Source organism: Chionomys nivalis, chromosome 11 (assembly GCF_950005125.1).
Source record: "Chionomys nivalis chromosome 11, mChiNiv1.1, whole genome shotgun sequence".
NCBI lineage: Eukaryota > Metazoa > Chordata > Mammalia > Rodentia > Cricetidae > Chionomys > Chionomys nivalis.
This window is the reverse complement of record NC_080096.1, coordinates 1217789-1343397: the sequence shown is the minus strand read 5'-3', so window position 1 is coordinate 1343397 and position 125609 is coordinate 1217789. Positions and strand designations below refer to the sequence as shown.

Sequence of the window (125609 nt, the reverse complement as noted above, 5' to 3'; positions counted from 1 at the left end):
CAATGCCCCCTGTGTACACCTGCCCTGGGTTATGCAGGGTTCAGGGTAAGGGGCATGGTCTGTCCAGCCTGGGTTCGCCTCTCTGGGATCTGCCAGATCTATGCATAGTATCTGGGCAAAGCTCCGTCCTCCAGACTGCTCACTCCAGCTCAGGGGAGGTGGTGAAAAGTATGACTTCTGCCCCCCCCCCCCCGCCAGCATCTGGTGGGGCTTTAAACTCGCACCTCAGAGGGACAGTCAGTGGGGATCCAGAAGAACAGATAAACAAGGGTCCACCTATGGGCTCTCTGAACTGCCACCTCCAAGGTGTGACAGCCTCCTGCCATGCAGGGCACCAGGTGTGAAGGGGGAGGAGAGCCTCTGTGGGTACTACCAGCTGGGTTCTGCCAGGAAAGGCCCTTGGCCCTGCTGCCTGGCACCCTTAAAGGAACAGCCTCTCTTCTTCGCTGTTTCTGTGCTCTGGCATTTATTTATTTATTTATTTATTTATTTATTTATTTATTTATTTATTTATTTTATCAGAGTCGCTCTGTCCTGGGCTATAGGATCTGCCCCTCTGGGTAGATACTCTGTCTCTCATTGGCACACAGCCTAGGTACGACTCCAGGATCTATGTGCATCCCACTGAAAGATCCGAGCAAGAAAGGTACCCTCCCTCTGGGGATGCATTGGCTGATGAGGTCATTCTGGAGCACAGGTGGGTTCCGGGACAGGAAGAAGGAGCACAGTCTCATGGGGGCACCAGAGGCCAGGAGACCACAGCGGGGGAGAAATCCCAGGAAGGCGCCCACAGCTGAGGTTTATGTGTTTCCTCCAGGAACTAGCAGCCCCCTCAGAAAAAAAGGAAAAAGAAAAGAAACTGAGGCAGGGAGAGAGAAGAAAAAACAAGAGGCGGGGGGCGGGGGGGGGGAGAGATGCTCCCATGAGTCAGGCAGGTGACAAGGTCCCTGGAGAGCGAGCCAGAGTGGGGCTGCCTTCTCCCTGATGGACAAAAGGCCCCTGAGCCTCCCTGAAGAAGTTGGGTGAAACCTAAGTTCACTTTGCAATGAATAATCCATCGCACAGTCGGCTCCACCCCCTCCCCTGGTGAAGCCAGGAGATGAATCCAGCACCAGGGCCGCGATTAAAAACGGCTATTAAAGCCCACCAGGCACATGTTAATTCGCTCGGATGATGATCTCTTTTTCTCTGGGTGTTTTGGCAGAATTCTGCTCTGAAAGCGTTTGGCCTTGCTGGTCACGTGCAGGGAGACTCCCTGGGAAAGAAAGAGCCTGTGACCTTAAAGGGGTTAGGAGGCTGAAGAAGTTTAGTCTTCTCCTTTGAAGAAAGACCGACAGACAGACAGGGGCACGGTACACAACCGGGGGCTCCTGCTGTGGCAATGTTCCTCCAGCGTGAGCTCCACCCGTTCAGATAAGGGGGGGACTTCCATGTGCCCGCAGGCCAGAAGGTTCTGCCAGACCTGAGCTCCTCTGTAAGGGGACTCTGCTCCCTGGGGACCGGTTCTCACCTTCCGGATCTAAGTGCCTTCCCCTTGCTTTTATCTTTAGTGGCACTGTCAGAGACAGGCAAGAGGATGATACACCCTGAGAGAGACCTTTAGAAGAACAGAACCTCTTCCTTCTCCTCAGAGTTTCATGAAAACACCACACGTGTGTTCACACATACCCCCGGTCTGCCCCTTGTTCATGGCTAACACCACACGTGTGTGTGTGTATGTTCACACATACCCCCCGGTCTGCCCCTTGTTCATGGCTAACACCACACGTGTGTGTGTGTGTGTGTTCACACATACCCCCTGGTCTGCCCCTTGTTCATGGCTATGTGCTGAGAGCTCATCAGGCCTAGCTGTGTTACACACACCTTACAGGGTCACCCTAGGCATCAAAGGGCCTGCTTCTCAGCTGAAAGCACTTTTGCCCTTCAGCTTTGACAGAGGTCAGAGAGGCCAGGGGGCTCTAGTGTCCCACAGCGGATGGCAGCACTCTGGGGAGAGCCAGACCCTGACTCCCCTGACATTGCTTTTCGCCTAGGCTCCTAGTTTATCTGAAGGGTATGAAGTAGCGCGCGCGCGCGCGCGCGCGCGCGCACACACACACACACACACACACACACACGGTCCTGCACGGGAGTGTCTCCACCTTTCAGTGCTGTAGGAAACCTGTGGGTGGCGCAAGGCACAAGTTAGGCTGGCCAACTCAGCTGAGACTGAGTCCTTGGGCTGAGGACCCGGGTAGGGTAGAGAGGAGGCTGGGATATCCTAGGAAACAGCACCAGACCTGCAAATGCCACCACAGAGTCGAGCTCAGCCAGGAAGGGACGTGGCAAGCAGTGCCAAGGCCAGGAAGCATTACAGATCACATCCTAGAGCTCTGCTACCTACAAGCAATCTGCTGGAACATGATGCTTCTCCGGCCTACTTCCCTACCCAGCATCTAGGGAAAACCAGCAGCCTGGGAGAGCAGGGACCAGCCTGGGAGAGCAGGGACCAGCCTGGGAGAACAGGGGGCCAGCCTGAGAGAGCAGGGGCCAGCCTGGGAGAGCAGGAGCCAGCCTGGGAGAGCAGGGGCCAGCCTGGAGCCTTGAGCTGAGCCTTTTCCTTCCACGGAAGCAGAGGAGTCCTGTAGGTGGGAGGCAGGACCCTCTCTGTGGCCCACCAAGCCACAGGCAGAAGGGCCAAGTCTCTTCTAATGACCATCACTACAAGAAGGGGACCTGGGAGCATTGGCTCCATGGTTCTGGGGTCATTAGCTCTGCCTGTAGATGGGCAACAGCTGCCACTTTCCAATAATCTCCAGAAACAGAAGGCCAGGAGAAAAAACGCATCCCCAAACTCAGCAGAGCGATTCACACCTCTGAAGTCTTTGTGGGGCACCTCAGATCTAAACTTCCAACTTCTGTCCTACATAAATCTCCAAGGAAACGCTTCCAGAGGCCAGCTGTGTGCCCAGCTCCACATATCTGCAATGGTCACTGCACAGAAGCCTGGGCACGTCACTAGGAAACAGGCACAGAGTAGGGGCCCTAATGGGGCCCCAGTTCTGCTCCCATGAGTCCCTCTCAGAATGCCCAAATCAGGAAGGCTCGAGAAACCACTGATTTCAATCCCTTTCCTTTCCAGAGAGAGAAACCTTCTGGGGTGGACTGGTCCCACCGTCACTCTGACCCTGCTGAGCCCTGGAGTGTGAGCACCAGGGTCTACTGACGTGGACTGTAATTACCTCAGAAGTTCTGGATAATGTTGTGCAGGCCCCTCGGGTATCGAGTCAGTGCCGACAATCCTGCGGCAGGGAGGGACACGGGCCCCGCAGCCTGTGCCTAAGACGTTTTATTAATTATTCAACACCAAATCCAATTTCATGTTGTCTCTTGCCTTGTCTGAGAGTTCTAACGATGTTACCACCTCTAGTGAGGAACCAAAGCTGCTTCAGGGGATGAGGTAGGATCCCCCAACCATCCCACAGCACGCACGCACACACACACACACACACACACCCCGCACACTCCGCATACCAGAACAGGCTGAGCAACCTCCTGACCTGGGTAGCAGGTGACAGAATGTGGAAGGCAGTGTCTCCAGTACAGAAGACCCCCGCTGCCATGGATACTGATGAGCACAGGTCCTCATTCTCAGGATGAATGCTTCAAAGGGGTGTGTGGCCTCAAGAGAACTGGCCTGACCACAGTTATCTAATTACCATAGCTGCCCCAAAGTGACCACAGTTGCTTTAGAGTGACCACAGCTGTCCCAGTGACCTTGGCCATCCAGGCTGACCATATCTACCCCACTGATCACAACTGATTGCCCCAGGGACTACAGCTGCCTTGGACTACCCAAGAAGGAGACCACCACTCTAGGTCTGGCGTGCCCACCTGCCCTACCCCCAAGCCGGGTGGAGTCAGGTTCAAAAGAAACATCACTAGATTCCAAGGCAGACAAAGAAACAAGACAAAGCAGAAATAGCCAGAGGTGGGATCCACGGAGGAGGGAGACAGCACAAGGAGAAGGGATGCTCTGACCAGGTTAAGAGTTGTTGAGACCCTCAGCTTGGTACCCAGGGCCCATGGACTGCAGTGAACACAGACACCAGCACAGTCTGGGTGATGATGGGGAGAGTGGCAGGGAGCATCTTGCTTGCATCAAAGGCATCTGCAGCCACAGCACGCATCCTTTGCAGGAGGGCCTCTTAGCCTTGCTCAGGCACCAAAGGGAGGGGTCCGGCCTAGGTCAATGGGTCAGAGCTCTGCCTGGAGTGGCAGTAGCCTGGATAGAGCCAAAGTGGGCAGACACTGCCCTGGCAGCTCCCCCTGCCTCCCTGCACCAGCCTGACCTAGATTCTGTGCCCGTGTGCAGCAGCGATGCGGAGCTGCGGCCAGCCTGGCACTGAGACAAGTGGGTAGGATTCAGAGCCAGTACAGCCACATGGCCACTAGCATGGCCCCAAGATACACTTGGTGTGGGGTTCCATGTGTGCTGCCCACCCTTCCGAATCCCTCCCTCTCTGGGGCCCTAAGGCCCCTGCCTGAGAAGCTCCTAGGAGCCCTTGGCTTCCACTCTGTGGTCTGGCCCCTACCCAAGCACCTGCTAGAGGAAGAGAAGACAGAGGAGGGTAAACCCTCTCTGCCGTCTTCTTCCCGCTCCGGCAGCTCTGTGGTTAGAGCTCTGTGGTTAGACTGTGAAGCCACAAGGCCTGCCGTGGCCATTCCTCAGCTCAGCTCCAGCAGCCCCAGATGCTGGCCAAAGACCTACACAGCCTCTGCTCAAAAGCAGGTCGGCTGACCCCACAGGACTGGCATCTTGCACCACAGGGCCGTATGACCAGCATCTGGTCTTACATGCCTGTGTGCCACCCTATGCCCCCTGGATACATAAATCAATCAAAAATCCCTCAAAACCAAGAAGTATGCACCCTGCATGCAAATGTATGTAAATGTATGGAAATGTGCCCTTGCTCCCTAGTTCTCAGGCCTGAGGGGTCCTTCAGGCCACACGATCCCCCATTTCAGGGCCAGAGACGGCCAATCCAGAGTCTTTTCTTGTTCTTCTCCTTTCTGCCTATTCCTCGGCTGTCACCATTTATTAAGCTCCTGCTGTGTACAGGCATTGCTCAGGGCTAGGAAGGCAGTAACACGTTCCTCAGAAGCAGCCAGCATCCTAGGGGGCTCCTGTCTGGGCAGGCAGGGCTGTTGCAGTGGTTCCACTCTGGACAGAAAGAAGAAGGTAGCAGCTGTCCTCAGAGAAGCCAGGGAGAAAGGGACCTCTTCCCTGGAGATCAGGGGGCACTGGAGGACTAGTACAGGGGGGTACAGACTGGGGTATGGTCTGGGTACCTCAGACCAGACCTAGAGCCTGAGGTGAGGAAGCTGACGGCATGCCATTGCCAGCAGGACACCATCAGTACAAAAGAACACTTGTCATGGGACTTAGCTCAGAGCGCACACTCGGAGGAAAGTGCACAGCCATAGGACCCTGCCCTTGGCCATCAGCACCTGCCCCTCACTGTACCATGGGATGAATATCCCTATTGTTTTTTTTTGTTTGTTTTGTTTTTTTTTTTTTTTTGGTTTTTCGAGACAGGGTTTCTCTGTGGTTTTGGAGCCTGTCCTGGAACTAGCTCTTGTAGACCAGGCTGGTCTCGAACTCACAGAGATCCGCCTGCCTCTGCCTCCCAAGTGCTGGGATTAAAGGCGTGCGCCACCACCGCCCGGCAAATATCCCTATTGTTGATGATCACCTGAAAGTATCCTCCAATGCTGGGCTTCCCATGCCAATCTCAGCGCAAGCTCCAACACTTCCTCTGGAAACTGCTCACCAGTGCCAGTGGTAGAATTTAAAATACTGAGTGGTAATTCATACATTCAAAACAAAAAACAGGATACACAGGCCACAGCATGCCTGTGGTCAGTGGGAAACTGGTTGCCACGTTCCACGAAGCCACAGAGAGTAGAACTCCAAGTCTGTGTACCAGGCCATTCTTGATGGGCTGTAAGGGCTTTGCAAACTGACTGGGCTCCCTGCTCATCCCTGCTGCCCACCAGAGTCCCAACCCCAGAGTGGCTGCAGGGAGAGGGGACAGGGTCCCCAGGAGGCAGCAGTCCAATGGTACTGAAGACACGGGGCGCCATCAAACCGTGTTCCTGGGCTGCCTCTCCAAGGCTATAAACACGTATAAACACGTATCCTGCCCTATGTGTGCCATCCCCACCACCTCATCTATAGACAGTGGCTTGGTGATGTAAAAACAGAGACTAAAGGTGAAGCGGCCCTGGGAAAACAAGAAGGGAGTGAAACTTAGCCGTGGAACCATTTCTGAGGAGATGTGTCTTTGAAGAGGCTGTGCCCACGTGGCACCGTGGCACGAAGGTCCGTTTGGGTCTTCCCTGGAAGCACAGCCAGTGGCCACACTACATGGGACCTTGCACACGGCTCTTTCATATTATTTGTGTGCAATGCTCCTCCCCGAATATCGACCCAAGCGGTAAGTCTTTGCCGCTCTGCCAGGAAACATACCTACACATCTTCCAAGAGCGGCTAGCAGGAAACAGTCGGGCTAGGTGAGCAGAGTTCACCAATGGTCAGTGTGAACGGACCTGGGGGGTATGAGCAAGACACAGCTCAGGGAAGGGGTGCGAGCACACGGCTCGTGGAGGACGTTTAAGCAAACAGGTTAGGGGAAACGTGGACACACAACTGAGGAGTGGAGAGTGAGCATGGAAACACAGCTGAGATGGACCGGCAGACACAGAGCTCAGGAGGGAGTGCTCGCAGGGAGCACTCTCAGGCTTATCCGATCCTTGAGACCCATGCACCATTGTCGAGGTGCTCGGCCTCCCCAGCCAGCAGGATCTGATTTTTTTCCCCTCACTCCCAGCAGCCAAAGGCCTGGGTAAAGCCACTGTTTCCCATCAAAGCATCTATTCTCAGTCCCACCAGGGCCAGGTATTCAGCAAGCTGACCACAGGGAGCTCTGTCCTAACTGCCAGGAAGCCAGTCAGATGCCCTAAACCCTAACCATCCTTTCCCCTTTGCCGTGTGGGTCCTGGGTCTAGGTGAGACATGCTATTCTCTTTGCCCCACGGCTGTCACCACACCACGCCTTCACACACACTCACCCACAGTGCATGGGGACTCTCCATTTGATCTGCCTACCCCCGGTGCCAGCCCCTCTCCTTGCCCTCTGACTGGCCCCCAACCATGTGCCACCTGCAGATGGCGTGGGCCCAGCAACCACCCAATGTAACACAGGCAAATGTTTATTTTTTTTCCTTTAGTGCAGAGAGAGAGAGAGAGAGAGAGAGAGAGAGAGAGAGAGAAGAAATCCTGTGAGTCACTGGGAGTATTCAAGCAGAAGGCTGAGGCCAGCAAGCCAGCAGCCACTGGGTAGAAATGGAAACATCCTCGCCCCCACCCCACCCCAAGGCTGCAGGTGCCTGGCTCTGGCAACCACTCAAGGTAAACTTGTCATTCCCTCATGGCTAGACATTCTAAGAAAGCTGCCACCTTCGGAGACACTTACCTGACTGCCACCGGTTCCTGGAGTGTGAGGGGAAGGAAGGAATGCCTATAACCATGCAACAGGAGCCCCAAGAGAAGACACACGGTTAGGAAGACTGAGGCAGAGGCGCCTCACTCTGTTATCACAGCCTGTGGAGCTGCTTTCGGGACACTCTCTCTCTGGTCCCACTTCAAGCAGAACAGGAGGTACCCCATGAGGACGGTATCCACAAGAGCCAGACTTCATTCCTATCCCTGCTGGTGATTGGTCAGTTCAGTTTGACCCCCCTGATATCCCTGGGTACTTCTGATCACAGAATACCCTAGACCACAGCAGGATACCTAAGGGGCTTGCAGCTACACCTGAATGTCTGAGGACTGGACATAATAAGGTGGGTTTTAGGAGCAGCTCTGTCCCCTAAGAAAGGAAGCAATAGGCTGGGATAGAAAGCCTGACCAAGAGCTGTCGGAGAGGTACAGCCATCCCTCATAGCTCTGGAGCCAAGGCATGAGTCAAGGGGCGGAGGTCTCTTCCAAGTGAGGGTCCCTCACAGCCCCTTTTCTTCCCCGGGAAGGACGCAAAGATTGTCCTGTTCACAGTGGGAACTAGTCCTACACCAAGATTCCTGTACAAGCCCCATTCAGAGGAAAGCCCAGCTCTCTGGTTTCAGACGGGGAAAATGAAGGCCCAGAGGTGGAGGTTTGCTTGCAGTCACTAGCCGTGGTAAGAATGTATAGTGTCTAGGCACCTATCCTAGTGCACCATCTTGTCCATGTGACCTTTGACCTGCAAGGGTCAAGTGTCATCTAAGGTCCACAGGGTCCAGCCTGGCTTGTGCTGCCGGAAGGCGCCACCTCTGTGACCTCGTGTGTTCCTGGGGCAGAGGCAGCAGTGACGTCTGAGTCATGCCTGCAGCTTTTTAAGGCTCAGCTGACTGCAGGGGTAATTTAGGTTTTTTGAGGAGACGCAGGAACACACGGCAGAGAACAGGGTATGGAGACGCCAGCCGTAGTGGGATGCTTTTGCACCCTGTCCTGGTCCGCAGTTCCTTCCTGAGGAAGAAGCCTGCCCTTAAGTCCTATAGGGGTCGTACAGAAGCTGGCCACCAGGAATGGTGTGTTTGCAGGATGGCAGGGATGAGGTTCCTTGGGCTTTGCTGAGAAGCTGGGAGTGAGTGCCCTTGAGAGGGGGCCGATCTCCAGACACTTCCAAAGAAGGAAGTCCGGCAGCTCCGCTCTGCTCCAATATCACCTGGAGTCAGGGAGAGGAGGCTCAAATTGGAGAGGTCCCCGGAAGAAGACATCTGAGCTGGGGCCAAGTGCTGATATGAGACCTGGTTCTGATGACCCAAAGGGACATAGGTGGATTCACTCTGAATCCCACTTCCCAAATCACATCAAGTCCCCACTTCCCAGCCTCATGATCCCCAAGTTGCATTGTCTCTTTTCAAACAGAATATAATAATTCCCAATAATGCCAAGCCCAAAATAACACCCCAGTGTGAGGCTTGCAGAGCTCTGGGGGGAGAATGGGACTGAGTCAAACACAGCTGCAAGTCGCTTTAAAAATACACGGAGGCACACACAAACACGGGCATGCGTGAGTGCTGCCTGGAAGGATGTTTGCCTCCACCCACGGGCCCTGCTCAACAGGTACGCAGGGTGAGGCTGGGGACATGAGGGAGGGGGACCCTATTCCTCACTCCCTGGGGCTCGAAGGAGGTTGTGTAGCGGTGAGGAAGGCAGATGAGAGTCTCCTGTTGTCCCAGAGTCTCCTGGCCAGTATCCCCTCACCCAAGGATACCCAGCCCCTGCGTACTTGGCACGGAACAGTTCATCAAAGGAGAGACGACCAGCTCTCGGTTGCTCTCAGGCCAAAGGGGACATCGCTGGCACCTTTACTCTTGGGGTTGGGGACAGAGACAGAGTGGCAGGACAGAGGGATTCACAGGCATCAAGTAGCCAGCCAGCAGGTGGTTCCAGGGCCTGCTGGCCTTGACTCCTATACCATGAGAACCTGGGCAGGCTGGCCCCGGGGTATTTCACACAGTGCTGGCACAGATATGAACAATAGGAAGGAACGCAGTCTGTTCCCACAGCTAAACATCCTGGGATCTGGACCAACAGAGGCTGTGGAAAGGAGCCATGGTATGACCGCCCTGTCTTGCCCTCAGTTTCCCCACTTGAAACCCAAGCCGCCATGCACTCTAGTCTGAACAGCAGGCTCGTAGGGAATACTCCCTACTCATGAAAAGGACAGACAGCTCGAGGAACCTAAAGTCACTCAGTCACTCCAAATGAGGCACGTGGACAGGCCAGCAATCTTCAAAGATAGGCCCCTGTCTGGAACTGCTGAGCAGGAGTCAGGATGCTGAGTGGGCCGGGCCAGGGCAACAGCCTGGAAGTGACAAGCCCTGGGAGCTGCTGGAGAAACTCATCAGAGCCTTTCTCCAGACTCGGGGATTCATTTGCACGGGAGCTCCAAGGTTCGGTAGGACTCTGCTAGGAAAGCTCAAGGTTAGCCGTCAGACCACCCCTGTCTGCTAACATAGCCGGGGGGGGGGGGGGGGTGTCCACTCAGGGTTAGCCGTCAGACCACCCCTGTCTGCTAACATAGCCGGGGGGGGGGTGTCCACTCAGGGTTAGCCGTCAGACCACCCCTGTCTGCTAACATAGCCGGGGGGGGGGGGGTGTCCACTCAGGGTTAGCCGTCAGACCATCCCTGTCTGGTAATACAGGGTAGGGGGTAGAAAGCTCAGGGTTAGCCATCAGACCACCCCTGTCTGCTAACATAGCCAGGGGGGGTGTCCACTCAGGGTTAGCCATCAGACCATCCCTATCTGGTAATGCAGGGTGTCCACTCAGGCAGGGTTAGCCATCAGACCATCCCTGTCTGGTAATGGGGGGTATCCATTCAGAGTGTGCCGTCTCAACCCTTGGAAAAGGAATGGTCTGTGACCTTGGTCCTCCACAACCCACTCCAGAGAGCAGCCACCACACCACATGAGGCCACCCAGCCACTTTCTGAGTAAGGTAGAGAGCATAATAGTTGTCCCCAGTGGCCTTATATGAGACCCCCTTACTGGGGCCACTGGGGCATTCTGAATGCCAACCTAACAATTTATGGGAGAGTGGTCCAGGCATCTGAGCTTGCGTCTCTTTGTGTCCACGACAGCCCTGAAAGAGGAGAAGAAAGAGCAGGGCAGAGCTGGCCATGGAGAGCAGTTGGGGAGGAAAGAAATGTTTGGCTGGGCCCTATAGCCAAGACAGCTCCCTCTGCTTGTCATCTGTGAGCAATGGCAGTCTAATAACAAGGTTGTTATCCTGGTTATCAGGTCTATCCATGCTCACCAAGTCTCAAAATCTACTGAGGGCCTGGCGGGCAGCAGGCACTGGCCAGAGGGGTTGTTGGCCCATGAAGACTGTAAAGAAAATGGCGGCGGAGAATGGGCATGGGTGCCTCACTCAGGCCTGGATGGCATGGGCTGTCTCCACCTTGGGGAAGGCTGCCTTTTCAGCATTGTTCCTGCCCCAAGTGAGTGCCAAGGGCCCCTAAGCCAAGGCTAGCGTTTGCCCCTCACCTACCCAGGCCACAACTACCACAGTTTACCACAAAATTGCCCTGAAATTTTGCTGTAAACAACAGCCCCACTGCTTAAGAAGTGAGCCACAGGCCTGACCTGAAAGCTGTTGCTCAGAAACTGGCGGAGCGTGAGATTTGCTTCATCGCAGGGTGTCTTGTCAGGCCTGCAGCAGCAGGATCGCGGGCCCTAGCCTGTGGGCACTGGTCAGAGCACACATCACCTCAGGTAACCTAGACTCTCAGCAGCTGCTGCCCCACTACAATCTTGGGGCACAGGAAGTCAGGACCCCTTGACCTTAGCTGAGCTGAACCAGCTGAATTCACTGATGGAGGCTACCACTGACAGACACAGTGATGAAGGGCTACCAAGTTCTTCACTGACCCCAGGAAAAGAACAGTTGGGCCAGAAGCCGAATGTGGCTCTTTTCTCCCTCTTGAGAGAACAGAGCTCTGGGACAGAGGAGCTGACAGGAGAGGTGGGAGAGGAAGGAGGTCCATGTCCCCCCACAGGGCCTGGATTTAGACCCCGTGGGGGGCACCCTTGATAGAGCCACTTACTTTCCAGCATGCCCAGTCCTCACAGCTCTTCTTTCAGGCACAAAGGGAAGCACACATAGCAAGTGCCTACACTATCCATAGACCCTTGTCCAACCCTCCACAGGGTCTTGAGACCCCAGCAAGTCCTTCCCCCTCCAGACTCAAGTTCCTCATCATCAAGATGGGGCCAAGACAGGACCAGCTGTAAACACACACGTGAGGTGACCTCTGTCTTGTGTGCACCATCGGGGAGCATGGTAACCCAGGTCATGCTCTGAGCAGAAGAAGCAGCAGTGCCGAGAGGGTTGGGGTGGGCCTGTTATTCTTTGTTTTGATAAATAGTTCCAACTTTTGTCAGCTTTCAGGAACCGGACCAGCGAGAGGTTGTTGTCAGACAGTGTGAGGTGGGGTGGGTATGGCCCAAAGCAGGATGGGGTGACCAGCTGTGGAACACTCAGCTGGGGTTCGGGGGAGGAGAGGGATGGAAACCAGCAAGGTCTCTTCCTAGCTATTTCCCTGGTCCGGCCCTTGGACAGTACAGCCCAGACAGGACCCCCTGAGGGAAGCCTCTCTCTTGGGGTTCCATGGAACTCCTGGCCAGTCAAGTAAGGGCTTTTACTGTGCATTGCTGTGAATGAGACTGGAGACCAAGAAAGACCATCTGAAGACCTAGGAGGCTGGATAAGGGAGCTGCCCAGCACCTTCCCTCCCAGAACCAAGATGGACTAGCAGGCATTGTTTTCTGTCCCTATGACAACTTCTCTAGGCCTGCCTGTGGCTCTCTTACAGGTACTCTTAAGAGAAGCAAGCTCACCTAGCCTCCTGACACAGCCTAGCCTTCTGTAGTAGCCCCAGGCCCAGCCTCTCTGGCTATAGTTCTAGCCCCAGCCTCAGACTCCAGCCCCAGCCTCCCCCTGCTTACAGTTCCACTCCTCAAGATCTGCTAGGAGCAGGGGCAGATAGGTAAGGTAGGCCAGGCAGGAAGGGGCAGGATCAAGGACTCTGAGTCCCCACGACAGCCCTTTTCCGCAGGCTCACTCCAGGACAACAGCTGCTGCTTTTGAACTGAGATGAAATACTTCCGCAGTGCTGCTCACCCACTGGGCAAGGCCCAGGTGGAGGGACCCGGGCCTCCGCAGCTCCTAGGGAGTCTCCAGCTTGCTCCCCGAGGGTCCACAGCCTTCAGTCCAACACGTATCCTAGCTCCTCTCTAGTCTTGGCTTTCTGTAAACTTGGATGGATATGAGGCTCCCCGTGACTTTGGAGGACAATGGAGCAATACTCCAAACAGCTTGAGGGTACAGCAAGGGCTGCCCACCACCCCCACTTCCATGCCCAGGGGCACCCCATCCAACGAGAAAACCAGGAAGCCTAGGGTAGGCTGGGAGCAGGTGAACCACCAGGCTGAGTACCCAGACAGAAGGCTCTGTTCATCTCCCACCCCACCAGCCCGTGGCAGAACACAGCCCTCACTTAACAGGCATGGCATTTCTAAGATGACAAAGATCCCGGGCTCAGAATGTGTTTTCTCTGTGTGTGTGAACAGACACTTCCGTACCAGCACGCAGACAACAGTACCTCCCCTGCAGTTTGGGCCTGAATCATCAGCCAGGATGAGGCCAAGAGCACACCATGGTCCAGCCCAGTGGAACTCAGGGGAATAAGGCCCATCCCCCTAGCCCCTCAGAATGGCTGGCACTGGCATGGTCAACCACAGGTATCCGGTTCCAGGGTGGCTGTCTACCCCTTCTCTGCACCTAGAGGGCCCACAGCAGATCCGGGTCATGTCCCTGGCAGGGCTGTGATCTACAGAGATGGAATGGGATGGACTGTGGTTCCTGGTGACACTTCTTAGGGCTGGAAGAGATAAGGAACAGGCAGGAGGGCCTTACTCTGAAAGCAGGGCTCTATGGAAGTCACCTTCTCCAGCTGCTGGGAGCTAACCAGGCTTCCCCAAGGCCAGCATTGATCGGCACAGCCCTGAAATCTATCTTCATTAGCCGTGTTCTTGGCTACAATCTTTCACTTGTCTCTGGAAGTCTTATCCATTGAAGAGGATACTGCATCTCGTTATCGGGGCTGGAGGAGACACATGCGGCTAGGACTCCCTGAGTTAGGACCTAAAACAAAGCCCCAGCAGCCTGCCATCATCTGAAGAGGGTGGGGGGTGGGCAGTATCCTGGCATCTTGGCAACATGAAACTGACCGGGACACCCACGTGTGTCCACTGTCTGCTATACAGACCAATCTAAGCTTCATCCCAGACCATGTTCCAGGGACCGGGGGAAGGGAGGGTTGGTAGTATATCCAAGCAATGGGCCCAAGAGACAAGACTCAAGGGCATGGTGTCTCCTTGGAGCTAAATGCTCTTCCCCTGGAACCAGGATGCCCAGGATGGGCAGCACTGAAGCCTTCTAGCAGGTTCCTCGCCTTTTCTAACCACCCATCCCCTTCTTACAGATGAGGAAACTGAGCCTTTGGTAACTGACTCCCTCCAGGAACAGGAGAGGTCACGTGTAGGCCTGGCCCCGAGCCCACCCCTCCTCCACTCCCTCCAGAGCGTCAGTCCAGAGGCTCACTGGAAGGCACACTTCTCCAGAGACGGCCAACAGGAGCAGGGACAGGCTGGCCTGCACTTTCCTCACTTCCTCTGGTAAGTGAGAAGTAGCTGCAGCCTGGGGCAGTGCTGGAGCCAGGCTTCCCAGAGGACGCAAGCTCCAGCCTGTACATCCTTAGAAGCCCTGTGGAGCCCCAGGGGCCTGTCAGAGCCACTTGGAACAACCTAGGTGGGCAATAGATCCCTGCACCTGCTCTGGACCTTGAACTTGGTCGTGGGTGACTTGACCGGAGCATCTGAGTGAGGAACAGTGTGGCAGGTCTGGGGATTGTGGAGCAAGGAGAGACGCCAGGGAGGACCAGCTTGCTAGTCTGCTTTGCCTCCCAGAAGACCGGCACATCTCCACTGTGTGCAAGAGGCTCGGGGAATTGATCGGAGTTCTTGGAAAAGTGGGGTCTTTCGTGATTTATTAACAAGGTACCCAGAAGACAGCAACCCTATGGGGGAGGGCCACCAGCAAGGAAGGGAGCCACCTGAAAAAATCTCAGAAAGAACCAGAGTTTCAGGCCACCACTGCAGACCAAATCTGCCTGCTCCTCTAGTGTCGGTCACAACAATGGAGTAATCACCAGAAGAACTGTCTCTGCCCCAAGCAGTCTACCTGGATAAGCCCTTGGGGACACAGCTGAGCTGGACAGGTGCCACAGCCTTTCCATGGTATTTCAGAAAAGCCCAGTGGAGATGCTGAGACACTGTGTACAAGGCAGCAGTCCCACTCTTCCCAATAAGTGGCAGGTTATTAGGGTCGAGCTCAAGGGAACTGAGGCTCAGAGTACTAGCATCCATCCTGGCTCAACACCACTCTCCTGTTCACACGTCACAGGTACCTACAGCTACTGACCAGCCATCTAGGGCCACTGTTCTACAGGAAAGATTTGAGTCTTGGGGGAGAGGGAAGGCATCAAGGATCAGTGGTGGGTTGGGACAGGGTAAGAGGTTCAAGTTCTTCAGCCATTGCCCTCTACCATGTTCAAGGACCATAGTGTGGGCAGCTCTGTCCATCAGAGGCTGCTACACATAGAAGACACCACGGCTGAGCTTACCAAGGTCCAACCTGCCTGTCCAGTCCCAGGCTTGTGGTCTCTACCCTGCTGAGCCCGATCCCGTCTTCCTGGAAAAGCTACTGCCCAGCCTTCATGGCCTTGCCAGGAAAGAACAGATGCTGTGTGTATACCTGGCAGCCCAGGGGCCCAACCTGCTATTTCGAAGTAGACATTGATTGGAGACCTGAAGAAAAGGACATTTGGGAGAACCCAGCTTTTCTCCACTTATCCTAGTAGCCTCTGAAGACAGTAGCAGCCCAGTTAGAGATGAGGGTGGGGAGAACCTGGACTTCCCCAGCTGAATAGCCATGTTCAGACAATCAGCATGCCACAAACCTGTGGGACTCAGTAGCAGGAGATCTGTGCCCCTGATTCTGGCTCATCAGTGTTGAGTCGGGGAGATGCCAGGGTAGATGACATGACCACTAAGGTGGGCAGAGTGATGACAAAGATGTATGTGTGTCCCTGGAACCCACAAGTGTGGTTACATTGGGAAAGCATCTCTGCAAATAAGGCTAAGCTGGTGACCTTGAGGTGATGACCCTGAGCACCTGTGGCTACCCAAGGGACCTAATGTATCAGCAGCCATCCTGGTCCAATGGTAGGTTCCTGCTCACATGTCACATCGGGGACCCGGGGTAAGGTAGGCCAGGCAAGAGGCTCAGGAGCCTTGGCCACGGCCATCTCCAGCATACAGGAGCCAGGGTGTGGACAGCACCTTCCACCAGGAGCAATGAGCCTTACGGAAGAAAGGGGAAGGTTCAAGAGACAGAGTGTGGAAGGCAGAACGCAGAGGACACCAAAGAGAGAGACAAAGAGAGAAACTGTGCAGACATAAGGATGCCAAAGAGGACCATGGCCACAAGATGATGACAGAAGGGCTTTCCCACAGAGCTTTCGGAAGGAGCACGACCCGACCCGCACCTGACACGTCAGGCCTGCGGCCACCAGGACTAGTATCAGTGTGTGGCAGTTGGTTCCAGCAACCTCTTTGATAACCTTCATGCTGGGGTGGACAACTGGGAGTCCCGGGAAGAAGAGTCCAGGCTAGCTGTCACGAAGGCTTTCCTGTAGGAAAGGAAGGTCCCAGCAGCCACAGGCTCCTGAGACTTCCCCAGTCCATCACACAGCCGTGTACATCCTTAAATGGCCCAGACAGTGCTTGCAGCATCACTGGAGTGGGTGACTGCCGATGTGACTTTGAAAAGGAGAAAGGGACTCACAGATGGTTAGGTGACCTCCCCGCTCCCATAGCCGGTTAGAAGGATCAGAGCAAACCCACCCCCCAATCCCCGCTGCCCACGGGACTCCAAGGTCCTATGCACTGCACAAACATCCTTAGTGTCACCTCTGGGCACCTCTGTGTCAGCTCAGGGGAACACTCACACAGACAGAACAACTACCAGATGTCATGGCGCCCCACGAAAGCGTCATATCGGCAAGTGACCCCAGTCCAGATCTAGGCTGGCCGGAGGTTCTGGTACGGCGCTTTTAGGTCAGTGGCCTCCCTGGGTCCTCACGAACCAAGAACCTCAGAAGCTTGTCCTTCACCATCCCCCAGCGACCCCTGCATTTTAGGTTCTCAGCAGATCAGTCATAATCGTAGGTCGTAAGTAGATTAGCAACCCAGAGCTTCAAGCCCCTGCACAGTTCGTTTCTCTGATGCCCTTTACGCACATCAGGGTCCCGGGAGAGAGCATGAGCCTCGAGAATGTCAGCGAGCTACAGCCAGCACGTGTGGTGGCGCGTGCCTGGAATCCCAGCACCTGGGAGGTTAAGGCAGGAAGATTGTCTGGAGTTCAGGGCTAGCCTGAGCTACAAAGTGATACCCTGTTTTGATTTAAAAAAAAAAAAAAAAAAAAAAGATGCCAGCCAGTTTGCTCCATCCGCAGGCTGACTTGGTGCCTCTGCCTTGGAAGTAGGTCTATGTAAGCGTGCAGATTATGCATATATGTGTAAGCTATATACACATATTCATGTATGTATGTGTCTAGGTATTTGCACGGGTGTTCCAGGATATATAGATATCTCAGAAGATGGGGGAAGGATGAGGTGACGAAGGCCATGAGTCCACAGGATACAGGCGAACTGGGATCTATGGGGCCTTCTTCAGCAGCCTCTGATGGCAGGAAAAGTCCACTCCATAGTCTCGTTGGCCTCTCAGTCTCTCCAAAGTCCCTCTTGCTTGTCATCAGAAATGACTCCTCCTGACATGCCCTGCCCACTGGGGTCTGATACCCACTATGAGCTCAGAAAATAAGGAATGAGGAGCCTGCTCCAATCTGTGGGGGTGGAGACCCTGGAATTCAGCTTGAAAGTTGCTGGGAGAGGAAAGTGGGGTGGGGAAGGAAGAAGATCAAGGGGCAGAAAACTCTGGACCCAGAGTGGGCACTTCTACTCTCTCCTCAAACCCCTGTTCAGAATTCATCTGGGAGGGGAGTATAGGCATGCACACACACACAGGCACACACGCACACGTGCACACACACACGCATGCACGCACGTGTGTAAGCACTAAGGCTACAGAGGCAGGAGTCTGAGAAAGCTCCCAGTCAGGTTCACCCTCAACTCAGGGAGCCCTGGGAGGCCAAGGGGCACTGAGACCCCATGACTCTGAGCCCCTTTCCAGAATGGCCAGTTCTTGGCGGGACGGGGTGGCAGAAGCAGTCTCCTTTGTCCCTTTGTGCTGGGCAGGCAGAAAGGACAAAAGCTCACTCCCGGCTGGCTAGCTGCTGCCACTGGAGACATCTCCAGGAGCCCTTCCTCCATCTGCCTGCGATGCTGCCTGTTACACAACAGACCTAAGAATAATCTAAAGGGCGGTCGCAGACAAGCGCCTCGCCCTGGGACCCCTCCAGCTGGGGAGGTGGGAGGAACCCCTGGGAAAGGACCGCGCTCCTCTTCGAGACTCAGTTAATGTGGAGGCCGGGTGCCGCCCCCCCCGTACCCCCCCAGCACAGCACCTAGGAGACCTGCTGCAGTCCTGATTCCCATCCCCACCCAGAGCTCTCGGGGTGACTTGGGAGTCCGGAGGACCCAAAGACACCTGTGCCTGCCGGCACTGGGGTCAAGAGCCCCGGCCAAGAGCAGGCAGCTGCAGCTTGGGTTGGGCATCCTGATGCCTGGGTCCTGGATGGCAACCCCTTTCCTGGCAGCCAAGGGCAGACAGAGCCCCATGCAAGCTGGGAGCTGCAGGGATACAGGAAAAGTGGTAGGCAGCAGGAGGGGTCCTTCTGCCCCATCCACGGTCCACGCTGAGACCCAGGAGGTACCCATTCCCTCGGGAGTCCCTCCACTGCAGCAGGTGGCAGGCTGCCCTCGGGCCACCGGCGGCGCTTGCTCTGGGCCAGGCTCATCACCCCTCCCAGGAGCCCAGGAGGCAGGGTGGGTGTGATAGTTGGCAGCTAATGAAGTAGTCCTGTTAGGCGCAGAGTAACTGAGTCTATACAAATTGGCCCATAGCTCTTCATCTATTGCAGGCATTAAAAATTAAAATCCAATTACAACTCACATTGTCAAACCTGGCTGCTGCCGATTACAGCAAGCCATGTGTGGGGTGGGGGATTATGTAACCTGAACTATTGGTGGTAGGACTGAGAGCCTCAGGCACCAGGGCTTCCTATCCCCAGGAGGGTCTGCAGGGGCGGGCTCTCTCCCTCATAAGCAGCAAGACCTGCAGGGGACCCAGGGCCACTGGTCTAGCCTAAGCATTATCTGAAGGGTTACCCAGTGGAGGACCCACCATCACTCTAAATACCTTTTTGGACCCCACAGCCGGCTGTTACCCAATAGCAGTGTATTGGTCTTACTGAATGACAGAGAGAGAGAGAAGAGAGAGTGTTTGCCTCAGTCCCAGGCTTACTCAGCTTCCTCCAAGGCATCAAGGCTACCAAGCCAAACAACCCTGGAGCTCCAAACAGCACACACTGTGGAGCGACTCTCAGGCCAATCCACTATCCAATCTCCCCTTTTCCAAGAGTGTGAGGGGTCAGCTGTCATCTTACATTGGACCCCCAAGAAGCTAAGCCTCTGGGAATGAGACTGTAGGGCTCCCCACGTAAGCCAAAGGCACACGCCAGCTGCCACCTGAACCCCATTCTATCTAAAGTCCAGCCCTTCTCACGGGGACTTGGAGAAAAAAGTGGCTGTGGAGTAAGTGCAAAGGTACTGGATAGGGGTAACTAGGGCCAGGGCCCTTGGGAGCTCAGAAGGTAGGCTTGACCTCTGACCTGCTCCCCTCCACAGCTGCAGCTTCTAAATTGAGCCTTTCTTTGTTTAGGGGTCCTGCTGGGACACCAGTGGGCATCCCTGGATGGATGCTTTCAGTACTGTGACCCAGGCGTGAGAAGGTAGAATAGTGGGCACTACCTCCGGAACCCAGGGCATTAGGAAGCAAGGTGTGTACACTGGTACCTCTTCGTGGTGACGCAACAAGATCGGGGACAAAGGCCTGATTTGGGACGGAGTCTATGATCACTTCATATGCCTCAATTGTTACCAGCCAGCGTAGAGAGGGGCTGGAAATGAAGGAAGGAGAGAAGAAAGGAGGGGAGATGGAGGGAGGGGAGGAGAGGAGAGGAGAGGAGAGGGGAGAGGAGAGGAGGCCTATTTCTTTGCCGTCTCCCTTTAGAGAGTTCTAGAGGTACTCCATCCCCTACAGGACGCCCTATAAGGACTTGAAGGCCCAGAGCCCCAGGACTCACCATGCACAGTGGACGTTTGAACTCTCCCACACACACCGCCATCCAGGATCATGTGGTTCCCACCTGGCCCCACAGAGTCCAAGGCTGGGGGCTGGGCAGGTGCAGCCCACACGGGCCCAGGCAGATGTGTGAGGTGTTCGACTGTGCTGCAGCTGTCCACCCAACACTTGGGGTGGACTCACGCAGCAGTGGCCCTGCTGCACCGCTAAGTAGGAAGTAGGGGCGTCCCCACCCCCACCCGGGCAGGGGTCAGTTTCCACACAGAATCACAGTCCCAGTAAGACACCATCCTGAAACCTGGAGAGGAAAGTTTGCAGGGGGTAGCGCTCTGATCCCTCATGGGGTACCTGAGGCCACCTAGAGAGCCTTGGACCGCTCTCTGCCTGTCCTGCTGCGATCCCACCTGCGCACCGGTACCCAAATGGAGAAAAGAAGCAGCTGAACCCCGCATGCGGCTCGGGAACCGCAAGTCCCCCCTCCCCGAGCGCAGCCCCTACCCGGGCCAGGAGCAGCGGCGCCCCCGCGCGTCTACCCGCCCCAGCCCGGTGTCTGCAGCAACAGGAGCGGCACCTACTGTGCTTCTGCGGGGCGGCTCCCGCGTCCATTGTCTCCGCGTTGACAGCAGCGAGATGGCAAGGAGGGCGCGGACTCGGGTGGTCAGTGGCCGGGCTCTGACTCGGGCTAAGGATCCGAGGGCATCGCTTCGCCAGGGCTGGCGGCCCGCGGCGGGCTGTGCGCGCAGCACATTCGGGCGCTGTGACACTGAGCCCCGTGGAGGCGCCGCGCGAGGAGCACGCTGTCACTCGTGCCGCCCGCACCACACCCCCTGCCCGCCCCACGCTGGGAGGGGGCCTGGGGGGCCCCCGGCTGCGCTGCGCATAGAGCGGGGCGCAACGTGGAACCTCGGGTAAGCGCAAGGCACAGAGACCGAGCGCCGGGCGAGCGCGGGGCGGACAGCGGGGCTAGCACCTGCCCCGCACCCGCCGCAGCCAAAGTACTCTTTCTGCAAAGATGCACCCGCAGCCTCCCCCCTTGCCTCTGCGTGGCCAGAGCTTTGAACCAGAGGGGGCGGGGCCGAGAGCGCTTCCCCCATCTGGAGGCTGCCAAAGCAAAGCCCTGAGCAGGAGGTCATTGCTCTCTGCCCCCCATTCTACCCCAGGTGCTTGAAGAGGAGGGTCTGGGTCACCTCTCCCTAAACAAAATGTCAGGGGTCACTTGCAGAGCGCTGACGGTCCCGAGACCAGCGGAAAAGGGTAATAGTTCGGCCCTCAGAGCTGGATAGGAACATCCCTTGGCTCCCTTCTGGTGAACTGATTCTGGGTCAGAGTGGGAGGGGGCTTGGTGCTGCTGTCTTGGAAACCGCTGCTCAGGCCTGGAGAAAGGACCAGGGTGGGGACTGCAAACAGAATACTGGCCTCTCCCTGCTGTTCCGGGTCCTGGAGGCTATCCATAGTTGTTGGCATAGGCAAGCCCTGGATCCTTCTCGGTAGCCCCTAGCTCTTTTCTTCCTAGGGTGCCCCCACCTTCACCCACGCCTGTGGCGAGCAGGGATGGAGAGGCAGAGGGGAAGGGCCAAGAGAAAATGTCCCAATCACACCTGTGCTGCCCTCCTAGGGATGCTCTGGCTAGGGGCTGAGAAGCAGCTTCCTGGTCAACCCACTTTGCCAACTATAGCCCAGGCAGGGACCCATCCTGCCAGCAAGTCACTCCCAGACCCCAGACTGCAGAGGACTCATGGCCCTTACGCCCATTCTGTGCTGTTTCCATACCAAATAGGGTCCTGGACTCTATGTTTTACGGTCTGGCCGGGGATGGTTCAGAACGGGATGGGAAATCTTAGCCAAAGAAGGGCATATGCCCCAATGAGGAGACTCAAACCCTGAATGTCACCAGCAGGAGAAAATCAATCTGGGATGAGACCCATCGCTGCATACCGGGAGCAGGTTTCTAAGCCGGGATGAGGCAAGGTGCAGGAGACGCATGTGGAATGGAGCTATATGGAGCTATAAGGGCATCCTTCGGGACAAATATTGTCTGTTCATTTTGTCCCAGGACAGATCTTCTCCACTCATGGGCTGTGGTCTAATGACTTAAAGAGTTCGTGCCCCAGCCTCTACTGATCTATGAGAAGCCCAGGACCTCCCCTCTAGCCTTAGTTTCCCCTGATGCAAACTCCCTGTTCTCTACAGACCGTGACTCTCCTAGGCCAACCACTGATTCCTTAGCTCTGCCATAGATCCTGGGACCAAAGGTGACTCACGAGAGATGACACATCATACCTGTGGGGCACCTGAACCCCAAGACACTCTGCTTTCGAGGCTCTGTTAGACACCTTCTGGAATGCCTCATCTGACTGAAGCTGGGTGTGCTCGGTTTCTGCCCGGGGTAAGTAGCACCAGGTATTCCTACCATAGCCACAACTCCCTGTCATACCATACATCGTCACCAGGAAAGATGACCAGAGCCTTGCTCCAGGAGCTGTAGCCACTTTAGCTCTGCTGTGGAGGCCGTTATCAGACCTCCTTCCCAGGGGCCTGTAGTACCAACTCTGTACTTCTCCTGCCGTGATCACACAGGCACACATATGTCCCCAGACTCCACCTGGCTTCCTTTCCTGGAAAGCAATCTCCAGCAACGTCTCTCTCCTCCCACTTCCACACGGCATAATAATGCACAGGCCTGAACCACGCAGCCCCATCTTCCACTCCCTCCCTGACAGCATAGACTTTCTCAGGACCCACGTGTCCAGAAGAGGATAAAGGAGGAATAAATGAAGTGTACATGCGGAGCTAGGGAGAGGGCTCAGCAGTTAAGTACAGTATTGCTCTTGAAAAGGACCTGAGTTTGATTCCCAACACCCGCATCAGATGGCTCATAACTGCCTGTACATCTATCGCAAAGGGAGCCAACATCTTATTCTGGCCCCCGTAGGTACTTGCACTCACATGAACACACACAATTGAAACTAAAATCTTTAAAATAAATCAAGTGTGACAGGGTAAGTGAGTAGAAACCAGGGGCTCTTAGAACTGTCTTGAGAGTGCCTGAAACCCAGCCTCCTGCCCAAGCAGATACTTCTAGTACACCCCAAGTGCTGTCGGCAGCCAAACATAGGCCAGGATGAGATTCCTGCAGGGAAACCATGGAGCGTTCGGCGAGCGCACCTGTGGTGCCAATGTTTCTTGGCTTCTGCAACTTTGTAACGGGTATTGTCTGGGTAACCACTCGCGCTGGAAGGCTGGGCTTCCTCTTGGGCTTTGCTCATCCCCAGCCACTCCAAAGGCTCCTTCTCAGTGTGACAGTCCCAAGCACCCCTGTCCAAGCTTAGAGACCCCCAGATCTGGGTACAGACCAGCTCCCTCTGTTTTCTGGACATGGAATAGGCAGTATGTTCCCAGATCATGCTCACTTACACCTTCCCCAGACAGTGATGGCTTTATCTGGAGCGGGGAAGGTCCCTCCTGAGCTGATATGGGTTGCCAGAAGCAGGATCCCCGTCATGCACGCATGCATTCATGTGCAAGTGCACATGTTTGTACCTGAACACACACACAGTGTGGCAGGTGCATGTACCTACTGCGATAGCAAGGTTCTCTTGACTCAATTCTAGCATCCAGAGTAGACAGCCTGCCCCCTAGACCACCACTATCTGAAACACAAGAGCCTCCCAGGATCCCGTGACCCAGTAAGCCTTTTTGCCTGAGGTCTCAATACAGCCCTCACTCTCATCCCAACCAGGCCTGCTGGCCTCTCTGAAATACCCACTGGGCTGTTGGGGCGCTGGCAACATCATGCATCCTTTTCCCTCCAAAACGTGGCACAGAGACTTCCTCCTACTTCTTACGCCCCATCCTTTTTGCCTGCTTCCCAAACCCTGGACAGCCTTCCGGATTGCCTTGTCCTTCACGGTGACCCAGGACGTGGCATTGCCATTGTTTTAAGTCAATTTTCCTTGTAAAAGTGTGAGTTCCTTGTAGGTGGGGAGCCATGTGCACATTGTTCTCACACAAACCAAACAGCTCTGGCTCTGGGAGACCTTCAAGTATTGTCCCACCTTGGTGGCTTGGCCCCGCTACCTCACCCTGAGACACTCCCCTGCTGACAGCAGGGCCCAGCTCTAGATGTGACAGAAGGCTTAGAGCAGGAACACGGCTTAGAGACCTAGACTGCAGCCAGTGGTCACCACCATGGACACACAGGCCTGCAGGGATGCTCACAGAGAGGCAGCAAGAGGCACAGCCGGGGCACCGCGGAGAGAGCAAGCACACGCTCGCCAAATCAATACGTCTAATTGGGTAAATGTGCAATTCTCAACTGACTAAATTTAGAAAGTGTGTGTTTCTTTTTCTACCAGCATCTGGTCTTAAGACGTCCCGTTCTCAATCAGAAATCACGATAACGTGCAGGGCTGGCTGGCTCTCCCCACAGCTTTTGCTTCCCACACACAAGTCCTGAGGTCTGGCACCCAGGAAAGGAAGTCCTGACCTAGCCGGCACTATGGGGATGGTGACCTGACTTCTGGCTCAGGGCAAGGCCTCCAAACCCTGGGAGGCTCAGAGGCATCTCTCTGGATACTGCTGGCCCTTAGGTATCTCACTGGCCCCTCCTGTGTGGAAACTGAGGCACCTGGAAAGGAAGTAACTTGCTCGGGGTGTCTGAAACCTGGGGACCCTGTCCCAAACTGCCGCTTCCTTTGATGGACTGCAATACTTAAATCTAGGTCTTCCAGGATAGGGCACCCATGAGCCAGCCTTGCCCCTTCTGTGCCATCCTGACCAGAGCATCCCTGATAAGAAGGCCTGAGGAAGGAGCAGCCCCAGGTAGATAAGCAGATATAAGACTATGCTGGACATTCCTCCGAAGCAAACCCATTAGGCCTCTCCATCCCCTGGGACCTTCAGAGAAAATGCTCCTGAGACTAGAGCCATCAGGTCCTTCTAGCTCAAGTGGAAGGTGGAAGGGTGGTGGGTAGATGATAGAAGTCTCCCAGCCTGCAAGACCCTAGGACAACCTGGAGGGGGACAAAAACATGAACTGGGATGCTGTGGCTGATGGTTTGCTACAGTGTTCAAAATAATATGAACCACCATGCCAGTGGAGACATATGGATGATGCTGGGGCAACTCTCAGCTCAGGGTGAAGATATTTCTTCAGTTGCTCAAGCCAGGGATGACCTGGCGCCCCTTTCCTGGACACTGGGTAAGGATATCCCGGGTCCTTGGTAGGACAGGATGCACCTGCAAGACTCAGCCTCCTTCCCTTCCTTCTACTGCAGCGCCCTCTGCTAGGCTAATCATTCACTCAAGGGATCACCCTTCTGCTCTACAGCTGGCCACAGGTGATCTCTGAGCATGCCCAGGGCACCCAGATGACCTTGCTGTACCCTGCCAGGAGGGTCCTCTGCCCAGCGGCTGATGTGAAGTAAGCATGCAACCAAGCTGTAATAGTAGATTCTTTGGGGACTTGGGGGCCCAGCAGGGGGTTCTGGACACAGGTGGGGTGTGTGATTGGCTTAGTGCAGGTAGTGGAGCAGAGCAGGGGGAGGGGGGCGGCCGGGGGCAGAGGGAGGCTAAAGAGAAGGGAGGGGCTGGTCAGTGAGACCCTTAGCCACCCAGGTGAGATGCTGGCAGGTGAACTCCAAGACAGGTGGGTGGGTGACTATGCACGTGTGTGTTGTGAGTTCGGTGTGTCTGCGTAACATGTTGTGTGTTACACGTTCATGTGTATGTTTATGTGTACATCTGTGGGTTGGGAGAAGAAGCAGACGGTGTAATCACTGGCCCCTGCTCAGCTAGGGAGCGAGATCTGAGGGCTGTTCAGATGGGGCAGAAGCTGAAGAGACAGGAAACATGGACAGAGCCTGAGGCACAGAGGAGCCCCACGGGGTGGGTGGATACCATGGGTTTGGGCGGAGGGACTCTGGTGGAGTAGGCACTATTTGGCGACAGAGAGAGCTGAAGTTGAGCTTGGCATTCAGCTGGAGCCATCTAGGTGGCCATGGCCACACCCGGTTGGCATAGGCTGGAATGGAAGCTAAGCAAGGAGGGACACACTGGGGGTAGGGGAGAACCCGAGTCTCAAACATAATGTCATGCTCAGAGAAGAGGAGGTGGCAGCCCACCAGGACTCTGAACCACTGCTGACCACTCACTAGGAGGCTGGGAAAACAGCAGGACCCATAGATTCCTTGCCCAGAGGTTAGGTCTTCATTTACTGACCACACTGCCTGCCCTCTGGGGTCAACTGTTTATGGGCTAACAGGCTGTACCAATCATTAGCATCAGCTGTGTACCAGGCCCACAGAGCTATCTCAGCAGATGAGAGAGAGCCCAGCCAGGCTATGTACCCACTCTTGAGAACAGAGCTGACGGAGGCTAAGCAGGACTTCATGTCCCCCTTGCTCCTTCCAGACACCCTAGCTGGACTTGACTGCTCTGCCTACACCTTCCTCTCTCTGCAGACCCGCACCGACCTCTGAAATCCAGCCCACGGGAGACACTGCGATGGGACGGGGTCTCCTGCACATACCCAGGGCCAGTGACAAGGAGACAATAGCCTAGTACCTGGCCACACATGCCGGGAGCTCTCCCTCCTCCCAGGCACAAGGCTCGGGCCCAGTGGCTTGCCCTGAGAGAGAGGAGGCTCCCGCGCCCTATTCCTAGCCACAGTGAGAGACTCTGAGAGTGAAAGTCCCGGGTGGCCAGCTAGTTCCCAACTCCTCTGGCCAGTTATCCCAAACTGAGTCCACCCTGAGCTGGAGCCTTGCCAGGACGCCTCAGGCTTCCTGCAGTAGTGTCTCTGAACCAGCTCTTTAATGGCTTATGGTCTCCCCTGCCACCAATCCTTCATCAGCAGCTTCCTCTGAATCCCAGTCTCTCATCCTTAGAAGGGTAGCTGGGGCCACCAGCCAATCACTTTAGATCAGAAAGGGGAAATACTGCACCTGGGCTCCAGTGCCCAGCAGCTGCTCCCAGAGGATCCCACAGCGGCTCCGGGTTCTCTGACAAGGTTTTTCTCCACCTTCCACCCCAACTCATACACACCTCCAGCCCCAGGGAGCTCTTAAGCGGCTGCTATTAGGCCACGTTCCTAGTCACAGATGTCTTCCAGGACAGTTCATGCATCCTCCCGCCTTTGAGAAAGGTTCCAGGGCCAGCGAGATGGTTCAGAAGCTAAAGATGCTAACTGCTAAGCCTGTTAGGCTGAGTTCAGTCCCCAGGACCCACCTGGTGGAAGGAAAGCTGTCCTCTGACTCCCACACCCATGCTGCATGCTCGCACGTGCAGACAGACAAACAGATGCGATTTCTTTTATATATAAAAAAAAAACTCTGCTTCCGCACCAGGCAGGGTTAATGCTGGACCGGCAATGGGGCACCCCACAGGTTCCAGGCCAGGCTAGGCCAGCACACAGCTTCACTGGCACTCACACAGCCAGGCCCCTCCTCCAGTTGCTCAGCAAGCTGAACTTCAAAGAACCCAGAGGACATCAAATGCTGCCTCATACCCACAGCCTCCTGGAAACGAGTTTCCAAATTGGACAAGCTGCCAGACTCCCCTGCAGCAATACTGGTGGTAGTTTCACTTCAAAATGTACTAGACACTGGCTGATGACCCATGGGTGCCGAAGGCAGCCATCAAAATCCAGGGTTCTGGGACTCAGGAGACTGAGGGAGAAGGACCTTGAGCTCAAGACCTGCATTTAAGGATAGCCTGGGCTACAGGCAGCATTTAAGGATAGCCTAGGCTACTCAGCAAGACCCTGTCTCAAAACAAAAGATAATAAAAAGTATAGGAGTGTAGCTCAGTGGTAGAGCATTTGTCTGGTATACTCAAAACAAATTAGGGGCTAGGCAAGTGACTCACTTGGGAAAGTGCTTGCCATGCCTGAGGAGTTCAACACCCACATAAAAAGGCAGGGTCTGCAGCAGACATCCATAATCCTGGCAGGCAGGAGGTGAAGACAGGCAGATCCTAGGAGCTCACCGGCCAGCCGCCATAGCAAGAGGCAGACCCCGTCTCAAAGAATAAGACATAAAGGGACTAACTCTCCAGTCTGACACTGAAGCCAATCCCTGACCTCTACATACAAGCACATATGTGCACACATGCACGCACACACACATGCATACACACACACACAATCAGGCGCCAGGAGACAGCTCCAAGATGGGGAAAAATGAAGCACTATGTCCTGAGCCCCAGGATGGGTTCACACTGAAAATTCGGGTGAATTGATGTGGGAGAAATTCCACGAGGCCATAGTCAGAAATCCATGCACAAACCTCCTAAAGGAGACATGCATGGCGTCAGTGAGTCTCACTTGCTTCTTTATAGTTCACACTGTGCTTTCCAGAGAGGCTCCTCTGAGCAAGACTTGCTTTCATAGCCAAGAGGAAAAAAAACAAAATGAGAGGCTGACACAGCGCTGGAGAAGTCCCCGGAGTGGGGGAGAGCTGGGATCTGAGCACTCTTTGAAGTGGGAAAGCCCCCTGGAGTACACATCCTGTGCACAAACACTTGTGATTCTCCCCTACCCCAGCCTAACCGTCACAGGGAGACAGAGGGACACAGGGAGACATGCTCCAGCTGGCCTGCATCCCCAGTGACCAGGATCTCATTCTCCTGGCACTTCAGGTGATGGGCGGGAGTTGGCAAGCATTCCTGGGATACACACACATGCACGCACACATACATACGCGCATGCGTGCGCACACACGCGCACACACACCCTCTATCTCTGGAGAGCATCCCAGCTTCAATCGCTCAACAAGCCAACCCCTTCCTGGATCAGCTGGGCCGTCTCTCCTCGAATGAAGTAGAAGCCCAGCTCTGTGTACCTGGCTGAGCAGGGGACAGGCTGTCTCTGAGGGCTCTTCTGTTTCATCAACACCTGAGCACACAAACAGCTGTGGCTGGGTTCTAGGTGGAAGCAGGGGCTCCCTCGCCAGCACTAGCTCAGCACTGGGGGTCACTCCAAATACCCCCCATACCTCAAAGGACCTATCTACTGAAAATGGCAGAGCCGGCCACAGGAAGGTGGGTGACAGACCCTTGGGGTCTCCCATCTCAACCCCAACCACACTGGGAGAGAAATGAGACTTTCACCTACAGCCCCCGAAGTAAAGACAGCAGCCCCGTCAACCTCTCTGGTCCAATCTACAGGATTACACCTCTCCGGATGATTGCCAAGACAGTTTCCCAGATGATCTAGGAACTTTTTGTCCCTTCTAGGAGTGCCATGGTGTCTCTCCCATCAGTCACCCCCAAATTCTGATTTTCACCACGACCATAGTGGCATGGGAAGAGGAACGGATGCGGGAACGAGGAGGCAGCTGCCCACAGAGCCCGAGATGTGCTCTGTCAGGACCTGAACAGCCTCAGAGCTCCCGGCTGCACCCCTATGCTTTGGGGCTATGGACATGAGGAGCTGGTGCCACACCCCAACACTGCAAGCCTCTGGCCTGGCCTACAAGACAGTAGTTCTTATGCACCCCCACCCCTCAGCCTGTGGAGTGAATTGTTCTAAATGGAACCTGTTCCCACAGATACACCAGAGTGGGATAGGATAGACTGGATGGGAAAAATGTTGGCCGTGAAGGGAATTCAACATTGCTCCACTGTCCAGAGCCCTGAGCTTGAGCCTACGCTGCCCATCTGCCCTGCCACAGCCTCAGCATCTTAGATTGTCAGAAAATGAAGTCTAATCTCCTGTGATTTGCTAAAGCGAAGAGGTCAACATGCAGCAAAGAGCGGTAACAGCAACCATGACTGAGCACTGTGAAAGCTACCTGACCCAGGATCCAGAGCACAGTGGGCCGGGATCAGCCCCAGAACAGACCCCAAGTACACTTAGCTGGTGCACCTGGCTAACCCCTCCCTCTCTCCCTCCCTGCCCTCACACACACACTGGAAGCTGAGCTGACATTAGCCAGAGCAGGTGTTAGCCCAAAGAACCGAGACCCGCTTTAGTTAAACTAAGAACAATCCACATGTGCCTAATATTCTAAGTACCGTTCATGTCCTACCCACTCAGCTGGCGACTTCCCATTGCTTCATAGGGCTGCTTCAGAAAGCCAGACCTTCCAGAAAAACCTTCAGCCCCTACCTGCAGACTCAGTCTAGACCTAAGACCTGCAAACCAGGCGTGGGGAGGGGCTGTGGGACACTCAGTGACAAGGGTACTTTAAGCCCAGGGTGGAGATGCAAGTAAGAGAACCATAAAGCAGGATCCTGCTTCCTGGGACGGTCACACCTGGATCCACGCCTGTTTCTGAACCTCAGAACTCAGGCTGGGGTCAGGGCTGTGGGAGGAACCCTGGAGCCTGCTAGGGCTCCATTCACCTCTCTTCCTCCAACTAGTCACCTCCTTTCCTGGTGTCCATTTCAGATAAAGCAGGGACTTCGCACAACTGAGCAGACAGATCCCCACCCTCAGGTGGGGAGGCCTGTCCAGGCACATCTGGAGAATGTGGGATATACGAGCTAGAGCTGGCTCCATGGGCAGAAGAGTGTGTGGCGTGAACACGTGCAGCACACGTGGGCACACGCACACCCACAAGCAGAGGCAGGCCCGCCCCTTGACAGAGCATCCAGCAAACTATAAACAGAGAATCCCCCACACTCCCTTAGACCCCAACACTTGACCTGGAGTTCTTCTCTCATCAGATAGCCATGCTGTCCTGACAGCTGGCACCCAGGAATTAATACAATCTTCGTTCCGGGTAAGGCATACAGTTCACTGTGTCCAGCCATAGAGAATTTGCTTATGCATAGGATCAGTATATATGAGCTGCCTTTGTGCTGTGTGCTGGGCTTCCCAGATATGGGAGAACCCATTTGGGGGAAGCTGGCAGACTCTCCTCCCCAGGTGACATGAGAGGGTTCACACACACACACCCGGCTCAGGGGACAGAGTCACTCAGCAGGAAAAGCATCAGGCACGAAGGAGGCCTTACTCACCCACAGGCAGAACGTTGGCATCCAGGAAGAGCCACCTACTGTCCAGATCAGGCCCCGGGTCCTCAGGCAACGAAGCAGGACCAACAGCACTGTCCAGCGGGGGAGCCATCCTGGATGGATGGGGACTCTCTGGGATTTGGGTGCAGCCAGCCTGGATCAGCAGAGGAGTCTGGTCACCAGCAGGAGACTTATCTGAGGTCCCTCTGCTCCCAGGTCACCAGTGTCCCCTGGTGAGACGGAGTGTAGGACTGTATTTCATCACACACCTAGAGAAGGCAAAGGAGCAGAGACTGTGAGGCGGGGTGGGGGAGGGGGTTGGGGGGGTACGTGTGTCCGGCTACTTCCACCTAGGGAAGGCAGTATGCGCCACAGCTCCCCCTGTTGGAGGGTTCTGGATTGTAGCCCAGCATCTCAGGAACTTGTGAATAAATAGGTCACCAGGGCTGGTGCAGAGCCAGGTAGCAGGGGAGCCAAAGACGAGGTGTTGGAGCAAGAAGGGCACAGGGTGTCTCCAAAGCCCCACACCTTTGGTGAGTAGCAGGTGGAGGCAGAATACTGTGACCAAGCTGCCAACTCCCTCGGGAGTGTACAAAATGCTTGCCTGCTGGAGGACTTTCTACAGAACTCCATCAGAGACATGACAGAAACCAGCAAGCCTCATAGGAACAAACTTTGCAAGACAGAGTACCTGGGACACCTCAGAACAGGTAGCCCTGTGGCTGTACCAAGCTCCTCACCAACGTTTAGGCACGCTGGAGTCTAGGAGGACCTAGGGAGCCTGTGTGGGCATCCCTCATCCCTGCTCCAGCCCCTCAATGGAGCATCACTCTAGGTCCAGAGGCTCGGCCCTCTCATCACCCGTTCTGCCATGCACTAAGTGGAGGCCAGCCCCTGTGGTCGCCCAGGGCAGCCCTGCTTGGCTGAGCTCCAAGCCCCTGGTTTTCAAAGCACCCCAGGTTCTGACAAACCTTGTTCTGCCCTGAAGCCCATCTCTCAGTCTCCGCTCAGTCCCTGCTGGGAACTTTCCCTTCTGCCTCTCACTACACATCCGGCGTTTGCTATCTGGGCCAACTCCCTCCAGCGGCTTCCGTTCCCCCTCGGCATCTCCTTAGGAGATGTAGAGAAATCGGCAGGACTTGGCCACCTGAAGTCTGGAGTTGCCCTGGATGGAACTTCTCGCCCTGACTTACGGTGAACACCAACATGCTGAGACCTTCCTCAGCTCGACTCTGTCCAGGCGGGAAGATAAGCAAGGCAAGGGAGGGAAGTCTCCTGCCTCCACCTCAGCCCTTCCTTGAGGCAGAGCTTGGTTTCTTCCAGGCCTCTGAGGCGTCCCTCTTCCACGTGCCCAGATCCCAGGCCCTGCAGCCTGACTCACCTCCTCCGAGATTAGCTAAGATTAACTAGGTTCCTAGAGTTCCGGGCTCCGAGCAGTGTGGGCAGTGGGCAGCCAACAGTGCACTAGCCCCGGGCTCACCCTCAGCCTCCCCCGCGCCCCGTGCTCCTCACCTCTGGGCCCGGTTCCAGGTTCACCCACAGACATAGGGTCTCCCAGCCCAGGTCCTCCTAAGGCAGCTGAACTGAGCAGCCCCTCAGACACCAGCCCATGGGGCTACTAGCCCCAGCTCCGGCTCCCGTCCCAGCCGGCGCCCTCTGGGAGTCAGCTTCCTGTGGCAGAGGGAGTCGGAGCTCTGCCTCAACACGCCTTGTTGGAGTGCAGGCCAGGCGTGGGGCTCCCCTAGACTGGCATCGTGAAGCCTAATTAGGTAACAGTACCATGCTGACTGCCTGCAGCCAAGGCGTAGCCGCAGAGGACCATGAGGTCGGCTACTGGCAATGGCTCCGCTACACCTGGAGCCAGGACCCCTCCCACCTCTGCACTGTACACTATGTCTACCCTCCATGGCACCCCTTCCTCCCAGCCATGCACGCTCTTCAGTTCTGGACACAGCAGGATAGACAGAGAGCCAGGGATGACAGGATCCTTGGCTGATTTTGCTTGGGGCTTATCCTGACCAGGCTACTCCTCTTCACACTGGCCACAGGACCTAACTAACCCTCAGGCCGACACCCTAGGCTAAGTGTCACTCAGACGCCAACCTCAAGCCCTTGGGAACTGTCAGCTGCCATGAGTAACTGCTCATTGGTGGCCTCACGCAGGGCCGGGCTGCACACAAGGCAAGGAAGTCTACCTGATCCTGTCCCTGATTAGTGAGTAAATCTAATTCAGGTCCCTAGAGGCTGTCCAGTACCCAGGGCAGAATGTTGACACTTCCCTCTGAAGTGAGCATCCTCTGTTCCCAGATCCTTCAAGGACCAAGCAGCTCCCACTCCTCTGGGCTTAGTACTAAGCTCCCACCTCCGGGAGCCTCCAGAGGACCCGTTCAGGGCTGCTCCTCATCCTCTGAGGTTGCTGACTGCTCCCGTTTCTGCTGTCTGTGGTGACCCGTGAGTGTCTTGAGCAGTGCTAGTCTGCCTGGAAACACAAGGAAGGCCCACCACAAGCCCCAGCCTGTCCCTCTGCACATCCTCCCTGTGCCTCCCACTGTCTGTGCCAGAGCCCAGGAAACGGAGCAACCACACCCTTGCCTGGTGTACTCTGGCTCAGGAAGCCCCTTTGGGGGAAGGGGGAAGCCCTGGTCTCTAAGATGTCAGAACGCAGGGGCCATCTTTCCAATTTCCTAGAGGAGAAATCGAAGCCTGCTCCCTGTGTGGGAAAAGGCCCTGAGAGAGAAATAACCCTCATCTACTCCTGCCCAACACCCGGCTCACCATATTCTTGCTGCCCTAACCCCTCTAAGGCTGACCATCTTCAGTTCCTAGAGAGTTAAAGAGGTGTCCACTCACCCCACCTGCCCCAGATCCCCTCCTAATGTCAGTGCAAACAACGAGCACTTACCTTCCGCCCAATCACACAAACAATATACTGAATCCTAGTAGCCGACCTCCTTATCCTCACATGAATCGGGGGTCAACCAGTCGAATACCCTTTCATCACAATCGGACACCTGGCCACCAGCATCCCCCTGCTGGAGCAACTCAGGTAGACCCCAGGATACGCACTTACACAGATCGCACTGATTTCTGCACCACTCTGACCCGGCGACTGTTAAAACTGAGAGGTGGTCTCAAGGTGAGGAGACATGACATAGGGGCCTAGACATGTTGGTGACGAGAGGCAGGCCAGGGCCTCGTGGCATGGCAGGTGAACTTGTAGCTAGGCCTTTTGGGGAGTCACTTCTGCCTCTTCCGGTCTGAGGCTTTTCTCTGAGCTCCTGCTGGATTCACTACGTGTAGAGAACACAGAATTGAGGCTAGCTCCAGTAAAGCCACAGGTCCAGGCAAGCTCAGCCATCGTAACAGAGCCGGTCTAGCCAGCCAGAGACCAGCTACACAGCGATGGCCAGCAAAGATCTCAGAACCCTGCCCCTGCCCTCAGCTGGGAAGGGGGCAGGTTCGGGGTCTGGCTTTACAGAGAGCAGAGCCTGCCTTGCTCACTTGAGCTCCAGAGACAAGGAATATTTGTCAAGGGAAGCAGGTCCCAGGAGGTTAGGTCACTGGGTTGAACAGCCTAAACAGTCCTGGGAACGGGCCCTCTGCAGGAAAGAAGTCCCAGTCTCTAAGGGAATACATTCATTGCAGCCCTGGCAAGGGCATACATATGGCATTCAGTACTGGAAGCAAGAAGAGGGTGGTATTTTAAGAAGAAGGCAGATCTTGAAGGCACAGTTCCGAACAAACACAGATCAGAACCAAGTGTGCCGTAGGGGCCAGGCTACAGAGTGCTGCTTCACAAAAACCTGGGCTCCCCAAAAGCTTTAGGAACCCAAGAGTCCGATACACCTCTTAAGAGTGTTCACTACCCTGTAACGAGATTGGCGTGGATGGTGGTGACACTGTGGGCCTTAGCACTGTGTACCCCACAATCTTGAACTCAGAATGTAAACGAGTGGCTATTTCCCTTAGGGGGATTTAATGAAGCAGGATTGGGGGCTTGTACTGCATCTCAACCATAGACTCAGGACTCCTTCTGAATAAAGGAGGTGCGGTGTCCTAGAAAGGATGGAGCTGTTAGCTGTGAGTGATGCTTCTGGGAACATCACTGTATCTGAAAGGCAGCTGGCAGGTGAGCCAAGGCGTGCCAGCAGGGGTATCTGACAGATGTTTTCTCAAAACAGAAGTAAGGGCCAGAAGCAGACCCGAGCTTAGCAATTAAACTCCAGCTTGGGCAACATAACAGAACCCTCTCTCACAATAAAGAACAAAGTAAGCTTGCTACTTAAAAAAGGGAATCCACAGGCTTTCTCACCAATAATAGAATCAAAATTAAGTGAAAATTAGTGCTTTGTACAACCTGTATCTACCGCTGTGAGCCAGTCAGCGCCCCAAACACCACCAGAGCAGCGGTGATGCCTCAAGGGCTGGGTAACATCATGGAATGTGTCGACAGTGAGGGAAATCTACATAATTCAGTGAACTGGACTCTTCCAGGGGACCAGACATAGATCCAGGACATACACAAGAAAAGATCCATGTGAGGTCCACCACACCAAGGGGCATCACTGTAGTGACAGCCCCCGGCCCCTACGTGTGGTCAGATCCGCACTGCAGCCGCCTTTAAGACACTGAGGAGTCGCAGGGCACAGCATTCGGGAAGGATGTCCGCAGTTATGAGAGAGGCAGCAGATCTGTGTGAGGCCAGGTTTCTTCAGTTCCGTCAACCAAAACAACACATTGTGACAGATGGGGTGCAGGAGAGGGAGGACGATCCGGCTGTCCTTCACACGACAGACAGTGGAGGGATTTGCAAGGCTGCAAAACATGTCACTCTTCTGATATTTTCTTGTTTTTGTTTGTTTTGGGGGGCTTTTTTGCCTCAAAAAAGTAGTTTGTCATCAAATGTTATTTATGTTAGCATATAATTGGTTTACCATTGTTATTTTTAATGAGACTTCATAAATAAGTATTCTTAAGTGATTATTTTGTGAGTTGTTAGTTTAGAGACAGGGTTTCACACTGGTGGACCTGGAGCTTTTTAGTAGACCAGGCTGACCTCCAGCACATGGGGTTCTGATTGTCTTTGCTTCCTCCTGAGTGCTGGGATTAAAGGAGTGTTCCACCATGCTGGGCACCTTGGTTTTGTGTGTGTGTGTGTGTGTGTGTGTGTGTGATGTCTGTGTGAGAATATGGACACACATGTGCCACAGTGTGCATGTAGAAGTCAGAGAATAATTTTCAGGAGTGGGTTCTCTAGGCATGTAGACCAGGCTAACCTTGGCGATTGTTCTGCCCCGGCTTCCCTTCTGCTGGGATTATAGGCCCGTGCCACAAGGCCTGAAGCACTTTAGATTTTAATGTGGATTGTATCAAATGGAAGAACTAGAAAATGCTGGCCAAGACTTAGCAACAAGTCCCAGGAGAAGCCTGGAAGTGTGACATCTGACCATTTCCATGAAGCAGACATCCCCACCAGGACTGATCTTACGTCACTGATGGCACTATCACTGAACATGGGGAGTGTGCCATCATTTCCATGAAGCAAACATCCCCACCAGGGTTGATCTTACGTCACCGATGGTGCTGCCACTGAACATGGGGCTGAGGAGAGACACACGTGTTTACAGCATTCCCACTACGGAGACACCATCAAATCCTATCTAGACAAGAGCAAAGATAACAGCAGGGTGTAATTAGGAAGTGATATGCTTTAACTGTTTATTACCTTTGTGTTTTATGTAATTTATATGTCTTACATATGTAATTAGTTTAATTTGATTTTAATAATGGTTATGTTCAGCATCCAGCTCTCAGAATTACTGGAGATTTAACAGCTGACTTGTACAAGCTGGTCCTCGCAGGCTCCAACACACACTCCTAGATATAACCCTTCCAAGCCAAAGCTATTTGGGATCATCAGTAATTTATGCAAAGGGGGCCCCAAGATGACAACCTTTGTACCCCGGTAATATTTATGTAAATTAGTCACAACAGAACAATACCTTGCATTTGAAAAATACAAAATCCTAAAAGATGTCTATTAAGGGCCGGCTCTTCGGACAGGTCCTGGGGGAAGAGAGCAGGACACCACTAAACAGCCACCGTACTCAATCTATTGGTCTGAGCCAGTCAAGAGAGGAACCCTTGTGGTGCTCTGACGGTTACCTGAAGTCTGAAGAACAAACTTGGAGGTTTGGAGTCTCTGGGTCAGAGCTCAGCCTGAAGCCTGCCCAGTGTGGCTAAGAAAATCCCAGAGCCTAGGCTTTCCCTCTTTGAAGGAGGGTGCAGAACACGCCTTCCACAGGCGGCCACAGGGACAGTGTCCTCCCTCCCAGGGATGCCATGAAGCCAGACCTGATGATTGACACTCTGGAATCCCACTCAGCTCCTTCCTCTGCCCCGAGCACACTTCTCTCAGAATAGGCTCTGATGAACATTACTGCAAACAGAAGCCCACACCTCAGTGACAAACCTAACCCCTGGCCCTTCCGGGACCCATCCCATCCTCAGTGCGGGATGGAGACAGAGAAACATGGACTAGGTGAGCCCTGATAAAGATTCTCGGAGGAGGGGCTGAAGGGGCTGCACACAAAACTTGCTCAGTCCCTGCTTGGCTCTGGCTTCTACAGGCTTGCTTATTGGAGCAGGCTAAATGGAATCCAATGTAGAGTCACAAGGGTCTACAGAGACAGAGGTCAGTACAGGGAGGCAAGACTCGTCTGGGTCCCCTGCTAAGCTCTTCTTCCGCAGTAATCAGAGACTCTCTGCTCCCACCCTGGAGCAGAACCTAGGCTAATAGGGAGAAGGCGCCAGCTCAGGGGAGAGCACGAAGGGGCTCTGAGGGGACTCAGAGGGGACTCAGGGCTGCCTAGGCTTAGGCTTCGTCCAAGCAGTCCTCAGGAGAAGGAGTGTTCAGGAAGATTATCACTTCCGTAAAACCTGGAGCCAGCAGCCCTGCACCCGAGTCATCTGGGGGAACTGCAGCACTATGGAGTCAGATCTAGTTCTCTTCCTTCTTTCCTTCCTCCTTCACTCTCTTTCTGCCACCCGTGGATACCAACTGCAACACCCTGGACTCCACTGCCGGGTGGGCTGCTTAGCCATTATCAGATGGACAGTTCCATGCCCCTAGAAACTCAACTGGGAATGTGGCACGGGCAGCTGGACATCTCAGACCCTGCCATCCCTAGGAGCAGCTGTTTCCGAGAAGGCAGAGCTCCAGTAATCATTGATCTTCCACCTGTTTGTCAAGACTAGGTCTGAAAAGGCCCAGAAAGCAGGGAACGCCCCTTGAGACATATATAAGTTACACAGGGACATGCCTGCGGAGACACGGCAAGGAAGTAAACTGATGTTTTAACAGGGTCCAAGGACAAGTCAGCCTGTGGCTCCTAAGAGCTGGAGCAATGTTTGTTTTACTGAGAATTCTGCCCCAAACAACGGCTTCTTAGATCCCTTGATTCCCCATAGGGACACTGAATACCAGATTCTCGGTAGAGCTGGGGATTCCCTGAAGGTTCCAGCACAGAAGAGCAGGGGGTGATAAGGCCAAATACCATCTAGGACTGCTTCAGGAACCAGGGTGTCAGGCATTGACAGAGACCTGGTCTTGAGACTGTGACGCCGCCATGGATATAAACACTGCAGAGCTCCCATTAATAAACCTTTGCCTGTGACTCTGACCTTCAACAAACCCAAGGAGACGGTTTCCTGGGTCTGAGCCACTCTGCTCCCACTGGAATCCCTGTGGCTGGCCTCAAATACACTCTGTGGTCCTAAACCCGCCTCACATCTGTCCTTCAAGGCCATCACAACCCACAGGCAGCCACTGCTCACCAGCCTTGGCCATTCTTGACTCTCACATCTAAGGCCAAGAAAGCATCACAACATCTCTGGAAGTCCAGGGATCATCAGAGACCAGAAATTATGGTTCTCACTGAACAGTGGTGGCACACCCCTTTAATCCCAGCACTCAGGAGGCAGAGGCAGGTGGATCTCTGTGAGTTCAAGGCCAGCCTGGTCTACAGAGCAAGTTCCAGGACAGACGGGCTCCAAAGCCACACAGAAAAACCCTGCCTCGAAACATACATACATACATACACACACATACACACACACGAAAGGAAAAAGAAAAAGAGAAGGGAATTTTTGGTTTTCTCCTCACCCAGCTACGAGCTTCAACACTACCATCTGGCAGCTTCTTGCTTGCCCCGCATTCTGCATGTGCCAAGCTTTAGGCTTGGCCCTGGCTTAGAGCAGAGGGGGACACGGAGATGTCCTAGATCCTAGGCTTGCCTCATAGAATCTATGCTGATAAAGACTGGCAGACCTCTGCCTGCAGTTAAAGCCTCCACTATCCAACCACCATCTCCCAGCAGACCCTGAGACAGGAGCTGAAGCCTAGGAAGGGTAAAGACATGAAGGCGGCTGAGATGCAGGTGCCTTCCCTACCCATCCTCCCCACAGCCTCCTGCTCCAGGTTCTCCCCCTGTACCGGGGGCTGCAAGGTGAGTGCCACGGAGCTTCACAGCCTCTAGCCCCGGGTCTCCGACAGCCCTGTCCACGAAGAGCTGACCTTCCAGGCCCATTGCTCCCAGCCTAGGCTTCCCTCAAGCTTCACTGGCCAGTGATTACTCTTCAGGTGCTGCCCTGGGGTGAGCAGCTCTATGGGAGGGGGATAGAAAGGCCTGTATTCCTGCTCAGTCACAACTTGTCCATCATCTCTATCCTGCATGTGCCTGTATGGCCAAATTTTCCTCATGGACAGAGCCCCCCCTTTCCAGATCTCCACTCCTTGGGAACTTTAATTAATTTTTTTTTTTAAATTTTCGAGGGAGGGTTTCTCTGTGTGGCTTTGGAGCCTGTCCTGGAACTTGCTCTGTAGACCAGGCTGGCCTCCAACTTACAGAGATCCCCCTGCCTCTGCCTCCTGTGTGCCACCGCCACCCAGCTTCCTGGGAACCTTCATGTAAGCCCCTTGCTATCCAGCGAGGTTCAGGATGATGGCCACCGTGTCAGGACCCCTCACCCCACCGATAAAATCTTGCTGCCCAATGCTAGACACCCATTCCATCAGCAGATAAAGAGAAGTGGGACCAGCCAGACTTAGGTTCAGCCCTATGCCAACCTCTAATCTGAGGTAATGCCACCAGGACCAAGCTCCTTCCTCCCTAGCCCCAGGGTTCCGTGTCCATCTCCCCAGCCCCAGGGCTCTGTATCCATCTCAGCTCCAAGTTCTGAGAATGCACAAAGCCCCAGAGGACCACGCTGGCTCAGCACTGAGAATTCAAATTTTCCTGTCTCTGGGGCCCGCAAAGGAACATAACCCCTTCTACCCTGGGTTCTGGCTAAGGGTAGCATCCCAGTCACCTGCCTGCACCCCCAGAACTACCCAGAGTCCCTTCCCAGGGTACACGGTCTCCAAGAAGGGCTTAACTTTCCTGCTCCTGGTCCTACCCTCACTAGCAAGCCCACAGGAGCAGGGAGGGAGGCTCTCAGAGGTCTCTGCCTACCAGACAGAGCCTCCCAGGCTTGGTTTTGGGGCCACACATTCCCTCCAAAACCCCCACCATTTCTTGGTGCCCACAGTACCTCCAGGGCTCCAATCTGCAGCAATGGAGGCAGCTGGCTGTGGTGAGCTCACAGAGCCTCCTGCCTGCCCGCCCTGGGTGGAGGAACCTGTTTTCCAGGTTTACAGTCCCGTGTAGAGGGGCCTCGTGCCTAGGGCGGGCCCCACCCTAACAGTCACGTCCTTGTACAGGAGTTACACCTGGGCGGGTTGTTACCCAGTCCCTCTGCCCCTCTACAGTGAAAACGAGGGTATAAGGGAAAATTTAAAGAGCCCCAGGACTCACCCCTGCTCCAAGTCCCAGGTGGTGAGGTAGGCCTCCTAAAACCCATCAGACTAGGGCAACCTTCTCCTCTCCATTCCTGCACAGAAAGCATTGTCTAGTTCCTCATCTGGTTCCCAGAGTCCAGTGACCAGAAGTCCAGTGAAGGTCTCAAAGCAGATGTGGACCCAATAGTACAACCCCAGGGCTAGATCAGGCAGAGAAATGGGCTCATTGCGCTTTTCCTTGATTCCTGCTTTGCCACTGTCTTCCCGAGTGGCAGCTGCGTGGCAAGCCCCATACCAGGTTCAACGTCTACAGCAACCACCAAAAGAGTAAACCCCTGCTATGGGCAGAGGCAAGAGTTCCCAAGGAATCAAACAGACCCCGGCAAAGGACAGCTCTGTGCACTGACTTATCATCTCTTTTACCGGTCTGCTAGGTGGTATTGGGAAGGATACCTGGGGTTGTGGGGGGGCACGGAGCGGAGGCAATAGGGACACCACCTGCTGAGCGTCCCTCCCCACCCCCAGTTTCCTGGCCTCCCAGTCTTTGCCTACCCTATTCCTGGCCTCCCTATCAACAGAACTATGGTATAAATGATTGGATAGGGCTGGGTCTAGAACTCAGTGGATAAAGAGCTTGTTGTCCCAGCACGAGGACCACAGCTCAGATCCCAGAGCTCACCTGATGGGTGAGATGGACTTCCTGTAATTTCAGCCTTGTACGGCAGACACTGGGGATCCCCAGAGCAAGTTAACTAAGAAGACCAGCCATATGGGAGAGTTCTGGGTTTGGTTGAAAGACCCTGTTCCAATGAATAAAGCAGATGAGCCATCCAGGATGACGCCACAGATCATCCTTACACCACCACATACACACACACACCATATATACCCACACGTGTGCAAACATGCTCACACACATATGCATATAACACGCACGATAAATTTAATTATTTAATAAAATTAGAAAACGAAGTGGCCGGAGCCAGTATTCCAGGACAATAAAATACCCAGCGTATGAAGAATACAGAAGCAGTTGTTGAGAGGCAAAGGCATGAACACTGCTTCCAGGATGACTGGCCTTCCTGTCCTCCTTCTTTGGAGCAGAGGGAAAAGTTTACAAGGGAATTAGTCACAGGCTCAGGCCCAGGACCCCTGTGCTTCAGGAAAGAGTGGTCAAAGGGAGGTGACCAGGGGCATATGCCCTGTCCCCCAGCAAGAATTCTCACTTTGCCACCACCTCAGAGCCCTGGAACCCCAGAACACTGAGAAGCAGAGAGAGACTCCAGGTCAGACAGTCACCTGGGAACTCAGAGAATTGATTTACAATGATGTCACCGCTCATCCTGTCCACCACTTTCTCTCCTTGCTGAAGGGCCTCTTATTTCCCAACCCGTGCAGGATATTATTATTATTACTTTAAAAAATACCAATCCAGGGGACTGGAGAGATGGCTCAGCGGTTAAGAGCATTGCCTGCTCTGCATAAGGTCCTGAGTTCAATTCCCAGCAACCACATGGTGGCTCACAGCCATCTGTAATGAGGTCTGGTGCCCTCTTCTGGCCTTCAGGCATACACAGACACAGAATATTGTATACATAATAAATAAATAAATAAATATTTTTTTAAAAAAAAAATACCAATCTAAATTCCCACACCCTCTCCTCCTCCCACTCCACTCCCTCCACACACCCTCCCACCCCACCCCTCTCCAATCCTAAGAGAGGGCAAGGCACCCTGCCCTGTGAAAAGTCCAAGGCCCTCCCTACTACATCTAGGTTGAGCAAGGTACACATCCAAAGAGAATAGGATCCCAAAAAGCCAGTACATGCAGTAGAGACAAATCCCAGTGCCACTGCCGGTGGCCCCTCAGTCTGCCCCAACTGTCAACCACATTCAGAGGGGCTAGTTTGATCCCTTGCTCGTTCACTCCAAGTCCAGCTAGAGTTGGTGAGCTCCCATTAACTCAGGCAAACTGTCTCAGTGGGTTCATGGTCTGGACCTCCCTGCTCACACTCTCACTCCTTCCTCTCTTCAGCTGGACCTTGGGAGCTCAGTCCAGTGCTCCGATGTGGGTCTCTGCCTCTGTTCCCATCTGTTGTTGGACGAAGGTTCTATGGCGATATTTAAGATATTCATCAATCTGACTACAGGGCAAGGCCAGTTCAGACACCCTCTCCTCTATTGCTTAGGGTCTTAGCTGGGATCATCCTTGTGGATTCCTGGGAATTTTTCTAGAGCCAGGTTTCTTGCTAACCCCATAATGGCTCCCTCAATCAAGATACCTCTTTCCTTGCTCTCATATCTGTCCTTCCTTCGTCTCGACTATCCCATTCCTCCTCACCTCCTCCCTTCTCCCCTCCTCCCCCGCCCTTCTCTAGGATCATGAACTATATAGGCTCAATGTCCTTTGTTTATGGCTAGTATCCACTTATGAGTGAGTACACACCATAACCATTTTTCGGGGCCCGCGCAGGATTTCTTTGGGGTACTATCCCTAACTGCCCAAGCTAGTAGAATAGATGGGGTGATGGCGCCACCTGCTGGTCATCCCGTGGTTTGTCCCTTAGGAAGAACTTTTTTTTTTTTTTTTACAAATTTTAGAATGTTTTTAATTATAAAATATCTCAAAGATGATTATTTTGAGTGGCTAATTGTAAATTATTATGTTTCTATAGTATATGTCTTTTTTTTATTTTTTTATTTATTTATTTATTTATTTATTTATTTATTAGAGATTTCTGCCTTCTCCCCGCCACCACCTCCCATTTCCCTCCCCCTCCCCCATCAAGTCCCCCCTCCCTCATCATCCCTAAGAGTAATCCGGGTTCCCTGCCCTGCGGGAAGTCCAAGGACCACCCACCTCCATCCAGGTCTAGTAAGGTGAGCATCCAAACTGCCTAGGCTCCCACAAAACCAGTACGTGCAGTAGGATCAAAAACCCATTGCCATTGTTCTTGAGTTCTCAGTAGACCTCATTGTCCGTTATGTTCAGCAAGTCCGGTTTTATCCCATGCTTTTTCAGACCCAGGCCAGCTGGCCTTGGTGAGTCCTGATAGAACATCCCCATTGTCTCAGTGTGTGGGTGCACCCCTCGCGGTCCTGAGTTCCTTGCTCGTGCTCTGTCTCCTGCTCTTGATTTGGACCTTGAGATTTCAGTCCGGTGCTCCAATGTGGGTCTTTGTCTCTGTCTCCTTTCATCGCCTAAATGTTTTTCTTTGGGTTCACCTTCTTAATTAGCTTCTCTAGGATCACGCATAATAGGCTCAACATCCCCTATTCATGGCTAGAAACCAAATATGAGTGAGTACATCCCATGTTCCTCTTTTTGGGTCTGGCTCACCTCACACAGGATAGTGTTTTCTATTTCCGTCCATTTGCCTGCAAAATTCAGGAAGTATGTATATATTCCATACTTTCTTCATCCATTCTTCCATTGAAGGGCATCTCGGTTGTTTCCAGGTTCTGGCTATTACAAACAATGCTGCTATGAACATAGTTGAGCATACACTTTTGTTGTATGATAGGGCATTTCTTGGGTATATTCCCAAGGGTGGTATTGCTGGGTCCAGGGGTAGGTGAATCCCGAAATTCCTGAGAAACCGCCACACTGTTTTCCAAAGTGGTTGCACAAGTTTGCATTCCCACCAGCAATGGATGAGTGTACCCCTTTCTCCACAACCTCTCCAGCAAAGGCTATCATTGGTGTTTTTTATTTTAGCCATTCTGACAGGTGTAAGATGGTATCTTAAAGTTGTCTTGATTTGCATTTCCCTGATCGCTAAGGAAGTTGAGCATGACCTTAAATGTCTTTTGGCCATTCGAACTTCTTCTGTTAAGAATTCTCTGTTCGGCTCAGTGCCCCATTTTTTAATTGGGTTGATTAGCCCTTTACGGTCTACTTTCTTGAGTTCTCTATATATTTTGGAGATCAGACCTTTGTCATTTGCGGGGTTGGTGAAGATCTTCTCCCAGTCAGTGGGTTGCCTTTTTGTCTTAGTGACAGTGTCCTTTGCTTTACAGAAGCTACTCAGTCTCAGGAGGTCCCATTTATTCAATGATGCCCTTAATGTCTGTGCTGCTGGGGTTGTACGTAGGAAGTGTTCTCCTGTGCCCATGTGTTGTAGAGAACCTTTGAGAGAAGGGGGCGAGGAGAGCCATATATCCACAACCTACAAAGGAGGAACCTGAGGGTCAAGACACCGGTCAACAGCGGAGGCAAGGTCTGTGGCTAGGATTTGAGCTTATGGAGAGAGACACTTAAACGCCCCCCTTAGAATGTTTCTGATCTTGCTCCCCGTGATTGAGAGAAGAGAATCCAGGAAATGCAGTCCCGTAAAAGGAGCAGGCCATTCCTCATAGTTATGCTAGAGTCGAGCTTCTGAATTTGAAGAGAAAAAAGTTTCCTAGGGACACATGCAGCCTTGGGCTTTCAAAAAACCGGCATTTCAAACTGTTAGATTTGATTTGGCGAGAAGCCTGTGCCTCTGCTTGAGACGTGACTGCCTTCCGGCAGCGGTCAAAGGTACTGTCTGGGGCTGTCCAACCCAAGCCGAGGCAGCCGGAGAAACTTCAAAACAGAACTGGGGAGACCACATAAAGGGTCCACTCCTACAGTCCAGAGACATGTAACTCCTGCCAAAAAAACTAAACCTGAATCAAGCCCAAATTACACCTGAGAAGCAGAGCCATCTCGGGGCCCTGCCCACCAAGGATCAAGACATTCGCGACTCCACTACGTGGCTCCGCCCCCTCTCCCGCGTGGCTCCACCCCTCCTTCGTGGCCCCGCTCACAGCCCGGCCTCCACGTAGCTCTGCCCTTAGATCCCCGCCTCTCAGGATGTCACGCCTAGGCCCCGCCTTCGTCCGCGTGATGCTCACAGTCTGCGCCGCGCGACCGAAGCGCACGTCGGAGCGTCACAGGCCCCGCCCGTGAGGCGCGCCGGCGCGGTGTGAGCTCACCGACTCGGGCCATGGCGCTGGCAGGTGCACCCGAAGTGATCCGGGCGGCGCAGAAGGACGATTACTACCTGGGAGGTCTGCGAAGCGCGGCGGGGGGCGCGCTGCACAGCCTAGCGGGTGAGCGCCCCGGGCATCCAGACAGGCCGCAGCTCCGAAGCTCCTTAGAAAACTGAGGATCAAAACAGACTTCGTGCAGAACACTTTGCAGGTCTCTGCGCCGGGCAGTGCCTGCTTAGTGTTCTCAAACATTTGCCCGTTTATTTCTCATACGCCCCTACAGGTTGGACCTGACATTATTACACTTACAGGGAGGCACGTGGAAGTTTCCAGGCAGATTTCCCAGGCAGGGATTTGGGAGAGCCGAGATTTGATACTAAACAGGTGATCTCTGGCTTGTGTTCTTGGCACTACCTAGACTTTCCTGGGTCCTCCTAAATCCTAGAACAGTTCCTGACTCAAGAGAGTTACAGCTGAGAGGTTTTTAGGAAGTAGCCTTCCCTCGGAGTCATTCGTGTCAACCAGGTGGAGAGAGGCCAGGGCAGGGAAGCAGAGGAGCCGGGCGGTGGTGGCGCACGCCTTTAATCCCAGCACTCCGGAGGCAGAGGCAGGCGGATCTCTGGGAGTTCGAGGCCAGCCTGGTCTACAAGAGCTAGTTCTAGGACAGGCACCAAAGCTACAGAGAAACCCTGTCTCGAAAAAAACAAACAAACAAACAAAAAAGAAGTAGTTGAGGATCACCCTAGCAGAAAAGGGATGGGACCTGGACTTTAACGCCCCACACACCCAGGTGGGGGAGAGGATTTCAGTGAACCCATGTCACTTGCTCAGAGGTAACATTTTTCTCCTCTCAGGTGCAAAGAAATGGTTGGAATGGAGGAAAGAGATTGAGCTACTCTCGGACATAGCCTACTTTGGCCTCACCACAATTGCAGGTAGCAGCACTTAGCCAGTCCTTGGCACTGACGGGCCCACGGCCCACCCAACCCACTGGGCAGCTCCTGGGATTCACCTGCTTGTAGCCTCAGGGAAGAAAGACACTGACCAGAGAGGAGGTGCTGCCTAGATTCTCTCTAGAGGCAAGCCTAGCACTAGCCCTCAGCCAGGGGGTCTCCTTGCATATGTATGTCCCTGAAGACTTCATCCAGAACCTTCCCAAGGGTGCTATTGGGACCTATCCCCGCCCCAGAGCTAAGGACCCAACCCAGGGCCTTGCGCTCGCTAGACAAGGCAAGCTCTACCACTGAGCTAAATCCCCAACCCCAGGACCCACTTCTCAGTGGCCAAAGGCAAGTCAGTCCTGACCCCTCACATACTGGCCATTAAACCTGCATGAGGTGGACGAAGAAAAGCTGATAGTCCTTGACAGAAAAGCCGTGGTAGGGGCCTCAGGTCACCAGAGCCAGCTCAGCATCCAACAAGGAATGCAGAGCACCTCGGAGACACCAGGAGAGATTGCTGCTGGTGACCTGCCCCCACAGACTAGATTCTGGGTGGTGGGAGAAACAGCAAGCACCAAATAACCACACTGTAAGGCATCCTGAGAAGTGTTGATCTCTTCAGGGAAAAACACCAAGTCTGGGGTGGGGAAAAGCATATTTTCTGGTCAGACAAAGCAAGGAGCCTCTCTCAGGAAAAGTGTCTTTCCCTTTTATGAGGCATGAGGCATTGCCAGATACAAGGAAACTAACTGCAGGCCATGACCAGACATGTAGGGGGCAGAGGTTGCTACAGACAGGGTCATAGACACATGGAGAGTGTAGTTCAGGGTGCACCTCAGGTTTCGCCTCGGGAATAAGAGGTCTGGCTTTGCCTTCTGCAGGGTGTAAGAAGACAAGGCTTTCCCAGGTTGGACAACTCTAAGCTAGCTAGTTGGCAGGGGCAAGCTTGAGGGTGTTTATTCTGACTCTATATGATACTGTCAAGTAAGCAGCTGACCTTACACCTCATACTTAGGACTGGACTAAGATCCAGACTGAGCCATAACCTGGAAGCAGCCACAAGACTCTTGAACAACGGGTGGGTAGGGCTTAGGCAGAGGAGGGACTGGGAAACTGGGAACAAATTAAGACTGAAGACAGCAGATGACCAGGGAAACAAGGACCTTTCCCAGAGTGGAAATCTGTGTCACATCGTGAAATCATAGCAAGCCCACAGTGGGTTTAGTAAGAAGCCATGTTGATCTTGGCTAGGTCTCACGGGTGACAGCTGGAAGGGCAGTTCCAGGACTGACGATGCGGAGGGGGAGGGGTGTGACATCCCTGCTTTGGATCCTCATCATTGTGCATTGATCCCCAGGCTACCAGACGCTTGGAGAGGAGTATGTTGGGATCATTCAGGTGGACCCCTCCCAGCAGCGTGTGCCCTCCAGGCTCCGCCGTGGAGTGCTGGTCACACTGCACACTGTCTTGCCCTACCTGCTGGACAAGGCGCTGCTGCCCCTGGAGCAGGAGCTGCAAGCCGATGGTGATAGTACGCGTCTGCCGTCTGTAGGACGCAGCCGATCAGGGGCAAGGCGCTGGGTGCGTCACCATGCAGCCACCCTGACTGAACAGCAGAGGAGGACACTCCAGCGGGCAGTCTTTATCCTCAGACAGGGCCTTGCCTGCCTCCACCGGTTCCATGTTGCTTGGTTTTACATCCATGGTGCCTTCTACCACCTGGCCAAGAGGCTAGCAGGGATCCGTTATGTAAGTAGCAATGCCAAGGGGGACTGATTGTGGGCTGGGGCCTCTTTGGGGCCCACGCTGATGGCATGATCACAGCCAAGTGTTGCTGAGTTTATTCAGTCACAGTTTCCTAAGAGGCCCAGGGAAGTCCAGTTTCCACAAACTGAGAGTGGACTAAATCCTTTCCTTCCTACAACCAGCATGTGTGGCAGCAGAGCCGGGCACTGAGTGGACTTGGGTTTAGCCCTGCAGTAGTTTTCTCCCTACTGGCCTGTGGCTGTGTCCATTTCACTGCTTAGGGGGATGAGCACCTATTCCAGAAGGTGTCAAGTGCAGGTTCTAGCCCGTCCATCCCTGCCTATAGCAAGCAGCCCTACCAGAAAGGCAAGGTCTTAGGGCTTGATGTAACAAATATTCCTACAGTAGCCCACAGTAAGTACATCTCCCATTACGGTCTGTACTAAACCCCCACCTTTTCACACCCTGACTTTCTACCAATGCCCTTGCATTCTGTCAACCAGAAAACCTCCCCTTGGGTATCACACCCATGCCCACCACCCACCAGAGCTGCCATCTCTCCCTCAGTTGAACTGCCCCTCCCATGCCCCCTCATCATAGAACCATAGTCTGGCCTCAGGATAACCTTGATACTGCCAGACAAGGGGTTGTCCAGCAACCTCCCCGCCCCAGCAATCATTTAATGGAACAGCCGTGCCTCCTTCCCTAATGGCTACTGAACGTTGGACACTGGGTTTGCTGCAGGGCCTGCCATCCCGTTTTTCTGCTCCAGCCCAAGGCATAGCTGCCCTGCTGTCTTTATCTCCCTGCCAGTAGGAAGGAGTACGAAGTAGAAGACCGTGGTTCTTGTGATGTGGATGGGAGTTACATCACCAGCTACAGCAGCAGCGAGGACAGTATCTGTGGGGGTCAAAGTGTCCCTAGAAGATGCGGTAAAGGGAACAGCATCTGCCTGTCTAGGTTCCCCTTGCTGTTTCCTACCCTACTCGTCCTCTGAAGTGGTCTCCAAACAGCTCCAGAATCCGCACCCATTTTCCTGGCCCATCTAGCCTCCTGGCTCAGTTTGCATCAAATGCCTAAAGGTCAACCCGTAGCCAGGGTTCTCCCTCACGACAATACTTGAGCCCATCTCCCTGGTTGATTCTTGTTCTCTGGACACTCTCAGTGCCAAGGGGAGGCCTGGCTGAACATAACACCTCCAGCAGACAAGAGGCCAGGTCCTAGGGGGATCCTGATGGCAGTGGGGTGGGGTCACCTGTCTCAACAGCTCCGTGCTCGCCGCCTGGCTGGAGAGGACCTGAGGGCTCGCACAAGCTACCGACTGCTGGGACTCATCTCCCTGTTGCATCTGGCACTGTCCATGGGGCTGCAGTTGTACAGCTTCAGGCAGAAGCAGCGAGCCAGGAAGGAGTGGAGGCTGCACCGCAACCTGTCCCACCGCAGGTAATGGGGAAACCTGTCCCACCACAGGTGTACAGGGGGTTGGAGGGACTTCGGCATGCTCTGAGATTGTGAACGGTGCACTTACCTAAGCTGTGTCCTCACCCCCACAGGAGTTCCCTGGAAGACAAGGCTGTTTGCAGAACCCCACTATGCACCCTATGCTTGGAAGAGCGAAGACACTCCACAGCGACACCTTGTGGCCATCTCTTCTGCTGGGAGTGCATTACTGAATGGTGCAACACTAAGGTATGTGCTCCCCGGCCTTCGACCCCACCTCCCAACCCTCTCCTGACTTGGGGAACTCCCCTTCTGATGTCTGACTGAGTATGCAGGTGAATGGTAGGTGACAGGTGCACAGATCTGGCCACACTTAACCACAGGCTTGTCTTGCTTCCTGGTATGCTCAGGACACTTAGGATGCTAGCACACACCAAGCTGTCCTGTGTGCCACTGAACTGTTTCCAGCAGGACAGGTGCCCAAAGCCACTGCTTCCTGTAAGCAGCAGGGCCCTGGCTGGCATGTCTAGCCAGTGAGCTGCTGCCCTGCTGGTAAGAGGTAGGCATCCTGGGCTACAGTATAGAAAAGACAAGCGTTCACACTGCGAGGTCAGCAGTCCACATAGTTGCTCAAGTGCCAGCATGTGTAAGCGTGGAATGTGCAGAGTCCTGTCTCTTGAGAGGAAGTACCAGGGTGCATCCGAGCTGGGAGACTAGAACAGCACACACAGCCCAATGTCTCTCACTGACAGGGTCTGAAGCCCTCCCCTCCACAGCTCTTGGCCCAGGGTTGCTGGGAAGCCATGGCAGAGGCTCAGTCAGAAGGAAAAGCCCAGGAGAGGTCCCAGAAATCCAGGGTTCCTAGGTACCGAAGGAGGTGGGCACAGCTGTGCTGAATCAACACCGCCCCGTACCGCTAAGATGCAGACCCTGGGAGAGGCTGCTTTCTGTGACTCACAGCTGTGCATGTGTGTGGAACAGAAGAGATACAGTGGGGATCAGGGCCAGATACAGTACCCGGCCATCGTGACACACACCTCACCCCACAGACAGAGTGTCCCTTGTGCAGGGAAAAGTTCCCACCGCAGAAGCTGGTCTACCTGAGGCACTACCGCTGACCAGGACCAGATCGTCACCAAACAGCTCTGAGAAGTGGATGGAAGTTGACAGAGTTTATCCTCAGAACTGTGGCTGCACAGAAACATAAAGTCCTCATGCACTGTTCTCTGTCATTTAAGCTACATAGTTACCTGGGAAGAGAAAGGGTTGGGGACAAACAGGCAATACTCCATAGGGGGTAGGAGAGTTTGTTGCCCCTTATTATTGGCTTCTTCTGACCCTCTGGAGTAGTGGGTTCCCCTCCCTCCCTAGGTCACACAGCTGAGAGCTGCTTCGGAAGTTCAGGGTATTTTATTCAGGTCTGTGTGAGAGGCAGGGCTGAGGGTGAGGCTGGGGGTGAAGCCCTGCACTGTGGGCTCCACACCCACCGAGGTCAGCACCCACCTAACACTCCTGCCCCATGCTTATTAATACTATTGCCAACTCCTTAGGAAAACAGAGGTCTTCCTCGTGGCCTTCTGGGTAGGAATGGGGGCTCCCTGGGTTGCAGATTTTTTTTTTTAATTATATGAAGGTGCACACATGCCGTGGTACATGTATGGAGATCAGAGAACAACTTGCAGGAGCTGATTTTTTTTTTTTTAATCATGTATTTCGGGAGTTAACTCAGGTTGGGCTGTACAGTAGCATCTTGTTGAAACCTTGCCGACCTGACAGTTGGCTTAGTGAGTTTTCTCCTATAAACCAATTTCCATGTGTCCTCAGATACCAGTTCTCTGAGGAAGTTAGGTGAACAGCTGTGACTTGCTTTCCCAGTGTCACCTGTGTCCAGCTCCCTCCTGACTTTTCCCTAGCTTGATTCCTGCCTCCATTTGACATTTCCAAGCTTTTAATGTGAGTTCATGTCAGACAGCCTGGCACATCTTTGAGAAACTAATTTCACAGAAAAGCCACACTAAGAACACAAGATCTAGCCGGGCACGGTGGTGCACACCTTTAATCCCAGCATTCAGGAGTCAGAGGCAGGTGGATCTCAGTGAGTTCAAGGCCAACCTGGTCTACAGAACTAGTTCCAAGACAGCCAAGGCTACACAGAGAAACCCTGTCCCAAAAGAACAAAAACCAAAACCCAGAAGATCTAGAAAGACCTCATAAAACAGTGTGAAGATGTCCGGATAGAAGCCCAGTCCCCAGCAGTGGTCTTTGATGTCACAAGGTTCCTTGTGAAGGTCCCCTTACCAAGAGCAGGAGCCATCCTGCTAGGTGGAGCAGGGGACCCAGACATACACAGGGTAACTATTTATTTATTTTATTTTATTTTTGGTTTTTCGAGACAGGGTTTCTCTGTAGCTTTGGTGCCTGTCCCAGAACTAGCTTTTTTAGAGCAGGATGGCCTCGAACTCCCAGAGATCCGCCTGCCTCTGCCTCCCGAGTGCTGGGATTAAAGGCGTGTGCTACCACCACCCGGCCAGGGTAACTTTAGGGACCCTACGGGAAGACGGAGTCCCCATGGGAACCTGGAACACAGCTCTACAGACCTGCAGCACCCTGTCTGTAACTCACTCCTCTGGCTGGGTACACCCAACTTTCCATCACACCTGAGCTTAGTCAGTGATGAGGAAAACAACACAGAAAATATAAACAAAAAATGTTCAGATTTGAACCCCAAGTGCTCACATAGTTAGAAAGAAAGAAAGAAAGAAAGAAAGAAAGAAAGAAAGAAAGAAAGAAAGAAAAGAAAGAAAAGGAAGGCGCAGACCATTAGAAAGTGATGGGTTGAGAGCACAAAGTGTGGCTCTAGAAGGAACAAAAGGAACCCAGGTGACGGACTGGGTAGGGTTCTGAACAGGTCACAGCCCCAGTCCCTCCGATCCCTATGGTGTTTCCTCCGCCCTGGTGGGACCTGGCATCATGGTTCCCCTCCTCCAGCTGTGAAGAGCAAGCTGTACTTCAGTGAATGACTAGTGGTGTAGACGAAGACTATACAAGCAAGGGACGCTTTCTTTAATAAAGTTGGAATTTAAAAGTCACTTAGTAAAATGTTTAAAAGAGTATTATTTTTATCACATCAAAAAGTTCGACATGCTGAGGGCTTCTGTTTCCCCATAGGAAGTAAAAGGCCATGTGACAAACCCCACACCTGATGTGCTCTGGCTACTGCTGTCTCCTTAGAGAGGCTGTTGCATGAGAACAAGTTTAAATTCATCAAAAGGAAAATGTTACGTATCAAAGGAAAGTGTCAAAATAATCTCAAACAATTAAAATATAATATATATTTATAATTCCAGGCCTTCAAAAGCAATCATGGTAGTTAAGAACAAAGTTTTGAGTCATTATCATAGAGGCCAACTTGAAAACCATCTCTAGTGAGTGAGATTCAGAAACTGGCATGAGAACCCCACGAAGCTGCTGGGAGTCACCCTCAAAGGGTTACATTCTTTTTCACATGTAGGAAGCAGGCTGGCATGTCCCTCTGGCGCAGAGGAGCGGCCTCAGCGTGGTCAGGAAGGCAAGGCTACATTCCCATCCTCCCTCCCGCTCTCTTGGCCTGCCACTCTCCTGGCCTCCCAAGCCTCTGGTTCACTACAATTCTGTTCACTTCAAACACATGAACATCACTGGAAAAGAAATCAATGCAATTTGGTTTAAATGCCAGTTTCTTCAAGAACCTGATATTTCAGATACAAATCATTGAAGCTCCTCTTAAAAAGAAAATTCAACTTCCTCATAATCAACTACTTTATGTGAAGAAAAAGGCATTGTTACAATGGCTCAAAACCGTCCTTGAACACGTATGACAGATTCAGTCCGGCTTCTAACTAGCAAAAGTCTTGCCCACGTCCTCCTTCCCTTTGTATCTCCTCTTTCCGTGTGTGAATGGTATGTACCGGTATTTAATCATGTGCTGGGAAAACAAACACACAAACAAACTTGAGTTACTTGAGAACAGTTTCCTGCTTAACCCTCTCCCTAGATCTGCAGAGCCAAAGGCACCCCCTCGACTGTTTGTGCTATCACAACTAAAGTCAAGAAGCCAACAGTGTGCTCCATAGGACTCAACCCACTAGAGACCTGCCTGAAATCCCAACATTTGGACAGCATCTCATGAGCCCCTGGAATGAGCTAGGGAGAGCACAGAGGGTGCAGCTACACCACCATTCCAAGGATGTGCCATAACACTCTAGGAGGTTACCACAGGACCCTGAGAGAGCCACTGAGGCACCACAGGTCCAAGCCCAACCTGGCCCTACCTAGGGCTTTCTGACTCAGCTTTCAGCAACTGTTGAGGAAGGGCCCACCTGCTCTCACAGAAGCCGAGCACAAGTCAGTCATGACACACAGGAGGCCATGCCCAGCACTAAGACCCAAGCTACTTTCCCAGGGACACTGAGGCCACGGGCTGGAGCCGTTGCCTGGCACAGCAGTGCTGCGATCTTTACCTTTATTTGCCTCTTCATTGTGATACAGAAAAGCATGATGAAGTACATCACCAGGATCGGCCAGAACACGGGGACGTTGAAAGCCTCGAAGAAGGTGCAGACCATAGCCACTAGAATGCCTTTTGTAGCTGCATGCCTTAAAGCAAAGAGAAAAATTAGTATGAGCTCTAGGTAGCACCAGGCACCTGTCAACCCGCTGACACTCCTGCCTTTGTCTGCTCAGAGGTACCTACTAGAGATACATCAAGTCAGTCTTTGTAACACTGAACCACATCCTCTCAGCCTTTTGAAAACTAAGACTTCTTATTTTTTAATATATTCTTTTTTTTCACATTTTTATTTATTTATTTTTATGTGCGATTTGTGTGAGGTGAGGATGTCAGATTCCCTGAAACTGGGATTATAGACAGTTGTGAGCTGCCATGTGGTTGCTGGGAATTGAACCTAGGTCCTCTGGAAGAACAGCCAGTGCTCTTAACCACCAATCCATCTCTCCAGCCCCCAAGCTAAGACTTCTTAAACTTATACAAAGTGTAATATGTACCTCCTGTTTGTTACCTAGAACTGCCATCTGGAGAAGAGCCTAGGCCCTGGTCCTGACACTGGGTGCCTGAGTCCAGCACACAGCCCTGCCACCATCACACACCTTGTCAGCCTCTGTACTGACCCCGCCCCCCCCCCCACACACACACACAAGCTCCTCTTTTCCTACAGAACAACATCCAGGCTCCTGGGGGCGTCTTGCCCACTTTCTATTTCCTCTCCCAGATCCTATCTCACACTCTTGCTCCATGCACAGCACCAGAGCTGCAGTTAAAACACTCAAAGAACTCAGTCTGCTCCTTCAGTTTACTGAGCCAAAGACTTTGGCTCCTTTTGTGGTCCAGGAGCAAATGTTCTCAAAGACAGGTCAGCAGGTCATACATAGCTTTGACCTTTTGAAAGAAGGTCGTAAAAGGAGCTACACTAAACCTACTTGTATGTGTTCCCATCAATCTCTTCCTAGTCTCCCAGAACTTCCAGGATGTCGGCTCTGTGGAAGGCCTAACCTTCCCAGGGTGCCTTGAGTCAACAGCAGTGCCTACAAGAGGCACAGGGCCTGGAAAACAGCTGTTAAGACCCTTTATCTACTTACTCTAGACTTCTGTGTCAACCCAAGGGGAAACACTGTGAAGTGATGGTCTCCCCAGAGAGCCCTGTGACCCACCCCATACCCAACACAGCTGTTACTTTTTAGATTAATGCATACCACATGCAAGCAAAACAAAATTCTCGTTTTGTTAAACCAATAACTATCTGGGACAAAAATTGGTCTACTCTAATAGCTCAAGTATCTTCCACAAAAGCCTTGAAGAAATAAAGGCATGACTGGTCAGGAGAAATGACTTCCACATGTAGCCAGGAGGGTAAGCAGTAGGCAACAATGCTGGACTTATTTCAAAATACCTAACCCTGACCATTACGAGACCATTACACAATGTATGTGTACCAAAAATGTCATTCCATAGCCCCCACGTGTGGACAATTACTATGTGTTTGTTAAAATAAGATACAGAGATGGATGTACTCTATTGTCCAATGAAAAACAATTCACTCACCAAAATTTGAATTCTGGAAGCCTTCTAATGAAGGGACGAAACTCCTCATTCTGTTTGGTTGGTAATGAAGGGCCATCATCTGAAATGTACAACATCAGCTAGAGATGAAACACCTGCCTCTACCTTCGGGTTTCTGCCCCACTTATAAGTCTTTCCTAAATGCTTCCAAACTGCTGTGCCTCACACAAACTGAGTCAACCAGAGATAAAGTATGGGGTCTGCAGGCAACTCCCGGAGAGACAACCAACAAACAAAAATACACTTCACACAGATTTTCCATTTGTCTTACTATCTAGTTACATAAATTAGGACAAAGACAAACTGACATGTACATAAAACAAGTAGTAAAGAGAGAATGCAGGCCATGTAGCAGTTCATGACATAAAATCCATTCCCACAGTCAAGTAAGAAGTGACAATGAGCTGGCTCAGCGAACAAAGACACTTGGCTGCTGGGACAGACAATCCCTGGAACCCTCATGGTAAGACAACCAAATCCTGCAAGTCCTCTGACTTCCACATGTGACATACACACTTAATAAATAAATAAAAAGATGGGCGGTGATGGTGCACACCTTCAATTCCAGAACTCAGGAGGCAAAGGCAGGTAGCTCTCTGAGTTCAAGGCCAGAGCAAGTTCTAGGACAGCCAGGGCTACACAGAGAAATCCTGTCTCTAAAAACCAAAAAGGAAAAAGAAAAACAAGAGGGTGGGGGAGAAATGCAGACAAGCCTATCCTTGTCCACAAACCTATGGAGGAGAGCCCATGTATGTATGCACCAGGACTACCAGATGCAAGGCCTCTTCTCATCTATCCTACTGACAGACAGAGAAGCTGAAATCCACAGGAAATGCCCCTGGTTATCAAAGCTTCTAATCATCCAATCTGAAATCAGCACTAAGCATTTCCCCCCCGAGAGAGCAGAGTCCCTGCAAAGGCCACTGTTCACTATCTGTCAGCCACAACCCAAAGCTGGCCTCACTTGGGCACAAAAACACACCAAGAACATTTCAACTCAGAACCCAGGGAGCACCTAATGCCCCCAGTCTGGACCAGCTCCTGGCGACCAGGATCCCACTGATCTGTACTGCATTCCTGCTGTGTACTGCTCCTGTTTCCTCTGGTCAACCAGAGGGTGCCTAACAGTGAATTCTGAGACAGAAAGCAGAGGAGCTGCCCTGCTCATGTGTCCCATGCTTGCAGTGTGGCTTTGGATGAGTTATTTATTTAACCCCAGTGCTTCAGTTTCCTCCTAAACAAAACGGGGATTAAAGAATGATCCTTTTCACAGCTGCACAGGGTTTATGGGGTAATCCTACAGACAAACTCATTCTAATGTAGACATTACAACACATATAAATATCACAAGCCCAGGTCCAAGTGTTCCCAGACCCATAGATTATCCCAGAAGAATGTAGATGCATAGAGCAGCCTGGACAGTGCCCCAGCGGCCCCTGCTGTACCTGAGTCTTCCATCAAGGAAGGATCCACTTTGGGAGAAAGGAACGCTATGAAAAGGTTTAGGTGGTAAATCCCCAAGGCATAGGTCACAATGTACCAACCCTGGAAGAGAAGGAAAGCCATCATCAATGAGCAGCCCAGCCACCACCAGCTGGAACCAGTTCACGAGCCCATACCCATAAAGCTCTGCTGCACTAGGAACGTGGTTTACTCCAGATGAAGTGGTAAGGACTGATGAATGCTCCACGGGGACCATTTATTTACCTCAACTTACCTTGTCGGTTTGATATGACCATGGCAACCTGTGGCCCAGAAAACAAACTTCTTTAAGGGTTCAGCCAAATGTGCATGACAGTCAGGCACAGTCCTGACCAGAACTGGTTACAGCAGAAGAGAAAGCTTTCCTCAACAGACACTCTTGCCCCATAGGGCTAATTGGGCTGGGCGCCTGGCCTCAAAACCTGCTGTGAGCACACAGGTTCACAAGGCATCTACAACAGAATGCCCATGTTACTACACACTCGAGAGGGGGCAGTCCTCTGCAGACAGCACCAAAATACTTCACTTGGAATGTTAGCCCCACAGAAAAAACAGAACTAGAACCAGGAATCAAGAGTAAACGTGTATGCATTCATTCTTTCCTTCCTTTCTTTTTTGGTTTTTCAAGGCAGAATTTCTCTGTACAGCCCTGGCTGTCCTGGACCTCACTCTGCAGACCAGTGGTCTTGAACTCACTGAGATCCGCCTACTTCTGCCTCAGGAGTGCTGGGATTAAAGGCCTGCACTACTACCCCAGGCTTCCAGAGAAGACAAAGAACTGGGAATCCCTGTAGTCCCAACATTAGCACACTAGAGCATCAAGCTTCCCTAGGCGATTTCCAGAACTAAACCATACACCTTGAAGGCCTGTACTTTTAAAACAAACAAAAAGAAATTTTCTGCCTAAAAAATTTTCAAGTCAGACAACTAAAAACTGGATGTAAAAGTCAGTTTTATGCATGCATGCTATCATGTTGCAAAGCCAAGCTATGAGGAATGCCAAGTCAGGCACAAATCTGATCCAGAACAGAGTACAACCAACCTGTGTGCTATGCCCCACCCCTACCCCAAGGCTGCCAGTCCAGTCTTTCCACTAGTGAATCGACCAAGTTCCAATAAACAGAAACTCAACACTAATTTCAGACATGTGGCACAGATCCAGTCCTTCTAGAATAAACCAGAGAGTAGCCTACCATCATCATGTCATGCTAAGCCAACACTGTGTCTGCTCACAGGGATAAATTAAAAATGAAAACAATAAAGGACAAGTTCCACACTTTATGAATTTCACACAGTAGTGAATGCATCAATGAATCCAGTAAATCACTGTGTTGCCTCTTGTCCTAATGTCCTTCTACAGACTGGATGAATACATGGATGAATAGAAGGAAGGAGCTCTAAATGAGGAAGTAAAGCTTTCAGGGTTGCAGAGGAGATACATTCTAGACGAGGTCTCTGAGCTGCCGTCCTCTGGAAAAGCCTCCAACCCAGGTCTGCAAGGACTTCTTGGAAACCACATGTCTAGCTAGAAAGCAACAAGCTCCAGACAAGTCTGAGGAGACGCCACCTGTTCAAGGCATCCCCCGCCAGTCTACGGATCTGCAGGACTGCCTAAGCTACCCTATCCATTATATTGCCCTCTTAATGTTTCTTAGCCACAAAGTAACAGCTCAGAAACTGCTAATCCCAGGTGAGTGCCAAAGTCACTCATGGCACCCTGAGTCTGTAACACTCCACTCTGTTTGAGAATGGAGAGATCAGCCTGTTCCTATGGAGACACACAGCAAGGTCGGAAGGATTCCACAAGGTCTGTTTAAAGGACTCAGGGCAGGGCTAGCCTGGGCATGCTCGGAACTCTAGGTAGAGGATATGATAAAGTGAGGACAGACTGTGACCAATCCTCTTTAGACAGGTGCTTACCCTGAAACTTCTGAAAGTAATTATTACAGACCACACCTCTAATATACATCCAATCCACACCCCAACCAATAGCACAGTTAGACAATGTGCTAACAGTTGAGACCACGCTTACCTGTAACAGGTAAACTCTAATCATGTACACAAAACTCAGGCCCAGTGTCACGACCCACCGGACAGCTGTGTAGGGGGTAGACTTGTCCAGCCAGGACTGATAAATCTGTAAGACAAGAATTAAAGACAAAACATCAGCCCACAACTCCCACTGCACTACAAAGTGCACTTTCTGGTATAGCTGGGCTTCAGTTTAAAGAGATACACCAGCATGAAGCACTGACTACGATTAATCCAAAATTTACCTACAATAATTCCTGAAACAGAGCCACTTCACAAGAAAATTATAAAATAATCAAGTATAAAGTACTGTGCATTAGCCCAGAAACATCATTACAGGGAAAACCAACTTCACCCCACAAAGAGGACTTGGGCTGCAAAGGAAAAGCACACATCCTAAATCCACCATCCCACACTGTAAGACTCATGGCTCAAACCCTACCCCAAAACCTGTTTTCCCGAGGGTCTCTCGTTGCCCCTGATGTGCTCTCCAGACTCCAGGACCTCTCACTTGCCCAGCAGGCCTGCCTGGTCCTACCTGCGCCCACTGCTAAGTGGCTGGTCATAGCGTGACTGCTAGCAGCCAGAGTGTGCGAGTAGACATACCAAAACAGCTACAGTCATTACTAAGGAAACTCTTGGTTTTCTATAAACACACATTTCATGTATACAGATATGTCTTACATTTAATTTTGAAATATATCTTTAAATTTTAATTATAGCATTTTAAAACATTCGTTACATATACATATGTACACACACACACACACACACACGTATATGTGTGTACCTAGCCCTGGCCATCCTGGAACTTACTCTGTAGAACAGGATGGCCTTGAATTCAGAGATCTGCCTGCCTCTGCCTCCCGAGTAATGGGATTAAAGGTGTGCGCCACCACGGCCCAACAAAAATTTGAAGTTTTTTTTTTTTTTTTCGAGACAGGGTTTCTCTGGTTTTGGAGCCTGTCCTGGAACTAGCTCTTGTAGGCCAGGCTGGTCTCGAACTTACAGAGATCCACCTGCCTCTGCCTCCCAAGTGCTGGGATTAAAGGCGTGCGCCACCACCGCCCGGCAAATTTGAAGTTTTTAATTGAGTCATATCAGCTCACTGAGTCAGACATTCATTCATTCATTTATTTTTGGTTTATCGGGACAAGGTTTCTCTGTGTAGTTTTGGAGCCTGTCCTGGCACTAGCTCTGTAGACCAGGCTGGCCTCGAACTCACAGATATCCGCCTGCCTCTGCCTTGCAAGTGTTGTGATTAAAGGCGTGCACCACTGCCCGGCTAAGTCAGACTTTCAGATACAGTGTGAGGCAGCCTCAGACAGTCATGGAGTGAACTGTATCTACCTGAGCCAACATGAAAGGCTGACACGCTTGGGCAGGATGAGGTGTGCCAGGATGCATGGATGCATGATGTGGGATTCCCCTCTGTATGCTGTGAATATATTTTATTACCACTGATTAGTCAAGAAGCTGCTCTGGCCTATGGCAGGGCAAACTATAGCCAGGCAGGATCTGAAAAGATATGTATAGAGAGGAGTAGGCCGAGTCAAAGAGACAGTGGGGACAGATTAATAGAAATGGGTTAATTTAAGATGTAAGAACTAGCTAGAAATACGTCTGAGCCATCGGCCAAACAGTGTTATAATTAATAATTAATATAGTTTTTGTGTGATTATTCAGGTTAGGACGGCCAGAAAACAAAAGGGCAGTTTCCGTGTCTCCGTATACAGATGCAGGTGGCAGGTTAAAGGAAAAAGGGGTGGAAAGGGATAAAGGACTACCACTAACCTGGTCTACAAAGCAAGTTTTGGGACAGGCCCCAAAGGTACACAGAGAAACCATGTCTCAGAAAATCAAAAAAACAAAACAACAAAGCAGCAGCAAAACAAAAACAGGATGGGGTCCCCACTGTCCAGACCTCTTTACTTGACCTTTTCCAGGAACATGTACGCAGGCACTCATGGTGAGGAACATGTACGCAGGCACTCACGGCGAGAAACATGTACACAGGCACTCATGGTGAGGAACACGTACGTAGGCACTCATGGTGAGGAACACGTATATAGGCATGCATGGTGAGGAACATGTACACAGGCACTCACGTTGAGGAACATGTATACAGGCATGCATGGTGAGGAACATGTACACAGGCACTCATGGTGAGGAACACGTACGTAGGCATGCATGGTGAGGAACATGTACACAGGCACTCACGTTGAGGAACATGTATACAGGCACGCATGGTGAGGAACATGTACACAGGCACTCATAGTGAAGAACACGTACGTAGGCACGCGTGGTGAGGAACACGTACACAGGCACTCATGGTAAGGAACACGTATGTAGGCATGCATGGTGAAGAACATGTACACAGGTACACACGGTGAGGAACACGTACACAGGTACACACGGTGAGGAACACGTACACAGGCAATCATGGTGAGGAACATGTACACAGGTACACATGGTGAGGAACACGCACACAGGCACTCATGGTGAGGAACACGCACACAGGCACTCATGGTGAGGAACATGTACACAGGTACACATGGTGAGGAACATGTACACAGGCACTCATGGTGAGGAACATGTACACAGGTACACACGGTGAGGAACATGTACACAGGCACACACAGTGAGGAAAAGGTACACAGGTACACACGGTGAGGAACACGTACACAGGTACACACGGTGAGGAACACGTACACAGGTACACACGGTGAGGAACACGTACACAGGTACACATGGTGAGGAACATGTACACGGGCACGCATGGTGAAGAAAAGAGCCAAACCCTGAAAGCGAAAGTTTCCACGGGGGGCAAGCTGTAGCTTAGCTCCTCCTTGTAAAACAAGCTCACCCTTCGGGATTCATCAGGAGTCACAGTTTCTCTTCCAAATATTTCTATTAATGATCTACAAATCCACTCACCTGTCCAAGCCGTGTGAAAAATCTGTACACCACTGAGGGCTTCCCATGGACAGAGTCTCCAACACTGTCCCCTTCAGACATTCTGTAACTGAGATAAACATAAGATACTTAAAAATAAGTCTTTGGGGGGTGTGAAAATATTCCCCTCTACTGACCAGTCTGTAAGATGTGAGAGTTGATCCAGAGCATTTGTCTTTCCCAGGATCTGCCCTGGATCTATACTCCCAGAGCCAAGTCCTCTCACTATCAACAACACTAGCAGGTGTCCTGCTATCCCTGGCCGTTTCTTATCTGGCAACTAAAGGTAACCCTATATCTGCCCTGTCCGTTTCAACACGCTGCTGGGATCCCAGGCAGAATTCACTACAGAACTTAGGCACAGCTAAGAAGAACATCATTACCCTCGATTTCAGAGGGGACAAATCTCCAGCAGACCAAGGCCAGGCAGCAGCTTGGGCCCAGCCTGATATCCAGCTCTTCAGATATGGACTCAGGGAAACTGGCAGTGATGGGGCCTTTGTCATCAACCCTACCTGAAAGGCGGGAAGGGAAAATCTTACGGTCCTGGTCCTCACATCTGTGTGTAGAACCTGTCCTGGTTCCTTCTGCTACGAAGAGTGCAGCGCAGGAACAAACTGACTCAAGGATGACTGGCGCCCCGTGCTGAGCAGCTGAGCAGTCACACTCTGGCTGCAGTCGGCCTCAGGTGCATCACTTGCACAGGGAAGCTCTTTTAAAATCTAGACATGCAAGCAGACTTCAGTCTTCCGCAAGTCTTGAGCTTGGTCTCAGCTCCCAAAGTAGGTAAGAAATCAGGTTCACAAAAGCTAGAGTAGGGCAGTAAGGCTGTAAGTCCAACTCTTCCAGCCTATCCTCTATGTGAACACTGGGGAGATCCTTTGGAAGATGTCAGTGGCCTCATAATGTGACCTCAGATGGCAAAGAGGTAATCCTATAGTCGACTCAAGCCTCCATTTCCTGGATCCACTAAGCACAGTGCTCAGAGCCGTCCAAGAGACTGAGAATGCCCTTTGGTCTCTGGTATGTTGCATAAACTACACATACACAATTTAACTGAAAAACCTAGTTATGGCTCTCCCTTTCTGGGGGTACATTTTTACACTTTAAGGGGGATTCCACATCTAATAGAAGGCACATTAGAAAATGCACTCCCTAGAGTGCACAAGCCTATCCCACTTAGGCCAAACCCAGCCTATAGAGAGCTGTCTTAGCATCTTCTTCACCCTGTGCTATGTACATGCAAGTGTTTACCACCAAAACACATCTGCTTAAAGTGAGAGTAATGCCAAAAAGAAAATACTAGGCCTGGTGGTGTGCATCTTTAATCCCAGCACTCAGGAGGCAGAGGCAGGTAAGTTTGGGGTCCACCTGGTCTGCACAATGAGTTCCAGACCAGCCTATCTATACAGTGAGACCATTTCAAAGAAAAAAAGACATGGTTATTCCTTTAAAGTATGTACTCTAAGCTGAGCTGACTGCTTAAAACCCTGGTTCAGATGATATGCAGAAAACCTACCGAAAACACATTAGTCAAGTTTTGATTATTGGACAAACACTGATCTGCATCTGATTAAACTCACTGCCAACAACAACCTGAGAGGCAGCATAACAAGATTAATAATGTGACCTTTGGAGTCCCACTGCCTGCTCCGGATCCCAGCACTGCACTTCCTACTGCAGAATGTGTGGGGCTTGGATCTGGAAAATGAGATGAGATCCCCTCTGCCTGCCTCAAAGGGTTCTTATGAGGATCTAGTGGCAGCCTGTGCTGAAGCCTCAGAGCCTGGCTCCAAGCAAGTGCCAGCCCCTCACCACGTCAGACGTGTTCCTGGATTAAGGGAGGCCTTTGTCCCAGCTGTTCTATCTGCAGTCCTCATCCCTTCCCTCAGAGGTCAGAGGGGTCCTCCAAGCTATCCAAACTGACATCAGTTCCAGGTCACATCAATTTCTATTTCCTTTAACAATTGCTTTCCAATTCCTTTCAGATAATCTCTCAACTTCCTCCCACTAGAAGGCAAGCTTCTTGAGGGAGCTTGTCTGGTTTTTCTGGATGGGTCTCACAACCTGCAGTGCTTCCCACATACCTACTGAAAATGCTCTATGTTCAGTCACAACAAAAGCCAGATTAAATACTGTTCTAAGATCTGGGTGGTGGCGCACGCCTTTAATCCCAGCACTCGAGAGGCAGAGGCAGGCAGATCTCTGTGAGTTCGAGGCCAGCCTGATCTACAGAGCGAGTTCCAGAACAACCAGGGCTATACAGAGAAACCCTGTCTCTAAAAAAACAACAAACACACAAAATTTGTTCTAAGGTGGACAAGTACTACCCATACAGAACATTCTCCCCGTGCCTTGTTCTAGAGCCTACTATCTGGTTAGTTTCTGCACTCCATCACTCCGAAGTTAAGAATACAGCAGAGAGGAGAAAGTTCTCTGCATAGCATCGGTGGTCACTACCTCCTGGCCAAGGAAGAGCACCTGCAGGTTTCAAGAGTCTTTCCTTCTTTGACAGCCCTTCCAGGCTGGGTCTGAGTTCTTCCAAGGCTGGGCCCCTCCCACCTTTGAGGATGATCATCTTGGATCTCCCTCAGGCCTTCACACTCTTAACAATCTCCCAACACACACACCAGGATCCAAGCAAGGGACGGAGTCCGGATTACTGATGTTCTTTTGAGCACGTTTTAGAAATTCCATATTATTGCAAGTTGAAACTTAACCCAAAAAGGCAGTTTCAACTATTTTCTGTTCTTAGGAGTCAAGGAAGAAACGCCACTGGGGGTTCTTAGTGTGAAGGAGGGTAGCCCTCTTGCATTGATATCCTTGCCAAGGAAGACAATATAGTCTTATCAGCGCGATGAGGAAGGTTCACAGCCTAGACAGCTGGAGGTTTTACTTCCTTAATGTCACCATATAATCTAGAGTCATTTAACCAGCAACCCTTCAATCCACTCAGTAGTGTCTTCGCCCTCAGGCTCAATTCCTACACGTGTGCCCCGAAACCGAACACGGTGGTGGGGTAGGAAGAGGACTCCTAATACATGCCCGCCCCACTCTCCGAGCTGTGCGGGCAGCAACAGGCCACCTTCCTCCAATGTCCCACGGCCGGGGAGGGCAGCGCTCGCCAGCTCCCTCGCGGATCCCTCCCGGGGATCGGCCGGCCCCCTGGCAAGCCCTCGCCAGCCTCAAAGGCACTGTCCGGCCCCGCCCGCCCGCGGCCTTGACAGTCCAGAGGAAGGCGGTGCTGCGCCGCCCGGCCAGGTTCGCGCCACCAGCCCACCCCCAGCACCTCGCAGCTCCGCTGCAGCCGAGCCGCGGTCTCCCTCACGGCTGCGGAAGGAGGATGGCGGGCAGGGCGGCCGCCAGAGCTCGGCTCGGGATCCGGGAAGGTGCACCAGGCACTTCCGTTCCGTCCTGCGGCGCCGCCTCCAGCCGCCAAGATGGCCGCGGGGCGGGGCCCAAGCTCCAACCATTTCCGCTTCCTGTACGGACGCCGAGGCCGTTAGCGGGAGTGCTTCCCGCCGGAAGGACGGGGCCGGAGGAAGTGCGCCGTGCTGCACAGGCGCATTAGTGTTCCGGGGCTCCGGAGCGGACGCCGGCGCTGCGGATGTTACGGTCGCCAAGACAGCGCCTGACCCCGCCCCGCGGCAACCGGGGGCCAATGGCAAGCGTCTTTACGGTTGCTCGGCAACCAGTGGCGGCAAGATGGCGGCAACTGGCGAGCCGACTTCGGCTTCGCTCCAGCAGCACCGGCACTTGCCGAGACGGCCGCCGCGAGACGGTACGAGCCGCGTACCCCGTCTGGAGCTCGGTCGCTCTGGAAGGCAGAGCTGGTACTTGGGGCCGCCCAGGGTGGAAGCCTATTCTGCAGACAGGCCTCGGCCGCGGTCGGTGACTCCGCAGGCGGGATCGAGGCTGCAGGCTCTTGGCCAGCCCGCCCTGTTAGGTGGGTGGGTAGAGGCGAGGTCAGACTGGGCAGGGTGAGCATGCGGTCTGATTGTCCTAAAACCGGAGAAATAGGGTCGCTGGGAGGCCAGAGCCCACGCTAGTGCCGCTATTTCTCTACCCCAGACTGCAATGCTATCCCGGAGTCCTTAGGGGTGAGTATGGATTTTTGTTCCATGTGGACAAGAGGATGGTGAAGGGCCTGGCAGGATGGGCTCCTTGCCATATTCTCACCGAGGCTGTTCCACTGTTTACCCGCCCTCACCACCGCCCTTTGAATCCCTCCTGAGAGCCTGCAATCAGTTCTTGTCCTAGCCCTCCTCTTGGTGAGCCTACCTTTTCGTTAACGCATGTTCATGTAGCAAAACCCAAAGAAGAAGCGGCTGGGCCAACGATAAGCAGAATTGAGCCCCGCACATCTTGAGCAGTTAATCAAGGTGAAGCACACTGTCATGTTGAAAGGGTTGAGAGTCTAGAAATGACCCGCAGGCTACTCCGGACTCTGAGCTGCTCCATCTGTGTGTCTTATTGATGTCAAACGGTCACTGTGTTCATCTTTTTCCCACATACAGGTTACGGCGTATATGTATACCCAAATTCTTTCTTCCGTTATGAAGGAGAATGGAAGGGAGGGAAGAAACATGGTAAGAAGCTTCTAGTCATTCCAGAGGACATACCCTTGCAATTCGGAGCCAGTCTTCTGAGAAGCTTGGGGAGGCCGGTGTTCTCGTACCAAGCACAGAACATTACTGTGCCTGCACACCAGTATCACTTTGCCCCAATCATGCTGGAATTGGTGTAAGACCAGTTCCTGTAAGCTTGGAGCTGATCACATGCTTCTCTCTCTCTCTCTCTCTCTCTCTCTCTCTCTCTCTCTCTCTCTCTCTGTGGGGCACACCCATACGAGTACACACACACACACGTCATTATGGCCTGCTATGTGTTTGTTATTGGACATCCAGGCTCCTAATTTTCAGCCTGAGTTTCTCTGTATTTCGAAAGAAATTGAGAAACAAAATTGGTAAGCAAGCGAGAACCCTTTTCTCTCCACCATGTCTGTGGCAGCATTACAGTTTATAGAAAACCACCAAACAAAAGTCAGAGGATATGTAGATTTTGCTATGAGACATTGAATCGCTTGGCTCCTGGGGAAAGGCAACTGTGTTCTCAGCAGGCTGCCTCCCGTTGCCTCTCTTAGCAGCATGGGTAGTCTGTTATAATTTCCTAAGTAAGAGTTACATACAGGCAAGGCATTATGGTTTGTTTTTGATCATAAAAATGGCTAGGTTGTAAACAGAGACTGCTCATTCATTTCCCATCGCCCCAGATCCGAATAATCATGCGGAAACTATATCAATTACAACACTGCTTGACCAATGACTCAGGTGTATTTCTAGCTAGCTCTTACATCTTGAATTAACCCATTTCTAATAAACTGTGTGTCACCATGAGGCTGTGGCTTACTGGTAAGGTTCTGGCATTTTCCTCCTTCAACAGCTACATGGCATCTCCTTGACTTCACCTACTCTCTCTATATATATCTCTTCCAGCCTGGCTATATTTCACCCTGCCATAGGCCATAGTAGCTTTATTCATTAACCAATAAAAGCAACACATATACACAAGGCCATTCCACATCATCTCCCCTTTTCTGTCTAAATAAAAAAGGTTTTAACTTTAACCTATAGTAAAATTACATATAACAAACCTGTATCAAGCAAGAGTTACAGTTACAATATTAGGTTTATTTGTATCTCTGGCAAAATTAAAGAAAATGTTCTATCTATTTTATCTTTGTGAGTTTAAAGTTTCATCTCTAATTTGTCCTTTATCATAACTAAGGAAAACTATAATAACTCTTTGACTTCAACTCCATCAAAGACTCCAGAAGGATATAATATTACCTAAGTAAAAAGAAAGTGCATTGTAATCAACTTCCAAAGTTCTAGAATTGACAGAGACATCTTGCTGCCTGGACAGTCATCCAGAGTTCTTTTGTAATGTTGAGGCATCCATATTCAGCCTATAGGCCCTTAGTATCTGGCAGACTTTTCTATGAAGCAGGAAATTTGAAAGACTTTTGCCTATATTGGCAATTTGTCAGTCACTTTCTTCTGTGTCCTGCAGAATGTCTGGCAGACTCGTGAAGCAGGAACCCTAAAATACTGTCTCACCTTTCTTTTCTTTTCTTCTTTCCTTTCTTTCTTTCTTTCTTTCTTTCTTTCTTTCTTTCTTTCTTTCTTTCTTTCTTTCTTTCTTTCTTTCTTTCTAGCTTTGGAGTCTGTCCAGAAACTAGTTCTTGTAGACCAGGTTGGCCTCAAACTCACAGAGATCCACCTGCCTCTGCCTCCTGAGTGCTGGGATTAAAGGCGTGCACCACCACCACCCAGCTTGTCTTACCTCTCTCACCTCTTTTGGCAAGTTCAGCAGTCATTTTTCTACAGGTCCTGCATGTCCAGTTCATAAAACATACAATTAAGTAGTCCAGGCAAGAGCAGTCTCAGCCCAAATGGCTAGCAAACTACACAAGAAGACTCTTCGATGCCCATCTTCCTCTTGAAGTAATTAGTGCAGCCAGGAGTAGATGTGTCTCACTGTCGAGAAAAGTCTAAGTTCTTAAAACACTTTAAATGCCATATTCTATAGGTCTTTGGAGTGTTGAAGATTATCTATCTAACTGAAATATATCTCTATATATCTAGAAAACCTACCTAACAATTAAAAGTTTGATTATTATAGATGACTATCTACTAATCTGTATTTCTTATTATATGTTACATTTTAAAATGAGCTGCTCAGCCGGACGGTGGTGGCGAACGCCTTTAATCCCAGCACTCGGGAGGCAGAGGCAGGCGGATCTCTGTGAGTTTGAGGCCAGCCTGGTCTACAAGAGCTAGTTCCAGGACAGGCTCCAAAGCTACAGAGAAACCCTGTCTCGAAAAACCAAAAAATAAATAAATAAATAAATAAATAAATAAATAAATAAATAAATAAATAAAATGAGCTGCTCAAACACAATACCTTATACACAATGTAGCAAAATCGACCTTAAATTTGTATCAATAGACCAAGATCAATACCAATGTAAAGTATTCATTTCTATATCATATCCCCTTATTTTTTAATAAATTAGCTTTGACCATTAATCATTTATAACCAGCCCTTTTAAAATGAAAATAAACATTTATAAACAATTATTTTGGGGGCTGGGCAGTGGTGGCACACACCTTTAATCCCAGCACTCGGGAGGCAGAGACAGGCGGATCTCTGTGAGTTTGAGGCCAGCCTGGTCTACAAGAACTAGTTCCAAGACAAACTCCAAAGGAACACAGAGAAATCCTGTCTCAAAAAACCAAAAAAATAAATTATTTTTGGGAATTTGTGCGTAGTTTTCTCCAAACTACTTCCTGCTGTTTGTTGGGTGAAGTATTTTTAGGGTTCACAGAGACCTTTCATGGGGGTCTTCTTGTTCCATCAAACCACATTAGCCTGGAAGGAATCCACAGGTTCCATCCTCTGTGGAAACAAAAGCAGAACCTGTTTTGCAAAGCAACATATCCTTAGACTCAAATTTTGAAGTCAAGATCCCTTTTTGTTGGTTTAGCTTAACAGCCCCCACAATCAAATGTTTCTCTGCAGTTAGCCCATTAACAGTAAAAAGTTCAAAGAAAATACAATAATATACATAATAATCCAGACTCTCTGTGTATATTCCATCTTTATGTGGCTTATTTTTTAACTCTTACTTTTTAATATTTATTTTATTTTATTGTCTTTTCTCCTTTAATCTATGACTGCCTATACTCTTGTCTATATTCTTTTTTCTTCTCTCTCCCAAGCCTATGCATATTTTTTAAACACACTGACCCATTCAGAAGTTCATTTTTGTCTGAGTCTGTCTTTATTGAATATCTGTAATCATTTTCTAACCAGGAGCACCTTTTTCATTTTAAATGCTAAGAAGTTGTGGCTAGGACCAACTCCTCTACCCTGCCTGTTGGCTCCACCCAGTCCAACATGGCAGAGGTATGTTCGCCGCCTCTGTGGACCATACTCACCACCCCAGCTCCAGGGACTCAGCGGGTCTATGGACCCCATTTAAATGCAAGCCTTCTACAAGAGTCAGAGCTGTTTGTGCTTGCCTCTAGCAAACAGCCCACCCAAGAAAATGCTATCAAGAAGCTGTGCTTAACTCTGTCCTTCCTCCTTCCCAAGCTCTCAGGTTTCATGTGGACGTGGTCGCCCCACATTGGTGCACCATTTATAAACAGAGACTGCTCGTTCATTTCCCAGCCGCCCAGACCCAAATAATCACATGAAACTGCATCAATTACAACACTGCTTAACCAATAACTCAGTGTATTTCTAGCTAGCTCTTACATCTTGAATTAACCCATTTCTATTAAACTGTATCACCACGAGGCTGTGGCTTACCAGGTAAAGTTCTGGTGTCTTCCTCCTTCCACAGCTACATGGTGTCTCTCTGACTCTGCCTACTCTCTATAGATACCTCTTCCAGCCTGGCTATATTCTGCCCTGCCATAGGCCAAAGTAGCTTTATTCATTAACCAATAAAAGCAACACATATACAGAAGGCCATCCCATATCACCAGGAAACAGTGGTGCATGCCTTTAATCCCAGCACTCAGGAGGCAGAGGCAGGTGGATCTCTGAGTTCAAAGCTATCTATACAAAGAAACCCTATCTCAAAAAAAAAAAAAAAGAAAAGAAAAGAAAAAGGAATAATCAACAGTGGCAATGGCGGTGCACATCTCACATCTTTAATCTTGGGAGTGGGAGACAGAGGCAGGCAGATTTCTGAGTTCAAGGCTAGCCTTGTCTACAGAACAATTTACAGGTCAGCCAGGACTACACAGACAAAAAAGAAGAAATGGCCATATTTTTTAGAAAACCTAAGCACAGAAAAGTGCTGGGTCTAGACTTTTCCAGTGTCTGGGCTTCCTGGATTTTTTTCAGTTTGTCAATTTTGCCTGCTCAGTACACTAGAGGGCTTTTCCTATCTACTGGCTACCAAAAAATTCTCATTTTCTGTTGTTTTCTTTTTAGTTGTTTTTTTCTGCTCATTCTGAGGCACAGTTTTGCTATATAGCTCAGACTGGCCTTGAATCTGAATCCTTTTGTTTCAGCCTCCCAAGTGCACCACAGTACCCAGGCCCTGTACCTGCTAGGCAAACGCTCTACAATTAGGCTATATCCTTAGCACCTTTTGCGTGTCGTTTAGAGTTTTTATCACACAGACCTGACTATCCTAGAACTGGCTGTGTAGACCAGGCTAGTCTCAAACTCTCAGAGATCTACCTACCTCTGCCTCCTGATCCCTGGGATTAAAGGTGTGAGCCACCCCCACACCCAACCTCCTCCCCCCACCCCCGCACCACCACAAAGGATTACCTTCCGGTAAACAGGCATCTAGAACTATTGTCAGAGCTATCCGAAGAGCACCTACTTCTTTCCCCCTAAGATTTACTTTTCTTTATATGCATTGGTGTTTTGCCTGCATGTGTGAGGGTGCCAGATTCCCTGGAACTGGAGTCACAGATAATTATGAGTTGCCATGTGGGTGCTGGGAATTGAACCTAGGTCCTCTGGAAGAGCAGCTGGTGCTCTTAACTGCTGAGCCATCTCTCCAGCCCCAAGCACCCAATTTTAAGAAAGATGGCTCAAAAGTTAAGAGTGCTTACTGTGAGTTCAATTCCTAGCACCTACATCTCAGGTAGCTTATAACAGACCATAGCTCTGGCTCCAGGGGACCTGACACCCACTCCAGTCTCCATGGGCACTCTTATGCATGGCACACACACACATGTACGTGTCCTGTCTCCTCGTGTGGATAGAGGCAGGGTCTCATCTGCACAGCTCATGCCTTTGTGGTCATTTCAACTGAGAAGCTGGCATTCAGGAATGTTTCGGTGGGTTGTTTTGTTTATATGAGTTTCCAGTATGTTGCCCAGGTTGGCTCAGACTCCTGAGTATCCCGGTTACAGATATGCACTACCATAGCAACTGAGGTTTTCACTCTGAAAAACAAGCCCAACTGGCTGGGTTGCTCTATGGTCATTCCCACTCTCCAGCTGACTGCACGTTGATTTCTCTTACCAGGTCATGGGAAGCTCTTGTTTAAAGATGGAAGTTATTATGAAGGTGAATTTGTGGATGGAGAAATCACTGGGGAAGGCTACCAACACTGGGCCTGGTCAGGTTAGCATTGAACATAGGTGGGCATTGACTGTGCTCCCATAAACGCTCTCAGAGTTTATGGACACACAAAGTGTTGTGTGTAAACAGGGGGCCTCAGGTTCCACCAATGAGAGAATAACAGCCTGCAGGCGGGGGGGGGGGGGGGGGCAAGGCAGTGTGAGCCTACAGCCTGGATGACCTCCATACCCGCGGAAGGCCCACCTAGTGAAAGGCGCCCTGGGGGCTCCTCGCTGAGGCTCTGCACTTACCTCCAAAGAAAACTTGGTCTTCTCCTTAACACCTAAGTAGAATAAAGAATTATCATCCCAAAGTTACAATTTTCTTCCGTGTTAAAGATATTTTAGGCCAGACGTGGTGACACATGCCATTCATCCCAACACTCAAAACAAACAAACAGGGGCTGGAGAGATGGCTCAGCGGTTAAGAGCATTGCCTGCTCTTCCAAAGGTCCTGAGTTCAATTCCCAGCAACCACATGGTGGCTCACAACCATCTGTAATGGAGTCTAGTGCCCTCTTCTGGCCTGCAGGCATATACACAGACAGAATATTGTATACATAATCAATCAATCAATCAATCAATAAAAAACAAACAAACAAAAGATATTTCAGTGACGCTGTATCCTTGGATGGGAAAACTGCTCCATGGCTTCCTTGCCAGTGGCCGGGGGTATTTCCTGGAGTTTCAGGCCTCACAGAAAGCGGGTTGTTGATGCTCAGGGGAACTTTTCTCTTGGGCTCAGCACTGAGTTGTTTTTAAAGAGCTGAGAAAGAAGGCTCATCCTTCACTCTGAACCATCAGTGCCACAGGGAGTTTCCCAGGACAGTCTGCCACCTCAGCCAGGACAGGAAACACTGGCCCACTGCGTCGTTTTCTTCCTCACAGTCCAAAGATTAAGGTAGAGACAGACACCAAGCAGGTGTAGTAGCTATACCTTTAGCACCCCACTCACAAGGCAAAGGCAGACTGAGCTCTGTGAGTTTGAGGCCAGCTACACATAAAGACAGAATCCTCCATTTGAAAATGGCACCTCAAGGGCTGGAGAGATGGCTCAGAGGTTAAGAGCACTGACTGTTCTTCCAGAGGTCCGGAGTCCCAGCAACCACATGGTGGCTCATAGACATCTGTAATGAGATCTGGCGCCCTCTTCTGGCTTGCAGGCATACATGGAAGCAGAATGTTGTATACATAATAAATAAATCTTTAAAAAAAAAAAAGAAAAGAAAATGGCACCTTAAGCCAAGTGGTGGTGGTACACACCTTTAATTCCAACACCTAGGAGGGTAGAGGCAGACAGATTTCTGAGTTTGAGGCCAGCCTGGTTTACAGATTGAATTCTATGACAGCCAGCGCTACACAGAGAAGCCCTGTGTCAAAATAACTTTAAAAAAAAAGAAGAAGGAAAGAAAAGAAAGTGGCATCTTCACTGCCACTGGCTAGGGCATAGCAGAGAAACAGAAAGCAGCTGATTCTTCCTCTTATCTGCACCAGGAAATACCTACTCTGGACAGTTTGTCTTAGGAGAGCCACAAGGACATGGCATCATGAAGTACAAAGCCGGAGGTCACTATGAAGGGGAGCTCCTCCACGGCCTGAGGGAAGGTCTGGTGCCCTGGGGCTTGGGTGGTAGAACCACTAACGTAGTCTGTCTGAATTTAGAGGCTAGAGAAAAACAGGAATTGGCACCCCATCAAGACAGGTCTCCCCGTTTCAGAGTGCTACAGCCATGGTTTATCCAGATCCACTCTCCCAAGGTCCCAGTGACTCCAAGGGCCTGAGTCAGTCACTTCCTCTGTGGTCTGCAAGCTAAGGAGGATAAGAGGCAGATTGAAGGGGTACCTGTCCCTTTGGGCACTGTGGTCATACCATGTAAATGAACCTCACAGGCTCTAGTGTGTATGAGTGTAGAGGGAATTTCCTTTTCTTTCTCCAGGTTTGCTTGAGTTAGGGAACAGAAATATCTCTTAGTTTCTGAATTGTCCAGAACCTGAGCATATTGACAGCTCAACAAGGCCACATCTTCATTGATGAGTCCCTGCCCTTTCGGGTTGTCAAGCCTTTCTGGGGTTATCAGCCTTGCTGACCTGGGCACTGGCACTACCTGTCCCTAAATGCATCTACCTTTCTTGTTTGAGCAGGCTTAATCAGCAGGCCTAGGAGGCAGCCTGGCCGCTATAGGGGATCCTGGTACTCAGCCTTCTGCCTGGATTGGGTGCAGGCAGAGCTAACTCCAGGAGGCTAAGGGAGGAAAGGAAAAGGATCATCACTAGCAGGGAGTGTGGAGTGAAGTTGGTATGTTTTGGTTCCTTCATTAGGACAGGGGTTTCTGGAGGACCAGGATGGGCAGGTGTACCAGGGTTCCTTCCATGACAACAAGAGACATGGCCGTGGGCAGATGATCTTTAAGTGAGTATGGGTCTGGGAGGTACAAGCTGGTGCTTGGGAATGGGAGTGGCCCCCATAACTCCTAGAGTGCTGATGGCCTTAGGGCTCTGGGTAGGTAGATTCTGTAGAAGTTACGCCACACCTGCTCTTGAAACAGAAAGTCACCTCTCCCACTTCTTTCTGTCATTTTCTATTTTGATTAGCAGAAGCCAAACATGTCCTTCCTGCACAGGGCCCAGCATGTTCTGGAAAGTGGGGCCTGTCATAGGGGAGATGGGGTACGTGCAGACATGTCCCCGCCTGTCACCAATCCTCCTGAGCCAGCTCTGGCAAGTCAGGAGCTCACAGACCATCTGCTCAGGGCCTATTTTTGCCTTGGCCCCGGTGCGCTTGCTGTGCCTGGTCAGAGGAGTCAGTTTGAGTCACTGAAGCCACCTGGCACTTACCTGAGGGTCCTGTGCTGTGCCCTCAGGAATGGTGACAAGTACGAAGGTGACTGGGTTCGAGACCAGCGTCAAGGACATGGGGTGCTGTGCTGTGCCGACGGCTCCATTTACGAGGTACAGCGCTTACTGCCATGGGGGAAGAACTGGGAGTCTTGGTGGTGTTTGCCCATACTTCATCTGGCCGTGTCGTGGAGGTACTGAGCTCACATTCAGCTCATCCTCACATCCCACACCCCACCCGGGGTGCTGACTTTCCTTCTGTTTATGAAGTCCTCGTGTGGAATGAGCCCTGTGCTGTGAGTCAGGGTGACAAGGAAGCCTGAGCTCTGTCCACATGGGAGGAATGAGATACTGTGAGTTTTGTGGGCAGAAGACAAGACTGCACTAGTGCCATTACTAAGAAGTGTGAAGTTATTGGCCAGGAAAACTGGCACGCTACCAGGAGGGGCACAAGAAGAAACACAGATTACAGCGCAGGGAGGTCCTGAGACAGGGCCGGGCTAGCTCCACCATCTCTGCGCTGACTGCATGCCAACTCCCAGCAGGAAGCAGGAGCTTAGGGCCCCTGGCAGCTTCTTGGCTTCTGCAGTTGTCACAGGTGAGGCTCCAGCGGGAGGGATCCAAGGCGGAAAGCCCAGGTGTTGCTGCTTGCTGTGATAGTGGCGAGCTCTATTGGGGGTTTCCAACAGGAAGGAAGGACACGCTTAGGCCTCTAGACTCCGAAGTGTCAGAACTGCCTCAGCTACTAATTTCTTGTTGCATCACAGGAACCAGGATAGTGTGATTCATATTTTTCCAGATTTCTCGAGTGGCAGTTGGAGTAACAACCGGAAGGAACAGGCCCCTGAAAGTAGGAAGAGCCCCACCCAGTTCATACAGAACGGGGAAGAAGGGAAGAAGGTCTACGGGAGGGGGGCTCCTGTAGGAGATTGCCCAGATGCAGGATGCTCAGAGTGGTCCCTGTTGACTCCTAGAGGCCTTTGGTCCTAGGGAACAAAACCCTCCTACCACAGAGCCCGCCACTCCCTCTGCTGATGCTGGCTAGGGAGAAATGTTTGGGGCCAGACTCCCTGATGGAAATGGAATGGTTAGGGCAGCTCCCACAGAACTGCGGGGCCACAGAAGCCTGGCGTGGGTGCCCATGTCTGTTTACAGAACAGAAGAGTTCCGCTTGGGTAGATCTCAGCCCATGACTTAGTAGGGTTCCTATTGCTGTGATAAAACACCATGAGCAAAGGCAGCTTGGGAAGGAAAAGGACTTGTTTAATATTGTACTTCCTGGTAGTAGCCCATCACTGAAGAAAGGTCAGGGTAGGAACCTGGAGGCAGGAGCTGAAGCAAAGGTCTTAAAAGAACGCTACTTACTGGCTTGTTCCCCAAGGCTTGCTCAGCTACAGCACCCAGGACCACCAGCCCCAGGGGTGGCACTGCCCACAGTGAGCTGGCCCCTCCCACATCAATCATTAACCAAGAAAATGTCCTACAGACTTGTCTTCAGGCTGATCCTACGGAGGCGTTTTCTCAATTAAGATTCCCTCTCAGATGATTCTATCTTGTCTCAGGTTGACATAAAACGAGCCAGCAGGACCGGTCTGGTCAGTGCTGTTGGAGTCTGTGGACACTGCTGGCCTAGAAGCTGCCTCTGATCTAGACCTGAGACAGTGCACATCACTGTGTGTGCTGCTATGACCAGTCACCAGTCTGGGCCCTCCCCCTTTAGGGGGTCATCCTCAAAGGACCTGACTTTTACAATATGTCCCAAGCAGGATCAGTGTGCAATGATAGTGAGGACCCAAAGAGGTCACTTCTCTCCTGCTTGTCCTGCATCCCGACAGAGTCCACCATGACTAAGTCCACACTACACAGTGTCTAGTTTCCAGTGAGTAAGGCCAGGCCTCACCTCCGACCTGCCAGACCCTGTTCCAACCCCACCACCTGTGGGTTCACATAAACCCCCCACATCTCTCTGAAGGGTTCACATAAACCCCCCACATCTCTCTGAAGGGTTCACGTAAACTCCCTACATCTCTCTGAAGGGTTCACATAAACCCCCCACATCTCTCTGAAGGGTTCACGTAAACTCTCTACATCTCTCTGAAGGAGCTGTTTGCTACATTTTGTAAATGGGGAAACTGGGGCCCAGACTTTGCTTCTCAGTCCATTTACCTGACCCTTCCCTCCCTAGGATTTGGGAAAGGCCTTGTGCCACTGGGTCCCTCCAGAACCCACCCCACTGCTCAGGTAAAATGGATAAGCTTCCCCTGACAGCCCAGAAAGTCCCCTTCACACCACCACCTGTGCCGGAGTGAGGGGCAGCTAAGAACTCCCTCCAGTCCTGTTTCCAGAGGACATTCTGTCCCACAAGTACTCAGACCTCCAGCCCGGCTTTACTACTGGTCATGACTACTTCCCTGATGGCCACTGACCATCGGTGGCTGGGATCTTGGGGCCCAGCCCCAGGCCTTTCCTTTCTGAAACCTGAAAATGTGTGGCCTTGGCCAAGAGACATGAATGCCTACTTTCACCACCAACAGCCTGCAGTATGTCCACCAGGGGGCAGCCCAGATCTGCTCACCGGCGGCAGCCCAGCCTTGGGCCCTTGTTCCAAGTTTGGGTGGAAATGCTCTGGGCCTTAAGGCAAGCAGTAGAGAGGCCTAAATGCCCAAACAGTGAGCACAGGCCCTGAGATTGCCACACAGGCTAAAGCTGTTGAAACTGCTGTGGCTTTTCCTCCCGGGCCCAGGACTTCGAACTCCACAAAGCCTTCCTCCCTCAGCTTAATCCTCAGCATTGCCCCCGCCCCCCCCGCCCCCCCCCCATCCCGCATCCCCAGCACTCTGTGGCTGGTCAGCAGGAGACCTGGGCAGTGTTTGGAGGAAGGGATATATAGGCCTTTGGCTTTGACACACAGGCTTCACCAACAAGCAATCACATGGGCTAAAGCAGCCACCATCAAGTCCTCAGGAGTGATCAGAGGAGCCACATCTGGGCATACAGGCCCTAAATTCTACATTTTTCCAGTGGCCTTGGTAAGGCTAAAGAAAAGCATCTTCAAGGATCTTGTGGACACTGACCAGAAAAGGACACCCAAGGCCAAGAGGAAAGGTGGACATTCTATCCAGTGCCATCTGAACTCAGAACTGACTGCCAGCCTCAGACAACTTCCCTGACCTGCACGTCTTAGGGGATAAAAGGTTTCCCATGATGCCTAAGTGAGAGAAGGCGATTACCCAGTCTGTCCCTCAGCCTCGTTAGCCAGAGGCAGAGGGTTTCACGAGGCTCTCCAGCTGATGAGCATCTCTGCACTGGGTCTTTCCTCACTAGGGGCCACCATCTGCATGGAGTGGAGGACAGAGATGTCAACCAGGAGAGGCCATGAGGCGGGAGGGCTCATGAGACTTGCTTCCCGCAGCCACACTGTTCTTTGTGTTGCCATTAGTCAGACGCAAACAGGAAGTGTACCGGTTTGTCCATTTTTAAGTGTCTAGTTCAGTGGCATTAAATGCTTAAATTATTGTGTGGCCTTTGCCACTGTCTGTTCAAAACTCACCTATGTAATCAGATTCTGTCCCATTAAACCCAACTCCCCATTTCTTCTGTCTCAGTTAGTCTGACTCCGTTCCTGACCGGCATTTTTCACTGAGCATCATGGCCTTAAGCCCATTCCCTCTGAAGCATGTACAGGAGCCTCCTTTTGAAGGCCGAGGGGCCATATATATATGCATGTTCCATTTCCCTTGCTCATTCATTCCAACGGACCCTTGAACTGCCCCTTCTCTGAGCATTTGTGTGCAAGCTTGTGGGTATGTAGACCCAGCAGTGGGATAGCTGCATCATGTGGTAATTACATTTTTAAGTTTTTATGGAGCTGCCAGATTTTTCCGCAGTGGTTGTACCATTTGAAGTTCCCAACAGGAACCAACAGAGGCTTCCATTTCTGCATTTCCTAGTGCCTGTCAGAGTTCTCCAGTCACTTACACCATTAGCCAGTATTCTCACTTAGAGAAAAGAAATTCAGACCTGAGCAGATGTTCTAGGAGAAAGGGCTTGGGTCTAGAGACGGCCAGGCAGCTGGCAAGGCAGTCGTGGTAACGTGAGTCCATCCATCCTCTCCCACTGTGTGGACGTGGATGTCACCTAAAGCTCTGGCTTCCTGAAAATCAGCATTTCCCAGAGGGGTTTTCCCAGAGGGCAGCCTGCTGTCTGGCACACCTGTGTACATATGAAACAGGTGGCTAGCCTTATGGGTGTCTTCATCTGCTGCAGTTCCCAGCTTCCCCCTTTGCTGGCAAGTCTGGAGAGTCTCAGGGGCCTGCATGTCACCAGGCAGATGAAGGCAGGGCCTGTGGCTACCTCCTGTATCACTTGCCTGCCTTCCTGGGGCCAAGAAGCTCCAGGCCAGGATGGAAAAACCATTGACCCAGGCCCGTCTCTACCACTGCAGACCCCGGGAACGTGGGACAGTGGAAGGCTCATGTCCAGGGGTAGCTCCTCAGGAGTTAGCTGCTCCCCACAGTGGCCGCTCCTGGAACCATCACAGCCACAGTGAGTGCACTAGTGCCAGTCCGTGTCCTACAAATATTCCCACTCCACATGCCGAAATCCTAGGAGGATGCGGTCCAGACCGGTCAAATCCAACATCCTGCAGGCCTCCTCTTACTGGACCTGCCATCTCTGCAAGCTGGAAACCAAGCTCCACGGCAGTCACAACCCCAGGAGGAGAGCCGAGCCAACCCTTCACAGGTGACATCACCCAAGGGGAGCAGAAGTCCCAAGGCTTAGCAGCTATCAGTAATAATCGGCCTCCTCCATGCCATAACATCGTGGAGGCCAACTCACAAAAGGTCTGGAGCGTTCACCCCAGGAAGGACCAAGATGTATGTGCAAGAACAAAGAGGTGAGCTTGTGCCCAGGTTGGACTTGCACCCAGATCCACATCTATGGTATGGACACCACAGAGCCACTTCTAGTAAGTGTGGGAAGAAAGCAGCATGGGTTAACTGGAAAACGTTTCCCACACCGAGAGGGGCCGAGCGTTTGTTTCCTGCAGTTCACTGTCATAAATGTGGTCCGCAGCTGTGGCAGACCAGGGCAAGAGGAGGACTGAGCTCCGTTCTCTGGGGTCACTGTGGCAGTCATGGAACAGACTGCTAGACTCTTTTGGAGCCTGTCCTGGAACTAGCTCTTGTAGACCAGGCTGGTCTCGAACTCACAGAGATCCGCCTGCCTCTGCCTCCCAAGTGCTGGGATTAAAGGCGTGCGCCACCACCGCCCAGCAGACTGCTAGACTCTTATCCGTGTGTCCTTTCCCTGTTTGCTGTGTGCTTGCCTGGTTTGGGGTGCAAACCTGATCCCTAAATGACTTGTATAACTTGCTATGTCATCGTCTTCACCCTCTTCGGTCCTATCATATATATCCATCCTTCCCTACATGTCAGGCAACAGCTGGGCATAGAGGAGGAGAGCAGGTGTCTCTAATACCCTGGGGTTCTGTGGTGACAGTGTGGTGCCCGGCTCCACCTCCCAGTGGCTGAGACTCGCAGACTGAGTATTGCCTCTCTGGATGCTCACAACTCTTGGCTCTCAAGTCCAGACCAGTACCTGCCCAGCTGCCTCTTTGGGCTGTGTCACAGGGAGACCGTGGAAGGTGTTGTTATCTGCAGGAAGCTGCCTGACACTCTCGGAGTTGTTTCAGTGTCTGTTTGTGGTCTGGATGCAAATGCCCAGTATAGAATCTATAATGTCAGTCAGGCAAGTCCATGGGTGCTGACCTGAAGCCAGGAACACCAAGCTCCAGCTCTTACCATATGGGCTCTGATTCTAGCATGCAGCCCACTGGCCACCCACCTCGGGGACAATGACAACCGTTATGGGTGGTAAGCACTGTTAGCTGCGCTGGAGATGCCAGGGAGCGACTGGCTGAGAGACTCCCGTGGCAGACTAGTGCTCCCCACAGCTCCTCACCCACCACTGCCTGGCCCATCGGCCTTGCCAGCAGGCACCTCTACATCGTTGTGTTTATCTCTGTTGGTGCCCGGGCACTCCTTTCTGGCCACATTCCTCCATGGCAACCACCCTGTGGGCAGGCACCTGGCCACCCGCCCTGGCCTACCTACGGCCCGTCCTCCCTTCCTTCTGAAGGTCCACACTGGCGCTTTCCAGGAAGCCCAAGTGGGTCCAGTGGTGAAGAGAGAAGAGAAACTGCTGATCCTTATCCTAGAGCTCAGAGCCCAGGACATTTGCAAGTCCAGCCAGAGCCAAGCAGCCCCTCCTGCAGAATCACCAGCCATCTGTGTGTTGTTGTCACCCTTGAGAGAATCAGACCAGGAAGGACAGGAGGGGATGGGAAAGCCGCTAGGCTGGCCTTCTTGATGGGACGCCCGAATTCTCACGGTGAAGAAAGCCAGGCCAAGGGAAGGCCCTGTGCTGTGGGTCACCTGCCAGGCTTCCGAGCAGGGCTCCCAAGACTCCCTGAACTCTCCAGAGCCGACCTGACACCTTCCTCCCCGACCCCGGTGCATCCACGTCTGCAGTAACGAGAAAGGACTGTCACGGTCAGTGCAGAGCAGACACTCTTCATAGCACAAGACCGCGGACGCTCTTCATAGCACAAGACGTGGATCAAGTGAAATGGCAGGGTGAGTGACATCTGCAGGGTCAGGACGTTGTCAACCTCGCATCCACCATCAGCCGCTCCAGGAATGCAGCTGGTGTATAGCCTTGGGATCAGAGTTTGGGATTTCAGGATTGGAGGAATGGACCTTGCTCAGGAGTAACTTGGCAACTCTCAAGATGAAGGCCCATCCACATCCCAGAGGGACTTGTACCTGGGTGAGCAACCAGGCCCCCGCCCACATGTTCCACAGCTGGCTCCCGACCTCTCCAGAACTGAAGGGGGCCCCTAGCGCTGCCTGTTGTTTGTGAATAAGGCCTAGAGGCATGAGGGTCTCAAGGTCGGCACCCATGGGCACCTACTCTCAGCACCTAGCCTGAGGCCTGTCTTTGCACTCATCTCGGGAGATCCAGCTGCCCATCTTGTGGTGGCTGCCCTCTCCTCTCGGCTGCCCATGGAAAGCTTTCCTCACAGGTTCTTGGGACTCTGACCCTACTGAGGGCCTCAACCTTCTCATCACCTTCTAGGCCTGAGTGAACCCTACCACCCACTTTCCTGTTCTGTCTGCATTCTCAGACACTAGGCAGTGTTCCCCTCCATCAGGAGCCCAGGCTGCAGGAGTCCGGGACAGAGTGGGGCAGCTGGTGCCCAATTAACCTCAGCAGAAGAACGACTCAAACCAGGCCTTTTGTTGACTTCCCCAATACGAGTAATTCATAACCAAATAGAGCACCATTCTGATCTTAAATCTTTCTATGGCGGTAATCCTCCTGCTGCTTCACACAATTGCTTGGGAACCCAGGTGTACTATAGAGGACGCGAATGGGGCGCGGCGAGCGGCACCTTGCCCCCGCTCCGAGGTGTGTGTGCTCAAGTTGTGTGTTGTAATTGCCTTTTCATTTAAAAGCTCCGGGCATCAGAGCAGCCCACCTTGGTCCTGGCCCATTGTAGTCGCGGGTTCGGGTTTCCTCGCGGTCAACTAAGTGCCACATCTTTGTATTGGGAGGCCTTTGTGCACCAAGTGCGCCTGTTCAGTGGTGTTTTGTTTGCATGGTGTACGCTGGGCCTTTGTTCCCCTCTTTCCTGGCGTCATTAAAATTCAAGGGGAAAACAGTTAGCAAAGCAAATTGGATCCCTCCTAACAAAATGCGGTGCTTCACCACCAAAGTAAAAGCTGCAGGAACCTCACAGCCTTGGATGCTCCTATAACAAAGGGTCCTGGGACTCCTTGGAGCCACCCTCTAAGGCCACCTTGTTCTCTGTGCAGGGACAGTGGCACAGTGATGTCTTCAGTGGACTGGGCAGATTGTCGCACTGCTCGGGAGTCACTTACTGCGGGATGTTTATCAACGGCCACCCAGCAGGTAGGTGTTCCCAGCCTTCCCGTCGTCCTGGTGGGGTCTGCTGGGGAGCATAAGATCCATACCATCCCTTTTCAGAAAAAGCATATTCTAGTTGATTTCAAAAGGACTTGTGGCTGCGCAGACCCAAGTGGGTCTCCCACCTAGCCACAGAACCTCTCGGCCACAGATACCTCCCAGACATAGGGCCTCTTGGCCACAGGATTTTGGAGTTACCTGGTCAAACTATGCTGGTTTGACACCCACACCCCTGCCTCCCTGTGTGGCCTCTATCAGGCTCTCTTGAGACCTCTGCACTCTGACCTGACTACATGTGACATGGGTCACATGTCTACCTCAGCTTGGTACCCTCCTGGCCATCCTTTGCTCCTGTGTTGTTCCTAGTGGCCTCTCCTGAGACTTAGGACAGAGACGCTGTCCCAGGGTGAGCCTAGCCAAGACGTGAGTCCTTCATCTAAACCTTCAACCAGCCTGCCTCAGCCCCAGCAGCGACATCTTAGCAGACCCTCCAACAGGGTGAGAAAGGGCTGGAGCCCTTGGGTGCAGCTGTTACAAACACTAAAGCCCTGTTCTGCCCCCAGCACAGGCTAAGAAAATTGTGGTCCTGGGCCCAGAGGTACTGGAAGTGTTCCAAGGCTCTCCCTTCACGTTGAGTGTACAGCTGCAGCAAGATGATGGGGAAATTGCCAAGAGTAAGTGTCTTCAGGGTGCTGATCCTAGTCTTCCGGGAGAAACGGACTGCGGGCTTTCAAGTAGAGCAAACCTGGGCAAGGTGGTTGGGTTGCTCCTGAGATAATATTAAAGAAGTCCTTGCAGCCTGGTGCCAGCAGAAGGCTCGGGAGGCCTGTAAGACACACAGGTAGGGGTAGTCTTGTGTGTGCGTGCACATGTATATATGTGTGCCTTGAGAGTGTGCATTGCACACGTGAGCGTGTGTTTTGGCACATGCAGACTTGCTGACTAGTACATAGAAGACAGAAAATATACAGTCAGCTTGGCTGAGCAGGTCAGCATAGACCATCACTCAGCTAGGCCAAAGGTACCCTCTCATTTCCTCTGTCGGGGAATCGGATTTCTTTTTTTTGGTAACTGAACCTCAGACCAAGACAAGGTATGAGCCACCGACTTCCTGAAGCCCTTCCTACCATGTTAATTCCTAGTATTTATTAATTCACCCAAGTTCAGTGCTTCAGTGAGAAAATCATAATACATATATGAACAGGAGAGATGGCTCAGCAATTAAGGTTGCAGACTGCTTCTGCAGAAGATCCAAGTTCACTTTGTAGTACCCACACTAGGTGTCTCAGATCCACCCATAACAGCTCAGGGCTGATAGCTTAGGTGGTCTGATACCGCCAGCCTCCATGGGCACTTGTCCTTGTGTGCACACAGACACTCAAATAAACATATAATTAAAAATAAAAATCTTTAATATATGTATTAAGTTGGCTTAGCGACTTTATTAAGGTATCATTTACATACCGTTAACTTCAGTATTAAATGATTCCATGATCTCATTTTTAAAAAAATGATATGGCTGTGTGTGTTGTGTGTCTCTGTGTGGGTATGTGTCCACGCATGCAGGCGCTCACGGAGGCCAGAAGAGGGTATCAGATCCCTGGAAACTGACCAGGCTTACCTCAGACTCAGTTTGAAGCTAAGGCAGGCCTTGAACTGATCCTCCTGTGGCCTCCCCTGAGATTACAGGCACGTGCCGTCAAGTCCAGCTAGATTCCGTGATCTCTCTTGAGTCTACAGATCAGGGCAGCTGCCAAAACACCCCAGGGCCCTTTCAGAACAGGTCCGGGCCTCTAGATCCCCATTTCCAGTCTCGTGCCCACTCCAGTCCCTGCTTCACTTCCTGTCTCTGTAGATTCCCAGTCGCGTGCCCACTCCAGTCCCTACTTCACTTCCTGTCTCTGTGGATTGGCCCTTGAGCAGTTCAGACCCTGTGCGGCTTTTTGCTTATTTCCCATTTGCGCGTTTGGGGACACAATGCGGTGCAGTTCCTGACGGTTCCATCCTCCACACTGTGCAGCGGCATCCTGTCGCCCAGATAGGATGTCCAGACTAATATCAGGGGCAGCCTTGCTGTGAATACCTCACAAGTTTTTGTACACACAGATTTAATTTCTCTGCGTATTGAAGCATCATAGGATCAATGTATTTTAGTTTTGTTTTTTGAGACAAGGTCTCTCATTGTAGCCCTGGCTGCCCTGGAACTCTTTTTGTAGAACAGACTGGCCCTGAACTCAGAGATCCACCGGCCTCTGCCTCACCACCCAGCTAAGGCCTTGAACTTTTTGTTAATCCTCCTGCCTCAACCTCCTGACTAGTTGGAATTATCAGCCTGTACAATCAGGCCCAGCCTGTGATAAGATTTCTAAGAGGCCAGAGAGGTCATTTTCTCTCTAGAACTGAGACAGAGCTGTCAAGAGTCATTTAGATAATGGAACGTTCTGTTTGCGGTGTCCCAGACAGGAGCTGGTGGCCACTCAGTGTGGGAGGACAATGACGAAAGTTTTTCCTTTAATTTTAATCAGTATATGTGTGTGCATGTATATGTATAGATGTATGTATATATTTATTCAGTATATATGTGTATGTATTTAATCAGTATAAGTGTGTATATGTGTGTATAGATATATGTATATATTTATTTAATCAGTATATATGTGCTGTTAATATTTAATCAGTATGTATATACATACGCACACACACACATGCTGTTGCTTATTTGGTTTGGTTTGTTTCGTTTTTCAAGACAGGGTTTCTCTCTGTGTAGCCATGGCTGGCCTGGAACTCACTCTGTAGACCAGACTGACCAAACTCACAAAGATTGCTTTCCTCTGCCTCTGAGATTAAAGGCACAGGCCATCACTACCCAGCAGAGATGATTTTCTTATAAAAGTTTTATGTTATTTTAGCGTTCATATTTAGTTGTTGTTCCATTTTGAGCTACCTTCCGTGACTAAGACAAGTGTCTGACCCATCCCCCAGCCATGACTGTCAGGCCGACTGTCATTTCCCCGTTGCCCGAGGCTCTGTGTGGTCTCAGTTCTGCCAGCTGCCAGCTGACTGTACGTCCGCTCTTGCCAGGAGACTCACCTGTGCCACACCATGCCATCTTGATCTTAGTCTTCACTCTCCAGCCTTGCTCTTTCCCAAAACTGTGTGGCTCTTTGGATCCCTTAAATTTCCCTATAAATTTATCTAACAACAGAAACCTGCTGGGATTGTAATGGAGTCACAATGAGCCATCTCTTAGCGCTGAGTCTACAGTTCCTAGACAGAAAACACTTTGATTTCTCTTGACAATGTTCATTTTCCATGCATAAGTCTTACTATATTTTTTAAAACCTATTAATAAATTATTGTTTCCCATGAGATATTCGACTATAGTTGCTTTATCAATATGATTAATATTTACTGTTGATTTTGTTATATCTTTTGGAGATTTTTTTGGCGAGTGTGGAGGTTGAACAGGATCCCATGTAGCTCAGGCTGTCTTCAAACTCCATATATAGCTGAAGGTGATCTTGAACTCCTGAAATTCTTCTTTCTCTACCTTCTGGTGCTGCAGTTATAGTTGTATACACCAACAGTCACGTACACCAACAGCTGTGTACACGAACAGTCGCGCACACCCACAGTTGCATATACCCACAGCTGCACAGTCGTGTACACCAACAGTCGTCACACCAACAGTTGTGTACACCAACAGTCATGCACACCCACAGTCGTGTACACCAATAGTCGCATACACCAACAGCTGTGTACACCAACAGTTGTATACACCAACCGTCGTGTACACCCACAGTCGTTACACCAACAGCCATTACACCAACAGTCGCGTACACCAACAGTCATGCACAACCACAGTCGTGTACACCAATAGTCGTATACCACCATCACATAGTTTATGAGATGCTGGGTGAAGAATTTTATATTTTTAGCTCCCCCCACTTTTTTTGGTTTTTTAAGACAGAGTTTTTTCTGTGTAGCTTTGGAGCCTGTCCTGGAACTCACTCTGTAGACCAGGCTGGCCTCAAACTCACAGAGATCCACCTGCCTCTGCCTCCCAAGTGCTGGGATTGAAGGCCCGGCCCCATTTGGCATATTTATATGGTAGATGCAGACTCACCCTGGTGCCCCCCATCTGTCCCCCAGTTTCCTTTCGTCGGGGTGGACAGCAAGCAAGCGCCTTTGCCTGCTGAACCACCCTGCTGACCCCTTGCCTCATTAGTTGTAATTCTCATTAACTCTCCTGGTTCTCCTGCCTCCTATAGATGGAGTCTCTAACAAGTGTCGTCTTCCCAGGGCCTCCGCAGCTCCTGTAATAAAGGCTGACTGTTGACGTCTAGAAACACCTTGGTCTCCTTCCCCTCTGAGGGTACCTCGAGTGTCCCCCAGCTGTAGGATGCTGGCTCGCCCTCCATGTTACAGAATTGCTGCTCCATCTCCTCCACTTGCCTGGAGCTTCTTGTATCCACGGACTTCCGGTTTCCTCACATTAGGAAAATCTTCTGCCATTTCTCTCCCAGCAGTTTCTCTCCCACTCTGTTTTATTTCCCACGTGGAGATTGCCAGAGATGGTCCCACCGTTTGCAGGATCCCTCCTTCTTTCTTTCCCCACCCCCGTGTTTGTTTGTTTGTTTGTTTTTTGGATGACTTCTCTAGCTATATTTTCAGGCTCACACCTTGTGGTGGATCGCATACAGAGGACCCGTAATTTACAGAATCTCTCCATGTAGCCATAGCTGGCCTTGACCTTGCAGCAGACCCTCCTGCCTCTACCTCTTGAGTGCTGGAATTGCAGACTGGGGAGCCACAGTGCCCGGCAGCGTCGTAATTTTCACCTCCTGTGTCTCTGCGCTTCACTGATGAGCGTAAGAACACAGTTACAGAACTTGGTCCCCGACTCTCGTTTTTGAGACAGGGTCTCAAACTCACTCTGTAATTGAGGATGGCCCCGAACTCCTGCTCTTCCTCCACCGCTGTAGTGCTGGCATCATAGCCTGGATTGTAATAACTCGGTCCCTAGCTGTTAATTCTAGCACCTGGGTCATTCACAGCTAACTTATTTTTCTCCTCATTACACACCATACTTCCCTGCATTCCTTGCATGCCTGGTAATCTTTGAGTGAATGCCAGGCATTATAAATTTTACTTTGTTGGTTGCCAGATATTTTTGCATTCCTATAAATATTATTGAGCTTGTGTTATATGGAAAAGGCTTAATGCTCTTGGCCTTGTTTTCAAGATTTGTCCAACGAGCTGAAGGAGCAAGCACCATCTAGTACCAGCTCGTTCCCAGGACTGGAGTAAGGCCTTCTGGACGCCTCCCCAACCAGTCTCCTGTGACTTCTGAGTCTTTCTGTCTAGGCTAGTAAGGGTGGGCCATCCCCAGCCTCGTGAGCCCCAGACCCCTTAGTTTTCCTTAGTTCTCTCTTAGCCTCATGGAGTCTTCTTGCTTGTGTGCCCAAGGCTGTGTTCTGATGTCCCTGAACCCCATGTGACTCCGGAGGCTCTCCTCCATCCTTCCCCAGATTTCCAGCCCTTTTTCTTTAGTTGAGAGCATTTGCTGGGAAGCACCAGGGGTCTAAGCTGCCCCCCTCCACTGCCACCTCAAGTCAGAGCCCACTGGGGTCTGCCACTTGGTCTAAGGTTTTTTCTCAGTTTGTAGAATCTGGCCACTTCTTAAGTCCCCTGTAAGTCTGGAGGTTCATCTCAGAGTGTGTCAGGGCCTGGAGCTCAAGACTGTGGCTCTGTTCCATCACCCCTGCCTGTCACCCTCACAGCCGTCTTGCCTAATCCACAGCACTCAAGGTGTGCCCCATATGTTAGCCATCGCTTCTCTTCGCTGGTTCCTCCAGATGTGGCCACAAGCCTAGCTTCATTACCTCTGCCTGCCCAGGAGGGCCCAGTGGATCTGTGCTCTGTGAGCTCAGAGTAGATGCTGTCTACTCCTCAGACCCTGCGCTCTAGGGCACCGGGCCTGCCAGTATGTGCGCCCACTCAGAAAATGCTATCTAGGTATCAGTTTGGTACCTGGCCCTGTATTAGTGACTGGGGAGGTGGGTGATGGAGGCTGAGCCTATTTTCCATGGTCAGGCTGGTAGATGAGCAGAACGAGCAGCCGACCAACCTAGGGCGAGTTGTAGCATGTTGACCCACACATGGTTAAGGAGGAGACCCTGCCGGAGTATGAAGGCAGTTGGCCAGGGATGGCCTTTCGGGGAGACGAGATCCAGAGCTGAAGAGTCAGTGTCCAGGGTTCAAGGGGAAGGGACAGAGGTTCAAGGTGAAAGAGGAAGCTTAGAGGGGTCAAGGCCAGCAGGAGACTCCTGCCAAGATTTCATCCAAGGACGTCAAACCAGGGACCTTCCGTGTGACTAGCCAAAGACGAATGTAGTCACGGTCAGTTAGGATGGGACAACACAGACGCCCTTCACCTGAGCCCACCCTGGCCTGGATCTTTCATTCCTCACGTGGTATGTCTCTTGATTTCTTCCTTCGGAAGGTGAGAGTGGCCGTATGCTGAAGATCTCAGCGGGGGTCAGATATGTACAACTCCCAGCATACTCTGAGGTCAGCTTCTTCAAGATGGACGAAGATCACATGGAGACGCCCATCCAGACACCGTTGTAAGGATGCCGCATCTTCCTTAGGGGCACCTCTGAGGAGATTAGACTGGAGGGGTGGCCCCATGGTTCCCTTGCCCATGTTTTCCCATGCACTCTAACCGGAGCAGGCCTGGATGCAGTGCCAACCAGCTCGATTTTGAAAGGTAGAAACAGAAGCAGGTGAAATGACAGGGGGTGGAGGGCTGGAGGGAGCCACGTGCCTAGTGATCACCAGACACAGGGAGCAGGAAGGAACCCACTGATTGCTTCTCCTTTGACCTTAGTTGGCCCAGCTCCGCAAGCATTTCAAGGTGACCCACACACCCTCCAAGTATGACTAAGTAATGTCCCAGGGTCAGGGCCAGGACATTCACAGAGCATGGGTGCCCCAGTTCCTCACCCTTACCCCTTTATTCCCAACCCTGCCCCTTTGACCCACACTGCGGTATCTGTCGTCTCTCTCCTAGTGGGTTCCAGTGTATCTCCTACCCTCTGTCCATCCCCAAGGCCTGGGGACCAGAGTCTGGGGCGACTATGGAAAGTGCCAGAGCTGACACCCTGCTCCCCAAGAGAGACTCAGAGTCAGTGCTGGACTCAGGAGCCTTCCATGGCCAGGGAGACACCCCCAGCATCCTTCCAGGTGAGTGGGCCACACAGCAGCCCATGGGCATGCAAGGTGACAGTCCCTAAAACCCGAGTGGGGACTGGGCCCAGGCCTGAAGCGCTGTCAGCACAGAGCAGATGTACCGGGAAATGGGGCTTCCTATCCTGGGTGACCATGTGGCCTGCATCCTTACCACACAAACCCAGCCAAAGCTGCAGGACCCAACCTAGGCTGAGCGGTCACCAGCTGCCTGGCTCTCCAGGCCATTTTACCGCACGTGTGTTTGGTTCACATTTCACAAAGATGTGGTCCCTATTTCCGTGCCAGGCAGGTGGAACTTCATCCTGGAAGAATTCAGAGCCAGATTTACTTTGAGTCATTTGAGAATTATTCATGCAATTGAAGTTTAATCACTGCGGTTTGTTGTGTCTGGTGATATTAAGTTCTCTTATACTTGGATGCATCATAAATATTCAGCACGCATCTTTTTCTTTGAGACAGGGTCTCTCTACATATCTCTGGCTGTCCTAGCACTCGCTCTGTAGAACTGAGTGGCCTCAAACTCACAGAGATCTGCCTACCTCGGCTTGAGTGCTGGGACTAAAGGTGTGCACTGCCATGCCCGGCTCAGCTTGCATCTTAATACGGCAACAGGGGCAACCTTGGTAGTGTGTGTGCATTAATACAGGCACCTGACTGGAGGTGGGCTCTGCAGGCCAGCAGGAGGTCAACAGTACGTGTGCATTAATACAGGCACCTGACTGGAGGTGGGCTCTGCAGGCCAGCAGGAGGTGAGGTGCCACTCGGGATCTCATGGTCTCATGTGCCTTGTTGTGGCCTCCCTGCTGTGGGCCTGCATCGGGTCAGTTCTTCTGGAGTGAGAAGGTTCAGTTAGAGGGTGTCTTCCTGCAAAACCGCACACGTTATGTGTGGGGCCCTTTGTGGATTCTGTGGCCCCCGGGACTGGGATCCTAGCTTTCTGGCTGCCAGGCACAGATATAGGCGCCAGGTCAGAGGTTCTGCACCTTCCTGATGCCGCGACTCGCTGTGGTGACACCAACCGAAAGTTACTTTCATTGCTCCTTCGTAACTGTAATCTGGCTACTGCTATGGGTGTTCCTGTGAAAGTGTGGTTCTTCCCTCAGGGGTCATGACCCACAGGTTGAGAACCGCTGCTCTAGGTGATTAGAAAGGCAAAGTGGGGTAGGAAGCTGTGCACGTCCCAGATCTGACACCAAGGGCAGATGTGGCGTGGAGGTAAAAGTCCTAGCTCTGCACAACCTGTATATAAGACTGGATTAGATAGTGGCGGGCAGTTGCTTAGTTGGTTTCTTAGTTGATTTTTGAGACAGAGGCAGGAGGAAGATGGCTGTAGGAGCTACATAGCAAGACTCTGTCTCAAAAATCCCGAGTGCTGGGATTATGGATCTATACCACCATTCCTGGGGTTATGGATCTATACCACCACTCCTGGGATTATGGATCTATACCACCATTCCTGGGGTTATGGATATATATACCACCACTCCTGGGATTATAGATCTATACCACCATTCCTGGCAAAGGCCAGCATTTGAGAGAACATTTCTGGTCATCACACGTGTGCCTCAGACATGTCTGTCCCACCTGTTGCTTCGCTGTGGCTGCCGGTGGGAGCCAGGGTCCTACCTTGACGCCGTTTGTCCTTGCAAACAACACACAGCCCTTGGTAGAGTCCCTTCCTTGCAGCTAGTCCATCGGTGAGGTCCAGGTGTCTGTGCAGTCAGGAAAACACTGAAGCTTCCATTTAGGCATTCTCCGCAGCCCTGACACAACTCCATCCCAGAGCCCTTTTGCCCGTCTCAGCCTTTCCGCCCAGAAACCTTCTGGCTGGCCTTAGGAGGGACAGTTCCTCCTCCCTGGCTCCTCTTTTCCTCAGATGGCCCAACCTCTCCATTGACTCTGCCTCTCCTGCCCCTCCTGGCTGTACAGCCTGTGGCTTCCAGCAAGTCTCGCTCTTTCTCTTGCCAGGTCTTCTCTGACTCCAGCTCAGGCTCTTCACAGGCTCTCTCTCCTGATGGTGGTGCCTAAGCTGTCCTGAGCCTTCTGAGACCCTCCCTGCAGTCACCCCGACTTGTCCTCTCTGCGGTTGTGTTAGTCACATGACAGAAGAGGGACATAAAGGACAGTGGAAAGATGGCAGTTCCAAGTCTCAGCAGCACAGGTCTTTGGGGTGCTGGCCCGTTGATGCCCCAGAAATCCTGACAGCAGGGGCCAGAGATGCCCAGAGCCCAGAGTGTGATAGGCCTGTCTTTGCCAGGGCAGCAACATTTCTGACAGGAAGATGACTGTCCAAACAGCCATCTTGAGATGAGCAGCAAAGGTTGCAGGTCCTTCGTGTGAACACAAAGGCTGGGGTGGGGCTCATATTCTTTCCTTATGGGCAAGCTGTAGTCTCCAGAGGACAACCAGACCCCGTGCGCCCATGAGCAGAAGCCATGCTGATCTGGTCTGGGGGCCAGCACCTCCCCGGGACCCTGGGAGCCAGCCTGGCCCATCTCCCCCTTTGTCTGACTCCACCTCGGTTACAGGAGTAATTTCATGCTGCCTCGGCAGAATAGTTCTCATATTTCTGCATAAAAATACTCGCTGGGCGCCACGCCTTCCGCTCTGAGAGACTTTCCGAGCCAAGTGCTGCGGTCTCAATGAAAACCAGGCCCCAGAATTCGGAGCTTGCTCTGCACTGTGCTGCTGGAAGGTGCCTGCCCTGTCTCCTGTGTCGCCCAGAGCCTGGTCCTTGTGATTTTATCACAGGACAGTCTGAGAAGAGGTCACTGAGGGGGCACAGGGCCCCCAGGGGTCCCCAGTACACCGAGTGGTTAACACAGGAGCCAGGCCCAGGTTCCTTCTGGGACCTGTCCGGAAGTGTCACCTCGGGGTCTCGGGCACTGAGCCACTTAGGCATTTAGGCACGGCCCTCCTTTCAGAAAAAGCATGAGGCTTTGTGTCTGACACCTCAAGTCTGACACTGACCTTGGTCATTCTAGGCAAATTCCATACCACTAAGCTACATCTCTGGTCATCAATCCCTGTTGGGAGCTCCTCGAGGGCTGGCCAGCACCCCTGAACCCAACTGTGGGAGCCTGGACTCCCATTTCCCTGTTGTTTCTAACCAGACTGTAAACTAAGAGCTGGCAGGCCACGTGTATGGTCACCCCACCCGTCCCCCTCCCTGTGCAGGAGGGCGAGGTGAGGGTGGACCCACTTACATCTAGACTGAACCGAGGTGGCAGACCAAGGGTCAGAGAAACAGCTTTCTGCCTATTTCTTAAAACTTCCCTGCCCAAGAGAATGGGTAAAAATTGGCTCTGTCTGCCCATCTGTCTTAGCAGGTAGACTGAAGGGCCCAGGAGTGACCTCTGGGTAGGCAGTTTCAGGCCCTTGGACCACACTGGGAGCGTTCACTGAGCAAGAGACACACGGATTCCCCTCCTTCTCCGGGGCCTTCAGCCCCCAGGGCTCCAGGACTGGAACATGCCCCTAGAATGACTTCCACCTGAAGTAACTCTCCTGCTCCATTCCGTGCACTTCAGACCCAGATCCCTGGCAAGAACGGGCAGAGGCCCAAGCCAGGAGGGCTACCAGGAGCCGGGGAGAGCAGCTCTTTTGTAGCAGCCAGTGGCGGGCAAAGCGAGCACGCTTGTGAGTGCTTCTACAGCTCTCTCATTTCTCTGTCTTACCCTTGCTTGCTGTGGTCCCACTTAGGACAGATTTATTGTACTACTAATTTTCAGCCACGATCCAGTCAAACTAGTTTTCCTTCTCTCAGTGCAGCTCCCAACACTGCCTTTCCTTTCTAGTTCCTCTCTCCTGTTAGTCTGCCTTGTGCCCTGGACAAAGACCCCTGACTCCTCTGCCCCAGCAGTGCCCGCCCGCAGGGGTCCCACCCAGCGCCTCCAGGTTTTCACACTGGCCATCAGGCCTCTGCAGGATGGAGGGGCCCTTGGCCATGTGCCTTTGCTCCCTAGGCATTCTGCAGAGCCCTTAAGTCACTAAGGAAGCTTAACTCTGTCCTGGGCAAGAGCAACATCTGATTAAAAAAAAAAAGACCCTCAACCAAAGAGCGATGACCCCCTGCAGCTAGGAAGCCTGACTGCTACAGCTTAGGACACAAGCCCTGTCAAGAGCCTGGCTGAGGCTCCCCACATCTGAGACGGTGCCTGGAGTCCTTCTCTGGGTCGGCAGGCAGGAGGCACCTGGGGAGGCATGCTTCAACCTGTGACAAGGAGCTAAAAGGCAAGTCCTGCATAGAAGAAATGCCAGGCTGTGCCTGGAGACTGCAGCCAGAGTGGAGTCCTGGGTCCCTCAGAGACAGCAACAACGGGTACAAATCTGAAACAGTCTCATTGCGTAAGGGGAAAGCGGACCAAGGACTATGTCCATAGAGTGGACTTCAGTATTTCAGACAGACAGACAGAAACCTTGGTCATCTTGCTCTTGTCCCTGTCTGCTGTCTTGCTGTGTCCCTGATGCCAACACCCCTCCCTTCTAGGCAGATCTGACGAGGCCATGAGGCTTTCTCAGGTCTGTGGTTCTGAAGGTGAAGGATTGAGGGCCAGCTTAGAACTGCTGCCCACGCTGGCAAGGTGGAAGGAGCCAGGTCAAGGACGTCCTGATTAGACGTCTAGTCACCTCAGAAACTGCCCGCTCATCTCACCATCCAGACAGGCCACCAAAGGGCAAGGCGGGGACAAGAGCCCAAGGAGCTCACATCAATGACTGTTAACTCAGCAGAAAGCCCGAGATGACGGGGACCAAAAGCTGCATGGGTCTTGTTCCTGCCGAGGCACCTTAGGATGGTGCTTCTGTGCAGGGCATGAAGGTTCCACCAGAAGCCGTGTGTCTCTTGCATACCAGGCACCAAGCACAGCTAGAGCCAAGAATGGGAGTGACCTGAGCTCCTGAAAACTGCGACTTCACTGTGAGAAGATGAGATACGACTGGTTTTAGCTAATGACCCAATAATAACTTCAGCTCCATTGATGTTTGCTTCTCCCCCGTACCTCGCCCAGGGGCGGGGCAGATCCACATCCAGTCGTGGGATCCCCATTTCTGCCTCTTAGTCTCTTTCTTGTTGTTGTGCATTTACCATGCCACGTCCTAGAAGGCTACACAAGCTTCGGATATCGTGCTTACTGGGAAGGAAGAAAATATGAGGGGCAGAAGGGTCACACGGCTTTATACCAGGCCACGAGGAGATAAATGTCATGTGCCAACGAAGATTAAGCTCCATTATCAGGGATGAAGGGGAAACTGGACTGTAAGCATCTTTGCCAAGTAGAAATCCCATCAAGGCACATCATCCACACGCAGATATCAGACAGGGTCCCCAGCACCTCTTCAGGCACAGATCACGCCTCCACTTTGCATCTGTGACAAAAGCTGTCCCACTGTGACCCCTAAAGCCGTGCAACCCAGCCTCTAGCACCCCAGACCTGTGGGACTATGGTGGGGGGCTTCCCAGCTGTAACAGTGAGTGAGCAGGCTACTGCTTCTGCCAGGCCGACAGGGAGTACAGAGAGGGCCACGTGAGAGCGAGGGGGATGCGCCACCTAGGCCGACTCCTACCGTGTGCTCACTAGAGGACAACATGTTCGCCCCTTTGAGCACTGAGGGGTTTCCGTTTGGACAACCCAGCTCAGAGGTCAGGTTGCCCCGAGGAGGAGGTGGGAAGGAGACTCTGGAGTGCTCGTGAGTCAGACCTGAAATTAAAGCAGCGCAGGAGGTGGGACACACTTTAATCATCAGTGTTTCAACGTGTTCCTGAAGCCTGCAGCCAACAGCCAAGGCAGAGGGAGCCCCATCCCCAAGGTAGAAACAGCGCTGCCCTCTGCAGATCCTCGGCATCCCCAGCCTACCCCCCCCCCCCCCCCCGGTGTCTCTGGACTGGAATGTGGCACAGTGGCCTTGTGAGGGGAGCTCGGCAATGCCGGCAGCAGAGGCTGCAGGAGGCACTGTCTGCTGGTTGAAGGCCACCGACCCCCTGAGAGCCTGCTGCCCAAGTCCAGCTCCCCTACCCTCACCCGTAGGGAGATGGCTTGAGGTTTGCTCACCAGGTACCAGTCACCAGGTCATTGAGGCAACTCAGGATACTGCCCCTCTTCCCAGGCATCCCTGGCCTCGGCCCACCTCGCCTCCAACTGGGACTTAGGGTCTCAGTCTTCCTTGGTCTGGGATTCCAGACAATTCAATAAACAAGCCCTCCAAAAACTTGTGTTTATACTTCCACAAAGAACTAAACTGAAAAGAGAAAATGTATTCTGTTTCTGGAGGCCTAATGTCAGTAATAGGTAATTGCGAAGTGTGGTATTTCATTATTCTGTTGATATGAAATATTTCAGTTGTTTTAATTGTTTTTAAGTTTCCAGTAGACTATTTGCATTTCGATGAGCATCACCGACAATTCCTAGGCGTGGACTATTGCCAGATATTGCAAGTCCTATTTTGGATAAATTACAGCACCCAGATTTTAGCAACAAAGCACATTGATTTTATATTCAAAGGGCTTTTTATATTTAGTCTCTTAACCTTTTGTAATTCCCACCCACAGCTTGAAGCGCAGAGTCCTTTGTGTTCCTTGTTCTCGGTGGGGCGTCTGTCGCGCCCCGCAATTTGGGCCCATTGACTCATGTGGCAGGTGCGGGTGATTGCGGGTGGACGCTGTGGGCGCCGGCTGGTGATTGCAGGAGGAACGAGGTGGGCTCCGGGCCCGTGGCTCAGACAATCCCTTGCAAATTAGCTTTGGGAACCTAGAGGAGCCAGTGCCATGAGAGAGAAGGTCGATTTTCTTTTCTTTTCTTTCTTTCTTTCCTCCCCGCCCTCCCCTCCCCCCGTAATACACAAAACCTCCTAGTGAATGTTTCAATTGGTACGAATGACTTCTCCTTTTCATGTTTCGGACAAACGGTTTTGAGTATTCACCGCGTTCTATCTATGAAGAATCAACCATTATTGTATGACAGTTTTAAAAACCAAGGTGCCCTTTACTGCTAATTCAATCTTGCCAATAAAGTGGCGGAATGTGTAGCAAGAATTTCTGGAAATTTCATTGCCTCACGGGGTGACACTGCATTCTAATATTAATTGTCTGCGGTTAATTATGGCAGAATAGCCCGAGAGAGCCGTATTTCTAAAGTGAAGTTCGATCTATGATTTCCTTTTTGAGGAATTATTACATAGAGGGAATGTTCCAGAAAAATATAGCATGAAAAGATGTATTCCTTCCCATGCCAAAACAGCAATAGGAGTCGAAGTTGGCTCAGATGATCGATATCTGTGCAGAGACACACAGAGGTCTTGCGAGGTGTGTGGGGTCCCCACACATTAGCCCTCAGCAAGGGGTGGAGGAGGGAAAGGACCCCTCCCATCCTCAGGGCTCAGCTCTTTTGTCTTTGAGTAAAGTTGGGTCTCTCACTGCCTCCCTTCCTCTCGAGGTTTCTGGATTTCCACAGGTCCTCTCTTTTCATACATTAAAAAGAGGTCTAATTCTATTTTTGACTTTACTCATGGGAGGCGGTTCTCTGCTTCCACTCTGTGGTTCCTGGGGATCAAACTTTGGTCAGGTTTGACAAGAAGCATCTCTACCCACTGAGTAATCCCACCAGTCCTGAGCTTCTCTCTTGCTATTTCCTCCCTTCCTGTCCTGAAAAACATCAATCCTAAAGTTATTACATCTTAACAATGAGGGCGTAGCTTGGGGCCCATGAAGGATGCTAAGGGCATGGAAGAGGGGCCCTAAGTGGCATGAGGAGGGTTCACGGCAAGGAGTGGTCTGAGCCTGAGAGGTTGGGGGAGGCTCTGTGAGGACCACAGCGGTAAAGAGCCCAGACACTAGGGTAGGTCCAGTGAGTCCCTGCCTTGAGAGCCCCGAGGCAGGAGGTGAGATATGGAAAATAAGACCCTCAGGAGCCAAAGGGTGTCTGAGTGTGGTATTATAGGCAATGATAAAAGCTGTGTGCCTGTACACCTGCGTACAAACAGCTGGGGGTGTGAGCAGCTCCCCCCCCCCCCCCGCCGGCAGCAGAGAGCAGGCATAGCACCTGGTGCTGGATCTCCAACCCTGCCCTCATGAGAACCAGAGTGTGGCGATGAGGACCCGCAGAGCTGGGTGGGAGGGGACCCGCTAAGAGTGTCTGCCGGAGATAGGAGCTCCAGCCGCAACCTGAGACAATGTGGGGCATTTAAATAAAGAATAATGACCCCGAATCAGGGACCACTGAGAGTGTGTGCCTAAAACCCAGAGAAGCAGGTCTGGGATGTCCTGTAAGTCTGATGGCAGGTGACATTTTAGGTGGCCTTGAAGCCCCATAAATCCCGCTAGAGTTCAAGGGGAAGAGACTGTGCTCAGGGGGACCCGAAGCTGCCACTGTACCCAGGCCTCCGAGTGGACCCTGTAGGACTACAGTGGGGCCTGTGGCAGAGAGGTCTGGATGGTCCATAGGCTCCAGGGTCACAGCAGCCAGGGAACAGCCCGGGTCTCCGCCCTTGTGTGCCTGCCATGGACAGGTGTTTTGTAAACTGCGGTGAAGAGGGACTTGGTAGGAAACCTTAGGTCTGTCTGAACTGTAAGCCCTGCCGCCGACTGCGTCTGAGTGTCCGTAGGTCTGAGACGTTTTATTCTGTGGACTTCACAGCCCTAGGGATGGAAGCCAGGGCCTTGAGAATACCAGCACTCCGGTACCACTGAGCCACAGCCCTAGTTCCCCATCAGCTTTTATGAGTAAAAAAAGACTTTCCTGCCCTCCTACCTGCCCTGCTGTTTCCTAAGAGTTTGCGGTTGCTGGACAGGTTTGAGCAGCACCCCGATGTCAGGATGGAGCCTGCAGCCCTTGCACCCTTCTGTGCCCGTCCTCCCAAGTACCAGCAACCCCGCTGGCCTCCACAGCTAGAGTCTACAGCGGAACATAGATGGTTGTCCTGTCAGCCCCATTGTTCTCTTTGGAGCTGGACACCTAAGTCCCCCCCAGCTCTGAGAACCAGGAGGCCTCTCTGTCACTGCTAGGAAGGAGGTGGCAGCAGGCTCTACAGGAGCAGCACAGGACTCTGGGGACAGTAAGTCAAGGTAGATTGTACGGGACAGCAGATGCACTGCGTCGTAAATGGTAGGTGACATGTGCCATCGCTGCCTGGTGGCTCTACCTACTCTGCTGTCATTCTGTGCTGACAGCACCAATGCTGAAACCATTCAGGGGCATAATGAGACGAAGCAAGGCGCACTCTAAGGAGGACCTTGGTAGAGGCAGCAGGGACAGGTGGATCCCCAGACTAGGGCCTGCCTCCATGGAAACACTAGCTCCTCGGTGCCTGAGACCTTAGAGTCTGCAGGGTCACCCCTGCTTTCACAGGTGACCCTCAGTGCTGAGGTCACCTCTCCTGTGACTTTGGGCCATTCTAAAGACCTTCCGCCAGACAAGCAGCGAGGTTGCCTGCATCCTGACCAACAGCCTCAAGGACAGCTTTGTTGTTACTGTTTCTTTCATTTTGTTTTACAATGTCTATGAGCCAGGTGGTGGTGGTGCAGGCCTTAAATCCCAGCACTCAGGAGGCAGAGGCAGGTGGATCTCTGGAAGTTCAAGGCCAGCCTGGTCTACAGAGTGAATTCCAGGACAGCCGGGGACTACACAGAGAAACTCTGTCTAAAAAACCAAATAAACAAATAAATAAAAACAGGCTCTATGAAGTCCTGGCTGTCCTAGACTCACTTATGTAGACCAGGCTGGCCTGGAACTCACCGAGATCCTCCTGTATCTCCCTCCCGAGTGCTGACATCAAAGGTGTGCGCCACCGCACCCAGCTTCAGGGACCCTGAGGACAGAAGTGAAAAAGAGAAGCCACGTCAACAAGAATCAGCCTTGGCATCTCCCACCTCACCTGCCCTCTCCACCCAGGACCCCTGCTGTCTGTACTCAGGACCCCGTCAGTCAGCCAGCCTTTCTCCTTACTCTGTGACTTGCTGGCATGAGTTTAGCCGGTGTGGGAACCCCAACCATTCACGATCATCTGTGATTAGCTCTGCTCACTTGAGGCCTTGACCCAGGGCTCTCTCCTGGATTTCTGCTCCCTTGAGGTGCCCTAATCTGGAGGACTGTGTGTCCACCCTTCCCCAGGGACACAAGGGTCTTAGGTTCCAGGCCACACCCATTCAGAGCAGGGCAGGATTTCAGAAGGGCTACAGCCTTGGTGGATACCCAGACTTGTCCCTGGGGTGGCTTTGCTGCTTGCTTTTCGGCTCTCACTCCCTGGCTTGCCCTGGACAGCTGTTGCCCCCGAGCAGAGGTGCCTTCGAGATTGAAAGCAATCAGGAACCCCACATAAGCAGAACACCTGGGGACCCCATACCAATTCCCCTTGGCCTGGGGCCCTTCCAGCATCCCTACAGAGCCTGGGGCTGTCCCAGTGGCCCAGCCTTGCTGTTTTGCTGTACACAAACAGCTTGGCTGGGGAGAGCCTCCTGAAGGCGAGGAGTGGGTGGGGGTGTCAGAAACAGACTCAGAAAGAGCCTCGAATTAGCCCAGTCTTGGAAGCCTGCCAGCAGCAGCTCGCTGGCTTCCCTGTTCCAAAGCAGTTCTGACACAGAGCTCCAGAAGGCAGGCATGGAGCAGCCGCGTGCCTGAGGCTGCAGAGTTTCACAAAGGAGTTTCCAGCCAGCTTAGGTGTGGCACAGAGCGTGGGCTCCTCAGAAATCACGTGGGACAGGCGGTGTCTCTTGCCTGCTACCTCAACACTTAGAAGGGTGAAGCAGGAGGATTATCATGAGTTCAAGGACGGCTGGGGCTACGTAGCTCTAGACCAGCCTGAACTATATAATGAGACCCCGCCTTAAATTCTTTTTTAAAATAGCCACTCAGTGGAACCCGAACAGAAATGGCACTCTGGTGTTCACTCTGGATCCCAAGACAAGCTCCCATAAAACACTCAAGAGTGTTTGCATAAGGTCCATTTTCTGTGTTTCAGGAAAGCAGGGCAGACCTTACTGGGCCCCGGCAGGCTTTGCACTGCCATAGAACCTTGTGGCTCTACTCAGCAGCTACAACTGTGCCTGTCACTGAGCTTGGCTCAGAAAACAGAAGGCACAGTTACCTTTCTCATCAGGCCATACACCACCCCTGCCCAGGGTTGTAGAAATCAACGTTTGGAAACGAGTTTTTGTTTGTTTGTTTGTTTTTGGCAAGGCCTCCTGTAACCTGGGCTGGCTTCACGTGCCGAGTTAGGGATGACCTTGAACTTCTGATTCTCCTACCTGCACCTCCTGAGTTCTGGGATTACAGGGACACACTCTCGCACTAAGCAGCAGAGGCTAGAGGCAGGCGAATCTCTGAGTTCAAGGCCAGCCTGGCCTAGGGAGAGAGTTCGATCAGGGGAGGTGGAGCTTTTGGAGAGATGGCTCAGCAGTTTAGAGCTCTGTCTGCTTTTCCAGAGGTCTCAGGTTCAATACCTAGCGCCTACAGGGCAGCTCACAACTGTCTGTACCTCTAGTTCCAGGGAATCAATCAAATGTCCTCTCCTGCCTTCCTCTAGCACCTGGCATGATGTAGTACATAGGCATACATGCAGGCAAAATACCGTAATGCATAAAATAAAAATAAAAAAAAATCTCAAAACAAACAAATAAAAAAAGAAACACCAAAAATTGGCCTGTAGGGGAGAGGAACAGGGCAATGCTGAAGTTGAAGACTCTGTGCAGTTTTCCTACACAATAAAAACCCATTTACACAACTGATTCTCGGAGAGGGGTCACTGGCGTGCATGCACAGCCCATTGGGACTCCAAAACTGAGACCAGTGCCTTTCCACCCTTGTGATGTTTTAGTTACCTATGGGGCGTTATGACAGAACATTGAACATCAGCAACTCAGAGGAGCAAGGGTCTTTGTTTTGTTTCCAATTTATTTAAGTTTATATTATGTGAATTGATGTGAAGGTATCAGATCCCCTGGAACTAGGATCACAGACAGTTGTGAGCTGCCATGCGGGTGCTGGGAATTGAACCCAGGTCCTCTGGAAGAGCAACCAGTGCTTTTAACTGCTGAGCCATCTCTCCAGCCCTGGAGCAAGGGTTTATTTTGGCTCAAGGTTTTCAGGGTTTCCATCTATGGCCACTTGACCCCATGCACTTGGGCAAGATGTCATAGCAACAAGAACATGGAGGAGGGTCTTTATATATAGTGATGTGGGCTGGGCAGATGGCTCAGCCATTAAAGGCTAGACTCACAGCCAATACATACATATATTGGTGTGTGCGGTAGCGGGGGAGTCAGAGGCTTTTGTGCCCTGCTTTTGTGCATGCCCCGGGGATCCAAACTCAGGGTTCAAGCCTGTTCAGCAAATGTTTTCCCCACTGCACCCTCTCCTTGGCCTCTGTCTTCTACTGAAGACTGAAGACCTGGTATAACCTTCAAATCTAAGCCCAGTGACCTGATTCCTTTCAAAGTTTCTTCAACCTCCCAAAATACTGTGCCACCAACTGGAGGCCAAGAGACTGACAGGAGTCATTTCAAACCAAGCAGGAACAGCCCCCCCAGGCCTGGGCACCTGCAGAGCCCCGTATGGCTGTGTCTATTCCCTTACTTGTGAAGGGGGCAATGGGCGGTCACTGGGTGTGTGCAAGCTGCATCTGAAGCGCTTAGCAAGGCTCTGGTCCTGGGAGCCTCAGGGAGCTGCACACAATTGACTCGTTTCTGCTGGTTTGTAACAGCGGAGTTGGAGCTGGAAGGCTACATGCTGGGGAGGCCTGTGCAGAGACTGGAGACGGATCAGGCACTGCCGCCCCCTAGCTATAGGGTGGAACCTCTGTCGGCTGATGGCAGACCTTCCCGGTTAGTCCTAGCCACAGTGGGGCCAAAAGAACAAGAGCACCCCTAGATGAGCAGGGCAGACACACTATCAGCACGGAAAGCCTCACCTGGACACCTGGGAAGTTCTCAGTGCCCAGGCTGCTTGCCTGGCCCTGGGCAGCATGGAGAGAGACCTCCCTCAGGTGTCCTTCTGATGGGAACTGTACTGCTAACTTACCTAGGCACTGCACAGCTCCTTAGCTAATGGAGTGCACACTGAAGACTAATGCCCTGTGTCTGGTCACCTCCAGGCGAGTCCATTCTGGCCCCTCAGGGCTAGTAACATTTGATTTTTTTTTTTTTAATTCACTTAAACAAAGAAAATATTTGAGCCCACAGCCTGTGCTCCCTGGGCCCAGGGCGGCCGTTTCACGGTGAGGCAAGCCCTCTCAGTGTTGTTTATTCCTGCAGTTTCTCTGCCTTCTGCCTCGGTGTCCTACACAGGCGATTAGGGAGTCTAATTGGTTTGCCTGTAAAAAGATAATTAATTGATATTTCCTTCACAGGGAGGTCAGGCTGCCCGTCCTGATCCCTAGCAGAGCCTCCGCTCTCCAGAGCCTCCTTCCCTGAGGTGGCCCAGCAACCTTTATCTTGCTGATAAAGCCATAATTGCCATCAGCACCGGCAGAGGCCTTAGGGTTGGTTCCCAGAGATTAAGAATCCCGTTCCTGGGCCTCTTGGTTGCAGGGGAATAGCAAATGTAGCTACTGGGCAGGAGAGCCTCCAAAAAATGTACCAGGCATCTTCACAGAGCACTTAGTATCTACCACAGAAACTGCCGGCTGCAAAGTTCCTGCTCTAGAACTGCAGTCAAGGGTGGTTCCCCCTCTGGGGATGGTGTGGGCTCGTGTGTGGTGCTGGAATACCTCTTCCTTGTGTCTCTTCAGGCTTTGGAAGTGACCCCCTGGCTGGCAGTGGCTGGAAGACAGACACTTCTCCTGACAGCATTGCTGCCCTATCTGATAGCCACACTGCGGCTTATCTCTTCTAGGCAGCGAGATCTTGAGCCTTTAGGAAGCTCTCGCAGTCTTTTGCCTATTAGGTTTGTCCTAATAGGACTAAGTTTACAGACAGGGTGGGCACAGTGAGAACAGTGCCCCAGGGTGAGTGGAGCAGGAGGTCAGAAACACAGCCATGGAGATCCATGGCAGCAGGGGCAGAATTAGTCCTGACATCTCCAGGTGCTACCACGGCAAAGCACTCAGGACTGCAGAACGGGAACAAACAGCCCTTGGGGCATGGGAGGCAGCTGGTGAGGGAGGCTCTGAGGAGGCTGAAGGATGAGCAGGGTGCAGGGGGCTCAGCCAGAGTGCGGAGAGTGTGGAGCAGAGGGGCTCGCCCTCTGACACTCTAGCAGATCTCAGAGCATGAGACACAGGGTGTGATCTGGTCCATGCCCTCTGCCTGGAGGTTTCACTCGTGCCCCAAGGCAGGCAAAGCCCTGGGAAGTTTAGGGCGACCGTCACGGGGGCCCCATCCATGCTCTGAACCAGTTTTATGCTGGGGGTGAGGAATAGGTTACAGGGCAGATTGGTGATGTCTGGGAGCATCATGGCTGTCCCACTGTAGACAGTAGTGACCTGGACTCAAGGACAGGGTAGAAAAATGAGAGGAGTACGGGTAACTAGTTGGAGAAAGGGTTTCTGTCTGTATGGAGGAGAAGGGGAATTGTATTTGGGGACCCAATGCCTGTGACTGCAGTGTGTGGACGTCCTGGGGACAGCACATGGGTAGAGCAGGAAGCCGTGCATCTGTTTTCCCAGGAGCCAGGAGCCGGAACATGACACCTACCTACCCCCGTGAGAAGTGAGAGCGTATGAGCAGAACAGAAGCCAGCCTACACCAAGGCACCAGGAGAAGGACCTGGCATGGTGTGGGCATGGGCGGTCGCCACTGATGATAGGGTTGAAGATGTGACAGTTGCCCTGGAGCTGGGGTCTAGAGGGTCCTAACGGTCTTCTCGTGGAGCCTGATCCTCATCCACTATGGAGAAGCGGTGGACAGGACAGTTGGCGAGCCTTCCAAGTGCCCCTTTCCTCTAGAGAAGCCACATGCTGTGGGTGCCTGTAGCCTGTCCCCATGAGTCTCCCCTCCCCTAAGCTCTCTGTCCAGATACACACAGGGTTAGCATAGGAGAGGCAGCTGGTGACCTTGCGTGGCCTGTCTGGACACCACGCCTGCAGGGAGGAAAGCCTGCCGGGCCACAGGGATCTAAGAGGCAAAGGTGAGAAGTGAAGACTTCTCTTATTTGAGATGTCAAGGGTTGTGGTCAGCCAGACAGCCTCACTCTTGGGCTGGAGGAAGGTTCATATCCAGATGGCCTCAAGTGTCAGTTCTGTGTGGGCCGAGGAACCAGGCTGCCAGGTTCCCACTGTTACGTGTTTCTTTCCCCATGAAGCGGCGTGGTTCACGTAAGTGGCATAATGTCATACAGTGTCACTGTGCCTCCCACTTACCTTGTCTGAATGTCCATTTTTTCAGCAACCATATGGTAACAGTGACAGTCTTTATTAGATGGGGTCACCAGATAGGACCACAGAGGAATGGCATCAAGCAGATGCTCCACGGAAGCCAGCTGTGGTGATGTCTGGAGAAGGCCTTTAACAGTGTGGCCAGAACCTCCCAGCCCGAGGGAGGCAGACACCCATTGCCTGGGTATAGATATATTTATTTGCCCATCAGAAATCCCTACCAGGTCCTTACCTACTCTGCTTCCCAGAATTGGCACATGGGAAGTCATGGCCTGAAGTGCGAGTTGTCAGTGTCCTCAGGTAGGGGCCACCCAGCAGTCACCCTGACTGGCACACGTCTCTGAGATACGAAGACAGAGCTGGCATCTTAATGCCAAACGTTGTCCTTAAAGGAGGTGGTGGAGCCGGTGCCCATGGCTGTGTGTGGAGAGCTGAAAACCGTGTTGTCAGCATTGCTGTTCCCAGTCGTTGCCCAGGACGCCAGTGGTGCAGGGCAGAGCTTCAGGGAAGGACATTAGCTAAGGAATGTCCTTGCATAAGAAAAAGGTTTTTATTAATGCACCATAAGACAAAATTAATACACCTCTGAGAGAAATAATTCTCCCACCTGTAATTTGGAGGTAGGTCAGAGGCCCAGCTGCTGCAAACCTGGGCTCTGGGGAAGGGACATTAAAGCCTCTGGCCCCAGGGCCCTGTGTAGCACACAGATGAAAGACAACTTCTGCACTCACCCCAGTCCCAAGGGAGCCAGCCCCAAAATCGGAGCATGCGGGGGGTCCCACCTGAAAACGCCTTTTCCTTGAAGAGACATTGCCCTGGGACATCTCACCACCCCCAATGATGCTGGCCCAGACTGTACCTCCTCTTTCGGGACCCCACCGACTACAACCCTCTGCTCTACCCTTGTCCTCCAGCCTCTGCCGCGCGTGGCTCTCCCGTGAACACCCCACCCCCTCTGCAGCTCTAGTCAGACCTTCCCCCTTTAGAACTCCCCGATCTTCTGGCTCTCAAGGGGCTTGTGTCTCTTCCCCAATGAGCGACCCTCAGGTCAAAGGCCATTGGAAGGACCCTGAAACTCGGTCCTACAGGAAAGTAGACTGTGGTGCGTGCTTGTATTTGATAGGAACCAGGAACCCTGAACCAACTAGCGCTAGAACTCACCATTTGGGCTAAACCATTTAACTGTAAAAGAGACAAGGTTCTGGGATTGCAGCTCTGCCTACGGGTGGAGTAGAGGCAGGAAAATGCCCCTTCCATACCTTGGGATCCTGAAAGAGGAAGGAGAAGGAGCCATTGTGGGCAAGGGTCTTTTGGGGCCCATCCTCTGAGCCTCTTGGTGCTATTGCCCAGGCAGGGGCTGATGGTTACCAGAAGTTTCTGTATCCCGACCTGCTGTGGTTGGGGCCTGATGGGGAAAGTTTCCCAGATTGTGCTGAGCTGAAAAGAGGCCAAAGTGTGGTCTCTGTGGTCTGGAGAGCCAAGTGCCTCTGCTGGTCTGGCTGAAGGAGCCATCTCCCCCTCCGTCATCAGGCAAGGTCTGCTGACTCTGTGTAAACCCCAGACAAGCCCGAGTCCATGCTACATACCGCTAATACTGGACACACAGCCCTGCCCACAGTGCTACGTCCACACTGCCCTCTCTGCGCTTGCCCCGCCCATACCACTTGGTCTGTGGCCTTGTCTACACTGCTATGTCCAGGTGGTTCTGTTCACATTGCCTGGCCATACTCCTCCATCCACACTCCCTGTGGACTGTCCATCCTCTCCTGCCTATAGCGCTCTGACCACACTGTCCACTGTGGCCTTCCCACACGGCTGTGTCCACACTCCCTTGCATACACCGTCCTATCCGCTCTGACCTGATCCAGTCCGCTGCTCTATCCACACCCTTCCTCCATATGTCCCTGTCCGTACTCGTCTCTCTCAGACTGGTTCAGAATACCCAGGACAAAGGTCCATCCCCAGCCAGGCTCCCTTCGCTCAGAGTTCATGGGGCCTCTCTCTGCTTTGTTTTTCTGGGCAAACCTGCTCAGCGAGGAGACATGACTCCTGCTCTCCTGCGGCCTGTCGGCAAGTGGAGCAAGGCCGTGCTGAGTTTGCAGACATCTTCCTGGGACCTCCTCCGCCTGGGATGCAGCCTTTTCTGTTCCTACCCGGCATGCTTGAGGTAAGCCCTGAGGCCATAGATGGGCTCTTCCTTACTACCTCCGTGCCCCCCCACACCCCGCTCTGAACCTCTTTTCTCCTTCTGCCTGACACCTAGAAGACCGGCAATAGGCCCAAAGGTGGCCAGAATCCCCCAGAGGTCGTATCAACCGTCCAGGAGCCTCCAGAAGGCACCAGGTAAAAAGTGCACCCGATGGGGTCTGCTGCGGTAAAGCCCCGGCCTCTGTCACACACATCACCATGGCGAGGGGTCTGTGAGAGCAGAAAGAGTCGTAGGGCATCTGGGAAGGCGGCACACTGGTGCAGAGCCTATCGCCGGAGAAGGAGCCGCTGAACACAGCATCCATGTCTCTGTGGCTGATGACCCCTGCTAATCCAGCAAGGCCCAAGGTGAGCAGCTGCTGCTGCTGCTGCTGCTGCTGCTCTTACTGCAAACCCTGCACCCCCACACACAACAGGTAGAGCCCCAGGAGGCCTGGTAGCAGTGGCAGGGGCACTATGGGCTCCTCAGAGGTAGACAGCTGTCAACAACAGATACAGCGGGAGAAGTTCCATGTTGGGTAGGGATCACTGGTGGGGGTGGGGCACTCAGAATGGACACGTTTCTCAACACTCCGCACCAGGTTGTGCTGTGGGCACACCCAGTCAGGTGCTGTGACTAATCCCATTTCTCAGGAGAGGAAACTGAGGCATGGGGACTTACCCATTCAGCCATGATTCCCCTAAATCAAGTCTGGATTTCTGTCTGACAAATCAGAAGGTTGGTACGGTGGGAGGTAAAGAGGCAGCACTGTCTGCTGACTCAGGAGGATGTGGCAGCCAGTTCCATCCCCACTCTTCTAGCAGCTGTGAGCCAAGGAGACATGGTAGGTGCCTTGCAGAGACACCAGCACCCACGTGCCCGGTGCTTGACTAGGGGAACATGTGGGGTGTGGGCCTTCGCTGGACCTAACTGGATCAGGAAGTCCTGGCAGGCAGGGCAGCGAAGGGCCAGGGAAGCCTCTGGACAGGAGAGCCTTGCCCCTGAGATAGCCAGAAGAGAGCCTGAGGGATGGGTGAAGGGCGCCTACACACTACCAGCCAGGTCTCTGCAGAAGGTGGGAGCCCAGGAGTGCACTGAGGGCACTGCTTCAAGGTGGGCTCCCATGAAATGCCCAGAGCAGGCTGCGCCCAACCGCGAGGCTACCAGAGAAGAGATCAGATGGGGATGGAAGGAGAGCCCATGGCCTACCAGAGATGAGGCTGCCCACAGCACTCCTGCAGTGCAGTTGCTCATTGGTGACGCTGGGGGCTGTGGGAGGGGTAGGAGGGTAGGACGAGCCAGGAACGCTGGAGGCTGGGGACGTGCTAGCAAACTGGCAGGGCTTTGATGCCCCTCAAAAGGCGGCACTGGGACAGAGCCTCTTACGGCAGGAGATGTGTTCCGTGCTGCTCTGAGTCAGGACCTGTGAATCGACCACAAGGCACGTTTGTACAACAGCCAAAGCCGACTTAAAAATATAACCAAGATCTGGCTAGCACGGAGCTCCCATTGGCCCCGTGTTTCTTCCCAGAGAGGAGATGAGAGCTAAGAGTTGAATTCCAGGGACACTCATACTTACCTCAAGGCCCAGGATGCTCTGTCTGGCCCCCTGGAGAATCTCTGTCAAGGGTATCACAGATACCTTTCCCCCTTCAACCAGAGGCTTTTGCTGCCTCCTCCAGAAAAGATGGAAGGTAGCTAGTTCACTCTGTCACCTACTGCCCACTGAGGAACTCGGAAGCATCTGCAAGTAAATGACCACAGAATAGGATTCTTGGACCCCAAGAGGCACCTGAACCTATGCAAACTCAAAACGGCCCACGTCTCCAGTATCTGCTTGTACCTGGCTTTGCTGCTTTCTGTATTTCTTCCAGCCCAGTGTTCTGGGCTACAGGTGGTCCTCAGACTCCACCTCCTACCACTGAGACTAAGCTCATTCTCCTGGGAACTCTGTCTCTGAGCATCTGGTCTCCTGTTTCCAGAATATGGAAACACCAGAGAGAGCTTTACAATTTTTTTTTTTTTATTTTTGAGATAGGATCTAATGTAGCCCAGACTGGCCTTGAACTTGTTATGTTTCTGAAGGTGACCTTGAACTCCGATCCTCCTGCCTCCCACAGCTGAGGGTTAGGGTTACAGCCAATGCTGCCACACTTAGACCTATTTCACACCGTGCTGCGGACAGAGCCCAGTGCTTTATGTGTAATAGGGCAAACACAACTGAGCTACATCCCAGAGAGGCAGTGAAGCTCCCCAGCCCCATCAGCCCCGTCAGCACCAGGTTCTCAGGGCCGTGAAGTCTCCTGTCTTCTGACCTGGCCATCCTCACCATGCAAATGCTGTCCTCAATGCTTACCTCAAGATACTGTCCAGGGCTTCTCAGTTTTGTCCCCTGAAGACCCTTAATCTCTCTGAGAGTTCAACCCGTTCCCTAGAAAAGAATGTGGGAGCCGTGGGCGGAGTCTATCCGCACTGTGTCTCCAGCATCTCCGGCAATCAAAGGGTTCTGCCACCCTCCTGTGGTTTGGGTACCAGATCCTTAAATCCCTCGACCGAAAAAGCCTACCTTCCAGGATTCTAGGACAGTTATCCTTTCCAGCAGCCTTGCCTGGCTCTGCAAACCAGGAGTATGAGAGTCCAGTTGCATCATGGGGGTGTACTTCTGACCCGAGCCTCTCACCTAGGCGGAGCCGCTCACCTGGGCGGAGCCTCTCACCTGGGCGGAGCCTCTCACCTGGGCGGAGCCTCTCAGCTGGGCAGAGGCTCAGGCCCACACACCCTGATAGGTAGGAGGGGAAGAGCGAGGGGCCACTCTGGGTTAGGAACCTGGAACTTTTGTTGAGGTACAGAAGGAGGTGGGACTCTTGTGATCTGAGTCATCGAGACTCAAACCTTGCCAATAAAGACCAGATCTGGAGTGCTCCCCAGGTCACTCTGACATCGTACCACCTCTGACCTCACAGAGTGAGGATCATATAAACCACTCAGACCTTTCATAGGCCGCAACCCCACCTGGTTCCGCTTGTTGGCCTACTACTGCCCAACTATCAGGAACACCTTGAGATCTATGACCCAACATTTGCCATTTTCTGCCAGGATGTTCTTATCGCTCCCAACCTAACACAGCCACTGAGTCACGAGCAAACCCCTGGTCTGACTTTTCTAGGCTGCCCCAGCCGGGTCTGGTTGTGATTATTTGGATTCCCTACTTTCACATTTTTTTATTTATTTTTTTCCCATTTTAAGTGCATTGGCCTTTTGCCTCTATATATGTCTGTGTGAAGGTGTTAGATCCCCTGGAGGTGGATGCTGGGAGTTGAACCCAGATCCTCTGGAAGAACAGCCAGTTCTCTTAACCACTGGGCCATCTCTCCAGCCCCCAAGGAACTCCTACTTTCTATAGCTAGTCTATAGAGAAGTAGGCCTGCAGGGCCACATCCCCTGTCCCTGCCTAACCCAGCTGAACTGGCCGCCACCCTGGGTCATAGTTACTAATCTTCCTTCGAGCTCTGCAGCCAAGATACCAAGGGAAGAATTTCAGTCAGCCAAGGTGAGCACAGAAGATGGCTACAACTCTCAGACACTGCCACCACTGCGTGCCACCTCAACCTGCCAGGGCCTCGGGAGAGAACTCCCTCACACTTGCTGGACGGTGCTGGCTGAACTGGAAGCCACATGTAGCTCTCTGGAAACCCTTCCACCCCAGCACAGAAACCTGGCTTTCACTTAATTCGGCTCAAGTGAGGCTACCCAACCTTTTTGACCTCGCTGTGGCCCAGGCCTACCACGTAGCCAAACCAGCTGTCAAGGCCAGTGGTGGCTGTGTGTTGGTCGGTGCTAGACAGCAGTTACATTACAGCCTCTGGGTGTTTAACCATAGGTAGTTCAAGGTCAAAGGTTGTGGGAGGAGAAGCTGAGAAGTTCAGGGAGCTGCCGTCCCACCAAGAGTGATCCAAGTGCGAGATAAGAGCAGGCAGTGTTCCTGCCGACGGTATTCAGGAATGATGTCAGCACTGGGCCCAGGACATGCTGGGATCGTATCCCATCCCTGAGGACATCGCTGTTGCTCAAACTCCAGTGTCTTAGTCAGGGCTCCGGTGACTGTGGTGAAACACCATGATCAGAAAGCAGGTTGGGGAGGAAGGGTTTATTTGGCTCACACTTCCACATCACTGTTCATCACTGGAGGAACTCAGGACAGAAAGTGAAACAGCAGGAATTTGGAGACGGGAGCGGATGCAGAGGCCATGGAAGGGTGCTGTTTCCTGGCTTGCTCCCTATGGCTTGCTCAGCCTGCTTTCTGATAGAACACACATCAATCACTAATTTAAAAAGTGTCCACTGGGCGGTGGTGGTGCACACTTTTACTACCAGGACTTGAGAGGCAGAGACAGGAAGATCTCTGTGAGTTTGAGGCCAGTCTGTTCTATAGAACTTACTCTGTAAGTCAGGCGGTGGTGGCGCACGCCTTTAATCCCAGCACTCGGGAGGCAGAGGCAGGCGGATCTCTGTGAGTTCGAGGCCAGCCTGGTCTACATGAGCTAGTTCCGGGACAGGACCCAGAAGCTATGGAGAAACCCTGTCTCGAAAAAAAAAAAAGCCGGGCGGTGGTGGCGCACGCCTTTAATCCCAGCACTTGGGAGGCAGAGGCAGGCGGATCTCTGTGAGTTCGAGACCAGCCTGGTCTACAAGAGCTAGTTCCAGGACAGGCTCCAAAGCCACAGAGAAACCCTGTCTCGAAAAAACAAAAAAAAAAAACAAAACAAAACAAAAAAAACAACTTACTCTATAGACAGACAGGGTTACACAGAGAAACCCTGTCTTGAAAAGACAAAAGAAAAAAGAAAATGCCCTACAACTGGATCTTATGGAGGTGTTTTCTCAATCTCGGTTCCCACCTTCCAGATAACTCTAACTTGTTGCAAGTTGACGTAAAACTGTCCAGCACACAACCGGACCCATACCCTTATCCCTATGGCCTGCAGAAAATACTCTGGGCTTCTAGGTTCTGGGGAGAGACGGACTCTGGCCACCAGCTGGTGACTACTGAAACCTGAGACAATCTCATTGATTAGGTTGGCCCGAGTCAGAGCCAGGAGTCAGTACTGTCATCCAGAGGCTTCAGACAAAAGGACTGAGTAATGACACGCTCCTCCACCCCGGCAAAGACTGAGAATGACACGCCACCCTGCAGTTCAGAGCAGTGCAGGGGAGCATGGGGTCTAACTGACGTAAGAGCACAGCACTTGGAGGGCCTGTTTACAGGCATCGTGCGGGAACATCTCCTCTGGCTACAAAAATGTCCCTTTGTGCCGCCTCAAAGTAGCTGCTTTGGTAGGGAAGGGAGGCTTGGCATGAGCAAGGTCCTGTGGGCACAGGTTGGTGCCCGCCTCACTCCTCTGCCCTCCGGCAGACGTGGGGCCTGTGGGATACTCACCAGGCATGGCAGTAAGGGAGGAGAGCGCCCACATCCTAGGGCCCTGCATGGGTAGACAACTTCAGAGTCCAGTCTTTGAGTGCAAGGAGCCCTTGACCTCCAGACTCCAGTGAGGCTGCTAGTGGCACAGAGGAGGTTAGGGTCCAGGCCTGGAAGGGATGAATGACAGGGAGAGGTGGGTCAGGGCAGGGTTCCCGAGCTCTAGGAAAGGGGTCCTTCTTAGTCTGTAGGTAGGCTTTTCATGTTCTCAGAGCCTGATCTCTGTCTTAATACCCAAAGCCAGACCAACACTCTTCCGAGGAAGGACAGGATCATGGATAGGTACACCCCAGCAGCAGAGAGAGGTAGGCAGAAGTGGGAACAGTGGCGGCTCCTGCCAGCGTTCCTGGGACTGAACATGTTTCTGTCCTGGGCCCCTTGCTGCATTCCTGCAGAGACCAGAGACATTCCACGCATGTTATGGAATTTCACTACATGACAAAGGGCCCTGTCAGTCCTGGACGATGTGAAATCGTGTCAGCTGCAAAAAAAAAAAAAAAGGACTTGATTTATATAAGTGTGGCTGTGAATTTGTCCAGCCGCACATGAACATCCCATACAATAGGAAAATGGCTCTGGTTACATCTCCCCCAGAATCCCTAACGGCATGCAACTGCCTGAAACTCCATCAGTGAAGGTGCCGAGACATATCGACATTGACACATCCGATCACCCAGTGGTGGAGGTGGAAAGTTCTGGCAGATGACCTTGGGCCTAACTGCACGCTGGTGTCTCTCGCCTGCTCACCCAAAGCCTGACACATGCTGGGGACTGTCAGAGCCTCTCCTCCCTCCTCAGTTCCGAGAAAAACGGTTTTAATTAAGACTTCCATGATTAGTCATTTAATCAGTCATTAGGCCAACACAGATGGAGTCAATTAATTTTTTTTATATACTTGAAAAGATAGTTGTTTGGCAGCCTACAGCCTCCTGAGCTGACTGTAGGTGGCCACTGTGCCCCTAACACTGGACTTGAAGGAAGCGGCAACCACTGGTGGTAAGGAGATGCTAGCTCCCAAGGTTCCCACCTGTCCTGAACTGGGGCTTCAAATGATGTCACAGGCAAGGCTGCCTCACGAGAGCAACCCTGCGAGTAGCCTCTGGCCGTAGCCCACTAGAGCACCAAGACATTTTGGGCAAGAACCCAGCCAACCGCTGGCTTGGAGCCCGAAACAACATGAGGCAGGGTAGCATGAGCCCTGCACATGTGACAAACTGAGGAAGGTCTGGCCAGTGAGGCCGCCATGCAGCCGACAGAGACACATCACACCCCAGGCCTGTAGCCCATAGACTCACAGCCGTAGAGCACAGTTCTCTTACACCAGCCAATGAGACATCAGGCTGTGGGATGTGGGGGTGAAACAAGGAATTCGTCTCACATCTCCTCGCTGCCCACCTCAGTCCCACCTTGCCGCCCCGACACCCCCAGCCTCTTGATGCCATAATGCCACGTGCCTGGCTCATTCCAGGGGTGCCTTTCTCCCCTCTGCTTCCCTCACAAGCCATGCTGGGAGACTCCTCAAGCAAATGCTTTTTGTTTCCCTCTGTGTAGACCTGGCTGTCTGTCTGTCTGTCTGTCCTGGAATTAGCTCCGTAAACCAGGCTAGCCTTGAACTCACAGAAATGCGCCTGCCTCTGGGGCAAATGACTTTGAACAGTCTCTAATAGACTCAGAGACTCACAAGTTGTGGTTGTAACAGCACAGGCACCGCCTGGTCCCTTCCCCAGCTCTGTTGAAGCTCATCTGTGCCCTCCTAGGGTCTGAGCTCCCTCCTGACCGCAGGGCACAGCTGAACGGCAAGAGCAGAGCACCGGGTTGAGGCCCCCATAGCATAGCTCCAGGAAACACGGGTGTGCTGTGGCTGGGTCTGCCCCAGGGAGGAAGATCAGAACTCCAGAGACAGGGACTGAGCAGCCTGGAGGATGGTTAGACCCTTGTGTAGGCACCGGAGTGAAAGGACAAGATGGAGTAGGGGCTGTGTCCTGGGATCCTGAGGCCCTTGCTGCCAGGCCCATTATGGACCTCTGTTACTCCGAGCAAAGCCCTTCTAGGAGAGCGAGGAATAATTAAGAGATTCCTGGGCCCTTCCTTTCTTTTAGTAAGTTTATTTTTTAAATATTTGTGTGTGTGTGCATGCGCGCACACGTGTGTGTCTCTCTGTGAACATATGTGAGGTTGCCAGCATAGTCCAGAAAAGGGTGTCACATCCTCTGGAGCTGAGTTATAGGCAGGTGTGGGGCACCTGATGTGGATGCTGAGAACCAGACTCCAGTCCCAGGAAAGAGCAGCACAACTACTCCTAACTACTGAGCCACCTTTCCAGCTTCCTCTAGAAAGTTTCAAGGACTGAAAACTGAGCCCTGTCTGTCTACGCAGGAGAAACAGACCGGGGCAGGTGTGAGGGCCTGGAGGGAGCAGCTGGCCCTGGCTGCGCCTGTCCTAGAGGCCTAATCTCACGCTCACAGCAGGCTGCTTCCTGCCGGCCAGCGCTGGGGAAAGGAGACCCAGGACAGCAACCTTAACCCTTCCCTCTCCAAACAGGGTCAAAGAGCTGGGCTTCCCACCTGGGGCAGAGCTCTGTGACCTGGGAAACAGCCACAGCCACCCATGGCTCAGCCTCTGTTTGGGGCCTCATGGGAGTGGCATATGGCAATGTGACTCCAGAGCCAGTCTAGCCTATGTGCTGGGGTTCCTGCCCTGGCCTGTGTCCGGGAGAAGGGATTACAGAACCGGAGTCAGCACCCTGGCTGTAAGAGCACAAATGTCACTGGCCAGGTCAGTGCACATGTACACACACACACACACACACACACACTGCTCTGGCTGATGGTTCTAATTTTGGAACTTTGGTTTGGAGTCCCAGGGGGTTACAGAAGTGCTGGGGGCTCATGCTAAGGGTGGCCTGGCCTGGTTTTTTGGAGAGCTGCCCTGAGGTGGCAATTTTTCCCAGTTTGTGTCTTGGTTGGCTCTGGACTCTGAAGCTCTTTAAACCAACACGGTCTGTTAGTATGGGGGCTTGGCTGCATTCAGCCCCTGAGAATCCCAGGACGAGGCATCTACCCAGGCTCCTGGCCTTAACCTGGCCTTGACCCTGAGGTTCAAATAGGTTCCTCAGAGATGTAGGAACCTGCATCTTGCATCCCCCTGCAACTTTCCCTCTAGCCTGGAATCAGGAGCACCATGTGGTCTTGAGAGGAAAGACAGAGGAATACTTACTAGTCACCCTGCTCTGTAATCACCCCATGGCCCCTGGATCTGTAACCTGTAGCTTGTAGCAGGCTTCACAGGGTCTCTCTGGCTGGCAGTAGAATTCTGGGCAAGCATGAGCATGTCCATCGAATGGCCTCTGGGAGCAAGCATCAGAGTTCTCCTCTCTGCAGAGAAGCACCTGCCTTCAGACGTACATCCTTGGACCATGCCAGGTGTTTGGGGCACTTCCCAAGCCTGGGCTTCACTGAGAGCTGGCACGCATCCCATCTGCTCAACTCTCAGAACATCAATTGGTACTAGCTGGGCTCCCTCATCCCTCTGGAACAGTTTCTCCTTCCAGCCAAGACAGAATATGTGGGATGGGACTTGTCCCCTCAGAAATAAAGAAGCAGCAGCTGAAAATCAGAAAAGATATGAGAGCTACTGGAAGTCAGTCAAAGAAGGGTAGAGGGAAAACGATCAGGGTGAACCTTGCGGCTGTAGTGTTGGGAAGGGAACCCTGGCAAGTGTGGGAGTCTCCTGGGGGGAGGAGATGGAGCTGAGAGCCTGGGAAGGGTAAAGAGTGAACCCCACAGCTGGGCTTGGTGGTGCACACCTTTAATCCCAGCAACAAGGGAGGCAGAAGCAGGAGGATCTCTGCGTTTGAGGCCAGCCTGGTCTACAGAGAGTTCCAGGACAGCCAGGGCTACACAGAGAAACCCTGTCTCGAAAAACTAAAAAGAAAAAGTAAGCTTCAGAGTCAGTCGGTTGAGCCAAGGTCAGTATGTGCAGAGCAAGACAGGGCCACCCGTATGCAGGGTGGCGACACCCAGCTGGAGACCTCGAGATACACAGGGTACTAGCAGAGTTCCCCTAGTAGTTCAGAATAGTTAACCTGAACTTAAACCACGCCCAAGACGTCCTGAAAGCAAAACTCAGATGGAAGGCACCTTCTCTAAGCAAGTAACCATCAAGAACATTTCAATGGACACAATATGAAGACCTCAACAGGGCATAATTCAGTGTCTGGAGTCTGAGGAAAGATCGGGAAGAGCTGAGGGTGCAGCTCAGCAAGGAGCGTTAGTGCTCTGGAGGCTCTCTGCTCTGCCCCCATGCTACCAAATAAGTCAGCAGGCAGGCAAATGGTATGGGGATACAGCCCATAATGAGGAAAATGGTCAGCTGGGTTTCGGTGTTGAACACTGTTAATACCAGCACTTGGGAGGCAGAGGTAGGTGGATCTCTGTGTTTGAGGCCAGTCTGGTCTACAGCGCAAGTTCCAGGACAGCCAGGGCTTCACAGAGAAACCTTGTCTCATAAGAGAAAGAAAGGAAGAAAGAAAGGAAGAAAGAAAGAGAAAGAAAGAAAAAGAAAGAAAGAAAGAAAGAAAGAAAGAAAGAAAGAAAGAAAGAAAGAAAGTTAGTTCAAATTCAATCAAAGCCAAAGAAATGAGGTGGGAAAGAGGAGCGTCACTGATAAGAGACTCTATGCTCTCTAGGAAAGGTTAAAGGGCAGGCAGAGTCCTGGCAGGTGTTAAGACGTCAAGTCAAATTTGCAGGGACCACTGGGGCTCAGTTCGGTCAGGAACACAGACCCCGTATGTGTGGGGCCCTAGATACCACACTCATCTCCAGGATCATCCAGAAGCTGTGCCAACCAAGAGCTGGCCTTCAGATCATCCCGAGAGTCGAGAGATGAGAGCACAAAGGGAGCTGGACTCCAAAGGAGAGAGCGGGCGGGAACAGGAAGTGATGGCCAAGCTTCTTGTGTTGTGCTTTAAAAAAAAAAAGTATTATTGCCGGACGGTGGTGGCGCATGGCTTTCATCCCAGCACCCAGAAGGCAGAGGCAGGCAGATCTCTGTGAGTTCAAGGCCAGCCTGATCTACACAGCCAGTTTCAGGACAGCTAGGGCTGCTACACAGAGAAACCCTGTCTCGAAAAACAAACAAAAAAGTTATTATTACTTTGATTTTTTCGAGACAGGGTTTCTCTGTAGCTTTTTTGGTTCCCGTCCTGGAACTAGCTCTTGTAGACCAGGCTGGCCTCGAACTCACAGAGATCCGCCTGCCTCTGCCTCCCGAGTGCTGGGATTAAAGGCGTGCGCCACCACCGCCTGGCCCTACTATTATTATTATTGTGTTGTGTGATGTGAGAGTGTGGGCACGTGCCACAGCGTGAGTGTGGGGGTCAAAGGACAAGTCGTAGCCGTCAGTCAATTCTCTTTCCATCATGGGGTCCAAGGGTTGTCAGTCACGTTGTACAGGATCAAACGCTTTCGCCCACTGCCAGCCTTGTCTGTTTTAGATAGGGCTTCAGATTGCCCAGGCTGCTTGAACTCCTAATTCTCTTGCCTTCACCTTCTAAATGCTGGGATTCAAACTTTTTTTTTCTTTTTTTGGTTTTGGTTTTTCGAGACAGAGGTTTCTCTGTGTGTATTTCTGGCAGTCCTGGAACTCACTCTGTAGACCAGGCTAGCCTCAAGCTCATAGAGATCTGCCTATCTCTGCTTCCCAAGGGCTGGGATTAAAGGCATGAGACACCACCACCAAACTTTTTAATTAAAGCAAAATTTAAAAAATTTAAATGGAAATAAAAATTCACACCAGGAGTCCCAATCAAAAACACGAAGAAGCCAAGTATGCTGATGCATTCCTAAGATCCCAACACTCAGTAGTCCAGGTCAGCTTGGGCTTCACAGACCTCATTTCAAAACAGAGGAATGGAGATGTAGTTGGTAGCATGTTTGCCCAGTCCTGGGTTCAATGCTTGCTACCTCACAAACTGGGCTGGTGTACACATACAATCCCAGCACTCTGGAGGTGGAGGAAGGAGGATGAGGAGTTCAAAACCATCCCTATCTATATAGCCAGTTCGAAGCTAGCCCAGGATACATGAGACTCTGTCTCAAAAGAGTAAAAGGAAAATTGGAAAAAACTCTTAAGTAGGTCATGCAGAAAGGAGGGTCTTGCGAGTTTACTCAAGGATGCAAGCCCAGCTTCTGGTCCCTCTCTGCCCAGGGTTGGCAACACAAGTCTCGAAATGTCTACCAGATCTCTGGTCTAAACCTCCTGCTGAGTCCACAATGTGCATTCTGATCCTACCTAACCCAGTGGGTCCTCTCCCTCAAAGCCACCAGGAACCATAGACTGGCCCAATTCTTTTTGTTTGTTCTTTTGTTTTTCAAGACAGGATTTGTGTGTGTGTGTGTGTGTGTGTGTGTGTGTAGCCTTGGTTGTCCCGAAATCCACTCTGTAGAGCAGGCTGGCCTCTAACTCACAGAGATCCTGAGTGCTGGGACTAAAGGTGTGCGCCACCACCACCGGGCTCAGTGGCCCACTTCTCTCAGACCATTTCTCAGGTCTCCCTGAGACTTGGCCTCCGGCCTGACCACCAAATGTCTTCCACTGCCCAGTGAACCACCAGCTCTGACGCCAGCTCCTGCCTGGCTCTGTCTGGCCTCCTTAAAGCCCCGGGGCCCTCTAAAAACTCTCAGAACTCTCAAGATTCTTGTAACTCCCCTTTATTTCTCTTAAAGCTGGCAGCCTGACAGCCTCTAGTTATTCCTGCTGCTAAATTATTTATCTCTTCCCCTTTAAGGTACTCTTGGGGCCCAGCCCAGGCCTGTTTTCCCTACTTAAAATGAAGTCATTTTAAAATCTTTTGTCTTTAATTTTTTATTACCCAAACCAGGCATGTGGTCTTTAAGTTTGTCAAGGGATCAGAACCTGCCGGTCCCTTCAGCCCCACCTGGACAGGGACTGTCCACACTGTCCCTGGGTCTGCACTGGCCGTGGGCCACCCTGGGCCACTAGCGACAGGAAACAGACTGCCCCAGATGGAGGGCCAGGGTCAGGGAGGAGCCCCAAGCGGCTGGAGTTTTGAGGCTCCTCCTCGTCCATGGGGACCTATCATTCAGTATGCAGCCCAGCTCAACACATCTGGGATTGAGGCCAGGTGTCTACACGGAGCCAGCATCCTCTTCCTCTCATCAGGAAAGAGAAGAGGCTGAAAACCCAGTTCATTCAGAGACCCCAAACCAGGATTGCCAGAGGGACCCATTTTCCCACATGTACTGGCCACATTCAGCAGGGCCTTGTGAGGTCCTCCTCACCTGGGAAAGCTGGTTGGCCGTGTTCGGATCCTGAGGGTGTGGGCCCTGGGCCCCATGCAGGACTTGAACTTAAGCTTGAAGCATATGTCATATGGGCCGCACCTACTGGGAATCCCACAGGGTTCTCATGGATCCCGTGGACAGCTGTGAAGGTCTCCATCTCCCAGACACAGGAGCCATAGCAGAGTCTGGGAAAGGGGCTCCAGACTGGGACCTCTTTCCTACCTTTGTCTTGGTCTGTCCCTTTTTCTCCCACCCTGAGGAATCACATGGGTGCCTCAGCCTTGTTACCCCCCCCCCCCCGTGTGTGTGTGTGTGTGTGTGTGTAAAAGTATGTGTAAACCAGAGGACAACGTTGGTCTGGAGCTCACCAATCAGGCCAGACTGGATGGCCCCAGGATTCTTCTGCTTCCACCTCACCAGAGCTGGGGTTACAAACACAGTCCACCATGTCTGACATTTTTACAGGGTCCTGGGGATTGAACTCGGGTCCCTATGTTTACAAAGTAAGGGCTTTACTGCCTGAGCCATCTCCTCCCCAGCCCCTTGAGTCACTTCTCCCTGAAAGATAGGTGTGTTCCTCCGTAACCTCCAAGCTGAGGTCTGGTCCAGACCTCAGCTGTTCTCCGACCAGCTCCTAACTCCTCCATCCTGTGCTCGGCTGAGTATAGGAGCCTCTCGCATCCCAAAAGCCAGACCTTGGTTCTGAGGAGGCAAGACTGGCCAGGGTCACTGGGCAGTTGCCACACACTTGCCCAGCAATTCTGGGATTATGAGGCATCAGACAGAGCTCTATCAGTGGAGGCCTACAGTGCAAAGAGTCAGGAACGGGCTGCTTGGGAGAGCCCTCCAAGAGTAGACACCATAGCCAGACACAGCTGTGGAAGATAGAGGGGAACCTCAGAGAAGGCATGACACCCATGGGTAGGCACCAGAGGCTCTGATGACCTGGGGCCCAGCTTCTGCCCCAGAACTGCTGCCTTTGGTTGGGGTGAAATGAACACACAGAGAGGCCTGGGCAGAACACTCAAGAGCTCCTCTTCTCCCCACAGGCCTGACGGGACCACAGTAGAGCCATCGACAGCTGCATATCTAGGTAGGCATTTTGGTGTGACCCTCAAAGAAGCTCATCACTGTACTTACAAAGGCAGAGGCAAACTGGGGGACAGACACTGCTCCCCGCCAATACAGGCCTTGTGTGTGTTGGGGTCCAGGGAAGGCATATGCTTAGGCATCCCAGAGGTGGGTGGAGGTGTGTGGACCGGAAGGGGGAAAATCACAAGCCACTTCCAGGCCCTCATGTGTCCTAGCACAGAATCCCCGCCTGTTGGTCTACCCAGCATCCCCTTAGGACAGCAAGAGGAATCTGTGACTCTAGGGTCTCAGCCAGCAGAGCCCAAGGCTTGGGAAAAGGGTCATTGGTCCAGGGCTTCTTTTTTTTTTTTTTTTAAAGATTTTTATTTATTATGTATGTAGGTTTCTTCCTTCATGTATCCTGCAGTACAGAAGAGGACACCAGATCTTATTACAGATGGTTGTGAGCCACCATGTGGTTGCTGGGAATTGAACTCAGGACCTCTGGAAGAGCAGCCAGTGCTCTATTCCTCTGAGCCATCTCTCCAGCCACCGGTCCAGGGCTTCTTAAGAGTTGTGATTCCCAGGGACCAGGCAGTACCGAAGCTGGGCCTGGGTAGGAGGCCTTTGGACCAGGGCCCCTCTTGTAAAGTTGCTCTCAGCCTTGGGGAAGCAGTCAAACCTGGGTTCTCCTCTCCATGCCAGAGAGCCAGAGAAGCCAAGGCCTTTACTTCATCAGAACACAAGACAGAGGTGACTTCTCTAGACAAGTTCCATCCCCTAAAAGTGCCCAGGCTCTTGTAGCCGACATGCACGCTTGTCTGCCTGTCCCCAAAACTTACCCTTGTTCCAGCATCTCTAGGATCCTGGTGGGAAGCCAATAGGCTGCGTGGTCCAGACTCATCTCACAGAGGGTCATGGGAAGCCTAAGAAATCCGACACTCACAGCTCTGGCAGGGCCTTGAGGTCAGGGTGAGCCTGGGCTTGCAGCTCTGCTAGTGGGCGCTACTAAAAAGAGCCTCGAGTTGGGCAGTGGTGGTGGCGGTGCACGCTTTTAATCCCAGCACTTGGAAGGCAGAGGCAGGTAGACCTCTTGAGTTCGAGGCTAGCCTGGCCAACAGACCAAGTTCCAAGACAGTTAGAAATACACAGAGAAACCTTGTATCAAAAAAAGAGTCTAGAACAGGGAGGAGTGAATTGAGCACCCTCACTCATGCAGCCCCTGCAGAGCCTGTAGGTTGACCCTGGGGGAAGCCCCCACCCCCATCTCCTCATCTCTGGACAGTGAGTGAGAAGAACCTTTTAGTTCCAGGGCCTCTGCCAGCAGAACTCCAGGCCTGATTTGTAGTTGTGTGGTAGCTCTAGGGACTGAAGGTTCCACACTGGGTAAGGCCAAGTGACAGCTAAGCCCCTCAGCAAGAGCCCACAGATGAACAATGTGGGGTCAGGGCCAGGCCTTCAGCGCACGCACTGGCCAGCACTTCTCAGGCCAGTCTCTTGCATCTGATGGGGACAGGCCCCAGGAACAGGGTCAGATCAGGCCTGTGGCCTGGTTCTGTAGCCACGGCCGTGAGCTCACACTGGCTCCCCAGGCCAGCACCCTTGGCCAGGCTGGTGCAGCTGCATGTTCCTGGGAACGCCTAGAGATGGGCTGCTTGGGAACACTCTGGCGTCGCTATGCAGGGCTTTTCTTCCAGCTGCCAGAGAGCCTGGCCCGCTGCCGGTGCTCTCCTGGTAGGATGTGCGTCCCCCTCCCCAAGTACCCTAGCCCCAGCTCGTGGGCCTCTTAGAGCCAGTTTCTCTGAAGAAACTGACCCACGGCCAAGCAAATTCCTCCAGCCCCCAGGCCCAATCTCATCCTGTCCAGGAAGGCACAGCCTCAGCCTAGCCAGAATGGAGGGGAAACCACTCTGCTCAGTGGCTGGAATGTCACTCAGCTGGGCTCTGCTGTACCCGGTGGTGGGAGCCTGCTCCAGCCCAGTTTCAGCTGCGGCCACATTCCTGGTGTGAGCCTGGGCCAGCCAAGGAGCTTTTTCCACACTCTGGTGCCAGCCCCAGCGGGCTCAGGGGAAGGAGAGAGGGCCGTTTCTATGGCAACTTCCTTTTTTGTTATTTCTTATTTTCTTTTTTATGGTTTCTCCAACTTTGAAGCTCTCCAGACAGTTTACAGACTATGGAAAGGAAAAGTGCTTTCCCTCCCCCAGCCTTTTCCTCCCCAGCCCCCCTGCCTTTCCCTCCCCCAGCCCCCCTGCCTTTCCCTCCCCCAGCCCCCCTGCCTTTCCCTCCCCCAGCCCCTCAGCCTTTCCCTCCTCTGGTTCCCCCCAGCCTTTCCCTCCCCCAGCCCCCCAGCCTTTCCCTCTCCCAGCCCCCAAGTCTTTCCCTCCCCCAGCCCCCCAGCCTTTCCCTCTCCCAGCCCCAAGTCTTTCCTTCCCCCGGCCCCCCAGACTTTCCCTCCTCTGGTTCCCCCAGCCTTTCCCTCCCCCAGCCCCCGACCCAGGGCCTCAGGACCCCACCAGGCACCTCAAACCTTTAGAGGCCCAGCTATTAAACATTTAGAGAAAAATCAATGTGTTTTCTCCACAAACAATGTCGGCCAGGATTTACAAAAAGACTCAGCCACGTGGCCTAATTAGCAGTTGGGAGCTGGGGTCTCTGTGGTTTGACACACACCCTCCCCCCCCAGGGCTGTCCACACATCTGGTCTCTCCCAATACCACCACTTAGCTCACTCTCCGGGATGCCTGAGTCTGAAAAGTTGGCTGCCCTGCTCCAAACACCCACCCTCAGGACGGCAGTCCAGCCTAGCGGCCTAGTGTAGGGACCCAAAGAGAACAGTGGCAGGAAGAGATGACAGGACTGAGATGCCCAGGGGACAGTGAGGACACAGTGGCCACACTCGCCTGAGGACAATCTTCCCCATCTCTCACAGGGGAGTATGTGGTCATGATCTGTGACGTGACCACGCCTCCGTTCCTGGGCCACAGGCTGCCCACCACCTTCAAACACCTGCGAGTCTTGGCGAAGGGGGACAGCCAGCGGCCCCGTGTCCCCGAAGCTCACCCAGAAGCTCTAAGCTAGAGGCCACTCCTGGCCCGTGGACATAAAGGAGGGAAGCCTACCCTCCCCTGAACGGAAGTTCACGCTGCCTCACCTAGGGACCACATCCTCTATTCCTAGACAGCCTGGAGTTGGGAACGGGTCCATGTGAGCCCTATAGCTACTGACATCAATAAAACTCTCCATACCAACTCTGAATAGCTCGTTCATGGGGCCCCTTCCAGCAGGCCCTGGGACTTAGCCCTGAGTTGAGGTGGAGTCCTGTGGGACTCAGGAAGGGACTCTGCTCAAATGCTCTTTGAGAACCCTCTGCTCTATCCATACTATTCTCAGGCCTATGGAAGCCTGCGATAGATTTCTGTGAAGGCAGGAACTGGGGGCAACTATGTCACCCAGCATGGCCAACCTCAGGTCAGATTCTCATGGCACTGCAAAGTGAAGAGGTCCTTCTTGCCTAGTCCTCCCCAGCATTGGGATGGAAGGGTAGTTGGAGGGAATTTCACAATTGCCACTAAGGGGTATACTGGCTGCTG

General features: G+C 52.3%; 3 protein-coding genes across 5 annotated transcripts; 2 read left to right on the top strand and 1 right to left on the bottom strand.

Moving 5' to 3' along the window:
• The first annotated feature begins 45693 nt into the window (after positions 1-45693).
• On the top strand, positions 45694-58391 carry Pex10 (peroxisomal biogenesis factor 10). Of its 3 annotated transcripts, none has more exons than XM_057784117.1 (6): positions 45694-45850; positions 46585-46665; positions 48029-48420; positions 49685-49860; positions 49971-50106; positions 58083-58391. In XM_057784117.1, exons 1-6 carry the CDS (start codon positions 45745-45747, stop codon positions 58188-58190), a joined length of 999 nt encoding a protein of 332 aa, XP_057640100.1. In that variant the 5' UTR covers positions 45694-45744; the 3' UTR covers positions 58191-58391. The 3 variants fall into 3 exon arrangements, with proteins under 3 accessions (XP_057640100.1, XP_057640099.1, XP_057640101.1); XM_057784116.1 differs by lacking the exon at positions 58083-58391 and adding an exon at positions 50927-52940; XM_057784118.1 differs by lacking the exon at positions 58083-58391 and adding an exon at positions 50907-52940.
• Positions 52926-65888, bottom strand: Rer1 (retention in endoplasmic reticulum sorting receptor 1). The gene is made up of 7 exons (XM_057784119.1): positions 65730-65888; positions 62423-62510; positions 59487-59591; positions 57418-57517; positions 55955-56033; positions 54357-54492; positions 52926-53821 (listed from the first exon to the last, which is right to left on the bottom strand). Exons 2-7 carry the CDS (start codon positions 62501-62503, stop codon positions 53732-53734), a joined length of 591 nt encoding a protein of 196 aa, XP_057640102.1. The 5' UTR covers positions 62504-62510; positions 65730-65888; the 3' UTR covers positions 52926-53731.
• A 257-nt stretch (positions 65889-66145) lies between these two features.
• On the top strand, positions 66146-125113 carry Morn1 (MORN repeat containing 1). The gene is made up of 14 exons (XM_057785095.1): positions 66146-66221; positions 66958-67029; positions 72506-72604; positions 74095-74205; positions 74919-75009; positions 75461-75548; positions 83315-83411; positions 83990-84100; positions 89932-90055; positions 90502-90674; positions 108014-108147; positions 108244-108323; positions 121998-122041; positions 124949-125113. The coding sequence occupies exons 1-14, from the start codon at positions 66146-66148 to the stop codon at positions 125095-125097; spliced, it is 1449 nt and encodes a 482-aa protein (XP_057641078.1). The 3' UTR covers positions 125098-125113.
• The last annotated feature ends 496 nt before the right edge of the window (positions 125114-125609 follow it).

Coding starts and splice junctions, on each gene's coding strand:
- Pex10 (XM_057784116.1), top strand. CDS start 45,745: ATGGCGCTGGCAGGTGCACCCGAAGTGATCCGGGCGGCGCAGAAGGAC. Junction 46,666..48,028: donor TGGCCTCACCACAATTGCAG/GTAGCAGCACTT, acceptor ATTGATCCCCAG/GCTACCAGACGCTTGGAGAG. Junction 48,421..49,684: donor GGCTAGCAGGGATCCGTTAT/GTAAGTAGCAAT, acceptor CTGTCTCAACAG/CTCCGTGCTCGCCGCCTGGC.
- Rer1 (XM_057784119.1), bottom strand. CDS start 62,503: ATGTCTGAAGGGGACAGTGTTGGAGACTCTGTCCATGGGAAGCCCTCA. Junction 56,034..57,417: donor TTCCTTGATGGAAGACTCAG/GTACAGCAGGGG, acceptor TGTACATTTCAG/ATGATGGCCCTTCATTACCA. Junction 54,493..55,954: donor CTTCCAGAATTCAAATTTTG/GTGAGTGAATTG, acceptor CTTTGCTTTAAG/GCATGCAGCTACAAAAGGCA.
- Morn1 (XM_057785095.1), top strand. CDS start 66,146: ATGGCGGCAACTGGCGAGCCGACTTCGGCTTCGCTCCAGCAGCACCGG. Junction 66,222..66,957: donor GAGACGGCCGCCGCGAGACG/GTACGAGCCGCG, acceptor TCCCACATACAG/GTTACGGCGTATATGTATAC. Junction 72,605..74,094: donor CCAACACTGGGCCTGGTCAG/GTTAGCATTGAA, acceptor TATCTGCACCAG/GAAATACCTACTCTGGACAG.